Here is a 144,179-nt window from a genome sequence, read left to right on the forward strand (position 1 = left end):
GCTGGAGAGCCCTTTCTCTGCTGCCAAATGCTTTGGGATATTTACCACATTACTATGCTGTATAAGTGCACGTTGTTGCTGCTGTTGTCCAGCAGGAAGTGTACCAGCCCACCCCAGAGCAATGCTGACAATTCTCCCTCCTTCCATTGCGATTCCTGGCCTGTTCCCAACACCAGACACTGCCTGCAGGGCAAAAGAAAGTAAAATTGGTGTAGAGACTGGTTGTTCATCCCCTTCCACTCGAAAGGAACACGGTTTTAGGCACATATTGCATGAATGCTGCACCTTACGGAAGTCCCTCTGACTGCATCGTTGAAGTCACCAGTTCTTAAGGTTTGAGATTCTCGCTCTCAGCCGACAATTGAAATGAGCCAAACATCAACAGGAACAGACTGAACAGTGCATCTTTAGTTGTGAATAGTTCAGAAACCTGCAAGTCTTCAACAGAGAACCTGCATGTGTGTATATGTGTGTATATGTATGTGTGAGTGTATATATATGTGTACATGTACATATTTCACAATTTATTACAGGTGCAATATTTATGATAATACTGTTAGAGTTACAGCTATGCCAGGCAGCAGCCACATGTCATAAATTGCTCCACCTGAAACTGAAAAGTTTGGATGAAGTTTTGCAAACTTTCTTTTTAACTCACAAACACCAAGTTGTATAGGACGAGGTGACCCTGGTCCGTTCACTGTTGTAACAGTGTGGGCTCACAGCACGGAGCCGACATTCGGCGGCTGAGTGAATGTTGAGCAGCTATTGGTGGATTTAGAATTTATCTGCCAACAGCAGCGCAGTGTGCAGCTCCGGAATACAGAGGCCCGCAGACGTGAACCATCAAAACAAAGCACTTTTCTCCCGGGCTGCTAACAGCAGCGCATGGGAGATCAATCCTCAGTTCTGGGAGACTCCCGGCCAATCCGGGAGGGAGGGTAACCCTAAAATACATAATTGTGAAAATATAAAATTATTCCTCTGACTTGCCTCCCTCCCCAATCAGAAAATATTTGCTGAACACTTTCCCATGAAGGAAATACCTTTTTCATTTTAAAAATAATAATTTCAAAGTCTCATTCCATTTCATGATGTCGCATTGGGAGCTAATGTTCATAATGCTACAGATATTTAAACAGTCAAATATTTTCCCTAATGACTAATCTTGTCCATGCAGAGAGAGAACCAGTTTCAACGTTTTTAACAGTGGCCATTTGATTCAGAATAAGTGGCTATTTTTTCCTTATCTAATACAGATGCAAATTACACATAATTGTTTGATATTTTAGCTTTTGTGAGATGTGTTCAGAAGCATGAGGTGATTCCTCCCCATAGGTCCTGGGGTCAAGCTACATTGCATTCATTTTGCAAGGTCTCTTTCTAATGGGTAATGAGCAGAGCCATTTATTTTCATTTGCTCGTCCTTAATTACATGGATCTTATTTGCAATATTAACCCAATGGACAGGTGGTTGGAATTCCAAGGAAAGACGGTGTAGCTGTTCCCGGAAAGATATCCCCGTCTTAATTAGGAAAAGACAGGAACTGCTGCCGGTCATTGTTGACAAAAGCATTTTTAATAAAACAAATCAAAAAACATTGTTTCCTTTTCTTGGAAATGACCAAACTTAGTGAAAGAAACAGTGCAACATACATTTCTAAACGTAGTTTAAAAGGAATCATTTACCATGCACCTGTTTGGACTGATGAAAATTTATCATTTGAATTGGGATCATTAAATAGGTAAAGTTTTAAAAATAGAGACCTACTGCGTGTGTGGGTGGGTTGGCTGCGATCTGATTCTCGCTTTATTTAGTTTAATCTAGCAATGAGCTGATTTTAATTGATTGTTTTCACCAGGATTTCGCAGTTTGCTTGCACATACTCACTCACCGGGGTCTGTGAGTGCTCGGGGATTAACCCTGATGGTAAGGTGTTATGGATCGACAGGAGTTGTTTATTCTGTAAATTTGTGAAGACTGTTCACATTGATCCCCTGATAAAGATGCTGTGGGGTGTGATTTATAACATGTGTATTTGTATGTGTTTACACCTGTGTGTTTCTGTGATCATTTGTACAATCGCTTGATCACTTTGTTTTTAAAAGAAAGACTTGAGAAATGCAGTTCCAATTGGTCTGAACTAGGAACTGGGACTCTAATGGGGATGTGAACGAGACTTAGACTGAATCAGTCTAGAAGTAAACTGGTTTATTATGGCCTGGTAGATACAAAGTAATCTTTGGTAGGTGTACACTGAGCCTCTGTGTGTGTGTGTGTGTGTGTATAGTGGCAGCTGCTCTTGGTGGGAGTGGTGAGCATTACTGGGAGTGGCTCATTATGAAGCTTTCTGTGCTGCCTTTCAGAGGCTTTACTTATTCATTATTCTCAGGGAGCACTGCCAGTAGCAGCTTCAGAGCTCTTCAGCGCTTTAGACTACAAGCTGTGACGGTTGGGTGGAAGACTTGCACTCCTGTTAGTAACCCCTGGCTTTAAATTCTACAAGGACAGCTTTTTAATCTTGCCAGCCCAGCTGGCTGTGCTTGCGTGAGTAGATATGGACGGCTGAAAGTACTGTTTTAAGAGTTAACAGGAAAAAGCTTGGACCCTCCTCCGTTTACTATAAGGGACCCAGTTGCTGTTCCAGTCTTTATCAGCACCCCAGATCAGAGACTGCAGTGGGTGAAGCTGGAAAGCATCAGCTTATCAGTGCTGGTCGCGTGGCTTCTTTGTGTACAGCAGCTGCTCTTGAATGCATGGGCAAATACTGAGGCTCAGCACTGGGCAGTTAAACACAGACCTAAGGAACACAGGAAATACATGTACCTCTACCTTTTCTAAACAAGAGATTTAAACCACTTTATACACAATCCCCAGGGTTACATCTGTGCATTACTTATCCTCAATTGAGTTAACACTAAGTGGATGTAAAAAAAAACCATAATACTCAAAGTGGTTTATTACTAAGGATTGTTATATATTAAAAAAAACCATGGATGTACGTTTTTATCCAGCTGCTGCTGGCAACACTATTCCTGGAGATCCTTCCAACCTGGACCTTTCCCAATGCTTGGGCTACTACAGCTACAACAAGGTGAAAACATTTCTTTATCTTCATTGTGTCATTCTTTACTCTTAAAACGTTTTAAGGAAAAGGCTGATTGAATTATCTAGCATTAAATTATTTCCAGTATATATGCTGACTGTTAATGTTTTATTTATTGTAAGCGATTCCAGATTTTTTGCCTTTATGATTTCAAATGTATTATGTGCACTTAAAACCATCAGAAACTAACTCCAAGTGGCATAATCATTATCCGCCTTTTTAGATTTCTGAAATCAATAGAAACACTGATGGGGTTGGCAGCATAATCAGTGAGCCAGAAACTGATTGCTAACCATCTTCTGAAGAAAAGGCCATATTTGGACTCATAAAGATTAGGCATCTTACAGAAGTGTTGTTTGCAATATTGTATATTAGCACCCGCAAACAAATAGTGAACAGTAGCAGAATATTTCTTTTAAAGTGGATTATTTGCTTGAAGATGCAAACTAAAATGAAACAATTCACTCTGAATATTTAACTGTCCCATTTTTATTTAATTTGTCATTTTGACAATGATCACTCACAGTGAACAAAATCTAAAAAATGTAATCAGATTTCTTATCGGATGTTAATCTATTAATCTGCACGAAAACGATTTACTTAAAATCATAACCAAAATAGTTAGAAATAAACTTTATTTTCAAACTGCTGGACTCCACTCTCTCAGTTGTAGGATAAATACAATACCAGTGAATTCTGCGGGTTCAAGCAGTGTGAAAGTGTTTTGTCAATTAAAAGTTTAAAACTCTGTTATGCGACCATATGAAATGAGCTGATGCGCTATAGAATGCAGTATTTCATTGTGCTGGTAATGTGCTGCCCTTGTCTCAATACAGCTGCTGTATTTGACTTTCTTACTTGTTTACTGGATGCTTTTACTGTTCTCTGAGTAACACATTACTCTATCATTTGCTACTGTAGGCTTAGGGAACATTATGTCTAATTATTGGCTAATTTCTGTGAGAAAGTTTTGTGTTTTTTCTCTCTCCCTGCTTTCGTGCATCCCATTGCAGCATTTTCCCCTGATTCTCTTGTTCTGTGTATTAGAAGAGTAATCCTTTTGTGCTGTCGAAGTAAGTATTGTTTCAAGTTACTCACATGGCAGATACAAGGCTGTACCCGTAATCAATATAACAAGTTCTTCTTTCATACAGTCAACACAGCATTGTTGACCTTTGTTGTTGTTGATAACTACATCATCAATACTAATTGTTCACATTTAGTTTAGTAAAGAGTATGGTGGACTCCTATAGAGTTTGGCAAATCTGAAATGCTTTTGTTATGTGTCAATAATGTTCTTCTGTGCCCTACTGTAGATCTGTTGAGATCTGGCAGATCCACTTCATTGTGTTATTTAGCATACAGTTGTGACCCTGCTGAGGAAAAGATAGCTCGTGCTCCTAGCTTCAGTGGAAGGCTGGTTAATGTGTGTATAGTACTCCCAGTTTTAATGTTTTTTAATTCTATGATTATGAATCTTATTCCTGTAGCATTAATTTCTGAGGGTACTTAACATAACTTGCTGTAACTTGTACTTTATTGCTGTCACTTGATTGTTAAGTGTTGAAACTTTGTCAAAAATGCTATATGGTGACATAGGAAAAGGCAGAATAGTTCAAGTGCTGCTGAAGTTTCTTTTTGAATAATTCAAAGCACCTGTAACTTTAAAGCAAGAAAACTCTCTTAGTCCCCCATTTAAAACAAATGCATAACTTTATACATCGATGAGCATTAGAAAATAAAAATGCTTGGGATGAATATTGCTCAGCCTTCTCTTAGCCTCCTCCTACTCTCGTTATACCATCTTTAGTACATCATCATCACAGTGTGTCATACAGCATCTGATCTGAGCAGGGACAGATCAGTACGCATTATTTTGCAGAAAAGACACATTTTCTTAATAATACATGAAAAGATCTGCATTATCAATGGATGATTTAGTATTTTTTTGAAACATTTTTCTGAAAATTCAAAATTTGTCACAATCTAAAAACATTGCTATTTTCACAAATGGCTCTGCAATTACATTTTTTTTTAGTGTACAAACATGATTATACCTGTAAATAAAAAATGACTGGCAATTGAAATCAGAGATGTTTTTAGGCATATGGTGAATGGAGCTTGAGGTTTTGAGGTTTCATAAGATCCATATTTCCATTAGCAATGTCTTATTTAAGTAAGACAGGTGCTATTATCTTGTCAGAATTAAGAAAACTCCTTCCTTGTAACTAGAGCCCTTAGCATGTTAAGGACTGTTGCTCTTTGGTACAAATCAGACAAGTTCTCCAGTTAATTACTTTAAAACATTATTATGATATTCCCAGTGCTTAAAGGTAAAAACCGCTGTCATGAAGTTGATTAGTTTACACTGACAGGCTGTGGGCCAATGTACTCTCACTCGCCCAAAGCAATGTTTTATTGAACATGATTCAGCTGTTAAGTGCAATCTTCTTATCGCCTTCATTTGCCTACAGTTATATGTGCAGAACATTTCACACACAGTATAGGTATTCACCAAATAGACATTGACCAAGGATCTTCCATCTACTGTGAGTGTGAGAGTTTTAAGAAGAACATTGTATGAAGAATTAATGTAAGAGGAAGAACAACTGCAGCAGCAATGAGGGAAACTCTGGTTGAGTACAGAACAAAAAAGTTACAATGTGACTAGTTATGTGTTATGCAAATAGTTATGCAAATAGTTGTGCAAAAAGTTTGTGTGCTTTAGGTTTGAAATTCAAAGTATTTTGTTGATTATTAATTGATCTGAATGGATCCAAATTTCAGATCCTCCTAAATACTGAGATTCTGGCCCAATCTGAATGCACCTGCCCTTTCAAGAAAATTATGTAGTCATGGGCAATGAGATCAGTTGTTTGTTCCATGCAAGGACAATGGCATATTGGTAGTTAATGCTTCTGCCTTTCAGAAATTAGCTGTAAATGAGTAAAATAGTCTTAGTTTTTATTTTGGATTTATTTTTGTCAGTGTCTGTTCCAACCAATTCAAATGATTTACCTGGTGGCCCAGTGAGTATGCATCCTAGGTGGTGTAGTAAGGTGTCTGTCATTGGCTTTCATTCATGTTATTTGATTGCCAGGCAGTCCTGAGAAGATTAGGGGTCCTCTGGAGAGTCAGGTAAATGGAGTTGAGGTACAGATCAGCCATGATGTAATTGAATGGTGGAACAGGCTCAAGGGACTGGATGGCCTACTCCTGTTCCAAGTTCCCTACCAAACCTGTGTTGTTTTTTAGGGAGGGGACTATGGGTGGAGTCAGAACTCTTAATTCACATGAATTTCCATTCCTAGTGTGCTTGCCAAAGTCTGCCTGGATGAGAATTAAATCAAATTGCACGCTTGAGATTCTGGAAAAATAAGATCCTAACTCTGATCATTAGTTAATTTTCATAGGCTTTGCAGGACTATTTCACAGCCTGTGATTTTTCATGACAATTCATGCTGTGGTATTAAGAGATCCTCTGAACACCAATGTACAAGAGGAAGAGTTTGAATGACAGTTTTCAGACTGGCATCACAACTCAAATGATCATTCTTAATCAATGAAAGGATGGATTACAAAGCAATGAATAATGATGGATGGGTTGAGAATCTGTCCCCAGGTTTTTTGTAGTTGGGCTGAGTTCATACAGTATAAATAAGCTTATGTGCTTTAGAAATGGAGTCCAACCTGCTTTGTTATTTCACAAGAAGCTACTGAATGAATTCAGAAACTAGTGTCTGGCAGCTGTGTTGAGTTAATCATCCAACCAGTCATTAGGTACCTTCAGGGAAAGGATTTTTTTTTATCTCTAGGTGTAATAATTCTGTTCTAATTTAATCAGTGTGGTTTAATTTGACATCAGAGGGCACGCTACATCATAAATACTGACAGGACTGAACATAGTTTAACATTTCTGTTTACCATTCTTTCATACGGTCCTTGCTCTGAGTTCATTTTCCTTTTCAGTAGCAGAAGAATTCCTGAATTATTTTTTAAAAATACAACTCTATGAGTTTTTAATGTTCCAGGCTGCATTCAATTAAAAGCTGTTCCAACAAATTTGGTTCTGGCAGAGATTTGCTTAAAAATGTTTTTAAATAACTCTGAACATCTAGTTACAGTAAGGGAATATTTAAATAATGCATGCATTAAATATGACTCCAGAGGAATAGAGCTGGGGGTTAATACAAATACTGAGGAAACTAATAGAAAAAATGCTGCTGTGCAGCAGTAGAAGATTGTATTCTATTATTTGTAAGGACTGTGCTTATATTGCAAAGTACTACAGATATTATGATTTATTGTAGAAATATTACAAAGCTATCGTGTAAAATGAATGTAGTAAATAAGTAGAATTGTAATGAAAAGCCACTTCACATTAATTTGGTCCAAGTCTGCTTTTATATGCAGAATATAACAATATCCAGCTCTACTTGGAATGTGCAATCATAGAATAAATTAATATGTTTTATTTTCACAGTTTGCTATTTAACCAGCATGAGGTAATCAGCATCGTCCTCCAGCCACTTTTCTGTGCTGCATATTTAAACAAAGAGGAAAGTGCTCAGCTGTGTCTGAGGGACAGTGCTGGAAAAACACAAGTGATTTATGTGCTTACAATCTTTTTAGTGCGTATTGATTTGACTGTTACGATCCATAAACTGCCTGTATCAACACACTCCTGAAAATCTTATTCAGTATTAATAATATAAATGCTGAGAAAAACAATAGCAAAATTGTAATGTGAAGCAGGGAAATATATTCTCCAATATTAACTTACTCTTTTTCTGAAAAATGTTTTGTAAAAAGCATGAAGCTTTAAGTTAAAGATTTTGCAAGTAGAACTCTTGAGTTTGACCAATCTGTTAAAATTGTACCTGCCGTCTTTTCACTCATCAATAATATATTCACAAATTCTGCTTGGTTCCCCAGTTAGGATTAAAGAATTAAGAGTTTGTTCCATTGTTCTTTCAATTCGGGTTAAATGCAATAGTGACCTGCCCCTGAAAGAAAAGAACCAATCCAATTTCAGAAAAGATTGGATAAAGTAAAGTACAAAGCTCAGCAGGTAGAATAATTTGATGATTTTACATCCTTTTAACTTATAATGCTACAATACAAATGATGTATAATAGCATGGATAGACTGAGCAAAAAACATTGATTAAAGATGATGTGACGGAATAAAGCTTGTAACTTGTGTACAACAGAAGAGATAGTTTTAAACATTACACATGTTATATGCAAATTACAGAGCATGAAACAAGTGAAATCATTTATACATTTCAGATGTCAAGCATCTGTTTCTCACTGCCTGGAACCTAAAGTTGTTCAGTACACTTTTAGTACTCTCCAAATGCACTTGAGCTGTTTCTTTGTGAGTATCCTATTGTTGAATGTAAAACCAGTAAAGTTTTGGAATAATTACTGTGTTGCTTTTTATGATGAAATACTACTGTTTGTAATGTGTAAGGTTAAAATAGATACTAGCCAAAGGAAAAAGAACTCGCAGCCCAAAATTATAAGGGGGCCTGGCTTTGGAAAATTTTATGATAATGTGCATGTTTCCCAAATTATGGAGGGGGAAGGGCCGAGAGGCAGTTTGATTTCTTTGTCCCGGCCCCTGGCATACCTTTTGGTAACCCTGGTAACAAAACAGTTTGCAAGAGAATGATTTGTCACAGCATGGTACTGTATTTGAAGCCACATATGCATAAGTGGTTTAAAATGGTATTTTTCTGCATCAGTTTCTCCACTGTGGCTACTGAAATGATTTTAATTATAGGCTAGTATGGAACAGTAGTAACAAAAGTACCTGACCCCAGTGTAACCTGCCTCAGTGCTGACTGTCACTGATAATGTTTACTATACTGTGTATAATTTAGGCATTAGTGGACCAAAGCAATTTCTGCATTGACAATCACTTAGATTTTTTATTCTAAAGTTCAGTTTGTGTTGCCAGTCGTTTCAGCATTTTGATCAATAATTGCACACTTGTTTAATTTTTATCATGAGTGCTTTGAGCAGTTAAGTGTAGCTATAGAAAAGGCAATTTGTTTTCAACAGGATATGACTAAAAGCATTATATTAGTAATAAATAAATCTCTCACTAGAAGCCTGTGCTCTTTGAAATGGGACCTGAGTTTGGTAGAGCAAATCATTTTTACTGAAATCATTAACGCACACATGTGTGGACCACAGCATGGCAAAATGAGAAGGTGCAGCAATCTGTTTAAAGGACCATTGAAGCTACAACTGTGAATTCACATACCTTGAAAACCTGCTTCAAATACACAGTAAAAGTGTTGACATGAACTGGGTCATTATTTTAACCTTAGTTCAGAGAATAACTTTCAACTCTGGATGTTGGAGTCAAAGGCTGTTGCGAATGTGGGGCTTTGTAAAAGATTGTTTTAACTGGCTTGATATGATCTCCCATCAGTTTTTTCACAAAGGAAATTCCAGCATGTGCACTGGGCTGGCAACACCTCCCCACACGAGAACTAAGTCAGGGCAGAGGGCACTGTAAGTACAGACCAATGGCAAGATGGTAGTGTAAACAGGGTTTGAAATGGTGCTGGAAGGTAGAGAGTGTTTAATCCTGCAGAACAAAGACTTTCGATAACTACTAAGCACAATTTGTGCCACAGCTGCACATCTCCATTTATTGGGAATCACAGTTGAATTGTGTAAATTGACTGCATACAGAGTAATTTACTTCATTTGTAATTCGGAGTAAAGGGGGGTAAATTTAAACCAACCCGCCCAGTGGGAAACTGATGTGATCGGGTTGAACGCTGATTTGACTTCAATGGAGAGTGAAATGGGGCGGGGTGTCAAAATGGCGTCCGACCCGATCCTGTCAGTTTCCCGCCGGGCAGATTAGGTTCAAATTACCCCCAAGGCTTCAGCTTGTTGAACTCAGAGTGACTTGGACCGAATAAGGAGGTTCAAATCAGGCTGATATAAATGGCAGGTCCAAATACCTTGACCATTTTCTGCAGGAAAGTAAAGTTCAGCACACGTGTTTGGCTGGTAATTTAATAATGCCCGGTACATGAATTGAATCTGGGCAGCTGTCAGTATAAACCCTAGGAGAATGTATACAGTTCAGATCATCCTGATTCAAACTGAATGTAGTCCCTATGGGGACCACAATATAAACAGGACATTAGACAAGAAAATTACTGATATTCTATCTAAAGTCTTTCCACAGAATTAAGTGGTTAATATGTTCAGCTATGTTGCAAAATTGTATTGAAAAAATAGATTGTTTTATTATTAAAATGTCCTTATAATTAGCTCTATGGCGAGTTTTGTCAGAAGACTGAGACTGTGTTCTACTGTTGCCTCACACTGTATGTATTAGAAAAAAGTAGTAAATGGGCAAAGCTCTAAAGTACATTCAGATTGGTGCTGGCTGCTGTATTGTGTTGTCAGTTAATTGAAAAAACACTACTGCCTTCTATAGTGACACTGAGCATAAATGCCTTGCTACCCAGAGTACAGAGCGGAACACAGCTTGTTTCTTTGTGATTGAAAGTAGTTCAAATCCTCCTAGGCGACTGGCATTGACTTTTAAAGCCCTGGACATATGGTACAGTAAATGATTTGTATTTACAGTACTGCCAAGCCTAGGTATCATGTTTCATAAAGGCAGTGTTTTGTAACAGTGCCCTGGTTTGTATTCCCAGTTCTCTTTCAGTGTGCCATGTCTCGGTATCCAGCTATTCAGGCGGCCATTATCTTTTACAAATCATTGCATCTGTTATCTTCTCAGGTTACTATTGACAAAGGATTGAGCCTCAACCGCCTACAGACCCAGTTACCACCTTACTCGTTCACTCTATACTTGGTTGCCTGACCAAATATGGCAAAGATTTCTTTTTCTAATGGTTACTGTATCAATATAATTTTAAATGCTTAATGATAATTAAAGATAACAAATGCTGTCGTTTTTTTTTTAAAAAGAAGTCACACGGGTCAGCAGACATGTTTCCATTTGCTATAACTGGTGTTGATTTAATTAACCATTTAAATTTGATGTTTAGGAATGGTGAAGAAATTGGGTTGCCATGCCTAACAAAGTACTTGCTTTTTTGTGTGTTTTAGTTTCCATTCCCATTTAGTTCTCGTTAACCTAGATTTAGCTTTCTGCACTGACGCTGTGCTAGAAATCTGAAGACAATGCGGATTATGTTTTCTGAATTCTGAATGCTTCTGAGGAATGCCAGAGTGACTATTGTTGCACTATTGGAGGCTTGTAGGCAGATGTAGTAAGGAGTAGTAAATAAACTTTAGTGCTGCTTGAACAACTTGTCTTGTGTTTATTGGCTCCAAAGACAGCAGCAACTTCCATCATTCACCCTGTATTCTATGAAAGGTTAAATTTGAAATTACTCTATAGAACCTTATTCAACGCTGTAAATCCTAAATGTTATCCTACTGTATACAATGGGCTTTCTGATCAGGTTATACTGCAGGATATTTTGCCACATGCTCATTCTAAAGAATGTGGTATGTGTTATTTTAAATGCATTCTAAACACCCTGTTGTCTTAATCTGCATAAAACCGTCAATTTTTAATGTATATTGTCATTCATTGATTTATATAAGGGAAATGTGCTTGCGAAACATTAACTTGAGATGTTTGAAATATGTAATGGTATTTAATATCAGTAAAGGCTAGAAATTACTGCTCGTAATAAAAGTGGACGAATGGGTGACACACTCATATAACATTCCTCTGTCTACTATTTTAAAAGAGGCATGAACCCACTTAAAATAACTTAATAAATGGCTTAATGCCTGTGTTAAAATAGCAGAGAAAAGTGATATGAATGCATTAAGCATTAATCTGCTATTATTGCAAATAGTCTGCTTCTAGCCGAAAGTATATTATCCATTCCCTCATCATTTAAAAAAAAATTATTTTGCAAAAAAAATTCAACAAAAATGATATGAATTTCACTTTGTTCATTTCATAATGGATTGAACAATCTACAGAATTCCATTTGCAGTCAAGCAAGTAATAGATATGCTATATCTTTTTTTTCATTGCATCCATCAAATTTATAGACCATAATCAGTAAAAGTGGGGTCTCAAGAAATTTCTGTTCTGTCGGTGATATTCAGATTTAATTTCTCAGTGACAATGCTCTTTTCACATATTAACTGGGGTTTTCAAAAATAATCTGCTTGTTGGTTTAACCATATAAAAAAAAATGAAAGGTGACTCTCCCCCAATGGTGCAGCAAGTTTACCCACCGACTAGCTGATCCATAGACCAGGAAGGTCAGTTGAGGATTGAATCAGTGCCTGCCCAGCTGTAGAGGCCTGCCAACTTTTAGGGCTCATGTCTGAATAGCCCAATAGCTACTGGGGTGAGTTATTGGGCAGTATCCATTGAATTGTTCTCCAGCAAAGAATCAATATCATCAAGACAGGAGAGGAAGGGAGAAAATTGGTGGGAAAATGGGGTGGGGGTGGGGGTAATGGAAGATGAAGGTGCAAAGATAGCCATTAATGTAACTAGTACATTTAGGAAGTTTTCAGCTGTTTTAACACAGAATCAATATATATTAGAGATAAAGACCATTATTTCTTCTAAAAAATAACATTTAAAACCACACTGTAATATCAAGATGCTTTGGATGTCTATCACATCATAATAATAAATGGATTTAACATGAATGCAGGTGTTTTGCATCATCTGTTGGATTTAGTGAGGATGGAGGCAACAGTTTAACTGAAGATGTTCTTCCAAGATGCTTCAAATGCTATGCACATACAATGTTAACAGTCTACAATGTATCTGATTACATATTATAAATTATCTCTGAGAATCCCTTAACTGCCTTTCTAAACACACAAAACCAAGCTTTATGTGATCATGTAACTTATTGTTCTACATAAACTGATAAACACATTCACAAACTGCTGCTAGTACAGCAGGGAATCCTAATAATGTGTATTTTTCTAAAGCTGTAATTCTGTCTTTTCAGTTTTTTCCCCTCCCTTTTCCATGTATCTCCAGGAACTGCACTATTCCCAGTTGTGACGGTGCAACCCAGCCAAAGTTGGTCTGAATTTGGCAATGAAGAAGTGCACAGGAATGGCCTGGAAAGCTCTCCTTTGTTGTAGATATGTGGTTGGCAGTCCCTATGTTCCTAACCAAGCATTATAACTGTGTTTGGGAAGTTGCGTTGTGGAGGATCCTGTTGCTGATGGACTTTAATAATTTTAACTGAATTAGTACTGAAAAAGAACGTTTATACACTGGGGCCAAAAATCTTCAGCCCTTTCACTGCACTCCCACCATGAGTCTGGTAGGAGAGCAGCAGAACTATTGCAAATTAAGCCAGGACCTAGATAATTCAGGTCCTGGCTTTTCCTGGCAGTTTCTATGGGGTCTTGTTTGGAGGGAAGCCTCCGTCTGCCCAAGCATGGCCCACTATGTCAGATGGGGCACGGTTGCAGGACAGGACTCCCAGGCCGGTGGTTTCCTTGTACCCGGCCAGGGATCCTACCAGCGGTCCATAATGCCTAGAAAACGAAAGCATGCCAGCTTGCCCACTGGCATAAGCAGAGATCGCCTGGGGGTTCAGGCATGGATCGTGTAGTCATTTTTTTGAGCCCCTTATAAAGGGGCCGGTTGGCATTCTGGCAGATCTTTACAGGGGACCTCGGCACTCCCCAACCCCTGGAGAAGTAGTACCGCATGCCAGGATTCCTGGTCTTCCCTCTTCAGCAGATGGCTGAGATGTACCCCTGGTGGCTTGACAACCTCCATTGGTATTATAACGAGATGACCTTCCCCTGACCCTCACATACTTTGGTGGGTTCAGTGCTGGAGGTTACTGGCAGGCTGCTCCCAGCACTTAAGCTGGGATCAAAGGCCTATGGATTTTCAGGGCTACTATATTTCTCATCCTCATAATAGGAAAAGAACCTCAGATACTTCTACAGCTCAACTGGGATGTTTCTGAAGCCATGAGTATGTATAATTTTAAAAGACTTCATATAAAGGGTGACAGAAATGATAAGATTAGACATGCCTGGAGCTGATACATTTATAAATTCAAGTTAAAATCTGATCAAGAAAAATGAAAAGGTTTAGTGGCAACTATTGCTCTTTAGTGCTTATGGAGTTGAGAAAAATAATAATCTATTTAAGTTCAGGTGCAGTTTTATGCAGTGGGCCCTTATATAATGAAATATCATCTATCCTGTCAAAATTTCACTATATCAGGAGCTGACTGATTGAGCTGCCTGTGGACATTAATTTACAGACAGACACAGAAGGCAAAACTAGATCAACATTTACAGAGTAAAGGCAACACATTACTCAAGGCAACTGAAAAGAAAAGCACATTAGAAGAAGAATTATGTGCTGCAGAAAGTCAAATAAATGAGTTGTCTCAGAAACTCGATGTAATAATAAAATAAAAGCTGCAGGAAGAATTGATGAAAAACAATTGAGAAACAAAAAACACATTTTGGCTTAGAAGGAAAAAGAAGGAGGCTCCAACCAGGATTGCCATCTTTGAAGTTGACCAGGGGTAAAGTTGGGTAAAGTTGGGGTAAAGTTCACGCAATGTTTGGACGTTCTTACCATGTTGAATGTCAGTAGTGCTCAGATTTTTTTTAATGATTTGGGAACAGAGCAATATTTTCACTGTAAACAAAGATACACTCTATTTTAATTCATTGTGAGTAGCTCCACAATAGAAGTATAGAAACAAATTAAGGGAGAGGGTGAGTAGCATTTGAGAATTTAATTCAGACAATGACATGCATGAGATGAGTTATATGTTTCGGAGCCACCGGTTAAAACATTTTGTGCTTTAAATGTACATTTAGAGTTTGGGTGAGAGTTATGACTTGGTGCCCTGAGATAACATGACTTTAGCATTTCTTCTGGGCTATGAAATTACAACTGCAGATAAAGGGGTTTCTGTTTTATTTTCATTTTTAATTATGTAGTTTATTTTAATTAATTTTATGTTTATCAAAGATGTCAATGCTGGAAAAATGCAAATACTCTACTTGATTTAAATCTACTGTCAGCTGTCACAACATTGTCCTATATCACAGCAGACCACCTGCTTCTGCCCCAGTATATCACGTCCATTCTGTGAATCTATTCATTTAGCGCCAATTAATGAGTGATTCTGTGCTGTGGACTTGTACCTATAAGGAACTGAGTTTGGCCACTCAAACTTACTTCAGTTTTGACACCTCTACCCAGCAGAAAAGACACTCTTTGGACTGGAGTCAAATCCAACTCTTGTAGGTGGTGGTGTTTGTACATTTCAATTACACTACAGAGGAGGTTTTGAACGGGCTCCTGTAGATTTGTAGTTTTGCCCTCCAATTTGTTGAAATGCTTCATTTGTGGTATGGGCAGTCACAGAAGCGGGAAGGAGAAATCAGCATCAATGCAGCCTTCACTTTCACTGCGGTTCACAGCAGTGGCAAATCAAAATCAAAAATGTGTCTTTTGATGCTGACTTCTGGAATAGCCCCAAGAAGGTTAGCTTCATTTAAGTCAGGTTTTTAAGAATCACGTTATTTATAGTGATAAAAAAGAGCCAAATCGTACAAAGGTTCAGGTTCTGGTTGCTGCTCTAAATGAGGGGCTGCTGTGTGCCACGTGGTGCCCAAAGCAAATGCTTCTCAGACCACACATATGATACAATGTAGAATGAATTATGTGAGTTTCTGTCATCCATAATCTTTTTCAGATTCTCTGTTACAAGCTTTCGAAAGTAAGTATTAGCAATGGCATTATATCTATGTTTTTTCCCCCATTGTGCAATATTTGGTAGATTTGTCATTTACTGTACTAATTGGCATATTCCTCTGCCAGGACGAAGCTGTCCTGCTTCATGGCGGTGAAATCCAGCATATAATAGTGAACAGTACTTTTATTCACCACCAGGAGAATTCTATTCCTTGTTGCAGTGCATGATGGGCACATAATGGGGGAGAAATTGTGATGCGTCTCCGCATGTTTCCGGGGTCCAAAACGGGCGCCGTGAAGTCGGATTCAGCTGGGAGACGTTCTGTGCCGGAATTGCACAACGCCCTATTGATCCAGGCGCTCGATAGGCGGCCGCCTGCAACAAGTGCAGATATCATTTAAACATGATAATAATGGTCCAGAGCTGAATCAGGGCCCTCTAGTAAATTGGTGGCTGCGTGCTCCTGAAAGGTGACTTCTTTAATCCGCCCAGCACATCATGACAGGAACAGTCGGCAAGCATCTTTCACAAGCGATATTTAAAGGGATCCTCACCTCCAATAAGGTAAGTCTGGTTAGTTGTATTAGGCATCTAGGGTGCTTTGGAGCCAAGTTTTTGGCTGTTTTGGTAAGTGTTTGTAGGGTGAGTTTATGGAGGGTAAGAACTGTTTCAAAGAATTTGCTTGTTTTGAATTACTGAACATGGGAATGCTGCTGGGCTCACCACTGAGGGTCCCAAATCAGCAGGAGGAGCAGCAACAAGGAAGGGAGCAAAGACCTGCACAGGCTGCAGGAAGAGGGTGAAGGAGACAAGGATGCAGGAGGCATTACAACATGTGGGTTTTCAGGACCTGATCATCATATCTGGACCTCACAGAGAAGCAGTGTGTAAGGAGGTTGTGTTTCAACCGGGAAACAGTCATGTACCAATGGCACCTGTTGGAGTGAGAATTGGAGCCCAGCCCTCGGGCATGTCCTGCAGTGAAGGTCACGGTGGCTCTAAACTTTTATGTCTCCAGCTCCTTCCAAACTGCTTCTGGTAACATCAGCAACATCAGTCAGATTGCTGTGCACAAGACAGCAGGTCACTGACGCACTATTTGCTGACAAGCAGGAAGAAAGAGCTCTGGGATTTGTCCGCATTGCTGGATTCCCACACACACAGACCTGCTTACTCCCCACCATGAACCAGCTCTGTTTATGAACAGGAAGGACTTCTGTTCATTCACTGTTCAACTTGTTTGTGGCCACACAGGCAGCAACTCATGCAGGTCTGTGCCCAGTTTTCAGGCAGTAGTCATGACACTTTCATACAGCGCCAATCCTCAATACCCCCTCTGTTCCACCCAGACAATCGGGTGGCAAGTTGGCTGCTGTGGGACAAGGGCTATCCCCTTAACAGCTGGCTCATGACTCTTGTCAGGAACCCAGGCACAGATGTGCAACGCCAATATAATGAGAGCCTTGCAGCAACAAGGGTTCTGATTGAGCAAACCATTGGTGTCCTGAAACAACGGTTCTGCTGTCTGGACAGCTCGGGAGGGGTCCTTCAGTACAGCCCAGAGCGAGTGTCGAGATTCATTATCATTTGCTGCATACTGCACAATCTTGATATACAAAGGGGAGTTGTCTTGAAGCTACCTGAGGAGGAAGAAGTGGAGCAGGAAGATGAAGAAGGGGATGAGGAGCAGGGCAATGCAGAAGAAGAGCACGGTGCAGCAATACAGCAAGCTGCCAGACTTGTAAGGCAGCAAATTATTGAAGAGAGATTCTCCTGAACAATTCCTCCCCTGCCCAGAGCACCAACACTCCTTCCTTTCATTCGACCCAGTCCTGACACCCACCCATATCAATGTCCTCAAACTGAACAACTTGTGAGTTCCTGTCACATCACTAAGATTAAAAAGACCAATAACCATACCAAAACAAAACATTTTTACTTCCAACAAATTCCATTCTTAATTTTATAATGGTTATACGCCTATCTACAAATCACCTTTGTGCAAAGTCCCAGTACCTGTCTTGATGCTCGGTAACCAATTCTAGTGCTCCTAAGAGGTGCTACAGCTTAGGACGGTGGAAGGCTGCTAAACTTCCACTGAGGGCATTTGAGATGTCCATGGAGGGTGACCTCAAGGAGCTTTGACGGTTGACCACCCAGCTGCAGACTGCTGGCACCTGGCTTCAGCTAGAGCAGTCTGGCCCAGCTGGCTGTCTGACACCGACAAGGGCACAGGTGGAGAGGCTAGTGGGGGAGCAGGCATGCTGTCATCCTGAGAAAGGACCGTATGTGCCTCTCTCATGGAGCCAATGCCACTCTTGGACTGAGTCTCAGCATCCCAATGCTCTATGAGAACAGAGTGCAGGTGTGTTGGGAGGCTCTTGAAGCCCCTATCTACGCTCTCCTTTGGGCATTGTAAGCCAGAGCCAAAATGGCAGCAGTCTGAGCATTCCATTGAAGCTGTCACTAGAGGCTCCATTGCTTTGGGTCCCCCTGCAGTGCTGTTAGTGCTGATCATTCACTTCTTGGTTGACTTCATGGTCTCGATGCTGTGCGTGAAGATAGAGCACAAGTTGGAGCTGGACTCCTCCATGCTCTCCGACATTGTACGCAAGCTAGCTGGCAGTCAGCCCAATGCACTTAGAAGATCCCTGTGGATTGCCATCAGTCTTCTTGTGTATGGGATGCCCTCAATATCTTCATCCATACCCTGTGCAGCACGTTAATTGTATGATTTATATCAATGAGTGTTAATTGTATTCAGGTGGTGGGTATCAATTGGGGACTCTCTTGTATCCTTTTTATAAGAGAGCTTGTCTAGGGTGTGGGGTGTGTAAGGGGAATTTCTGTGAATAAAGGCTTGGAAACAACTAAAGACCAGGCTCTAGTATTCTATTCTTCACCACATAGCTATCCAATTTTAACACAGCAGGGCTAGGATGTGAGCTGTCCCTCCGGTGAACTGCTTCCAGGGCCATCCTATCTCCCTGCTCTTGCTCCTGCATACTCCTCCAGGGTGTATCTTCACGTGCAGACCCCTCTTGCCTACCCTCTGAACTGTGCAGGGTGCCAGTCTCTGAGCTGGTGTCTGCAAGTGTAAGATTGAGTGAGTGCTCCTTTTCTGCAGTGCTGCCCTTTTCAATTACCCTGATAACCCTACAATTTCTTATTTGTGATTGTGCTATGGGATCTCCCACCTAAAACCGCCACTTGGACCTTTTTAAACCTGTACTGCAATAATCGAGGATAGATGCTTGCCTTGTGACACCGATCAGTCTAATCAAGAAAGAATAAACAGATGAGAAAAGTAGGGAGACATTCCAAGATGCTAAACAGATACAATAGCAGTTAAAGTGAGAAGATGAAAAGATGTTTAAGGTAGATAAAGATATTTTTTGCACTTTTAATGCAGATTTGATTTCTGGAGTAACCTTTTTGTTGTCACAATAAATCTCATAAGTTACATAACTCCTTATCAAATTTAACTTCTTTTGAATGAAACTTGTCACTGTGTAGATGATCAGTGTACATTATACCAACAAACGTTTGGTAATGTGATGCACTGAAATCTCATGAGATTTCCTAGAAATACTCACCTGGTACTGTTTTGAAGAGCAGTCTTCATTTTCAGTTTTCTCCTTCAGAAGAACTAAATCAGAGTGAATGCTAACATGTAAGACATAAAAGTTTTAACTATCTCGTAAGTAGGCCACATGTTCCATTAAAAAATACTCTGTAAATAGAGATTCTCAGGTTAAAATATCAACACTTTCATGTTACACTTAACTGTAGCTATTCCCTGTGATGCCAGTAGGTGGCTCTTTAATAGGATTTTCAATGGAAACCCTGTTGCACATATTCTATCCTGCATCAAGTCCCATTACCACCCCTGTTCTCGCTGACCGACATTGGCCTCTGGTCCCCCAATGCCTCATATTTAAAATTCTGATCCTTATGTTCAAATCAGTTCATGGCTTCACCGCTCCCAATCACTGCAACCTCTTCCAGCCCTACAACCCACCAACCCCAGCCACCTCCCCTCCCGAACTCTCTGTTCCTTTGACTCTGGCCTCTTGTGCATCCTCTCCACTTCCTTCATCCCACCATTGGTGGCATAGCCTACATGCCTAAGCCCCATGCTTTGGAATTCCCTCCCTATACCGTGCCATCTCTCCACCTCCCTCTGTTCCTTCCTGTCCTTTAAACTTTCATTGTTCTCTTCTACCACCTCCCAGACAAAGAAATCAGAAAAGACTCACAGAACAGCAAAAAGGATATCATGTCAAACAATGAAAAGCGGAGTGAGAAGCAGAAGAGACCTAAGCCAGGATTCTCCTTGTCCAACAAGGGACTGTCCACCCCTCCAAATACACCCCAATCCCGAACCATTTTCCTGGGTCAGGGCTCATTTGTAAGGCATGGTGGGCTCCTGGCAGCTTTCCTGCCATAAAGTGGGAGCCCTCAGGTTAAGATCGGGGCCTTCAGCAGGTATTTGTGAGGACCTTTACTGACACTTCCTGGAGCCTGCCGCTTTCTTGCAGGGCCTCGTCGCCTGAATATTCTCTCATTCTCTGCCACAAATCCACCTGATTTTGATCACAGAGGAGATTCATCCCCCTTCAATCACAAGAGGGAAGCTGCAGTAGAGAGACAAGTAAGACAACAAACGTACCGTCTGACTTATGGTGAGCAATGCCATGGGAGATCCATTAGTTTGCACATTTTTACAATTGGTGTTACAATTGGTTGCATTATGTTGGAAGACAGACACTAAATGTGCCAACATGTAGCCGAATTAGACAAAACCATTTCTTTGATTAAATCAGCCTTTATTTAAAAAAATACTATTCTTACTGAATTGTTTGAATGTTCTTTTCTGTAAACTGAAGTGTTTCTATTGTTATTACACTGAAAAGTGCTGAAATACCAATTTGAAACTGGTCTCTGTTTACAGTACCTGCACCTGGGAATTTATAGTGGCATTGTGGGGGCGGAGGAGGCCCCTAGGGGTCCTGTAGCAATGAATAGGTTAATTGCATTCATTAATTATTCTAATGTTTTACTTTATTTGAACAATGTCTGCTTTTTTTATGAGCTGTAATTCTGTGGAAGGTTGTGTAACTCTATAATCTGAGCAAGCAGGGCATGATGTCGTAATCCTCCAGCATGCATTGCCAGAAGGAATGGAGCTCTCCTGGTGGTGAGACATTGCCATGTTATGAGCTGGCTTTGGTGCACAGCATGTCTTGATTTGCAACACTTGACAGAAGTGAGCAAAGTAGAAACCAGTTACTTTTCGAAGGGCAGTGCTCTTTAAATATCTCTGCACACTTACAATACTTGATGACGCCACTTATTACTTTCTCATTCGGATTATTTGTAATGTGACACACTTTAATTCTGAAACAAAAATAGTTTTTGATAACATTTTCTTTCATTATTAACAATTAATTTCATATCAAAGCTAATTTTGGTGGATTATTTTTCATTTATAATTCAGAACATAAGAATGCAATAATAAGTAAGAAGAATGATTTCAGTCTGGCGTCACTCTGCTTTAGGACCCAGTCAAGTCCTGTTTTTATCCTCTTTGTATGATAACTATCATTGGAAATATGCTTTAGTTGGTGAAGCACCAAATTGTGCCCTTAGTTCCACCTTTATAAATAATTTTGGCAGTGCAAGTTTCTTTTTGTCTATTTTTTAAAAGAAAATAGTTACAGTACAAAGTACAAGTAGCTAGCTACTGTACATAAGAAATAATAGTTCACAGAGGAAATCATTACTTGGCTTATCAGAAGCACTTTTAGAGTTCGTGCTGGTAACTGGTATTGCTTTGCAACTTTTCTCTTCTAAATGAGTTTAATATAAAATGCTTTTTGATTTTAGTTAAAGCAAAAATGATTTACTTATATATCAACTGTTCTTGCTATGTTACTAGCATATGGAGACAATGGATTATGTTATTAATCCATGCAAGGTTGACTTCATTGGGTGGCAACAACAAATCACAAAGATCACATCAATGAGATCAAAAGACATCAGTGGGAAGAAGAGATCCCTGTTGGCCTAATCCTGATAAGGATATGACTAACCGGGTCAGATGTCTGTCAAGTGGACCTAACCTTGCTAAGAACCTTTGCTGTGCTTTTACTGACAGAAACTACCACTCATAAAATACCATAGAGAAAAGAGACATCAAAGAAAACATGTGGGGGGTCATTTTCAACTTTGCCACCTGGGCAGTAACCTGGCAGAGCGGAATGCCTGCCCATTGTCGAACCTGCCCAATTTTCGTTCCACTGAAGTTGAAAATGATGCCCATGATTCCTTTTGTCTCTGAACTACTCTTTATTTGAGCTGGCAAATATTAATTGTTCGTTAACCAATATTGTAAAATGAGATGTGGATATGTCTAATTACCTCATGGAAGATTAAATTAATGAATGATGACTCATTAAGTGCGCAGTGCACTCATATTTTGTTCCTTTCTTTTAGTTATATTGTAATTGTTATTGATATTTCCTAAATATTTAAATTTAAGATTCATATAATTATTATTTGAAGCTTGCAGAATAGTAAATAATTTTACATGTGGCTCAACTGTCAATCTTTCCACTATCACGCTGAGATTCTGGAGAACCTCTCCATTTGCATTAAATTCTGATTATTGTGAATCTTCCATTAACAGATATCTTTATCTGCTAAAATTCCAGCAAAACAGTTGCTAAAGTTTTTATCACATTCCATGTATTAATTAGATTTAATTTGTGGAATGGACATGATAGGTGCTCAATTCCGCAGACAAAACAAAACCAAAATTAAATGTAAACTAATATGCATTCTCTTCGAGCCTAAATATAGATTTATTCTGGTGAAGTATCAACACATTTCAACAACATTTGTCACTCGTTATCCTGCAGTACACTTAAAGAATTTACTGTTTCCAATAAATTACTATAGTAATGACACTGTAGCATTTTACAATGCCAGTTATCAAGTGATATCTTTAAAAGAGTATTTACGGTACCCAGGGTGGCTGTGGACTATGGTCACTGTTTACTGTTCAAAAATACCATTATTGAAATCATTTTGGAGATCCACAGGGTTTAGATGGATGCCTCCATCCCTGTTGGTAACTGCTTAAGCTGTTCTAAGCTGTTACCATAATTACTCACCTCTTCACCCTTCCCGGTGGGACAACAATGTCCCTTTAATAGGCCACACACTTGAGGACATACACTTTGATTCTGTGCAGCAATATGGTTTGTAAGAAGTACTAAAATAGACCAATTAAACTGTTCATCTCTAAATGATATATAATCTACAATGCGTTGTGATTTTTGTCAAAGCAAAAATGATTTACTTACATATAAACTGTTGTTGCTTTGTCACTAGGACATGGAGCTTTTGACTGTTCTAGTGGGTAATATTATTAATTTTCCTGTGTGAGATTGACTTTTTGGGTTGTAATATAAAATCACACTGATCCATCAGTGAGACCAAAAACATTGTTAGGAGGAGGAAGAGTTCCCTGTTGGCCCAAACCTGATAAGGATGTTACTAGCCAGGTCAAATGTCTGCCTAATGAAGATGAATGAAGAAAGTTTCGGTGCAAGAGAGACATGGTGGGCATTCAGCCCAGGTTATTGAAAGTGTGATAGGAACTCTGACATAGCATCACAGCTTCATTCATCACTGTCAAGTTTGGGCTGAAAGCATTCTTCCTATAAAAATCAGTCAACTTGGTGCAACTCTGGTTTTAAAACAACACTTATGTCTTCTTCACTTAGTTGTTTAGACACTTGAAAATCAGTGCAAAGGTTCAAGGTAACAGATGGAACTCCATACTTCATAGCCATACAAAAGATGTAATCTCTATTCACAGTGCAAGTTTTCTTCCATGACAGTGTCACACTCTACCAATGGAAAAAATGCTATCATATCTTGGAACAACATTCAATGCTTTCAATTATGTAATCTTCAGCGGATTTAAGAATATTTTTTTTTGTCCAAGTGCTACAAAATCAAAATTTGTAATTGGCCACTCTCACAACAGTTTGAAACAATCTACTAGCCAAGTAGTCATAGACCGTGGTCTATTTCCATAGTGATTTCATCTTTGATAGTGTCTGGACTCTTCCACGATTGCGACCTTAGAGGACCTAAGGCTGATTCTTAGATCTTTTAAAGTCTCTGCAGATACGAAACATAGCAGAGGCAATAAGTACTGCAGCTAAACCAGTCAGTAAAGGTTTGTCTAATGGCTAATGCAGTGAAAACTATATTGCAATGTGGATAAACACACTTCCAGCACTTACCTAAATGTATTTACATTAAACGAGCAAGCTGAATCAACATTGACTGACAGATCGAAGCAATTGAGAATCAGGTGTATAGGTTTTTAGAGTAAACATATAGGGCATATGTTTCAGTGGTTCAAATTAATTTTCTACAATCATATTGTTAATCTTTAGCAACTTGTTGATTGGCATTTTGTAGACATATTTTTGGACAACACCCAAAGCACAGGCAGAGCATCACTGGCAGTAAAAGCAAGCAGCATGGGCACCAAGTGGAGTCTAGTACTGGGAAAACAGCCAAGATTTAAATTAGACAATAACCTCTGATCTGTATATTGCTTCTATTCTTCAGCTGCAGGCAAAGTGATTTGTTTTAATATAGTCAGCCCTGTAGCATATAATAGACTGATGTATGAGTCATTGCTTGACAATATGTGTTTCTCAAATTTATATAGATTGAATGACTGGTTTGTAATGCTTAGTTACAGTTGTGCAAATATTAACCAGTAACAGGGTTGGAATGAACTTGGAAAAATCTGCCTTAGTGGAGTATTTCTTGTTAAGACTAATGCATAATAGTGTACGAATAATTGAAGCACACTGGTAGAATGGGGGCATCTACTGCACTTGTATCTGGAAACTTTCCAAGTTATTTTAATTATCTTTACTTGTAAAATATAATTGGCTCTAATACCAAAGTAATAATATTTGAATTATACAGATTTTATGCTATTATATGAGAAAATGTAAATTTGCCTATGATTAAACTTGATGTACTTAAAAGGAAAATAATTCTATATAGTGCACAATTCAGGATTTTTTGTCCTCTGTGGAATTTTGTGTTCATCAAGATAAAGGATGTTAAAGTGGGCATTGTTGTGGGGGGGGGGGTGCGGTTGGAACATTTTTCCCACTTTTTGTTCTCAATATCTGTATCAAGCATTGTTGGTGTAGTCTCCAACTTGCCAATGGATGGTTAATAATTTTCCCTCAGTGGCAAGCCTGAGTTAAAACAAATGGGGTAATTTTCTGAGCTGGTGCTTACGACATGGAGCCCTGCCGGCTGGCCACGCACATTGAGAGATTGCAGGTGCACCATGGTCCGATTTCCCAATATGTGCAGCCGGTGGACGAGCCCTCAAGTCAATGCTGTTTCCCTCCATCTTTCAGGGTTAAAATCACTGCCTGGCGTTGGTTTCCTCATCGAGTGTCCCTCATCCTCATTGAAGTAGTTTTATCAAGAAAAAAATTCTGTTGTAATAATTTAAAATAATGGATAATGTAACTCAGCGACACAATTCTGTTTACTTAAAATGAATTATTTGACAGATGGTTTAAATGTAAAGTTCTTGTTAGAATCTCACTGATGAAAAATAATTCTGGATTTTCTTCAGTTCCTTGAATTTGCTCCAGTAGCATCTTTCTAGAGATTTTCCTATATTATCCACAGGACAAAAGATGGAGTTGAGAAGTTTGTTTAAGAGGGTTTTATACAAAGCCCTGTGATTGATGGTTGAAATTTGCAATTCAGTCAGACAGTTTGCCAAAGAACAAAAAGTGGTTCTGACATGAAACAATGGTTATTAGCAAACAGCTGTGCAGACTTATTCTGCATTCAGACTTCCCCTGAAAAAAAACATTCACCTTTGGTCTCATGGGTTTCGTTTGCAAGTGTTCAGTTTGACACGGACTAAAAGTATTGTACCAATCTGGATTTAGAACCAGATCACTCTATGCTTTGGAAACTTGAGCTCCTTACATTTTTACTATAGAAAGATGGTCCATTCAATTGAAATAACCCCCCTCACAGATTGGGTATTCAGTCTCTTAAAATTGTTCTGTGGTATTTTAATGCTGATTGGGTGCCATGTAACTGACTTCTATCTGAACTAAGGCAAGAATTTACAGGTTTGTTGTCGCACACCCAGACCCAATTTGGAATAAGTTCAGATGGCTGGCACCAGCTGATCATTACAGCAGATGTTGGCTTGGTCCAACGAATCAACAAACCTAGATTGTGTGAGGTAATACAGTGTGCTGCAGCAGCCTGTTCTGGCATAACAGTGGCTAGAATAATGTTGAAATACCTTAAGATGCACCCTGTCTTTTTATCATTCAGTTTTAGTGGTCACGTCCCTTGTAACAATATCAAAGTTACACTTGTGTCCGGCAGGCCAGGAATGAAACTTGTTAAGTTGTTGTACTGCAGTGTGGAATGGTAAGATATATGTTTACATAGTGATACCCTGTACAGTGAGTCAGGCAGAGAATGTGTGGTACTTCCCAAAGGGAAGATAGCATCAAATTTGCTAAAATTGTTGAAAAATGAAAATAGATTTTGCAATTGAATGGAATAGACCATTCTCATGATATAACTTCACGTAGTCCACTTACCCTTTCCAGAACTCTGGATTTATTTCAACCAAAGACAAGTGATAAAGTGTAAATTAGTAACAATACAAGCTAAGATGAACCTCAGCATCTATTGACAGTAAGGTCTGGTTTAGATTACAAGCTTGGTTTAAGCTACTTGGCTATCATGCAACTATTTCTTTCAGCATGTAGCCAATAAGGCTTTACTCAAACTCAGGGTGATTTGGTTGCCTGGCATTTTGCCACAGTGGAATAGAATTGTGATATATATATAAACTATTCTGAGTATGATTGCTATCTAACTGAATTGAAAAATTCTTAAATGAATTCCACAATTTTCCTAATTTGAGCTGTCTGATGTAGGATATCCAAACAAGGAGAAAGGTATGATATAAATATGTGGGAGAACCTCAGGCAGAGAATCACACGAGGGGGACTAATCTGTTGTTTTCATTTGCCTACTGGTTTCCTTGACATAATATAGGTTACTATACCACAGTTAGGAAGACCTGTCTGGGTAGAATCCCTTGATGCTATCACTGAATACAGTGCAGAGCCTGCATTTTCTCCTCTTGGCTGCCAGCTGTAGTAACATAAATAGGTTAACCTTTCACAGAGAGTTTGCGCCAATTTCTTTCAGAGCTGAAATTCCAAGCTCCTCTATACTAGTGGGCTGAAGTGCTTGCCCCTACTTCTTGCACAAACCTCTTTAAGACCTCAAATTTGATGTAGAAATATTTAAATGAACATCACTCACAGTTCCCTGGGATTTGTGCCAGATTTGCTCATTTTCCTTTGTCCATTTTGAAAGGGCAGGAAAGAAGGCCCATGGGTACTTAAACTCATTGAGAGGCTTTTTGATAATGATTACAGTACTTTTCAGTGCAGTGTTTTTTTTTCATATTTCTGAAGCTTTTATGAGGTAAGTTTGCTTTTAAAACACTTCCAGTCAATGGTGGAGATGGTATCAGAGAAAAGAAGGCATGGCGGGGAGATCAGCAGGCCCCAGATCATTCTGCAGTCATTAACACACCTACCTGCCAATTACAGGGAAGGCAACTGCCTCAGCTTGCCCCAGATCAACAGGACTGAGCTTTATTATCTGCAGGGACACCTGCAGCAAACTTGTAACATAGAGACAGCATGACCAGTAGTTGACAAGATAACCACACACTCAGTTGTTGTGCCTATGGCTAAGTTCTTCCTAACATTGCAATATCAGCTACCTGCTGGCCACATACAAATCAAAAAGGTTACTGATGCATTGGTCAACACAGCTAGCACTCATCTCTTTTTCCATTGAATACCATGACATACATGCCCAATGTCATCACACTGGTGCATTTCCCAAAGTTCAGGGGGTCACTGATGCTGCCATGTGTCCAACATGAAGCTCTTGGAAAGTGTGTGTGTGTGGCAAGGCTTTTATTGTATGTTGAACCTTCACTGTGTGCTGTGCTGAGGTATGAATTTTCATGAGACACAAAGAGAGAGCTGAAAGGTTGTATGAAGGTTTGGCCTTGACAAGCAATATATGGGGAATAGGTTGACAGGTTTTACATTGCATCATGTGCCATTTAACTGGTACATGTTATTGTTGATTATTCTTACGAGGCCAAATCCCTTGCCCCGGAGGTAAAAGGTGTCCAAAGGCACCAGGGGATCAGCCAGAGCAGCAGCAAACCATAGTGTGTGCATGTCTGTGCTTTCCCTTTGGTGCTAATGTGTAAAGTATGAACTCTTGACCCTAATCTAGTGCTCCTCCTAGTGAGATGTACCAACTGCAGGCTGTACTTTCTTGAGTTGCTGCATGGGCAGCCTGGCTCTACATCTTTTCTGCCACATGTGCAGACATCAGAAAGGATAGTACGATGACTCCTAGCTGGAAGGATAGAGAGAGTGCTGAAATTGCCAAGGGGTCTGCTTCTTCCTCTTGCTATAGCACATCTGAAGGAAGAAAAGAGGAAAGAGGTTAGAATGGCTTCCTGAGAATTGGAGTTCACATGTTACTTTTCATACACGGAGTAATATGATGGTTTCGTAAGGGGTGGCTGACATTCTGAAATTTGGACAACAATAAATTGTTTTTTGCAGCCAAAATGATATTGATGCTGTCTGGTCCTCCAAGCTACTGCAGGATGTTAAAGCCTGCAGCAGCATTCTATTACCCTCCACTGTCCCCCATCCCCCCAGTTATAAGCAGCCAGTCAGAGGCCCTTGCAACACCAGCAGCTTATCTTGATTATTCAAAGGAGCCTGACCCTGGAAATCACAGTGGGGCCAGCACGCATAATATCATTCTCACCCCACTGCACTTGTGGGGATCAAGCCCCATTGGAAAATCTAGACTTAGATCTCCAGAGAATGAAAAGGCAAGGCAATGATGTTGGGTGAATGAGTAGATATAGCTCCAAGTGAAGACTTAATAGATGTCCTCGAGGGGAACTGCATGAAAAATAGTCCATAAACCAGCTGTCACCTTGATGAAGTGCCTTTCAATAGCAGCAGTGAATTGCAACCTATATATAACATTATAATTTTATTCAGTTATTATAAATATCACTATTGGACTGCCAACTAGGAAAACAAATATTAAATCTTAATATTATAAAATAAATATTATTAAAACTTAATAAATGGATATTGGATTATAATTGTTATGTTTTTGATAAATGATAATAAAAAACTGTGAATAAATATCTCCTTGCTTTTGGTTTCTCTACAATCAGGATATTGTTGGATGATTGAATTAATGAATGTTTAAAAGAGGTTGTGGATATGGGTCCCAGTGAAAGTGTTTAAATGCAGAAGGCATGAAGCTTGGATAAAGTGCTTTATCAATTTTTGTTGGGTAATGAACTAAGTAATCTGCTTTGGTATTCTCAAAGGTTAATTACTGTCTGTTCCAGTACAAGTCACCCTACCATTTCCTGCAAAACACTACAATGCTGTTACATTATAATTGCATTCATAAAATAACATATCCAGACATTGATTTGAATTTTTTAAACCTTTTGAGTATCTAAAAACACTAAACAATAATAATGATAAGATGTTTAAAACTTATTTTCAGAATGAAAAAACTTGCATTTATATAGCATCTTTCACATCCCCAGGATATCCCAAAGTGCTTCATAGCCAATGAATAACTTTTTGAAGTGCAGTTCTTGTTGAGTCAAACATGGCAGCTAATTTATGCACATCAAGGTCTCACAAACAACAATGAGATGAATGACCAGTTAATCTGTTTTTGGCAGTGTTGGTTAAGGGATAAATATTGGCCAGGGAAACGCCAATATACTTTTTTGTATGGTGCCTTGGGATCTGATGGACGAGATATCGCTTTAATGTCTCATCTGAAAGATGCCACCTCCAACAGTGCTTAAATTCTGCATGTAATCTAGGCCTCCTCTTTAATGCAATACTGCTGATTCAGAGACTAAAGTATTACCATTGAGCCAAGTTAATGAGATGTGCAATTATTTATCCTTTAGTTTTCTCCTTAAGCAGAAGAGTTTCCCAACTCTAAAACTGCCCCCAACTCATCATTATTAAAATGATTGGTTCTCTATCTCATCCAGCATAAAATCTGACCGGTGTGAATATAGGTGCAAAGAGAACCAAAAATATTTGAAACATCATTATTGAATATATTCAAATATATCTATATATTCTGCTGTGCACTTCCATCTTTTCGGTTTTTATTTCAGGTTTCAGCATTACAACTTTTCTTTTTATCTGTTTGTTGTATGGTTGACTCTAAGTGCAGGGAATCCAAAGATCAATTGGGACTAGCTTAGTGGTATAAACTGGGCGACATGGACATGTTGGGCCGAAGGGCCTGTTTCCATGTTGTAACTTCTATGAACATGATTTAACCTTCATCTAAAACTTGTGGATTTGGCACTCTGTCTCATTAGTGATTTTGCTGCAACTTTTATTCAGATGGTATTCTTCCTAGTGATTTCAAATTTGTGTCTTAGTTGTACACTTTTTACTAGTTTTTATTGTTAGTTATATATATATATAACAGCTGTAGTTAAAAACGTTACAGTGAAAGAAACTTCTTTGAATGCAATATTTACCTCATAAAATGCTGCTTTATAGAGACTGGATGGTAGAATGGAGAGCAAAGATCGCAATTGTGCTTGAATCCAGGCAGACTGAGGAGATGATGGTCTCCTTCTTCTGCCAATTGTAAATGCCCCATGTGCATAAGTTTGGACAATCTCAATTCAGTTCTAAATAGGTATGGGACAAGAGTATGGTGATAATTTTGTATGCTAGTGTAAAATGGGCGCTATTGCCTCGGCCACCCGTTAAGCAACTTTTCCGATTTTCGTTTCCATTGACTTCAGTGGAGAGGTGTTTAATTGGTTACCAAGTTGATATCGCCTGTTTTGCACAATAGTTCAAAGTCAAAATTACCCCCTACAAAACTATATACAATTCTACTCAACACACTGGTATTAAATTGGTAATGTCAGAGAAATGACTGGGATGGTTGATGTAGGAAATGGCATGGAGAACAACATTTGAGGTTACCCTTTTGAGTTTGGTGCTGAGATACATCGGAATATACTTTTCTTAATTTGCTGTGAGCGAAAAATTCAGCATGTGATTAAAGCAGGGAAACTGACTTTTTTGCGAGCATTTGCAAATAGAGGAAAATGTAGCTCTTTCTTGGGGAAGATTGGGGAGATGCTTTATCCTGTGTAATCCCTGACCTGGGAGTGTTTGACACTGTTACTGGGTGGCAAAAGTGGAAAGGTTGTTTCATTTTCTGGCGTTGGAATGTTGGATGAGTGCAAAGATGACCCAGAAGAAATAGAAAGTGAAGTAAGTTTAAAGCATTAATTCACTTCTGTGTAGAAAATTATAATGTAGGGTTTACATTTTTTTTAGTTTTATTGACTTGTCACGTGCAAACATTATTATAATGAAAGTGGTTACTTAATGTATATGGAGACATCAGGCAGGGTTATCAGCAAGAGAAAACGGAAGTCATGTTATTCAAAGTACTGAGACAAGCAAATTATAGCTACCAGTTTAAGATTCTCAGTAGTAAGAGAAAGAGTGCTTTGATTGAGACTGACTGACCCCACTATTTCCCAGATTTTAAAATTTTTTACATTAAAGTTTAAGATACTAAATTGTATGTTTTGTTTAAAAGTGGAGGATGCTACACCCAGCTCATCAGTACTAAATCCTGCATATTTTATAGTGCGTTCAAATTTTAAGTTTAGCATTTGTGCAAAGCAATTTCAGCTTCACGCAAATGCTAAACTTGTTGAAGTAAATTTTGCCTTTGTGTGATAGTGTAAAATGGGTGAGTCGGCACCCCATTTTACATTTCTCCTGATTTTTATTTCCATTGAAGTCAATAGGAGAGATGTAAAACAAGCTGCCGACTTGCTATCCCCGCTTTACACTATCACGCAAAGTCAAGATCTACCCCATTGAGTGTAAATTATGTGACAAGGCCCAAACTGAAGTGGGCCCTTACTCTGGATTCAGACTGCATTTATACTATAACTGCTACTTTGGTACCAAGCGAAGCCAGTTTACACTGACATGACAATTGGGGTGTGAATGCATCCTTAGTACAATAAACATGAACAATGCTTGAGTGGAGATCAGTATCGAACAAAGCACACAGTTCAATATCATGAACTTTGCTAGAAAAATGTAAAAATCTTCGAAGTAAGGGGTATTTCAAACATGCTATTTGGTGAGTAACGAATTTGATGGTAAAGTTTTTTCTAAACAATTCTTTTAATGGAACATTGCATCTTTATAAATAACTTTGTGACTTTTCCATCAACAGTCACATAGTTCTTTCAGTAGTTTGTAAATATTATCAGGAACTGCAATGACAGGAATGCAAATATTGATTCCCGTAACATTTTAATCATGTTTATGATAATCTTAACAGACCTTTAAGTCAATATAGAATCTCAAGTCAAAGAATTATTAAATGTGAAAGTATTCGGATATTTCACCAACATTAAAACTCTTCCTGGGGTGAGTGAGTGCTGCAGCACATTGTTACAAGATAGACGTTTGCACCTATAGTTCCACATTCATTGAGCACTCAATCTCGGCTAAGCTGCTGAGACAGAGAGTGGAGGTAAGGGGCTATCCTAAAAGCAGGCAGGGAGAATCAGAGGGTGAATTAACCTGGGTTATTTTCAAGCATCTAGCAGCTAGTTAAGAGTGGTGACACTGGTGGAGTGCTGGGAGTAGGATGCCTAAAGCCCTTTAGTGTGGTCCTAAAAGGGAAAATAATTAACTGAAATACGCAGGATCGAATTTATTTTGATATTAAAGCGTTTTGATTTTCACATTTATTTATTGAATATAATATTGAAGTGTTTCTTGAAGGAAAAAGTGAAAACCTTATTTTTTTCTTATGATCAAAGCGTTTGGTTTCTCTGAGATTCCTTGTTGACATGCTTAATATTCAGCTTCAGTAGAAAACAAAGGATTTACTCGTGTTCAATAATGTAAATTGCAATGTGCCATATGTGTGCTAAACCGACCTGCTGAGCTAAAGCTTTCATGTAATCCCTTATTCTGTTTCCAGCTAGCTGATCAATTGTAGATAGACATTACATTGTGTTTTACTACTGAATTTAATCTACAAGTATAAAATGAGGCAACATTTGACATTCATTATTGTATTAAGTCTCAATAGTACACCTGACGGCTGAGCATGTGTTTCTGGATAATACTGATGGTTTGGACCTCCTGTCATTGCCAAAAGATTTATTTTAGTGCATATTGTGTTGTTTGCACTAATCAGGCTGAAGTAGCATTAGTCAGTCTTCTCATCTTTTAATTACAGACAGTTTATTGTCTGTGCTGACCCAGTTTCTGCACAGCTCCCCACCAGCATGCCAGGCTTAGCAATCTCTGTTAATTTAATTTGGCATTTCATTCAATCAGGCAGACTGTGAGCATGATGAAAAAATTATTTAAAAAAAAATAACTCAGTGTTCATCCTTAATTGATGTCCCTATCAGCCTTTGTCCTTGCCAGGGCTGGCAATTATTTGCCAGTCAGTCGAGCAGAATCTAACCAACTGTATTTTCTCCTGTGGAAACATTATAATTTAGAAGTCTGATTCTGCTTTCAAAAATAAATTAGTGCAGGTCTGTAATTATGCCTGTTGGGAGTATATTTTCCCATCACCCATAGGTGGGGGTTAAACTAATTCCAGAAGCATGGGTGTTCTCGTAGTGCTTCTGGGTCAAAGGTCATTTTGAGCTTGTAGAGCTTCAGCAGCTTGCTGGTTTTGATAATGACTGTTTGTCCAAAGCAGACCTTACGTTTCAGGTGAGGGCTTTTCTGCAGATTCCTTGCACTAATGAAGCCACCTGTTTTACCAAATGGCATGAGGCCCTGTTTTTACCCTTATCCGTGCACTGTAGTGTTAACATTGTCACAGGCCTTCTTATTTCTCTAGGGGAAACAATAATTAATGGACACCATTCACAGCTGATTAGCTGTAATACGTCTACGAATTATATTCGCATACTAACTGTTCAGCAGAGATTCTAAACTCATGTTTCATTTCACCATACCTTCTTTCTTACTTCTAAATTATTTAGTTTTCTGAGATAATAGTATTATTATTTTATTTATTTAACTAAAATCGTTGGAGTTGCCACCAGTCTGTTTTTAGCTGCGCTGGCTGGAGACAACTAAAGTCAGCTTTTTAAATAGAAGCTGATTATTTTTCCCACTTCGCTACCATGTCATATGATTTCCACGTCTCACTTTTTAAGGTCATTTCATTTGATTTTCGTCATCCGGAGCCCAAACATCCAAACTCATGCCATGGTCCAACGTGTCGCCCAGGCCCACATCTGTTTTTGGACCTGGGAAAAGATGGTAGCCCTAGAGTGTATACAGTTCAGGAAATTAGCTTTCAAAGCCAGGTGCCTGTCATGCCAAAAGCCCAACCTAGTCAACCAATTCCCATGTAAAACAAATTCAGAGTTTGTGATAATGCTTTCGTATGAATCAACCATTTGAGATGGGAGGTCATGTGATGAAACCTCCGGAAATACACCCGACCAGAGTTGGCAACCCTATTAACCAAACATTTGTTCTAGTTTTGATCTGCCAACTTCCATAGTATCCCAGATTTGTTTGCAGTGCCTCCTCCGTTTCCAGCTTTATTTGTACCCTTGATTGTTTATATCAGATGCCTAAGTGCAGAGACTTGTATAGCAGTCTGCCAATGGAGCTGAAAAACTATTTAAATTTGTTTAAAATAGCACTCCTTCTTTCACGGGCTGCATCATTTTCTGCACAAGGTAAAATGGTGGCTTCGTTGTTGTTCTATTGTGAAACCATGATGTCAGAGAATGAGTTTAGCTTGATAGTTTCCTCAAGTGCAACAAAATCAGAGACGACTGATTGTTATTGTAAATTTACTGCCAACATTGTAATTCTTGCCACTTTCAGCATTGGTCCCATGGGCAAAATGTTGAAAGGCAAATGACAAAAGCAAAGAGAGAGAAAATAAAATGGTTAAGGGTTTGCTAACTGCTTGCAAATGACTGTTGAAGCCAGGTGGAGAGAAACAGCTTTCCTCAGGGAGAATAAATTTGGAAGTTAGTTATTTACATCCAGTCATACCCGGGTGTTAATTTGTGAACAGCAGTGCATATGTAAAAAAGAATGACATACATTTACATAGCACCTTAGAAACATCTCAACATACGATGAATTACTTTATAAGATCACAGTTGGGATAAAAACAGAAAATGCTGGAAAAGCTCAGCAAGTGAGGCAGCATCTGTGGAGAAAGAAACAGAGTTAACGTTTCAGGTCAAAGGCCTTTTGTCAGAACTCTGTTGGAATACTGTGCACAGTCTTGGGCTCCATCCTATCGGAAGGAATTTGAAGCAAGGGAGGATGCAGTGCAGATTCACTCGTGGGGATTTGACTCCTGGACAGAAAGCAGGGGAGAGGCACCAAAATTCCCAGTCAGGAGTTGCCGTAGGAGGCCCAGTTGATTTTAACGACCAGGCCTCTTTAACATTTCTCTAGCCAGCTGCCCGTTCAAAACGGGCATAAAGAGTCAGCTGGTTGGCGACCACCCCACGAATATTGGACGTCCCAGAGGCTGCCTGCTCGCACTCAGATAAGTCGAGGGGTGGGGGTGGGCGTTCAAAAAGGTTTTGCGGCGGTGGGGGGTGGGGGGGTGCGTGAGTATGGGTCAGCAAAGGCTCAAACTTTCCTTGCGGGACCTGGAGAAGCACTCTTGCTCCTCCTGGCCCCACAAAGATAAGTTTTGTACTTACCTTTTTGGACCTTCGCTTCTGCTGTGGTAAGGCTTACTGGCTGGAGCGTTTGTGGCAGATGGTCTGGCCAGAAGACCGTTAAAATTGCCTCGGGGTGCTTTCTGAGTGATCGAATCCCGATTTGCATATATTTATGAGGTACCGCCTCAGTCAGGCAGACACCTCAACCACCCAGTGTCAATATTCAAGCAGCAAAGAGAATGGCACAGTTTTAACTTCTGTTCTGCTCGATTTATGCTGGGCAGAGAGAATTAAACCCTCCCCCCTGCCCACCCCCCATCTAGGATGCTGCCTGGTATGAGGAAATACAAATAAAAAAAGGGACTTGAAAAATTGGGGCTGGTTTTATTAGAACAGAGGAGGTTACAGGGTGATTTGGTAGAGGTGTTTAAAATTATGACGGGATAGCACAGAGTAGATATAAACAGATTATGTACATTGATTGAAGCGTCTAGAAAAAAGGTATAGAGATAAGATTAAGTGTAAGAGATTTACGAGGCAGCAGGGGAAACTTTTTTAAATAGAGGGCTGTGAGGCTGTGGCATGCACGAGTTAATCATTGAAGCAGAGACCATGTTGACATTTAAGAATGGGTTGGACAGGTGGTGGAAGAAAAGGGGAATAAAGAAATATGGAAACAGAGTGAGCACATGGGATTAGGACTACTGCTCATATGCAGGATAAGCACCAACACTGGCTGGGCTATTTCCGTGTTGTAATTTCGATGTCATTCTACGTAATCTTTGTTAAATACATCTGTGTGAGTGAAGTACGATCACTTTTCTTCACAAATTGTACAGTTCCTTAAAATGCCAAAGTTGAATATACTCTTGCAGTCCACATTAAGGAAGGCAGCACTTACAGGCCCAATGTTTACATTAATTTCAAAAGCAAAATACTGCGGAAGCTGGAAATCTGAAATAAAAACAGAAAATGCTGGAAACACTCAGCAGATTAGGCAGCATCGGTGGAGCGAGAAACAGAGTTAACGTTTCAGGTCGATGACCCTTCGGCAGAACTGGAAGAAGTAAAAATTTAACAGTTTTTAAGCAAGTACAGAGCCAGGGAAAGTGGGTGGGGAGGAAAGAACAAAAGGGAAGGTCTGTGTTGGGGTGGAGGGCTGGAGTGATTAAATGACAAAAGGGATGATGGTGCAAGGCAAAGGGGGTGGTAATGGGACAAGTAAAGAAACAAAGATGGGTCTAGAGGAGGTGTAAACAGCAACAGCAGAACCATTACCAGCACCTGCAGTCGAAAAAATGGGAGCAGTGGTTATGATCTGAAGTTATTAAAATGAATGTTGAGTCCAGAAGGTTGGGAAGTGCCTAAACGAAAGATGAGGTGCTGTTCCTCGAGCTTCCGTTGAGCTTCATTGGAACAGTGTAGGAGGCCGAGGGCTCCCTTTCACACAGCCACATCTCTTTCTCCAGCTCCGATTTATCCCACGTGGATTCCAACTTAAATTTCGGATTCACCCTTGATTACAGACATCTCCATGATATTCAGCGTTCCTCAAACCACTGCTCTCGCCGCTTTCTGAGATCCACGCTCAACACCATGTACCACCACATGCATACTCTCGACCACTCTCTTCAGCAGCACTGACTCACTCTATTTCAGAGTTGTCCTGGTCCACAGTTCCACTTCATCCTTCGCCTTGTCCGGCACTTTAACAAAAAACTTTTTTTCTTCCTTTCAGGTGTCAAGGACCGCAAGCTTCAACAACTTTTAGATACCAATGCCCGTCCTGATCCCTCTTCCCCTTCACTTTCCTCTGACACCATCCCTCCTTCCAATCTCATTCTTGGTCGTGTTTTCACTATCCCCTCTACCTTCCCCTCGCTGACCCTGAACGATCAGTCCTCAGCAAAGGCCGCAGCTTCATCCCTTTACACCCCCACCCCAATGAAGTGGCTCAAAGGTCTTCGGCCTGAAACGTTAACTCTGTTTCTTTCTCCACAGATGCTGCCTGACTTGCTGAGCTTCTCCAGCATTTTCTGTTTTTATTTCAGATTTCCAGCATCTGCAGTATTTTGCTTTTGATTCAATGAATTTCGAGCTCAACATGATGCTGAGTTCTTCTTCCGTCACCTCCGTGCCCATTTCTTTGGCCAGGAGTCTTCTCTCACACAACGGACCCTTTCTCCCTTGTTCAGAATTCTCGTTCCACCTGTACCCCTCTCTCTCTCCTCTTACCCTCTCTTGATCTTTTCATTGGAAACTGCTGGCGTGACATCGGCTGTCTCAATTTCTCTGCTCCCCTCACTCACTCTAACCTACCTCCCTCTGGACTTTCAGCACTCCGTTCTCCCAGGTCCCACCCTGACATTGTCATTAAACTTGCTGACAAGGGCACACTGGCGTTGTTTGGCAAACAGATCTCTACCTTGCAAAGGCTGAACGCCAACTCACTGACACCTCTTCCTACCTCCCCCTGGACCATGACCCCACTGCTGAACATCAAGTCATAGTTCATTGACCTCATCTCCTCCCCCTACGACCTCCAACCTCATATTCCCCAACCCCGCACAGCCTACTTCTACCTCCTTCCTAAGATCCACCAATAGGACTGCCCCGGTAGACCCATTGTACAAGCCTGTGCTTGCCCCATGGAACTTGTTTTTTCCTATCTCAATTTTATTTTTTCTCCCCTTATCCAGTCTCTTCCGACCTACATCTGTGAATCTTCTGACATCCTCCGCCACTTTAACAGTTTCCAGTTTCCTGGCCCCAACCGTCTCCTTTTCACCATGGACATCCAGTCCCTCTACACCTCCATCCCCCACCAGGACGGCCTGTGGGCCCTCTGCTTCTTCCATGAATGGAGGCCCAACCAGTTCCCATCCACCACCACCCTCCTCTGCCTGGCTGAACTTGTTCTTACATTGAACAACTTCTCCTTTGATTCCACTCCCTCCAAATAAAAGTTGTCACTATGGGTACCCTGTATGGGTCCTAGCTATGCCTGCCTTTTTGTGGGATACGTGAAACATTCTTTATTTCAGTCCTACTCAGGTCTCCTCCCTCACCTCTTTTACTGGTACATTAATGAGTGTATCAGTGCCGTTTCCTGCTCTTTGAACTGGAAAATTTCATCAACTTTGCTTTCAATTTCCACCCTTCTCTCACCTTCACATGGTGCATCTCTGACACTTCCCTGCCCTTCCTCGACTTCTCTGTCTTCATTTCTGGGGATAGGCTGTCAACGAATATCTACTATAAGCCCACTGGCTCCCACAGCTACCTTGATTACACTTCCTCCCACCTCGCTTCCTGTAAGGACTCTATTCCACCTGTTCCGACGATGCCACCTTCCACACCAGTGCTTCCGATTTGTCTTCCTTTTTCCTCAACCGAGGATTCCCCTCCACGGTTGTTGACAGGGCCCTTGACCGTGCCCCTTCCATTTCCCACATTTCTGTTCTCACCCCTTCCCCTCCCTCCCAGAACCACAATAGGGTCTCCCTTGTCCTCACCTTCCACCCCACCAGCCTCCACATTCAATGGATCATCCTCGGCTATTTCCTCCAGCGCGATGCCACCACAAACACATCTTCCCCTCCACACCACTTTCAGTATTCCGAAGGGACCGTTCCCTCCGCGACACCCTGGTCCACCCTTCCATCACCCTCAACACCCGCTCCCCTTCCCACAGCACCTTCCCGTAGGAGTCCAGGAGATGCTACACCTGCCCTTCCACCTCCTCCCTTCCCATCGTCCAGGGCCCCAAACACTCCTTCCGGGAGAAACAGTGATTTACTTATACTTCTTTCAATTTGGTATCCTGTATTCACTGCTCACAATGTGGTCTCCTCTACACTGGGAAACCAAAAGCAGATTGGGTGATCGATTTGCTGAACGCCTCCGCTCAGACGGCAAGCGTGACCCTGAGCTTCCGGTCGCTTGCCATTTTAATTCTCCGCTCTCACCCCCATTCTGACCTCTCTGTCTTTGGCCTCTTAAATTGTTCCAATAAAGCTCAACGGAAGCTCGAAGAACAGCACCTCATCTTTCGTTTAGGCACTTTACAACCTTCCGGACTCAACATTGATTTCAATAACTTCAGATCATAACCACTGCTCCCATTCATTTGGACAGCAGGTGCCGGTAATGGTTCTGTTATTGCCATTTACAGCTCCTCTTGACCCATCTTTTGTTTCTTTACTTGTCCCGTTACCTTGCTCTGCACCATCATCCCTTTTGTCATTTAATCACTCCTGCCATCCACACTATCACAGACCTTCCCTTTTGTTCTTTCCTCTCATCTCTCTTTCCCTGGCTCTGCACTTGCTTAAAAACTGTTAAATCTCAAACTTCTTCCAGTTCTGATGAAAGGTCATAGACCTGAAACATTAACTCTGTTTCTCTCTTCACAGATGCTGCCTGACCTGCTGAGTATTTTCAGCATTTTCTGGTTTTAGTTTACATTACCTTTGTAGCTTGCCTCAAATCAGGAAACTTTTCTTCACAAAACCTTGAAGTTTCTGAGTCGGAGCTGACCCACTCAGCAATCCATATCCAGGCAACCGTATACTGTCCTTGATTAATAGATTACCCCTTCCCCAGAAAGGTCATTCTGCTTATCAAACATCAATAAGGGCACCAAGATCACAGTCTGAAAACTTGTAGTTTACAAACAATGCACTCATTTATTGCTGCAGCTGCTGGATTTATGACCACTTCACAATAAATACTAGTTAAGTAGTTTGTTAGCTGCTTGGGAAGACTGGACCTGACCATCAGTGCAGGTACATGCTGACTGGTCAGTTCCTCACAGACGAGATTTACGAATTGAAGGACCATGAAACCACCAAAGAGAATCATGGGAGCACCTACCAACCTGATTGATGAATGCTAAGTAAAATCAGCACTCTCTGACTTCATTCAGAAGAGGGAAAATATATCCATTAGTACCTAAATATTTATGACGTCACAACATAGTATGTGAGATGTACTTTAACTTCTGAGGAGCACAGTAACATTTCTGTACTAAAATTAAAAACATAGTAGGACTAATTTTAAAAAGTTCTTTAGTTGCAAACAGTCCCCCAATTCTACAGTCTGACATTAATTAGATTGGCGCAGCACTGCTGTAATTTCCCAGGGTACTGTCAGGGTGGGCACTATTGTTGTGCCCTTACATGTGCCAGCTGCCTGCCTTGAGCATGCAGATGATTCCGTACCCGTAGTTTGGCATGGAGCCTGGTATCCCTGCATCAGCGGACTTGAGGCTCGGTTTGCCACTCTTCCACCAGCTAAGTGGCCCAATCGGGATTTCAGGCCCTGGGGCTTGAACAGCTCATCTAGGCTCACACTTCAGTGTAGTACTGATGGAGTTCTGTGCTGCTGGAGATGCTGTCCTTTGGATGAGACATTAAACTTCGATCACATTTGCCTGTTCAGTTAGGTATTAAAAATACCATTGCTCTATTCAAGGAAGAATAGAAAGGTGTCCTGCCAATACTCTTTCCTCAATTAACACCACCAAAAATAGTTTAGTTGGTTATTCAACTCATTATTCTTTGTGGGGCCTTGCTCTGCATAAGGTGACTGATGTGTTCACCTACACAATAATAGTGGTTCACTGTATATGCAGCGCTCTGGGACATTTCCAGTGAAGTGATGAGGTGCTGTATAAAAGCAGGTTTGTTTTTCTTGAGTGTGTTGCTCCTTTAGTCTTCAATTGAAAATGCAATTGTTCGCTCTTCCCTAATTTTTTTCAGTCAAAGATGTAAATAAAATTGTTTCACAAAATATAATCTGAGCCATATTATTCTTGCCATCATGACTCCCATGATGTCACAGCAAGCCAAATAAGTGTCCCACGTTGACACAATATTGCTTAATTACAAAGCTGCTTACCTTTCTCATTTACATATGACTGAAGTCATGATCTCGGTCTCAAATTACACCGATTTCATGGGTTCACTCATTAAATATTTCACAGGTGTCAAGTTGTATTGGTTCCACAGCATGAAAATAGTAGTGCATGTTGGCGTAGTCCTGAAGATGCTATATTCCACCCTGCAGATGCCAACGGAATTGTTTTCTTTGTTTTGTTGCTTCAAAAAGTAGTCTTAAAAACCAATGTTATTGGTAAACTTGGTCTTATAGTCTTGCGTTATTAACAGAAGCAGTATCAGAAAAAAAGCTGAAATAATACAAGGTGCTCATTCAGAATGCATTTGTGTTGAAGTGCTCATTCAGAATGCATTTGTGTTGAAGTGCTAACTAGATTATAGAGTAAATGAAAGGTGTAAATTCAAACCTAATGGCAACCAAACAAAATGGTGCACCAACTGAGAAATATTATAATATAACCATTTTTAGAATTCAGATGCCACTTTGTAATCTAGGCATCACAATTCAAACTATATAATGAATGTGGTGTTTTTTATATTTAAGACATGTGAAGTTTTCATATAAATCATTCATTTCTAATCTTCAATATTTGTAAGCATTTTGGATGACTCTTAAATAAGTTCAGTATTTTGTGATCCGGATTGAAGCCAACAATGCAAAATAGTAATTACAGTTCAATTTGGTAAGAAGCAACATGGGGATCCTTTTGCTCAAGGAGCAGTTTATAGAAGGACTGTAAGTCAACCAGCACTTTATGGAAGGACTGTAAACCTAATGCTTTTTTCTTTCTATTCCAGTTTGCAGGGAACAATAACTACATGAACATGGCAGACCCAAGCCATGCTTTCTTGACAAGCAATGAGGCAAGTATATTAATTATTCTCTGTTTGTATTATTTCAATTAATGTGCATTTTCTTGCAATGCACTAAATTAAAATTACAGGCCTAGAAATTTACAGGTGAAAAATGGATGCTAAATGGTCCAATGTTGCATTCCGCGCTGGGACAGTGCTGCATGCAGAGGTGATTAAGGCATTGCGGAGTCATCCAGGGCACACGCCTGGAACCAGCGGTAGGCCCATTTCCTACGCATATCCAAGGCTTACTGCCGGTTTCAGGTCTCTTTCCCATATTAGATCGTGACTAACCGCAGCATGTGCTGTGCATGTTGCGATGAGTTTTCTCAGGCTTACAGCAGCCAAAACAGTGTTTCCTTTAAGGGACCATTGAAAGCTGCCACAAAAAGGTTGGAATACAAAGGAGAGAAAGTTACGCTTCAGTTGTGTAAAGCCTTGGTCAGACTCCATCTGGAGTATTGTGTTCAGTTCTGGACAGCACACTTCAGGAAGGATATATTGGCCTTGTGGGGGTTACAGCACAGGTTTACCAGAATGATATCAGAGCTGAAAGGGTTAAATTATGAGGACAGGTAGCATAAATTTGGGTTGTATTCCCTTTAGAAGTTTGAGAGGTGATCTAATTGAGTTGTTTAAAATGATAAAAGGATTCAATAGAGTACAGTCAGCGAAGTTATTTCCTCTGGTGGGGGAATCCAGATCAAGGGGGTACAATCTTAAAATTAGAGCTAGGCCATTCAGGAGTGAAATCAGGAAGTACTTTTTCACACAAAGGGTAGTAGAAATCTCTCCCCAAAAAGATGTTGGGTCAATTGAAATTTTCAAGACTGAGACCGACAGATTTTTATTAGGTAAGGGTATCAAGGGATATGCATCAAATAGAGTTGAGGTACAGGTTAGCTATGATCAAATTCAATGATGGAACAGGCACAAGGGGCTGAATGGCCTACTCCTGTTCCTGTGTTCTCTCTTAATTTTTTTTACACAATCCTTATTTTGGAGTTAAAAGGAATCTTTACAGTACTTTGAATTTTCTTTTAATAAAGCAAGAATGTGTCTGTGGAATGTGCCTAACATTACATGGTGTGAAGTGGTCCCTTTGTGCTGCATGTTATAGAATGCTATATTCATTCTACTACCCCTTTGTACTACTCCTATGATTGTCTATTGCAAGAGACTACCTGAAAGGATTTTCAAGAATCTGCTTTTATTTCCAAAGGCTGTTTGTCTCGACATATTGCAGCCTCAGATGGTCCTGCCTTCCTCCAGGAATACAAATCTGGCTCAGTGGTTCTACATGTTTTTGTGTGTTTGTCCTGTCACGCAAAGGATAGAAGCTAGCAATGATTTCAGACTCACTGGCCTGTTTCCATTCTTCCACATGCATTCTGCCATTGAAGGTTCAGTCTTTAGGGTGGCCACAGATCTCTTAATCAGAAACTGCTGCACTCCTTACGTGGTCTCTGAATCTGATGGTTGTCCCATCATCTTCACCTCAAAGTCTTCCCCTGTAGATAACATTAGCATTGCTTGCTGTTTAATGACAGTCTACAGAGTGGACAACCACTGCTCCGTGACATTGACGGTACAATTTGCAACACTACACAGACCAACATGTATGATATTCTGCAGTGAGACATGTGCCTGGTGCACCTGTTCAAGCTCATGAACTATTTATTGTTTCATAGCTAGCTCCATGAGTTTGAAATCATGAAGCATTTCATGAAGCAGTGGCCATGCTAGACCTATGCCCAGCAGCAGTCAGCCCTTCCTCAGCCTTCAAGTTTTATCCTTCCTCACCTGTGATTCTACCTGTGTTCCCTCCTTGTGCTCTCAAATTCTTTCCAAAGTAGGCATGTCTGAGCTGCTGCCTGCTTCAAGTGGTGGGCAATGCAGAGTGCAGAAGTAAGTGTTGCAGTCCCACAGGACTGGCTTCCACATTATCAGCATGTGGCCCTTCTGTTAAAGTGATGTACACATGGCTACTTTCATGCAAAGTACTGTTCACTTACGATGCCTAACAAGATTGGCTGTAAAACATAAACACTGCTGTTAACCTGACAAATGTCCAAATGATTGACACTATGAACATTTGCAGTTTATAATTGCACAAAGCAGGAACATTGAGGGCATTTTTCACTTTGGGTGGACTTTGAGCAGGTGGCGGGATGTGCACCCAAAGTATTTGCCAAGAGGCCCGAGCCAATTTGTGTGCTATACCAGTTGGGGGTTGGGGGCGGTGATGGGAATTCATGTGGCTCCTCCATACAGTCCAAACCGGGGTGGTGGGGGGGATGGGGGTTGGGAAGAGAGAGGGGTACTTCTTCTGCCTGCCCCTGTTACATTTATCTGGCATTTTGGGGACATGTCTGGGGGCATTCCAGGCTAACCTGGGAATTTGGCTGATCTCGCCCCAATCGGCCCAATGGGAGTTATGTTTATTGAAGCCCCAAGAGGAAAAAGAAGACACAGATGATAGATCCAGGAGGGATCAATTATTGTAACAATGTTGGTTTGCTGTTTCCTCTGGGGAACTGTGAATGTTTTGTGGCCAATTTTCTTTGGCACAATTCGGGCCTAGTGTGTTTCCTCTCAGAGTGGCAGGATGCCTCTCGAAATTCTGCTTCCTTAGCGGGCGTACACCTTTGTTGCACCACTACAGCTGCCAGTACCCATCCCAAATATTCTTAATGATCCCGTTCCCGGATGTTGGGACAGGGTCAGGGGCAGGGCAAAGCAGTAGGCAGAAGTCTCACCCTGTCACACTTTAGCACACTCGTAAGGGTCTGCAGAATTTCTACCCCATTCTCTCGAGTTCAGCTAGAACCAATTTGTTGGAACAAGAGGATTGCAACGACAGAGTTTGGTGTCATGAAATTTTACTCTGCAATTAATAGTTCTTCATAAAACAACATTGCCAATGGGCTCAGATTTTATGTGTGCTCCACTGGGTAATAATTTGTATCTGGGCAAAATAACTAAACAAGTATTACAGTAAATGAATTTTATAATTAAAGTAACAGAAACCCCAATCACATACACAATCTGCAAATTAAGTTTTAGATATATACAGAAGTCATTGAATAAAACAGTAATTAAGGATTCCCTAGTGACTCAGGAAGTTTATACTGAATAGCTGAGCCTTACAGACCAGGAAGGTCCCTGGTTTGATCACTAGTCTGTGCCGAGTTAGCAGATTTCATGCAGGGCAGCAGTTGGGGCACTACAAATGGCCTCATTGTCCTCAGGGTAGGCAAGGAAAAGTCAGTCAGAGTTTCCCCTCCTGTTCACTACCCAACAATCCCTCCTGAAGGTGCATGAGTATAGGGGTCGAGTGAGGATCAAATCAAGCTTAGCTGTGATGTTCACTGCAGTCAAAAAAAATCACTGTCAAGTGCCATATAGTGCCAGTGACCACTTGGGTGTAATGCTGGACAGTAACTGGCACCATATCCCAGCCAGGAGTCAACAACTTCAGGAGAGAAAGATAGAGGAAAAAAAACTCGTAGAAACAGTTCAATATATTTGCTATATGGTAAATTGCCCAATGAACGATACTGGCGTTCTAATAGAAAAGCAAGTTAATCATGTGCTTTTATACTAAAATAAGAAGAGTTGAGTGAAGGTCTAGGAGGTTTATACTTTAGTCTCTAATTTAACCAATCCATTGTAATAATAAGAATAAAAAGCTATGATTAATCGCTAGGATTGATAGTAACTACTAGTACAGCTTAAATTGTAAGGGAACAAAAGACATGGTTTGGCTTTGGTCCCAGAAGTCTTCATTATGATATTCAGACCCTATCTGTAACTAGCAACATGATGCTTCTTCATTCTGCAGTTTTTTGTGCATTTGAATTACTGAACACTTTTCAAAGCTCTTCTTTCAGCAGCTGTTCAGAGACTGTTCAGTTCCAGCTGTGATCATTTATTGTGTGAGACATTTTTATTCCCACACAACCCTTTCTCAGATTGGAAGGGGAGTGCTTTACTTTAGAGTTCAGATTTGTACGTCCTGGTTTTCACAATATGAATTAATAGGAATGACATTGCACTCCAGATTACCTTGGAAATATCAACTTTATAACTTGATATCTCCAGCAATCTAATATTGAATGAATCATTGAAATAACAATTGATATTTGGTTAAAGTAAACAGAAAATGTTCATTTCTATTTAACTTATTGAAGTTTATACAACATTAAATGTAGTCATTTAAAGATCAGAAAGTGCCATCATTTGATGCCACAGTTTTTTTTCAATTCCAATTTTTAAAAAATTCAATTTTAAAAATAGTGAAGTGAATAAAACTTTTAGCATTTAAAATTCATCAGGAAAGAATTGTTGCTTTTCCAGTTAGTTAAACATTTACAACTTACCATTAAATTTCTTGAAAATTGCACCACTTCCCGGTTGAATGTACATTCAATGCATTGTACAAGTCCTGTGTAAGGTCACTTTGAACAAGCCTTAACTTATTCAAATGACATTTTGCAGTCGGTACATGCTGTGTCAGTACGTTGCCCAACTAATAAGCACTAAGGGGTATATTTTGCTCTTTAAACAAATAAAGAGTTAGTTGCTCTTAAATTGTAGAAAGAAATGAACTTAAATCAAAATGGTGGATATGTGCCATTTTGCTTCTAAAGTTAGCAAAATGAAACTAGTCAATAAGGAGCCACCTGTAACAATCCTGCTTGTACATCTCTGACGCACCTAACTTGATTTGTAATCGGCATTAATGGTGGATATTCATCATCAAGCTGTGGAGTGCACAAAGCTTAGTAGAAATAGCCCAATCAAAATGTTGCAGATTCTTGGCTGTGGTCTGCCAGCAGAAGTGCAGCAGAATGGGTGCCTATGATCTCCGCTCCTAAACCCACCAGGGTACTCAGGGTCACGTGATTTAATTACCAGCAGCAGGCGCCCATGCCGCTATTGGCTCATCTTGGGCTCCTGCCAGAAATAGGAAGGCAGGAATGCGACACTGACTCAATTGGTTCTTTTTAAAAGAGGGCCAGAAAGGTTCATAGGGCTGGATGTTTTATGGGGGTCCAAGTCAGGACCCAGGGCTGGACCCCCAGGTGGGCGCCACCTGGGCTGCTGAGCTCACCTGTACTCCAATGCTCATCCCAGCATCCAGGTCGTTTGGTGGCAGCCAAGGAAATTCTCGGCATAGGAATTCCCTCACCTCGACCCTGTCCCCTCTGCTGTCACGGGGCCTTGTTCAGGGTGGACGCAAGTTTTGTCTACCCCTGACCCTTGTGCAAATTTACAGCCAGCGGGAATCTGAGTGGTGACCTGGCATTCCAAGCTCTTGTCAGATATCCTGCCTCTGTTGGACTTCCTGTGCTCGATTTCCATTGAAAGACCACTGTCAGGGTTCAGGATTTTTGGCCCCTATGAATTGGAGTATTTGTTGTGAAGATGTGACCAGGAGAAGGCTGTTCTACACAACTTTCTTTGGGATGATGACATTTACTTGGGACTGCAGATTGTCTTTTTATGAAACTGAATGTTTTTCCCTCACTAATTTTGATTCAAGCTGTCTGACGATTCTGACTTGCCTGCACTCTTCACACAAAATTTGATTCTTCATCACTGAAGAGCCGATTTTAACATGCTGGGCAGGCAGTTAAGTTCATGGTGGGATACTTACTGCTGCCTTCCTGACATGCTCCCACCAGCCGCTATCTTAACTCAGTTTTCTGAGTTGGTTGACGCCCCCCAGAAGCAGCACAGGTATAATCAGAGCCATGGAACCACTAGGATCAATACTGAGTACACCGTAGGGCTGCTGAAGCAGAGGTTCAGGTGTCTCAACAGGTCTGGGGGCTCCCTACAATATACCCCACAAAGAGTCTCCAGCATCATGGTGGTGTTCTACATACTGCATACAGAGAGGCTTGCATTTGGAGGAGGCAGAGCAACAGCAGCAGTCCTCATCAGATGAGAAAGACCAGGGGGAAGGCAAGGAAGCAGCAGAAGAAGGAAGGTCACCTCAACACCTTGTAGCAAAAGAGGTGAGGGATGAGTGGCCACACTCTCCTAGGTAGACTGCAGAGTGCTGACGCCACGCGAGATGCCACCACACAGGCCTTCTAATACCAGGTATAACTGCTTGTGGGAGTCCTTATTTCAGTCATGCTCAGCAGAGCTGGAGATGACATTGACCCCCGACGAGCCCTCTCCTGGGCTGTCCCTGCCACCAGTATCTGCTGCTGCACATTTGTGTTGGGTGATTCACCACATGCAGACCCCTCTGGCTTACTATTTACCCCATGTGGAGTGCCAATGTCTGTGCTGGTACTTGTGAGGGATGGAATGCCTGATAATGCGGCCTCAGGAGGATTGTCCTCACCAGGTGCTGAGAAGGATCTAGAGGAAAGAGAAAAGGGACAAGAGTTAGGATGGCACAGAAAGGCTGAAGATTAGCAGGTGACAATTTTGAGATTTCAGCTTTAATGTTGAATGCTTGCTGAGGCGAATGAAGGGTTACAAGTAATATGCAGACGCCATGTTCAGATAAGCCACCAACCTCGCCTTCCCCGATGCTTACGGCCTTTCCCGTGCCACTAATTGCCAGAGCCTCATGCTCTACGTGGATGAGGGCTATGATGGTGGGTACTCCTCCCCCGGTCTTGGTCCGCTCCCTGGCATTATGTCCTGTTTTGTCCTACAGAAAGAGAGCACGAGAGTTAGTGAGTGGCTGTTGAAAAGATAAGAGGTGGTGTGTATGACCTGTGCATATAGTACATATGCTGAGAGGTGAAGAAGAAGCAAGATGGAATGAGGATATAGAGGTGATGAATGTAAAGCCAAGTGTATGTAATGTGAAGTGAGGAAGGAATACTGGGAGAGGTTGGAGGTTGTGCAAGTGTGAGGATGTGAGAGGAGAATGGTGTTAGTGTATGGTGCCAAGACAGCAATGGAAGAGATGAGTGTTCTTGGAATGAGAATGACAGTGTGCCCTCGTGATGACATGTTTGCAATTTTGTACTTAAGATTGCACTGGTGCAATATTGGATGGTCTTCTGAAGGTGGGGTTAAGGCACAATGTCGGGACAGACCAGAAGGAGCTGCATTTTGCATCTAACTATGTTATACCTTATATGGGGCAGCTCACACTGCCCAAAGTGGAAAATTGTTCCACAACTCTCATTTTGATGGTGCAGTATTTTTAAGTAAATATTTACTTATCAATAGTGCACTGGAAAGGCTGTTTCATTTGTGCAAAGGCTTCATCAGCTACTGACCATCACAAGATGACATCTTAAAAGCGCTGATAGATTCACTCACATCATTGATTTTAGAATTTGAATCCAGACCTCCACCTGTCTCTGCATAAAGATACTTCCACTTGTGTTGCAAATGTCATTCTAAGTTTAAAACTATTTGGAAACCATTTAGCTCTGTAGCTAAAGATTTAGACAGGTTTGACATTTTTTTAATTTTAAAACGGTCATCATTTTTACTGACAGTTCAGTGAACAGATGGACTGGCAGTAACATATTTGAAGATGTGCATACATTGGGATATTCACATTCTTCTTTGACATATTCCAAAACAATCATGAAGGTTGTAAGGCCTCTGATAATTGTATGCTTTCTTATTCATTATTGCCTACTTAATAATTATAATATATACCGGCCCTGAATTTTCTGATTAAAAGTTGGCAAACCTGCAATAATGACATTTGAATCATTAATCTATGAGTGTAAACTTCACTACACATCACCACATGGAGCACATTGACGATCGATGTCAGCACTGACAGCCATCCCAGGCACAGAAACTGACTTCAAATTGCATAAAGCCACTCCATAAAGTTCACAACATATATTAGCATTTCATCACATGGTGGCTAGTAACCATTTACAAAATTGCCGGGCAGGAAAAGACCAACTGGTCCATCAAGCCTGCCCCACACCACGATGGCTGGGCCATCATGACTAAATACTTCTTCCCTTCCTTTGATCTTCACCCCCTGAAACCCACCCCGACAACCATCATTTAATCTCCTGGGAGAGGCAATAAACAGAAAAAAACCAGGGCCAATGAGGGAAAAAATACTCTGTAAAATTCCTCTATGGTTCCTTCAGGTGATCAAAACCAGTTCCAAGAGATCACATAGACCAAGTGTTATCAATAAAATACACTTACCTTCCATATGATGTGATCTCTGCCCCAGTCAGGAACTGGTGCAGCTCCCTCTTGAAGGCATGCAGAGAGTCAGGACCCACCACACCAGCTGGCAATGTATTCCAGAGGCTCACAATTCTCTGGGAAAAGAAGAACTCCCTAACAATCAGTCTATTCCTACTTTTCCATAGTTTAAGCTCATGTCCTCTGGTCCTCCCCAACCTGTTAAATTGGAATAATCTATCAATAGGGACGCTATCAGCCCTTTAATTATTTTATAGACCCCCATCAGATCACCTTTAAGTCTACACGGCTCTAAAGTAAATAGACCAAGGTCCTTGAGCCTATCTGAGTAGCTAAGGTTCTTTAAGCTGGGAATCATTCTTGTAGCTCTTCTCTGGACCTTTTCCAAGGCTGCAATATTACCCACCATGTGGGGGCACCAAAACTGGGCACAGTACTCTAGATGTGGTCTGACCAGCAACCTGTATAGTGTCAAAATGATGTCCTTTGATTAATACAGATATAGTTCTATTAATACAGCCCATTACCTTATTAGCTTTAGCGACAATTTCTCTACATTGGTCATGAACCTTCAGTGATCTGTGCACAATAATACCAAGATCTTTTTGTCATTTAACCTCTTTCAGTATTGTTCCCTGCAGATGATATATTTGGTTCTACCAATTTGCTTTGATTGCACTCCTCTACCATCTAAACCCTTGCACAGATTTTGGTGTCATCTGCAAACTTACTTATCATACTCCCAACACCACTGTCCAGGTCACGAATAAAGACCATGAAGAATAGTCGGCCTAGGACCGATCCCTGGGAGACATCACTCGTACATAAGAACATTAGAACATAAGAAATAGGAGCAGGTGTAGGCCATGTGGCCACTCGAGCCTGCTCCACTATTCAATCAGATCATGACTGATCTTTGACCTCAACTCCACATTCCTGCCCGATCCCCATATCCCTTGATTCCCCTAAATCTATCTATCTCAGCCTTGAATATATTCAACAAATATATCCACAGCCCTCTGGGGTAGAGAATTCCAAAGATTCACAACCCTCTGAGTGAAGAAATTCCTCCCCATCTCTGTCTTAAATGGCCGGCCACTTATCCTGAGTCTATGCCCCCTAGTTCTAGATTCTCCAGCCAGGGGAAACAACCTCTCAGCATCTACACTTTCAAGCCCCCTCAGAATCTTATATGTTTCAATGAGATCACCTCTCATTCTTCCAAACTCCAGAGAGTATGGGCACATTCTATTCAATCTCTCCTCATAGGACAACCCTCTCATCCCAGGAATTCAATCTAGTGAACCTTCGTTGCACTCCCTCTAAGGCAAGTATATCCTTCCTTAGATAAGGAGACCAAGACTGTACACAGTACTCCAGGTATCGAGAAAGCCCTATACAATTGTAGAAAGACTTCCTTACTCTTGTACTCAAACCCCCTTGCAATAAAGGCCAACATGCCATTTGCCTTCCTAATTGCTTACTGTACCTGCATGCTAACATATTGTGTTTCTTGTTCAAGGACACCCAAATCTCTCTGAACACAAACATTTAATAATTTCTCACCATTTAAAAAATATTCTGTTTTTCTATTCTTCCTACCAAAGTGAATAACCTCACATTTCCCCACATTATACTTCATCTTGTTAATTGAATGATTTATATCAATTAGTGTTAATTGTATTCAGGCGGTGGGTATCAGTTGGGGACTCTCATATTTTTTTAGAGGAGGGCTTAGCTAGGGTGTGATGTGTGTGTAAGGGGAATCACTGTGAATAAAGGTTTGGAAGTTACTAAAGACCAATTTTAACAATCTGCCACTTTCTTGCTCACTCACTTAACTTGTCTATATCCCTTTGCTGAATCTTTGTGTCCTCCTCACAATTTACTTTCCCACCTATCTTTGTATCATCAGTAAACTTGGATACATTACACTCGGTCCCTTCATCCAAGTCATTAACATAGATTGTAAATAGCTGAGGCCCAAGCACTGATCCTTGCGGCACCCCACTAGTTACAGCCTGCTAACCTGAGAATGATCCGTTTATCCCTACTCTCTGTTTTCTGTTCATTAACCAATCCTCTATCCATGCTAATATATTACCCCTAACTCTATGAGCCCTTATTTTGCATAACAACCTTTTATGTGGCACCTTAACGAATGCCTTTTGAAAATCCAAGTAGACTACATCCACTGGTTCCCCTTTATCTACCCTGCTAGTTACATCCTCAAAAAACCCTAATAAATTTGTCAAACATGATTTCCCTTTCATAAAACCATGTTGATTCTGCCTAATCATATTATGATGTTCAAAGTGCCCTGTTACCACTTCCTTAATCGATTCCAGCATTTTCCTGATGGCTGTTGTAAGGCTAACTGGCCTGTAGTTCCCTGTTTTCTCTCTCCCTCCTTTCTTGAATAGCGATGTTACATTTGCTGCCTTTCAATCCGCTGTGCCCATTCTAGAATCTAGGGAATTTTGGAAGATCACAACCCATGCATCCACTATCTCTGCAGCCACCTCTTTTAGAACCTTGGGATGTAGGCCATCAGGTCCAGGGGATTTATTGGCTTTTAGCTCCATTAATTTCTCAAGTACTTTTTCTCTACTGATAATAATTACTTTAAGTTCCTCAATCTCATTAGCCCCTTGGTTTTCCAATATTTCTGGTATGCTTTTTGTATCTTCTACTGCGAAGACAGATACAAAATATTTGTTTAACGTCTCTGCCATTTCCTTATTCTCCATTATAATTTCTCCTGTCTCAGCCTCTAAGGGACCAACGTTTACTTTTGCTGCTCTCTTCCTTTTTACATACTTGTAGAAGCTCTTACAATCTGTTTTCATATTTCTTGCTAGTTTACTCTCATATTCTTTTTTTCCCTTTTTATCAATTTTTTGATCATCCTTTGCTGGTTTCTAAAACTGTCCCAATCCTCAGACTTACTACTCTTCTTCGCAACATTATAACCCTCTTCTTTTAATCTAATACTGTCCTTAACTTCTTTAGTTAGCCACGGATTGATCACTTTTCCCGTGTTTTTATTTCTCAATGGAATGTATATTCGTTGAGAATATCGAAATATTTCTTTAAATGTTTGCCATTGCTTATCTATCGTCATATCTTTTAATCTAATTTCCCAATCTACCTTAGTCAACTTGCCCCTTGTACCTATGTAATTGGCTTTTTTTAAGTTTAAGGTTTTAATTTCACTTCATCATAAGGTCAGAAATGGGAATGTTCTCTGATGATTGCACAGTGTTCAGTTCCATTCGCAACCTCTCAGATAATGAAGCAGTCTGTGCCCGGATGCAGCAAGACCTGGACAATATTGAGGTTTGGGCTGATAAGTGGCAAGTAACATTCACGCCAGACAACTACCAGGCAATGACCATCTCCAACAAGAGAGAGTCTAACCACCTCCCCTTGACATTCAACGGCATTACCATCGCTGAATCCCCCACCATCAACATCCTGGAGGTTACCATTGACCAGGAACTTAACTGGACCAGCCACATAAATACTGTGGCTACAAGAGCAGGTCAGAGGCTGGGTATTTTGTGGCGAGTGACTCACTCCTGACTCCCCAAAGCCTTTCCACCATCTACAAGGCACAAGTCAGGAGTGTGATGGAATACTCTTCACTTGCCTGGATGAGTGCAGCTCCAACACCACTCAAGAAGCTCGACACCATCCAGGACAAAGCAGCCCGCTTGATTGGCACCACATCCACCACCCTAAACATTCACTCCTTTCACCACCAGCACACCATGGCTGCAGTGTGTACCATCTACAGGATGCACTGCAGCAACTCGCCAAGGCTTCTTCGACAGCACCTCCCAAACCTGTGACATCTACCACCTAGAAGGATAAGGGCAGCAGGCACATGGGAACAACACCACCTGCACGTTCCTCTCCAAGTCACACATCATCCCGACTTGGAAATATATCGCCGTTTCTTCATCGTCGCTGGGTCAAAATCCTGGAACTCCCTGCCTAACAGCACTGTGGGAGAACCTTCACCACACAGACTGCAGCAGTTCAAGAAGGTGGCTCATCACCACCTTCTCAAGGGCAATTAGGGATGGGCAATAAATGCTGGTCTTGCCAGCGACGCCAACATCCCATGATTGAATTAAAAAAAAGGATGCATTGGATATGATCTTCCAAAATTTTCTAGATTCTAGAACGGACCCAGTGGATTGGAAGTTGGCAAATGTAATCCCACTATTCAAGAAAGGAGGGAGAGAGAAAACAGAGAACTTCAGATGAGTTAGCCTGACATCAGTCATCGGGAAAATGCTGGAACCCACTATTAATGAAGTGATAACAGGGCACTTAGAACATCATAATATGATTAGACAGAGTCAACATGGTTTTATGAAAGGGAAATCTTGTTTGACAAATTTATTAGAATTTTTTGAGGATTGTAACTAGCGGGGTAGATAAAGGGGAACCAGTGGATTTAGTATATTAGGATTTTCAAAAGGCATTCGATAAGGTGCCTCATAAAAGGTTGTTACGCAAAATAAGGGCTCATGGGGTTGGGGGTAACATATTAGCATGCATAGAGGATTGGTTAAAGGACAGAAAACAGAGAGTAGGGATAAACGGGTCATTTTTAGGTTGGCAGGCTGTAACTAATGGGGTATTGCAAGGATCAGTGCTTGGGCCTCAGCTGTTTACAATCTATATTAATGACTTAGATGAAGGGACTAAGTGTAATGTATCCAAGTTTGCTGATGATACAAAGCTAGTTGGGAAAGTAAGTTGTGAGGAGGACACAAAGATTCAGCAAAGGGATATAGACAGGTTAAGTGAGTGGGCAAGAAGGTGGCAGATGGTGTATAATGTGGGGAAATGTGAGGTTATTTACTTTGATAGGAAGAATAGAAAAATAGAATATTTTTAAAATGGTGAGAAACTATTAAATGTTGGTGTTCAGAGAGACTTGGGTGTTCTGGTACAAGAAACACAAGAAGTTAGCACGCAGGTACAGTAGGCAATTAGGAAAGCAAATGGCATGTTGGCCTTTATTGCAAGAGGTTTGGAGTACAAAGAAGTCTTACTACAATTGTACAGGGCTTTGGTGAGACCTCACCTGGAGTACTGTGTACAGTTTAGGTCTCCTTATCTAAGGAAGGATATCCTTGCCTTAAAGGCGGTGCAAAGGAGGTTCACTGGATTAATTCCTGGGATGAAAGGGTTGTCCTATGAGGAGAGATTGAGTAGAATGGGCCTATATTCTCTGGAATTTAGAAGAATGAGAGGTGATCTCATTGAAACATTTAAAATTCTGAGGGGACTTGACAGGGTAAATGCTGAAACGTTGTTTCCCCGGCTGGAGAATCTAGGACTAGGATAAGGGGCCGGCCATTTAAGACTGAGATGAGGAGATATTTCTTCACTCAGAGGGTTGTGAATCTTTGGAATTCTCTATCCCAGAGGGCTTTGGATGGTGGGTCATTGAGTATATTCAAGGCTGAGATAGATAGATTTTTGGACTCTAGGGGAATCAAGGGATATGGGGATCGGGCAGGAAAGTGGAGTTGAGGTCAAAGATCAGCCACGATCTTATTGAATGGCGGAGCAGGTTCGAAAGGCCATATGGCCTTTCCTGCTCCTATTTCTTATGTTCTTAGTTCTTATTATCAGGGCTACCCCCCTCCTTTTCCATTCTACCTGTCTTTTTGAAACGTAAAGTATCGTGGAATATTTAGTTCCCAATCTTGGTCACCTTGCAACCATGTCTCTGTAATAGCTATTAGATCAAACCCATTTTATCTCTATTTGTGCCACTAATTCGTCTATCTTGTTATGAATGCTTTGTGCGTTCAGATAAGCAGCCTTTAGTTTTAACTTTTTACCATTTTTCCCTGCTTTGACCTTATTCGCTGATGCACTATTACTGTTAATCTCTCTGTCCCTTCCTGGCACACCCTGCTTACCTTTACCCAAATCGCTGCACTGCTCTATTGCCTGACCTTTCTCTTCACCTGACCCCTCCCCCCTCCTTTTTAGTTTAAATCCCCATCTACCACCCTGGTTATTCAATTTGCCAGGACACTGGTCCCCACCTTGTCGGACAAGGTCAAGGGCTGAGGCTGTACAATCCTCGGCAACCATAATGATTTTGTTTTCCCATGTGCCCTCTTTTAACCATTGGAACATACATGGCTTCACTTTGTTTGAGAATGGTTTTAAACTTGAATTTTATATCTGCAGCTTATGACATCATGTAAAGCCTAAGCAATAATATTACTGCCTTGTAATCACTCTCAGGTATCCATTGTTCTCAACACAATCAATTCCCTACACGCTTTCTGAGCTGCTGCCTTTTGATTTTCAGACTAGCATTGGCATTCTGTGCATGTTTCTCTACCAGATTTTGAAGTTAGCCTACATATAATTTTGAAGAAATGTTAACTAGTGGTAGTATTTTACTTTAATCCACAATGAGCCTCAAATGGCTTATCCACGTAAAATCCTATTCAGCCACTCAGTTAATTTTAATATCTATAAAAACCAGTCCAGTAAATAGATTCAATGATAGTTTAATACTAATTGCAGGCCCATTCTGGGTTCTAGATCTTCAATCAAACATTATAGTTAATTTTAATGCAGAAAAGTATTTTGATGAACTTGACTTTTATTTGCAATGTGTTAATACATTACAAAATAATAATTGTCATTCTCGTATCAACAAGACACATCTGCACTGTTTCTATACTGCCATCAGAATTGAATGTCTAAGGTACATGCTCTTGTGTCTACATTATTAATTTAGAGCAATTAAACTTTAATCACAAGCAAATGTTTTCAAATGCAGATTTAAACAAGCCAAGCAGTTATTTTTATCTGAAGTGACACTAATAGAAGCTACACTGTGCTGATATTTGTAGTGTATTCTCACAGACACCATCAGTCTGGCACCTTATCATTTTTGGTGTAGAGAAATAATGACAGCTGACAGCTTCTGTGTACACACAGAGCTTTCTTTTTCCTTCAGTGAATTTTTGACACTTTTCAAGCAGTTATTAATTTCATATTATCATTAACAATTTGAGTGGTGATTATGTTTAGTAAGAGATAAGATTTTCCATTAACTGTGAATTGTCCAGTGCTGTTATAAGATGTGCACAAAAAACAGCTAGCAGTAAATGTCATTGTATTCAGAGCATGGATTGTATACAAAGGCACTGTGCAAATGTACTTAATTTACTGCCTAGAATAGCATCAGATTCCAGAGTTGAATGGGTGTATTTATACTGCACCAAGTGAACTGAGCTAATTGCTTCTGAGATGATATGCCCTCCATCACAAAAACTGCCTACTTGCACCTTCATAACATCACCCATCTTCATCCCTATCTCAGTCCACCTGCTGCTAAAACCCTGATCCATGTCTTTGTCACCGCCAAACTCATCTATTCCAATGCTCTCCTGGCCAACCTCCCATCCAGCACCTTAAACAACCCATAAACTTCAGCTCAGCCAAAACTCTGCTGCTGATATCCTATCCCACACCAATTCCCACTCGCCCATCACCTCTGTCTTCGCTGACCTTTATTGATTCTTGTCTCAAATTTAAAATACACACCTTTGTGTTTAAATCGCTCTATCACCTCACCCTCTCTATTTCTGTACCCTTCTTCAGCACTACAACGCACCCATCAAGCTTTCCGTTCTGCTGAATCTGGCCTCTAGTGCATCCCTGCCCCTTTTTTTTTCTCAAAAGTCTAGCATGTTTAGTCTGCAGCCCCTACCTTCTGTTTTTTTAGTCCTTACAAATCTCTGCAGTGATGTCCCACCCGTGTGCATTGCCATGGTTTTGACTGATGCAATGGCACCATTGTTTGCTCCGGTGCTTTGTGAATAACAAGCAGTTTTCAGCAGTTCTGAACTCGAGTGACCAGGTCTAGCAAGTCTATGACATGACAACAGAGCTGTTACATTTGAGTGCATAAAGAGCAGCTGCAATCATATATCAGCATTGCTAATCAGTGCAGGTAGAATGTGGGTCACCCATCATCAGAATGTATAAACAATGAATTTTACAGTACTGTTTTGTAAACTTCCTGAGTAGGAGCACTGATATATGTCGAATTAATCTACAAAGGGCCACCGAGCACAGATAATAATAGTCTAGCTAATTTGATAGGCACTAGAATGAAGCGTTAGGTGTCATATCACTTGTATGTTCAAAAGCCTTGATAACCTAAGATTTTGTTGAATAGTATCACTTAACAGGTATTTAAAGCTGCAGATAAGGAATCATGCTCATTTTGCTTGTCCAAATAGATCACTTGCCAGCTGAAGAGCAGCCATTATATCATAAAGAGATTTTGTTCTGAGCTGTGTTAAGTCTCACTGCAGACAAGTGCACTTTGATGCAGCTTCTGATGTGCAATGATTTCAGTCAGCGATGAGAACTTTTACCTTTTACTAATTGATAGCATTGCTGGAGTGGAAGTATAATAATGTAACTGTGTTCTGTTGTATAGTGGAATGCTAAATCTGCCTTGAGGCTTTACTTTTACCATTTGTCCTTTCAATCTTGCACTGAGCTATTGTATGCTTATTGTTTCCAATCTGTTCTCTCTTCAGACATTCCACACTCCGAGCCTTGGGGACGAGGAGTTTGAGATTCCACCCATAACCCCACCCCCAGAAACAGACCCCACTCTGGGACTAACAGATGTGGTGTCAGCTTTTCAAGGCCTTAATGATCCATTGCCCTCACAAGGAAATGAATTCACACCCCATTTCCCTCCACAAAGCCTGGACCTGCCTTCCATCACAATATCCAGAAGTATTATGGACCAAGATGGTGGACTCCTCAGCAATGGTTTATCTGTGGTAGGTGGGACTTAAATACAATTGTCTGGAATACATAGCCTTTTATTTCCAGCAGAGATTAGACATGGCTTTGAATGATGTTGACTATAACTTCTTCAGTCAAAAAATGCATCTATACACAATATAAATAGATACCTTTATTGAATAATATATCCAATATATTTACATAAAAATGAATGCTCACATTTATTTTGAACAAATAGAGCTATTGAGTTTTAATGTTCATGTGTGGCTAATTTGGTTGAAGTCTTTAATACTGATTTCCTGATTGTAGAAAAATAAACTGTTGCGAACTTGCCTCCATTTTTCTAATGATAATTGCATTGGATGGACAAAAGGAGTTTGCATTTACTGAAATAGTCAAATTGTGGTTCCACTGGCGGCTTGGTGAGTTTATCCAATAATTAGCTGTGTCATACAGACCAGAAAGATTGCAGGTTCAATCCCCAATCTGTGCTGATCTCACCCTGGTAATAGTAAGGGTGCTAGAATTGGCCTTAGTGCCTTGGGCCAGGGAGCAGGGCCAAGGTTCCTTCAATGGATTGCTTTTCAGCAACCCTTGCTGGAACTGCATAAGTGTGACATGAAGTGAGGGCATAATCAAGCTCGGCTGTGATGGTCCCACAGTCAATTTGATTGCTGAAACTCATTGTCGAGGCTCACACATGAATAATGGAAACTGTGGTACCGGGGAGGAGGGGCAGGGGGCAACTGGTAACCATGGAACTGCATCCGACAAAAATTTCAAGCCTTCAGGAGAGGGAGGAACATTGGTGAAAAAATAAAAGAATACTCCAAGTAACCCATATAATTTCCACAGAAAGCCTGCCTTGATATATTTGCTAAGAAATGTAAACTAAGCAGTAGTTGATTTACTCCAAGCTCTTTAATCAAAGATTTGGCTGATCTTATAAAAAGTTAATCTAAACTGATGAATTATAAATGGCCTGATCAATCTTCAAACTCCTGTACGCTTAATAATCTTTTAAATGGTAATGAGAATTGTATTTGCTTTAAGCCAGGTTAAGTTCTTACAGAAATCTACTGTGTAACTACATACAATGGCTTAGAGTTCTAAATTGAAGATATGTAGTACCAAAATGTAACAAAATGTCTACGGTTAATTAAATGAGCACTGCAACAAAATAGGTAAAGTTTACAGCCTTGATATTTTGAGACCCAATCAGTCAAACTAGCTTAGTTTTGATTTATTTTGCTACTGTATATCAACATCTCAGTGCTGTAAAAGGGATCAGAGGGTGGTGGGAGTCTGGAACTCACTGCCTGAAAGTGTGGTAGAGGCAGAAACCCTCAACTCATTTAAAAAGTACCTGGATGTGCACCTGAAGTGTCGTGACCTAAAAGACTACGGACCAAGTGCTGGAAATTGGGATTAGGCTGGGTGGCTCATTTTCGGCCGGCACGGACACAATGGGCCGAATGGCCTCCTTCTGTGCTGTAAATTTTCTATGATTCTATAAAAACCCATGTAAATAACTGATCAATGCTGAATAAGGTAGTTCTAAAATGTATCAAATACTGCTCAGCAACTTATACTGTAAATTAAAATGTAATGGTGAAAACACAGATTTATTTTCTATGTTATGAGAATATAAACATCTGTTTTTTCACATTTGCATTGGATTGATGTGCATGTGAAAGTACCTTTGACTTTCTTGAAGAGTTTAGCAGCACGAAAAACACATCTTTCAAATGCTCAATGTATTTTATTAGTACTATATTCATTGGAGTCATCTGACTTAATCTGGGCTTTGCTTTATAAACAAAGCCCAGACTTGTTTCTTTTATCTCCAACAGCATCATCTGCAGGCCATGGTTTCCTACTGTACTGTGTGTATGTGTTTTCAGCTGTCTGTTCAGTGTTTGCAGAATGTAGTCATAGCTGGTGAGCGAGAGCTGAGAGACAGGTGTAGAACTAATGCTTACACTGGAGCAGGTGTTTTATATGGAGGTCTGGTCATTCAGGTAAAATGCAACACAGCTGCCTCAGGAATGTAGCATTCTGAGAAACTTACTATCTGTAGATGTCTGTGAAAAGTTTACACAGCATACTTCAAACCATTTGGGATATTCATGCCAATAATGAAGGTTGTTATCAAGGTTTAATGGTAGCTTTTTGTGTTAATAACAGTAATAATGTTTTCAGTTTCTTGCATACACCTTAAACATACAAAGATCTGAGCAGTCCAGTACTACAAGGTTAACATCTCACTTATCCAGGGAGTTGACAAACTGGAGCACTCCAAATCTCCAAGCACGTTCTGATTTCCAGTTGACAATAAAGATGCTATTGGGTGGAAGACTGCTCCAGATTCTGGCAAGCCTACCTTGCTTGGCAGTCTATCTTGAATCATGGAGAAACTAACTGCAGTGAAACTGATGGCCACTTCTCCAGCCTAGTTTGCCAGTCACATCAATTAGCCATCACTCCAGTGAATTAGCCATCACTCCAGTGAATTAACCATCACTCCAGTGATGTAACAGGTCATCGGGGGGGGGGAGGGGAATTTTCACCTTCACCGCTTGGGCAGTAATCTGGCGGAGCAGATCATCCGCCCGTTGTAGAATCCATCCAATTTTCATCCCACTGATTTTCAACCTGTTACCACCAGCTCATCTGTAGATGTTGAGGGTGATACCTCTCAAACCAGCATAACCCTGGATCACCTGATTACCGTTCCAATATAAATGGGACAAAATATCTTGAACTTTCAATCAGTAGACTCAGCTTCAAATCCCTTAATTCCATTAACATTCACACTCCCAATATGCTTGTAATTTGGGCTTGGTTGTCTGAGCTATAGACGGAGGTATAAATGGCCAGAAAGTTGTTCTTATGGACACTGCTCAGTTATACTTCTTCATGGGTTAACATTGACAGCAACGATGATTGTCCTGAGCAACATGAACAATTTGAGTGTCGAGGAAGAGGAGAAAAAAGGGAAAGTTACATTTGCACATACTTCCTTATTTGTCTCCTTTCAACAAAAGATGTAAAAACACCCGTGGTTTATGTTAAAATAGGTTATGTCCCTAGTTTTATTCCTCCCTTAAGAAGAAATGTGGTGGCTTTCAACTATGCAGCACTGATGCATCACCTTTATATTTCTCTTGGGTAATATACCAGAAATATACAGTAAACCATACCATGAAGCAGAACATTCTTTGGATTTCTTGTTCAAAAGAGGTTGCTTGATGATTTGCAAAATAGTGCAAACATTATCAGCACACATGGTTATACGAAAAGTGGATGAAACAGAATTACTTCTGGTTTCTCAATTAAAAGAAATAATGGTGCTCCTTAGGGGCAAGAGACAGCATACTATTCACTCATTTTTCTATTATACGACACAGTGATAGTTATTTTTAGTTTATCAAGAGAGGAGTTTTGTACCACAAGCCTATAATTTGCCTTTCAGATAGTAAACACTTTTCCTCCTTTTATATGAGATTTTCAGTATTTGCTCACAGCATGATTGACATTTTCTGCTCAGAGGAAGTATTTTGCTTTCAAGACACACAATGGAAGAAATTCAATCCTGTAGAAATAATCACTGCTGAGCAAATTTATTATATACCAAAATAGGAAACTAATTTCTGTACACTGTGAATCAGACTTAGAATCTGATTGGAGGGATGAATAGGCAAAGTATCATTTTACAAGAATGCCTTAAAATTGTACAAGTTAGTAGCGATGTATTTATTTTACTGGTTTCATTATTTCGTTAGCATAAATATTATTTCAGGTGAATTTTCAAAACTGTGATAGCATAAATAAAATGGCATGAATATTCTTTCATATCTCAAATCAGGCTTCCAGTCCAGCTCAGAAAGATGGGATGAAAATCTCCTCTTTATGCCATGTTGTAAATGAAAGGAGCTTTGCACTCTTGACCAAGTTGCAGGTTGTCATGGTTCCACAGTAGAAAACTGTTCATAGATTAACACTAAATTGCAGTCTCATTCAGAGAAGTCATAAGGATAGCTGGTGTGGAAAGTAGAAAAGTATATAGTGGTGCAATGCAGGATGGTGCTATTTTCAGAAATGGGATTAGGGGCATTGTTGGGATAGAGTACAGGGAGTTTCACATTGCACGTAATTGATGTCATACCTGACCTGGTACTGGTTGACACTGACACTCGGATCCCAAAGTGAATGGATGTTCCATTTCCCAACGTTGGTATCGTTCACTTTGAGGAGCATGAAAAATGACCAAACATTGGTTGTAGAGGAAGCCTGTGCTGATTTCACAAACAGATTTCATCCACTGCAGTTATGATGAGCCTAATTAGTTCTTGGCTGGGTTGCTCCATGGAGCACCTGTCAAAAGGAGAACATTTCACCTCAGGGGAGGGACTGAATGGTAGACTTGTCCTGCAACAAGCACATCTCTCATCAGCTGTTCAATAGGCAGCATTTACAATGATCATGGAGAAGCTTGTGGCCTTAACTGACCTTTATTGCCAGTTGAAGGATGTGACATATAGAGGCCTTCTTGAGGGAAAACGAAGGATAAACTTTGATAAAATGGTTGTTTTACATTTACATCACATTAGTTCTTTTATTTAGAGTTTGAATTAATAAGATAAAGGAAAGAAAATATTTTTGAGTTAACACTGATTAAATTCAAAGAAATAGAAAGGTTAATTTTCTACCATGCCTCAATTGTAATGCAGCATGTATCATACGCCAGAATGAACTTTCCTGTGATTTGCTATGGGGAAAATGATGCTACTTAAGGCTATGGAACATAATTCAATGTACATTGAGCTCCTACATCATAAAATTGTTAATAATATTCACATGATGGTAATTTTAAATTCAAACACTTTCACATCTAAATTTAATTGCAATTGTAAGAAAATATCTTTAATCAATCTTATCATCTGATTTATATTCCAAATAATAAAAGCAACCTGTAAATGAATTGAAGGCAGTAATCCAATCGTAAGAGTTCTGATGTTGAACAAAACCATTCAAGCTTCACTTGTGGTTATGACATCATCTGAAGCCCTTGATTGGATTATTATCTTGTAATGCAATTACACACATCCATTATCCTATATGTACACTGTATTGGAGACCATAATTTGTGATTCCTTATGTTTGTTACCAACAGGCATATTGGCCTTTCCTTACAATGTTTTTGATGTGTACAGTTCCATAAATCACAAATTTTGAACATTGAAGACAATTTCATTTCAATATTTTTTTAATACTAAATTCAAATTTAATTATACTGAGTCCATTGGTAATTACTTTTTATCATTATTTTATTGCTATATAATAATTGTATAGTTATCCCAAGACATTTCCTTGAATCTTTGGCTAGTGGTTCAGCAGATTCTTTTAACACCTCTCCATAATCTGCCCAGTCCACTGAGTAACAATGGCTTCTGTAGTACATCAGTTTCAGAAAGTGGAATTTTTACTAGACAGCTATTATGACATATTGGGTCAGTCAGAAATGAAAGATATTCATGCAAGCATGCAATACTTGTAATGAAGTCTCACTCTGACCTTCTGTATGATTGATTCTGTAATTTAGTTTTCTCAGGCTGTGCCAGAAATGAAATGAAATCATGTTGAACAAGTTCTGAATACCCACAGTGCACTACGAAAAATCTTCAGCCCAAGAGGCTTGAGGGGCAACAGCTGAGCGATTTATCTCTGCACTATTATAAGCTTTGCTAGCATTCAGAATTTCATTTTTCTCATTTGGTTTAAGAGCTTAATTCTGCAGGTAGTTGTGAATGAAAAAAAATAAAACACAGTTCACATATAAATTGTCAGAACAGGAGTATGTGCAGAGGGCTGATAAAATGTCTGAATAGAGCTGACCTTTCATGTTGGTGAAAGTTGCTGGGGGATTCATCCTCATAATTACCATATAGATTATTTTATTCCTCTTCTGCAATGAAACATTTCAGAGAGCACTGCTGCTGATTGAATGAAAATTGAACTTGTTAACGGTCTTTCCAGCTTTGACTTAGAAGTGCTAGGGGACTCTGCTGTATGTTATGTAAGGTTAGTTTTAATGAATTCTGATATTAACTCTGAAGGAACAGTGAATGTCAGAGCGAAATGCATCATTCTGTAGCCCCCATTTATTATTCCGTTAATGCAGTAGATTTCACTTAAATGTATATACTTAAATTGAGTGTGCAATTCACGGAAGTGCACAATATTTAGAACACCAGTTCATAGCTACATATACTGGATTTAGCCCAGTAAATTGTATATTTAGGAGTCTATATTCCCCTAAGTTCAGCCAAAATGTTACACTTTCCCATGTTTACAGGCAAGACTATAAATACAGTTGCAATCCCTATTTTGATTGAAAATGTGAATTGATGCAGCTAATAGCTCACTACAAAGAAAATTGCTTTATATATCAAACATATTGGAGCAGAATTATATATGTATGCCAAATCCTGTTAGTGAATATTCAATTAAGCCTAAAAAGAAAGTGTTTTCATGCAATCAATGTGGAGCGAGCATTGATCTGTGCATTTTACCTCATTGTAAACATTTACATAATGGCTTTGTTTTTTTGTTGTTGTGATTTGTGGGATATTTAACTTCAAGCAGCACTACAGATAGCCTTCATTTTGTATGTAAACACTGTACATAACCTCCAAATCAATTCATGTTTTTAATCAATTTAGTGAATTAACAACCTTGTTTACAGAGTTGCAAGTGAAGTAGCTATTTTATGCATCATTAAAATGTTTAATGTCTGGAACGTTTTGTTCTTTTGGACGAAGTGTTCACTGCACAGTTGTTTATCTTCCTTCGACTACCAAATGAAAATTACCTATGGAATTTTCCATTATAGCATAATAACTTTAACATGAAATAAAATGGCTTGCATGATTCTGCAATTCCAATATTTCCCTCAATTCAACATTTAAAGAAGTTAATATCTATGATGAAAATGAATGAATCTTTTATGTAAAGCAAAATCATTAGTGGGTGAAGGACAATAAAGTGGTGACTAGAGAAACCGGACATGGCGGCTTTAAGTATCAGAAACACATATCTTAAATAGTTGATGATTTCCAGAATCTGTGGTTGTCTCTTGAGTTCCTCAGAGTGGCTTAATTATAGCTGATTTTATCCAATAAAAATTGCATTCATTCTTCCCATTGACAATCCATGCTTTGCACATTTTTTTATAAGATCTGAATCAAAAAAAGCAATTTATAATATCATTAATAGTCTTCATGAAAGCTGCCATATTTCGTATTAGCAGTTTAAATTACAGCATCTTTGTCTTAAATTACAAGAGCTGACCTATCATGTGCTGTGGCAATCAGTTTGTTTTGCTACAAATACGTAATGTGAGTTATGTCAACACTTGTAAAGATTTTCCCTTTTTTTCACATTTATGTCAACATTTATTTTCTAGGTTCATAGTGATACAAATAAAGACTTTTCATCAGGATATCACTAACTTTGAAGTGGGCTGCATTTGAATATTTTTGTGGTACCCATTGTGGAAAGATTAATAGCATCAGAAAACAGGACCTATTGTCATAGTACATGCTACCCTCATTATAAAGCTTTCTGTTATGAGGCTACTTGATCTTGGCTCCTGGTATTTTCATGCTTCATTTAATGTTGTTTAATATTATGGGACATTACTAAAGCATGTATCTCATTACAAAGCACAAAATGATTTTCTCCCACAAACCATATTATGAGGAACCAGTACTAAGAAGCAAGATTATAACAGCAAAAAAATCCTCTGGATGCAGAAATTAACCAGGAACATAAAATTAAGTGACAGAAACACGCCTGAAACAAAGTGCTGAGTTCATAATCTGCCATTTTAATTTGTGCCAAAAACTACAGTGGCACTCAGGCTTCTTAATAATCTACTAAAAATCCCAAATCTTCTGCTCAACTGAAGCCACGCATATAGATAGTGGCAAAAACAAGACACCAGCTTTGTGGTGACCTTTCCCACTGGGATTGAATTAGAAATGAAATATATATTTGGATTGTACATTTACATTTTTGATTATTTTTTGTGCTCATCATGGTCAGTGATATGAAAGGAACATTTTCCCGCTTTTTACAGATAATCAGAATCATAGAATTGCATAGAATGTACAGCAAAGAAACAGGCCATGTGGCCCAACTGGTCCATGCCAGTGTTTATGCTCCACACAAGCCTCATCCCTCCCCTCTTCATCTAACTCTATCAGCATAACCTTCTATTCCTTTCTCTCTCATGTGTTTATCAGGCACTTAGTGGTCCCAGAGGCATGTAAAGCTCTTTCTGAATAACAAGTTTTGGCACCAACCTCTGAAGAGCATGCTTTATTGCAGCTATGTACGTTTCAGCCATCCTTTGGGCTCTCTGAGTGAGATGGACAATTTAGTACCAATTAGTGCGAGGCTACAGGCAGTTTTTGTGCTGTGGACATGGGCTAAGCAGCATGGAAAGAAAGTTTCACTCTGTTACCCTGGGTCATATTCAAACTGAGGTGAACATACAGTGTGCTATCCCACTGGACTATCCAGTTCTGCCTGAAAGTGAATTTCCAGCCCTCGTGGAGAATTGTTTAGGAAACTACCACTGAAACATGACAATAACAGAGGGATCACAAAGCAACTTCAATTGATTTTCATAGGTTACTTATTTAAATTACATTATTGTTTTACAAGTGAAAGCTTACTATGTCATAAATGTCATAAACAGAATATGCCATTAGCAGTGATGACGTAAGATAAATGTTTGTACTCATTAGACCACTCTAACTAACAAGTGACAATCTTGCTCACAAGCTATTTGGTCAATCTCATTTATGGGTCACAAGTGACACATGAGAGATATCTCCACAAGTGAGCCTGATCCTAACTCAGTCTTACTTGTGGAGATATTTATCATCATCTTATTACTAATCACGGTATTGCTTCTATATTTAGCATTTGGAAAGCCGAATAAGCAAAGGCCTTTCAGCCCATCATACTGATTTCTTCCGTAGACCATGTGCAATATTCCCTAATCCTCGCGGGTCACGTTTCAATATTTATGCATCCCCCCACATCTCTACTATTCAGTCATGTCCTGGTGTCCTCCATGGCTTTCCCCCAACTGCAGCTGCACAGGAACCACTGGGGTTCATCTTCCAGCAGTGTGGATTGCCTGCCCTTTATGGAACCTGCCCAATTTTCATTCCATTGAAATCAAGATGAAAATCTACCCCATTGTGTCAAGAGAGTAGTTAGTTATCTCAAACTGTATCTAACCATCCCAATCCCATTCCCACCGGATTATTATAGAGTTCCTTTATAGTGCTAAAATGGAATGACCTAATCCTTTTGTCTTTAAGGTCTGTGTCCACTTAATGTATTTTTGAACCTGTTTTATTCTTATTCCATTGCAGGACCTGGGCCAGGTGCAAGTTCCCCAGTACCACCATGATCCGACCATGGGTATGAGGTCTGTTGTTCACATGGCGGATGTTAATCAAACAGGAATAATGCAACATAATCAGTTGACCACTATTAACCAATCACAGCTGAGTGCACAATTGGGATTGAATTTAGGAGGTGGTAATATGCCACATAATTCGCCCTCACCCCCTGCTAGCAAGTCAGCAACCCCATCTCCTTCTAGCTCTGTAAATGATGATGATGCTGAGGAATTCAACAGGGTATGTTGTTTGCTTACTTACAGTCAAAAATGCTTATTCATGAATTTACTTCCAATTGTTCTTTTGGTACTTTATGCATGTTTTTAAATTTATAATACACTTTGCAGTATACAGCTTTATTATATTTTATAGGAATCATTCTTGCTGTTGTACCGAGGCACTTAATTTTATTTATATAGTTTTTGTAATGGAAATAGATAGACATTGTTTAATGTAGTATGCTTATTTTTCTACTCTTCCTGCTTGATTTATTTATGGAAATAGTTTGGGTTCAACGCAGACAAACTGAATTTCAAGGTCAATAATTGCTAAGTCTCTTCTGGCCAATTCTAAAGAAAAAGTAAATGAACAGTTCCATCAAATGTCACTGTTCATTTTTATAAGATAATTGCAATTTTTAAGTTTGCTTTGAGAGAGTGATATTTGATTAACTAATCTGCCTTGATTTGCTTTTGTTCTGTCAAGCACTTTAGAGATTGTTTTAAAGCCAGTTAGCTAATCCAGATCAAGAAAGGACAGCTACATATTTGATTGCCTAGAGCTTTGATCTGCTGTTGCTAAATCCTTCATGATTCAAAAGTATATTGTATGTTTAATGCCTAAAGACATTTGATGCATTGCCATTTTTTGATTTATCTGACTAAATGTACAAATATTTGTTCTTTCAATTTTACCCTTGTTAGTGAGCATTAGAGTCCTAAATGAATGATCATTTTTCAACATAATTTAATCAAAGGAATATTTTTCAGTCTTACAATTTTAATCAACTTGAAGTGAGCACTTACTGTAACCAACTATTCTTCTAATGACCTATTTCAGGTGAGTGTTGAGAAACGAGCTGCAGTAGATTCAGGAAAAAAACCCAAGACACCAAAGAAGAAGAAGAAGAAAGATCCCAATGAGCCCCAGAAGCCAGTGTCAGCTTATGCTCTATTCTTCAGGGACACTCAAGCTGCCATTAAAGGACAAAACTCCAATGCTACGTTTGGAGAAGTTTCCAAAATTGTAGCATCCATGTGGGACAGTCTAGGAGAGGAACAAAAACAGGTGACTTGTAGATACTCTGTACAGACCATGGTAGGGTCACAAACAATCATGTTTTTTGCTACTAAAATAGATTTTGATAATATGGCTGAATTGCATTAACATATATTACATAGGTAATGAAACTAATTGGGGGTAATTTTAACTTTTGGTGATAGTGGAAAAATGGTGAAAATGGGCCGCATGTTATACACATCACCTGATTTTCCATTCCATAGAGGTTATGGAAAGCAAAATCAGGAGAGGTGTTTAATAAGCAAGCAATCAGATATCGCTAATTTTACACTATCATCAAAACTTCCAATTAACCCCATACTATCCACACCATTTTTATAAGTTCTGTTTAATCGTTCAATCTCTTGTACTAAGAGGCTGCTGGTATGTCTTGATCCAATCATAAAGGTTTTATTAAGCAGTTTACAAGATAAGTAGTAAAAGATGTTAAAATACAAATTATAGCACACTAAATGAGATGTTGCAATACAACCTGGCAAAAGCTTCACACCGACAAGGTTCCGGGTTGATCAGTCTCGAATGCTCTTGTGATAAGATATTGAGCGGTCCAGTCACTCTGAGACTATTCTAACAAATATGTTTTATGCTTCTACCTATATACCCACAATCAAACACCAAAATCTGCTGTTTCCCAAACCTTCTTTGTGTTCACGTCAATCAAATTCTCTGTAAGCCAAACACCATCTGCTGATTCTCGTACATTCCACAACAAGATAGTAATGCTTCCCAAGCCATCATGTTTATAAACATCGATAGTGCTCAGAGACATGGGGCTCGATTTTAAAAGGGTGGTGGAATGGCAGCGATGGGGGGAGGGGGATCAATGCACACGCAGCAAGCCCAAAAATTAAAAACTTACCTTTCCCTACATGTTCGCAAGGTAATTGATGGTCATTAATCTTGTTTTTGGGTTTCGCGCCCAGCAGCCAGCCTGATTGACAACCTGACTGCAGACAGGAGCTGCAAATGTGGGGGTGGGGTGTGGGGCAGATAAAGTGAGAGAGAGAGACATCATTTGGCGCTGCAAGAGAGAGTGGGGGGACAAAGATGGGGGGGTCAAGATCGAGGGAGGGACATTGGACATTGAAGCGGGGGGGGGAACCTCGAGAGACTTTGGAGAGGAAGACATCGGGGAGGGGAGTCATCGGAGAGGGAGGCATCGGGGGGGATACATCGGAGAGGGAGACATTGGGGGGAAACATTGGAGAGACATTGGACATCGGAGCAGGGGGTGCAGGTGACATTGTTTCAGAGGTGGGTTTATTTTTTTTTATGTTATGAAATGTTATTTTATTTCATTTATTTACATTATTTTTGTCTGATCCGGCCCTTCCCGTCTGATTTAACCAGGCGTGGATTGGAAGCCGAGGGAAAGTCGCCCAGGTAAGTTGAAAATCGTTTTTACTACCTAATATGTAAGAAATGAAGTACCTTAAGTACCTCAATGTGGTACATTTGCTTCGTTAAATATCGTCCCGCCAGCATTAATTGCCGGCGGGACTTCTGGGTTCGGGAACGGAGCGTGCACCCAGATGCATCTTTGTGCGATGCAGAAGTCGGCAGGCTGGAGCCGGGTTGGTTTCCCGCTCCTCATTTCCCTGATTTTTATAGGCCCTCTGACCCCAATGCACCGGCACTTCCATTTTAAAATTGAGCCCGTGGTGTCTCATGATGTGATCAACCAAGTTGAGACAATTTCGAATAAATGCAAACAATATCCAACGAAAACCTGCGAGAAAATGCTGTTTCTTACATATTCCACCTATTGAGCATACAAGGTGTATCCTTATTAGGATCACACGTCCACAACAGCCTGAGCTCACAGCTCAGGAGCACAATACAACTATTTGCATACATAGCTTTTTATACATTGAGGATATTACACAAAGCATTATAATAACAATTACAATAAAAATCAACAGAGTAAGAATTCGAACCTGTGAGAGGACTGTAGCCCAGGGATGCTGTCCTACGTTATATATTGTTTTCCACCATTTATGTTCTCCTAGCTGTCCTATATCCCTTTCTACGGCCGCATTTTGTTGTTGTAGATCAATTAGGTGGTGCTCTGATGTGATCGTCCGGTCAAGTATAGTTTTAAGACTCAGTGACAGTGGTGGAATCGAATGTCCAACTGTATAATCGTCTTCTTGGCTTCCTCCCTTAAACCGATTTCCACCGGAATTTCCGTAGCATTAGGAACGTTTACTGGGATCAGGACCAAACTTGCAATTCTCGTAGTAAAGCAAAACGATGGAGCTTTGCATTCCATGATGGTAAACCAATTCCGATGTCATCACACAGTAACGACCCCTTCCCATGTATCCATGTATTGCTAGTCCCGATTTCCACCTTTGAATACCACAAGCTGGGACACTTTTCTGGGTGACGTCGCACCAACACATCCACGAGCCCTTGATCAGAGTACAGCAAGATAAATCTGATGCCACCCAGGTTTCTTCACTCTTTGCCAATACCTTTGGATTATTAACCAATTCCTTATAAATGAGCCGTGCATACTGCACATGATCCCTTTGGACATCTGTGTCTTAGATGTCATCGTGTCACTTATTACTTCATCAATTGTCTCCTGAGTCCGCCGAAAGTTGTCAACCATCTCCTTCAAAGACACTAAAACTTGTTGCTATTCATCCAACGACCCTGTTGTTACCTTATTATCCCCTTTCATAATACCTTATAATTGCTTTCTCATAGCTTCATGTTCCCACATGCTTTCTTTATCTATCCTGTTCCAAGAGGCTGTCCCTGCTCAAATATGTTACATTGAGAAAAGCACAACAGAAAACCACCTAGTCAAACCAGACTCATAACATAATTGTTTGCTTTTATTTGTTCTTTTTCTCTTTCATTCTCCAATTCTCTTTTTCCTTCTTTGTTTTCTTTTCCTCTATTTTTTCTGTTTCCTTTCTCTTTTATTCTGCCACACTCTCTTTTACTGTCTCTTTTTTCTTGTGTGTCTCTTCCTTATTCCTAGCCTTTCCTCAGTATCCATTCTCTGTTTTACAAATTTCCCCCCACAATTTCTAAGAGATCCTCCCTTTGACAAGTAGCTCTGCTTGCAAGGTCCAGCTATTTTAAGGTGCCCAGCTCACAGTTCTGTACCTTGCATTTAAGTAAGTGCCAATAATTCCACGGTAAAACTCTCCCCTTCCCCCTGCCCCCCACCCCGATCTGACAGCAAGAACCTCTAGACTCAATTATTTCAATGGTTTCCATTCTAGTTTCCTGTCCCCCACCATCCACAAACTCAACGGGCTCGATTTTAGGGTCGGGTTTCCTGCGGGTTTCCAGCGGGGGGGACCCGAAAATCCTGATATGAGGTCACGTGACCGGATCGCGCCGCGATCCCGACCACTTCCGGGTTCCCCGATGACGTGCGGGGCTGCGTGCGTGGCCCCCGCTGGTGGGAATCCGCAGGCAATTAAAGCCAGCGGGGTTCCACTTGAGAGTACTTACCTTGCTTGTTGAGGTCAGTTAATGAGCTGAATCAGCTGTCAAAAGAGGAAGTGTGGGATTTCACCTGCATCGCAGCGTGTTTCCCACACTGGGGGAAACAGTCTCTCTCCAACCAGGCGTGTTGCAGCCAGCAGCCTGTGGCAGGTGCCAAGGTGCACCCCACGGGGGAGAGCCCTCACTCACGCAGGAGGCCACCGCGTCACATAGGGCAACCCCTGCCCCCCACCACCCCCCGCCAAGCCAGAGGACAGACCGACACAAAACTGCAGCCCCAGTCCGAGGAACCACCCACCTACCCTGCACAACCCCTCAGACCAACAACGGCCAGATGGGTGGTGCGTGGACACCCTCAGAGGACGAACAGCATGACCAGCCCCAGCAGCCTCGCAGTCCACGCCGTCCGCCGCAGAGATGTGGAGCCCCCCAACACGGGGTTGTTGCACGCCCACCTGCACAGCAAGAGGGAGGGCTACCGCAGAGAGAGACGCATCGCAGAGGGCACTACCCTCGCCACATGGTCCACAGACCGAGGCGAAGCTCCCCGGACCTCTCCGAGCAGCAGTGCACACGGAGGCGCAGATTCGCTCGACATGTAGTCGTGGAGATCTGCAGGCTCTTTCATGCCGAGCTGCTCCTGCCTGGCCCCAGCAACAACTGCTTACCTGTCGCTGCCAAAGTCACCACTGCCCTCCACAACTTCTCCTCCGCATCCTTCCAGGGTGCAGCCGGCTACACCGCCGATGTCTCTCAGTGGTCTGCGCGGAAGAGCCCTGCAAATACACCTGCACCTACTCTGCAGTAACACAATGGGTGGCATCAGTGGTGGGTCCTCATAGTGATACCCAGGAGCGGACATTATTGGACACAACAGACAGGATTCGCGGAGACATGGCAGTGGTGGTGCCAATATAATGTGTGCTGTTTGTTGCTCTGAAATTCAACATAGGTACCACCCATGGCAAACCCTCCGACACCCTTGTGCACCCCCTTCATGCTCACGAAACATTTGCCTTACGCTGCCTCCTGCACATATGTGATGCATGCCCTGTGGCTGCAGCACAGGTGGTGGCAGGTTGAGTGAGGCTGGCCGTGAGGGAGATGCACGAGAGGGTGAGTACGGGATAGAGCCATGAGATTGTATGAGGATTGGGTCGCGTGTTAGTGGCAGGATGAGTACTGGCGAGGTGAGTAGGTGGAGGTAAGATGAGGATGGGGTTTGAGTGGGTATGAGGGGTGATGTGACAGAGTAGTGTTGGCGGTGCCGAAGGAGATGTGGGGTTGGGGCAGTGTTGTGGCAGATGGAGTGTAGGGGAAAGACTTCGTGTTCTCACTGTGGCTGACCTACTGAGGTCATTGCAGCGCCTCCTGTACTGTATGCAGGTGGGCGATATGTTGGTTGCGCAGGTGACCCCCTCTGCCACCTCGAGCCAGGCCTTCTTGGTGGCAGAGGCAGGCCGCTTCCTCCCGCCCGCCGGGTGGAAGATCTCTGTCTTCGCCCTCCTCCTCACCCCATCTGATGATACCTGGGATGAGGCATCATTAAACTGGGAGCAGCCTTCCCCCTGGGCTGCTCCATGCTGAAATTTGTTCCATTGGTTGCAGCATCTGTCAGTGGAGGACTGCCCCTTTAAATAGAGCGCCTCCAGCTGACAGATCGTACTGTGCATGCGCAGCCCGCCCGACGCGCAGACCAGCAGCGCGGACCCCGGAGGAGCAGTTAATTGATTCCTATTAGTGTGTTGCCTGCTACGATCGCGCGGGCAACCCACTAATTTCACCGAGCGTGTTGACTACGCTCCCGAAACCCAACCCGCCGGAAACCCGCAGGCCTGGTAAAATCGAGCCCAACTTGTCTATAACACAGCTGACCATGAGCTTTCCCATACTATGTCCTGCTCACCCATCAACCCCCATCCTCACTGACCTACATGTCTTTCTGTTCCTTAATATACAAAATTTAAACTCATTGCCCTTATCTCCAAATTTCTCTACAGCCTTGCTACAACCATCCCCCACCATATCTCCAACCTTATATCCCCTTCCCCCACACATTTGGTCCTCTGACTCTGGACTTTTGTGTGCCCCCTTCCCTCCTCCATTGGTGGCAAAGTCTTCAGCTCCACTCTCTAGAACACCCTCTCTAACCCCATCACCTCTCCACTTCTCTCCTCCTTTAATCGCCTTCTGAAAAGTCATCTTTTTAACCAGAGTTTTGGTCACCCCTCCTAATCTCTTCCTTTATGGCTCAGCGACCATTTCTCTGTCTATCTCCATTTCTGAAGCACCTTTGGACCTTTTTTGCATGAAAGATGCAATGCAAATGCAAATTGTTATTGTTATTATTGTTGAACATAGAGGTTTTCTTTAAAAGTGAGAAATTTAGATAAGTAAAAATCTTTCCATAGCCAAATGCTATAAAATTGCTATATATTGACGGCTAAAATAATCTGCTACATGTTGATCCATATTTGAAAAGCATGATTTCCTTGCAAAAGTCATAAATGTACAAGGTTAATGAATGTACAAGCATTTTAAACTTGAGAATATCTGTTTTTTGAATATAGGTATACAAAAGAAAAACAGAAGCTGCTAAAAAAGAATATCTAAAAGCTCTTGCTGCATACCGAGCCAGCCTTGTTTCAAAGGTAATCTTCTAAAATTGCAAGTTGAACGTGGTCTGTTTGCTTATGCTGGGTTCTGTAGTTCATGCTAGGTAGTGGGTTACTGCTGGAGTCAAACTTAATTAAACCTTCACAAATCACATAACAGAACTTGGTTTTATATCACAAGTTAGAACATAAAGTGAGTGACAAAAATGTGTGCAGCACATATTGGATTTATGGAAAAACCTATGTTTCATCATTTGTCAACTCTGTCAGAATAAGTCAGTACAATAACACGTGTCTCATACCATCTCTAAAATCTGAGGGACAAAATATACTTTTTTAACAAAATTGAGCATACACATGATATGTGTCAGCCTTGGTTCAGTGGTAGCTCTTTCGTATCTGAGTCAGAAGGTTGTGAGTTCAAGCCCCACCGCAGACACTTGAGCACATAATCTAGGCTGACACCTCAGTGCAATACTACACTGTCTTTCAGATGAAACATCAAATCGAGACCCCGTCTGAATTCTCAGGTGGACACAAAAGATCCCATGGCACTATTTGAAGAAGAGCAAGGGAGATCTCCCGTTGTCCAGGCCAATGTTTATCCCTCTATCAATATCACTAAAACAGATTATCTGGTCATTATCTCATTGCTGTTTGTGGGAGCTTGCTGTGCACAGCACATCGTCGCAGGTTGAGAGACCTTTGTTTTCATTTCTTTACCTTTTGAATTCCCTGACTGGCCATCTTCTTAATTGGCCGGATCTTGCTGGAAAAATAACGGCATATTCACGATGCACACTGTTATTAATGTGCAAATCGGCCTGCAAGTTCAGGGGATTAAGGGATATGGTGTGAGTTGCGAATCTATAGAACTTGCTGGTTGATTTACATCGCTTCCAGTTAGCGTCGCATAAACAGCATCTTGCCTTTAGCCTCCCAGTTATTTTTAAGAACTTGCTAAATTTGCACATTAATTGACCATTAAACTTTTAAATTTTTTTCTTACTTTTCCTTTCTGTCTCTTTTTCTCTCTCTCTTAATCCCAGTTTTCTTTCCCTCTCTTTATTTCTCCTTCTGTACCTGATTTGACTCTAATTCACCCACTCTAATTCACCCTCCTTCTCTGTCGTTCCTCTGTTTCTGTCTCAATTTTTAAATCTCATCGGTTAAGGAGATACACTGTTGGTCCTGCCCTGTTGCCCTCGCTAGGCCGTTATCAGCTCGCACTTCCAGCAAGTTGCTGGGCAAAAAAAATTTCAAGCTGAAGGATGAGGAAAAAGTCTAACTAATGGCGCATGGCATGAGATGCAAAATCTGGCCCATTATGTTAATTACTATACTTGAAATTCATCTTATCTAAGGTTCAAAATGCTGGCTTAATTACTTATTTTTCAATGTATCGAATTTCTTCAAGTTATTTGAGAGAGATTTACAACTAATATAAAAGCATTCATTGTTTGGGCAGTTAGGAAAATGTTACCTATCATGAATACAATGGTTAGAATGAACACACTGAAGCAATAAGCAGAGAATGGAGAATCAACCCGAGTTCTTTAAAATCATTTGTATTAAAAAATAAACCTTTTATAATCAAAGATGATCTTATTTAATATTATACATTTATATTACCCAAAATGTATTACTGTTTTCCCCCATAAATGAGCACATAAAAATAAGGTCATTTCCAAATAGTTACCTCAGTAACCTGGCATTTTCTCAATATTGTTTCATTAGCGCCTGACAATAGGAATACCTTGTCATTTAACAAAAATGAACAAGCAATTGAATAACTACCGCAGCCTTATATGTCAATAAAAATTTCAAATATCGTGTTTCAAAAATACCATATTTGTCAGAGGCATGTTTATGGATACCATGTTATTCTACTTCCTGATTAGTTTAAATTTGCACTAATTGAAATTTATCACAGGGTGCTATTGATATTATCTGATTTTCATGACTACTTTTTATTACATAGATGGTTGAGTTATTTTCCCTTCACGGTAATGATCAACAATATCAACTTACCAGATAACTAACCACATCCATAATGTACCCTAGATCTGATTCAAACTGTTCCACTGCACTCCACTGCACAAGTATGATAGCATATTGTATTTTAATTTTAATTTTGTAGTTAAATACTGTTTGCAGAAGCATTCATCCAAAACTGATTCTTTCTTAATGAGTTGATTTTGTCAACCCTTCCTCCCCATTTATATATCTCTATTTTGTTTGGTAAACATTACAACAAATATAATGGGGTGATTTCAACTGAGGAGATCTCCTTGAAACATGCCCACTGCTTATCATTGGTATCAGTGGAAACCAGTCATTTAGAATAGTGGACTTTCCTTATTTTCTACGTCTCTGATACATATGTGCTGAAACAAATCAAATTATTATCAGAAATCAAAAAGGAAAAGGCAGCCCATTACAATCTGATTGCACTACCATCAATGATTAGGAATATTTTTTAATGTAGTGATAAACTGTAGCTAAGTATTTACCCCAACTGTACAGAATTATAGTTACCTTTCCTTTTATAACATTATCAATATTACATGCGAGTATAGAGTGTTCTATAAAAGTTCTAATGTGTTACTTAGTTTAAAGTTCCTACATTTTTTCTCTCCACAGGCTGCTGCAGAATCAGCTGAAGCACAGACCATGCGATCTGTTCAGCAGACTTTGGCATCGACTAGTCTTTCAACTTCCCTTCTTATGAATCCATCACTTTCCCAGCATGCATCTGTCTCAGCGTCAACCCAGTCTCTGCAACAGACACTGCCAAGGGCAATAGCCCCCAAACCAATGAGGTTGCCCTTGCAAGGCAATCAGCTGGTGGCATCAGTTACTATAGCACCAAACATGTCAACAAACATTGCCACACCCTTGGGGACTTCTATGGGCACCACCATGGTCCCCACTCCACCTTCGCCCCAGCTAAGCCCTCCATTGCAGCCTCAGCAACACCAGATACAGCAGATGCAACAGCATCAATTGCAACACTTTCAGCAGCATCAAATGCAGCAACAAATGCAACAGCAAATGCAGCATCAGCAAATACAGCAGCATCAGCATCAAATGCAACAGCATCAAATGCAGCAACAGCAGATGCATCATCAAATGCAGCAACAGCAAATTCAGCAGCACATGCAGCAGCAGTTACAGCAGCAGTTGCAACAGCAGCAGATTCAGCAGCAGTTACAGCAAATGCAGCTACAGCACATGCAGAAACAGCAAGTCCAGCAGCTGCAACAGCAGCACCCGCCTCAGCACTCGCCACCTCAGCATTCCCCTGTTGCATCGCAGTCAGTGGTGGCCTCACAGATTACTTCTCCAGTCCCCACACGGTCAAGTCCACAGCCAGCCCAGCAACAACAGCAATCTCCACTACAAACCCAGGCCCAGACCCAAGTATTGCCACAGGTCAGTAACTATTAAAAATGGAAAGTTCCCAGCAAAACAAGGTGACGTGTCATTTTATACTGACATGACTAATATTCGTAAAGTGGGAGCTGGATGGTATTTGATAAATTGATGAATCTGGTGTAATTAATTATCTCAGAACTGTTTGCTATAAATAAATAAAAATGTACTTCAAGATGCTCTTTGTCTTGTGGTAAACTGATCCCAACATGGATTTTTAAAATCAATTATGCACCCGTTGAGTTTATTGTTGATTAAAATGTGAAGCTGAGCATTTTAGCTCCGTTCTGTACTATGTATAAAATACATTTTGTACAGCGACACATTTCCCTTATATTTCTTTGAAGAAAATGTACAACAATAATCCAACAGATTGTTTAAATAAAAGTCATAACATTAAAAAAATGTGTGGTAATTGGTATAGTCATATTGAAATATTCAACATAGAAATGGATACATTTGTCAAAAATATCACTGCAGAATTAGGTCAGTAAGGAAAGATTTACATTAACCAAAAAACATTTAGTTTAATTGGTGACTTCTAGTAAATGATTCTGTATAGTTACAGATCGTGAATTCAATTATATTAATTGCCACATTCCATATTTGTTTTTTATTCTATAGGCATTAATGTCATTTTTACAATTCTACCATGCCCCTCCATCACACACTGAAATTAAAACTGCCTTTGCATAGATAGATAATATAAACTCTCGATGGCAGGCACTTGAGTGCTGTCACCTAACAATCAGAAAGGGACCAGAATTCACGAGATGTATCAACTATGGGAAAAACTGCTATTGATCTTTCCTTGTAGGGAAATCAACAAATGTAATACTGGGGCGAGAAAAAAAACTTTTATTCAATCATCTTTACTTTAAAGTCCATAGAATGAACAGATCTTACTGGGTTTAGTTTGCTCTTGAGAAAGGCCTTCATAATTCATAGGTATTGATGAATCTTTCACACTCCTGAAATGAACCCAGTAGATAATGCACTGATTATTTTATTCCACAATGGGATGACGATCAGAAAAGTGCAATTACACTCAATGTACTCTATGTATGCTGTTTTGCAAATTAAAATCTATCTGCTGTCCTATCTCCAGTGACCATTGGATTTTCAAAAGGCCTTCTATAAGGTACCGCATTGTGGACTCATGACTTAGGTCAGCTTATGTGGAGTCAGTGGACAGGTAGCAGAATGGATAGCAAAACGGCTACAAAACAGAAATCAGAGAGTAGGGGTTAAGGGTAGCTACTCAGACTGGCGAAAGATGTACCACAAGGATCGGTGCTCTTGTTCACTGTTGTTCACAATTTACATTAATGATTTGGATTCGGGAATCAGAAGTACAATTTCAAAATTTAGGGGGTGTAGTTAATACAAAGGAAAAATGCAACAAAATACAAGAAGACATGAATAAAATTTGCCGAAGGAGTATGTAATTGGCAAATGAATTTCAAAATAGATAAGTGTGAGGTGGTGCATTTTGGTAGGAAGAATAAGGAGGCCATATAATGCTTAGATAATAAGTCTAAATGAGGCAGAGGAGCAGAGGGATCTGGGGATACAGATACACAAATCGCTAAAAGTAGCGATGCAGGTTAATAAGGCCATAAAAAAGGCAAACCAAGCACTGGGGTTCATTTCTAGAGGGATAAAATTGAAAAGCAGAGGAGTTATGTTGAACTTGTATAGAACCTTGGTTGGACCACACTTGGAATGCTGTGTACAGTTCTGGTCTTCATATTATAAAAAGGATATGTGGGGAATTTGAGAAGATGCAAAAAAGATTCACAAGGATGATACCAGAACTGAGAGAATATACTTATCAGGAAAGGCTGAACAGGCTGGGGCTCTTTTCTCTAGAAAAGAGAAGGCTAAGGGCTGACCTGATAGAGGTCTTTAAGATAATGAAAGGGTTTGATAGGGGAGATGTAGAAAAAATGTTTCCACTTGTGGGGGAGTCCAAAACTAGAGGTCATAAATATAAGATAGTCATTAATAAATCCATAGGGAATTCAGGAGAAATGTTTTCCCCAAAGAGTGGTAAGAATGTGGAACGTGCTACCACAAGGAGTAGTTGAGGCAAATAGCATAGATGCATTTAAGGTGAAGCTAGATAAGCACATGAGGGAGAAAGGAATAGAAGGGTATGCTGATAGGGTTAGATGAAGAGGGGTGGGAGGAGGCTCGTGTGGGGTATCGATGCCAGTATAAAGACCAATTGGGCCGAATGGCCTGCTTCTGTACTGTAGACTCGATGTAATTTGATGAAATGAGTTTAATTCTACTTGAAGCAGGAAATGAATCCGAACCTCTTACCAATTGAAGATACACGTGCCTCACGTTTTAATTTTTGGATTTTTCCATTGAACTCCTTTGTGTAATATTGGACGCAAGTTTTTTTCATAGTGCTCCCCACCTAGTCATCCACAAAGCATCCGAATGTAACAAACTGCTTCCGCAGCCCACCATTCTGCACCCAAAACTGGAATGAAAGTAGTATCATAAATGCATACCACATATAGAAATACTGACAAGAATCTAAGAAAATGAATTAAAGAAATAACATTCATTCTATCGGATTGTGTGTTCTTGTAAATGGGTTGTGGTCGTAAAAGATCTTATCAGTTGTCTAATTTCTCACCAGTAAATGAATCTGTAATTTGTGTTAATAGCATTGAGAAAAAGGTACTGAGCACCTTTGTGCATACTGCCTGCACACAGATGGGATTAGCAGTTCACATTATTTCATTTCTCATCCAAGTGCTTCAGGAATGAGGCTGCAGTCATAATGTTTTCTGGAACAGCATGGCTGCCATCCCCAGCTGTCTCCAGTGATTAATTACAGCATCTGTCCTGTCAGAAGCTATAGTGAAGAAGTCTGGTTAAAATTGCAAATTAGCACTGGCAACAACCTTAAACTGCTGATGATAAAATGAAAATTAAAAACAGCAAGTGTCATGCATGACTGGAATCCCAATACACACTGGGGTACATACTAGAGTATGTGTCCATAGCTACCAGCTATTAGATGTAAACAGAAATTAAAATAATGAGCACTCAGGAAATAGCAGGTATTGTGTTGAGCCTGGACTACATGTTTCATTGATAAGGGAACACGGATTTCTCCTTTGCTCTGCAACTGTTCAGTATTTTGATCCTTGTGTACAAATATTTAATAGTGTAGTGGAGTATATCTGATTAAATTCTTAAATCCATTGCTTGGAATAAATTAGATGGGAAGAAGAGAAAGCTTTGTGTGTGCAAATTATCTCCTCCAATTAGCATTTCATCTGCTATCAGAAAATTAATATGAATTAGGCACTGTTACAGTATAAAGATAATTCAGCACAAATCAGCTTTTACATTTTATTGACAGGTATAATTACATTTTTACTTTTGACAAAAGAGTAATATGATTCATATTTTAATTTATGTTTATTTTTGGCTATTTCAGAAATTAAAGTTTGCGTGACTCGTTCTGCCCTAGGGAAATTAGCTGTCTCCAATGTAAAATTATGATGTGATATCTCACTCACATGAACACAAATTTTCTGTCCCTTCATTACCTATTCATGGCACAAATATTTTAGACATTAAAAATGTACAATCACGTAGAAGAATAAGATGAGTTTCAGATTTTTTTTAACTTAATGAGGTTTAAATAATTCTATTTGATTTCATCTAATGCAGCAAGACAACACACTAGGGTCTTTCCCATGTTGGTGGAGAGCTGTATCATCATTCCCATTAAACAGCTTTGACATTAGTTGAATGAACACAAAAAGTTTTAATTATAGTTGGCACTAGGTCATTAATCACCAAGTTAGAGTACAACAACCCTGGTGACTGTAGGCAGCATAATTTCAGTCAGCCATTATCACCTGACCCATTGATGTTTGCAGTATTTCGAGACAGATGGATTAAATATCTCAGGTTTAACCAGTGTCTTCTGCCTTGCTCAATTGAATAGTCTTTAAGCATTTGAAAGGCTTCTTTCTATTACCCACTTCATGGAGTAGTTTTCAGTACTGGACTTGAGTATAACCTTTCTTGCCCCTTTGTTTGGCTTTTGTTTTGTAACAGCTGTTATCATCGTTTTTGGTCAGCTGTGATTGCTGGAGGGAAAATAGGACCAGATGGTGTTTTGCTATGCATGAATGGAGTGTTAGAGCAGTTTGGACTGAATAGGCCACGATTGAATGGTGTCTATGCACCACCTGCCCCCTTAGCAGCAGTGCTTGGATCAGAGTAGCATGATCTGTCTTGGACTTAGTAGACTGGGATGGAAAAAAATAGAGAACTTTGTTGGATTTAGCCCATATTTATTGATCTGCCGTGCGGGCAGGAGCATAATGCAGAACACAGTCAATTTGACTTAATTGGATATGACACCACATGTACATGTAATCTATCATTGTTTTCTTTCAATACAGGTTATCTGTTTGTTTCCATGGAAACATGGTATTGTCGTAGTGTAGTATGAGATAAAGGAAGGAGGCAGGAATATATTTGAGTGTGTATTTTTGCTCTTGTTTAGTCTTTTTGTAATTATGTTGCATGTAACAAAGATACATAGATTGTGATTCAAAGAGAGTCTACATTCAGTTTTCCAGTGCAAACGCTGCTCTATGAAAATGCAGAAGCAGGATAGCTTACTTGAACCACATACTGTTGATCCAATTAATTTCTAAGATTAAAGCGTGCAAAATGGTGTTTTTACTCATTTTTAATTTGAATTGTAATTACCAATTATTGTGCGGAATGTACAAGGACAAGCTCTCAGAATATAATGCTTTTTTGAGACGGTAGTGCCTAAAATGACCCCTCTTTTGTTGCGGCGTGCTTTGCCTCTCTAATTTGTATGCAATCCTTGCTAGCCCTTGTCTGTTGGAAGCCAAAGTAAGTATAATTTTCTTCATTCCTGTATCCTGCAGGTCAATCACTCCCTTGAAAAGAATGAGTGTGAGTTCTGTTACTATGTATAAGGTTTAGTGCTTGACCTTAGACAGTATTCAGAACCGAGACTGGGTATTTTCTTTATTCTCTTTCATTGTGCATACACTGTGCTTAGCATGAGGCTGGAGCAAGGGTGCAGCTTCACATTCGATATAGGAAGGCAAGCTATTAGGACTGAAAACACCTTATAGGGACCCCAATTTATTCAATGCAGGAAGAGTTAGTATCATTATTCCTTGCCAACTGTTAATACTTATTCTATGACATTTACATCTCGTTTGAGCACTACAGAGATAGAAAAGTTCTCTGGCTCTTTGCCGTCCACAACAGAACCATTTAAACATTGGATTAATTAGAAAAGATTCAACTATTTAAATAGTTTTTAACTACTTCCAGACCTTTTCACCACCTACGCCTGAAGTCCAGCCTATCATCAGCTCTCCCCCACCAGCTCCTGTGGGTGCTACCACTCCAATACGATGCATGAGGACTGGCTGCACAAATCCGCCAATCCAGAGCGTGGAGTGGGATAATGAATACTGTAGCAGCGAGTGTGTAGTTAACCATTGCAGGTAACATTTCACATATACCTGTTTTATCAGATTAGTTACATTATCTAAAATGTATTTTTCAAGACACATAAAGCAAAAATGATTCCTGTGCAAGCAGTCTGCACAAACGTAAATAAAAATCTCTCCATTTGCAAAACGTTAGTATCTGCAGTGGTAGATAATAATATCTAACTTATATTTTTGATGGAAGTCCATTTGTGACCGGAAACGAGGGTTAGGCAATACTTTTGATGTTGTTTGGAACATGACTATACATACCCATCTTAGTGTATCCATTTCATTATGGTAAACTTGATCTTAGCCATCAATCACTGTCAGTTTAGAACAGATCAAACACAGATTATCCCATCAAGTGTAGTAATGTACAGGAAGATGAATCTTCTGAATGTAAAGACTGATGTTCTTCATTGATGAAGCTTGGAGCATAGTGGCTAAACATTGCTTTTTAAAGATGGAAGTATACTGATCGGGACAGTTTAGAATGGATGGAGGATACTGTAGATATTCACATCTGATACGTTATGTAGGACACGTTGATAAGTACTGACCAATTTGGTGGGTTTGGAAAATGTTAAAAACGTTTCCTTTACCCAATGCAGTAATACAAACAATAAATCATGATGTACTTGTGATAAACTGTAGTACACAGGGTCACTGCAGCTGTTTATGAATCTAAAGGTGCCTCATTCTGTCTTGATGTTAACATGAGTCCAACTATTAGTTCATTGTGCCATTTAATTGTTCCTTTTTGTTGTAACTCTGAATAAAAGTATATAAATATCTGACCTCTTGAGTGACGTACATGGTACTTAGAAATGTGTACATATTTAAAAATTATTTGGATGCTGATATTTTCTGCAGATCCTATTTCTAAGTAATGAGAATAGTCTGTGCATTTCTTCCTGTTAGTGAAAGAGTGTAAAATGTGGATGTTATCCACAACAACAAACAGAAATAAAATCAGGACTGAATGTCATTATTTGCTGGTTTTAACAACATTGCTATTTTGCACTTTGCGATGTTTTATTGAACAGTGACTCCCCGTTAAAGCTTAGATGTATTTTGAAATTTATATTTGAAATGCTTATAGTGTAAATCCTATATTACTGCTGTTGGTTGAGTCTTATTTGCCAGCTGGTTTATCATAAAATACCAACACATGAACCAGGATATCGAAAAATTACAGGGCATTCCACTGAAAGGAATGCCTGATGTTTTTAGTTTTTTTGTTATTTCCTCTAGTTACAAATATCTTATTTGCAGATTTGAAATCATAAGATGGGTAATGGGATTGCGGTGAGATCGAGAGACAAATCTGTCAACATGCACCTTATCTATTACTTTTTTCTGAAATATTTCTTGCAAATTCTAATTAAATCAAAACACATCGCCATGATCTGATAAAGGTTAAGATGCATGTTGCCACTAAAATCTAATTTCAAACCTTTGCTCAAATGTCATTTTCATTCTCACGTCCAGATTGATTGGCAGAGAAAAGAGTTTAATTATCTACCTGGCCTTGGAGTACATATTACAATACTGAGAATTTTTGTGTAATGTTGCTTCAGATTAAATGTGATAGCAGTGAGGTTAAAATCTTGTGTCTTCTGTAGGGATATCTTCATGGCGTGGGTTGCCTCTCGTAATCAGAGCAGTACTGCTTCTGTGAAGTGAAGATTTGCCATCGATGTTTTGCAGCCAAAACTCGGCATTTGTCAGACAGACTGCCAAGAAGATGTTCTGAAAGGCAGGCTGACATGCTTTGTTTCCTTGTAACTACATGGGCACAGACTTCAGAAGGCTTTCCAGTGACAGGCTGTACAGACTTTCTTTAGGCCCACCTGCCATTTCTGCCAGTGCCTGGAGAGCTAGCCATTTTACATTGTGTAATGTAGCTTCAGATGATTATTTTGTTTGACATGAACTTAAAGGGCATGGCTTTTAGTAAATGACATGCCTCTGCATGATTGCTGAAGACTGTGAGAAGACTCAGATGGAAAAACTACTTTTCTTTTGTGACAGTGATGTCATTGTGACCAGTTGAGACATAAGGTACTGAGTGAAGCCTAATACTTAAATGGAATGCTAACTAAATTTTTCTACAATAGCTCGATTACTTTTTAATGGCTTAAAGGGGAGTTTTGATTTTTGTTCAGAAATTGTTTTCATTTTACATATTGTACACAATGACCAAGTTTAAGAGCGTTGGTTTCTCAGATGTAATTATTTTCTAATTTCTTAAGAAACCAGGTTCGTTGTGTAGTCAAGAAACCGTGTGGCGCCCATATAATAACATCTTTTCCATTGTTAGTATCATCTATTTGTTCTGCAACCAAAAAGAGTTATTTTACTATGTACTGTATTGTAGGAATTGCTTTTTGTATGGCAATGTCTTAGCATAGTGTGCTCAATTTAACTGTGCCTCCTTTAAAGGAGAGTTCTGTGTATAAGGCCAAATGCTTTAAAAAAGCTCCTCTTTAATGCAGTAGTCAAGTTAGGGATGGCTAGTGAAATAGCCTGTAAACCAAAATCAATAATGTTTAATATTTTTACTTTTGTTTGTATTTAAATTTTTTGTATTAAAATTGGTGGTCTTATTTAAGGTTTAATTATTGAAAAACGATAGCTAACGTATTATTGATCCACCTTTCAGTGAAACATATGTGTTCCTTAATTCAGAAACAAAAGTTTTCTTTCTCTATTGTAACTGATATTTTAATTTCCTTATTTTGGCTGTAATAAAAAGTGACATGAAAATACTTCAGAGACCGTGTCATGAACCATTTGAAAGATAAATTTCCCATTGTGGATGGCAGCACTATGACATTTTTCCACATAATAAGCAAATGGTACTTTAGGGTATTACAATGACTGATGTGCCACAACCCATGTGGGACAACTGAACCCACCAGAATACACAAGAGCTGGGCAAGCTCGACATTTTCAAGGTCAAAAAAGCCACCGTCAAATCGGGAGTCTAACTAGGCACTCTGAGCCAGTCCCTGAGTTCAACCAAAGTAATAATTTGGAAAAAGATTTTGTTGTTAAGAGCCATAAAACATATTGGTGGGGAAATTCCTCGGAGCTGCTCCTGCTCCACCGGCATTACTTTGTAAATGGGCTTTCAGGTGAAGTAACATTGGCGGAGTGGGAGCAACTCTGGGGGAATTTCCCAGCCATTGTGTTAATGTGACGGGGGTTCGTTAGCATTGTGTATTGCCAGCTCAAAATGTTGCATTAGAGAGGATTTGTGTCTGCAGTTCCCTCCAAAGTAAATTCCCGATCCTGCTCGGGCAGTAAAAAGAGCTATTGGCTGTAGGTAAAGGAAAATTGAATGGGAGCAAAACTCAAGGATGTCTCCTGTACTTCTAAGCAGCTGGTTACTGAATCCAATTGGCAGAAAGCCTGCTACTTGTCCTCATGATCCAAGGATAATGCGCAGTGTAGGGAAATCTATTTTGAATGGTAGAAAAATATAATTATTAATGGTTGCCAATGAGGTGTTTCTATGTTGGTTCTCAGCCGCCGACTCCTGTAGCACAGATCTCAGGCAGCTGATGAGTACATTAGAATAAACGTGCCTTTAGACTAGGAAGATCTGTTGCTTGTTGGGTCTTTCTGTAGCTAATGAATGTGCTGCTCTGGCATCAGCAGCGCTGTTGGCGGTGACATCGAGGAGCCGATTTTCAACTGTCGCCCACCTGTTGCTCACTTGTTGTAAGATCCAATTTGTTATTTTCAGGTACAAATGACAGCTGCATGGGCCACACATACCCTACCCATTTGTACCAGGCAGTGTGCGGCCTAACCAATGGTTCTTAAAAGGACCACTGGTGACTGCTCCCGAAAAGGCCCAGAAACTTTTTTGGGGGGATTTTTGTGCTCTGCAAAAATACTGTGACCCGCTGCCGGCCCATGCTCTCCCCCTCCTGGATCGGCTCCTGCTGGCCAGCTTCGCTTAGCGTATGAGCCGACCGATTTTCCAGCTTCCCACAACCAGCGCTCGTTTGGTGCCTGCAGGTCGCCGGCTGCATTCAAATAAGGCCGGAGCCTAAAAAGGTTTCGGTCCTCCTGACGCCGGCTTTGGGCAGTTGGCACAGCCACTCCACCGACTTCACACCCATTTTGGAGTGGGAAGCGTCTAAGACTTAAAAGTTCAAAGCGGCGGTCGATTGACACGGGGGAACTGGCATTAGAAACTATTCTGCCAGATTCTGGTGTTGGCACACAATTGGGCATACATAGCATTGGGGCAACTGAGGGGGAATTAGTGGGATTTCTGGTGACGTCCGCATGGGTGTGGGAAGAGAGGTGGGCAGAAGAAGCCCCTGCCCCAGCTTCTGGCAGAAACTGGCAGCATAAAAAAGGGGCAGAGAAGTGGCAGAGCTGGGTCTTGCCCAAGAATCCAGCCGCCCACCCCGACTGCACTGCTCCCCCACCCTCAACCCAGGCCTAGAATTTTTTGACCTTGGGTTATAATTTCCTCTCCCGACCCCACTTCATCTCAATTTGACTCCTCCCTCTCGTGAAGGCACTGATTCTTCTCTGATGTCTCACCCAAGTCGCCATTTTCATGTGTGAGTGAGAAGGTGAATGCAGCAGTCTATCACCCATTATAATCATTAATACCATGTATCGTTCTTGATTTCTGGTAAAACTTGTGAATTCTATGAATAAATTATCTAAACCCTTGACGCGCATTGACACACATCAATATTTTCTCAGTTTTCTAATATTTGACTCCGCTAATTTTGAATTTATTCCATTTTCATCTGGATGGAGCAGCAAAAATATGCCCCGACGGAAAATATCGTAACCGACAAAGATGAAGATGTGCAAGTATTTATGCAGCTGAATAAAATATTATTTAATTACATTGAACAGAATACAAAAGCCAAGGTAGTACAGGTGAAAGGTGATGTGTGCAGATACGATTTGTGTTATTATTAAAAACAGCTTAATACACATTAAGAAAAAGAATACTCGTACATATTTAAATCATCAACATAGTTCTTTATCTTTTCTTTCCTATGATTTAATGGTTTTGGTAAAAGAGTCTCATAGCACATAAAGATGATATTATGCAGCAATTTACGACAAAGTATGTCCTCTGATGCGTGGCAGGCTTCTTTCTCCAACTATGTTTAGTGTGACAGCTTTAGAGATGAGCTCACTGCAAAGTTTAAACATATCTGGTTACGGTTAAAAGTATTATTTGGGAGGTGAAATACAATCAAGATTTAGATTTCTCACGCTTTTGGCTCCCACATAACTTAACAGCTTAAACTCCCACATGGTTTCAGTCGTTCAATACAGGATTAGTGGAAGTTCTGCTGTCTTATTCTACAGGGGGTAGGAGATAGGCCTGAGCATAGGAGCCCATCACAGCACAAAATGTTTTAAACGGTTGATGACCAATCCTTATATGAAGCCTTCAAATGTTGACAATCATCTTGTCATGAGGACAGTGGTTGGGCTGGTAGTGTTTTTCTTTTCATTTCAATGAAAGATGCAGACGCCATGGCAATTGTCAGGAGGTCTTTTGTCTGCTAATTGTTGTTACTATCTTCCAATGCTCGGATCATGCCATTGCATCTGTAGTATTGAGACCTTATGTATATAGATTTTTCTATAGTGGCAGCTGGGTAGCGCCAACTACATGGAGCTGCCAATTCAGAGTACAGTCAATGGATGCTATCCTGCTGACTCTCAAAACTGATCCTTCACCAGTAGAGACAACCATAATCTTCGGGAAATGTATCATTAAATAGGAAAAACGGATTGACTATCATACTACGTGACATTTGGTTTGAGACATTAAGGTGACAATTATATCACCTTTGCTCATTAGATCTTCCATGTGATTATTTAGCAGACCTGGAAAATGGACATAGGCAGAATCTACAGGTGCCTGTAATATTTTATCAAGCTGTGAATGTAGATGTAATTAAACAAAAAAGTATTTGGCAGGATGTGTAAGTAAAACCCTTTCAGAAAGACACAGTGATTGTACATTTTATAAAATCAATGAGTATAATATACTTGCAGACACTCCAATCACACATTCAACAAACAAAATTCTACTTTCTCAAGAATGGTCCACACCCAAAATTTGTCCGTTCTCTCCATACATGCTGATGTCCTGCTGAGCGTGTCCAGCACTTTCTGTTTTTGTTTCAGATTTCCAGCACCTGCAGTATTTTGCTTTTTACTAGAATTCTACTTTAAACTGTTTCTAGTCTTAAAATTAATATAAGAATACCTTAAACTCTCATGCCTTACTATTACCTGAACATATTGCAGTCGGCCTGTTGTAATAATTCTATGTACAATATATATATAAAAAACTAGTTGATTTCTTATGGCGTTGCACACAAGGGGCTCGATTTTAGGGTCGGGTTTCCGGCGGGTTTCCAGCGGGGGGGCCCCGAAAATCCCGATCTCCGATCACGTGACCGGATTCGGACGAAATCCCGGCCACTTCCGGGTACCGTGCTGACGTGCGGGGCTGCGCGCGCAAGCCCCGCTGGTGGGAATCCCGCAGGCAATTAAAGCCAGCGGGGTTCCACTTGAGAGCACTTAACTTGCTCGTTGTGGTCAGTTAATGAGCTGAAGCAGCTGTCAAAAGAGGAAGTGTGGGATTTTACGGTCAAAGCAGTCAGTTTCCCACACTGGGGGAAACAGGACCCTTCAAACCAGGCGTGTTGCAGCCAGCAGCCTGTGCCAGGTGCCAAGGTGCGCTCCACGGGGGAGCGCCCTCACCCACGCAGGAGGCCACCGCGTCACATAGGGCAACCCCTGCCCTCCACCAACCCCCGCCAAGCCAGAGGACAGACCGACACGAAACCGCAGCCCCAGTCCGAGGACCCACCCACCTACCCTGCACAACCCCTCACACCAACACCTGCCAGATGGGTGGTGCGTTGACATCGTCGGAGGACGAACAGGATGACCAGCCCCAGCAGCCTCACAGTCCACGCCGTCCGCCTCGGAGAGGTGGGGCCCCCCAACACGGTGCTGCGGCACACCCACCTGCACAGCAGGAGGGAGGGCAACCGCAGAGAGAGATGCGTCGCAGGAGGCACTACCCTCCGCACAGGGTGTACAGAGCGAGGCTCAGCTTCATGGACCTCTCCGAGGAGCAGTGCATACGGAGGCTCAGAGTCAATCGCCAGGTAGTCGCCGACATCTGCAGCCTCCTTAACGACGAGCTGCTCCCTGATGGACCAAGCAGCATCTTCTTACCTGTCGCCGTCAAAGTCACCACTGCCCTCAACTTCTTCGCATCTGGTTCCTTCCAGGGTGCCACCGGGGACATCACCGGGGTCTGTCAGTCCTCTGCACACAAGTGCATAAGGCAGGTCACCGATGGGTTGTTCCGCAGGGCCTCCCACTACATCAACTTCGCCATGGACGAGCGCAGCCAGATGGAGAGGGCGGTTGGATTCCATGCCATGGCCGGCTTCCCACGGGTGCAGGGTGTAATCGACTGCACCCACATCGCAATACGGGCACCTCCGCATGAGCCAGGGCTGTTCATCAACAGGAAGGGGTATCACTCCATGAACGCCCAGCTCATCTGTGACCACCGCCAGAGATTCCTACACGTGTGCGCCAGATACCCCGGCAGCTGCCACGATGCCTTCGTCCTCAGGGAGTCCGCCGTCCCGCCCATCCTGCAGGCACCCAACGCCGGCAACGGCTGGCTCCTCGGCGACAAGGGGTATCCCCTCCACACGTGGCTCATGACACCTCTGAGGAACCCCATCACCGAGCCGGAGCGTCGGTACAATGACAGCCACACTGCTACCAGGTCTACAATTGAGCAGACCATAGGGCTTCTCAAGATGCGCTTCAGGTGCCTTGATCGTTCTGGGGGAGCGCTCCAATACACACCATTCAGAGTGGGACGAATCATAGTTGTCTGCTGTGCCCTGCACAACATGGCCCAACAGAGAGGGGTGCCGCTGGAGGAGGCCCCATCCACACCCGCCACCCACATTGAGGAAGGCGAGGGCGAGGAGGAGGAGGAGGAGGAGGAGGAGGAGGCGGAGGAGGAGGAGGAGGACGCGCCCGAGGATGTTGGACGACCCATGCGCCGAGCCGCGACTCACCGGGATGGTCGCCGGGCCAGGGACGCACTCATACGTCAACGGTTCTCCTAGAGTCAGACACTGCGAGGCGCTCGCATCTCCTCACCTGCACATGCGAGCGGCCATACCAGCCCCCTCCACTGAAGAGTGCTGCCAGTAATCCTGCACCCACAGCAGTGTGCCCAATGGGTGGCAGCAGGTGTTCGCCGTCATGATGGCCTCCACGGAACGCAACTACTGCACAAGCCGCGGAAGAATGGACGAGAGGTGGCAGGAGTGGTGAGAATAGACTATTTAATATGTGGAATGTGACATCATTTAAGAAACAAAGTACAAAATAATAAACACCCTGGTGTATTCCCTTTGTGATTATAAGGCCTTTGGAATTCTTCTCCGGGAACCCCTACGTGGTGCTACCCCTGTGGCTCCAGCAGAGGTAGTGGCAGGTTGCTCGTCTTCTTGCCTTGACCGGGTAGATGCTTTTGGCGGACGGCCCCTGGGTTTCGGTGCCCGTGAGGGCACCTCCACAGACTGCTCCTCCTGCACCGGGGCAGGGGCAGACTCGGCCACCTGGAGAGGAGGCACCATTGCGGGTGCTGGTTGAGAGGTGGGCGACGGGTGGGACGTGGGGACGCCTTGAGAGGCGTCCCCGCTTCCATGTCCCCGGTCACCATCATCCCTCTCTTGGCCTCGGCCCACATCACCCCTTCCACCCTGCTGGACGGCAGTTTGGATGGCATGTGTGAGGCCTTGCAAGGCCACCCCTAGTGTATCCCTCAGCCTGTTGGTGGCGTCGGAATGTTGCTCACCCTGAATCCGTACAGACGTTGTGAGGGCCTGCAAGGACTCGAAGTGGAGCTGTGCGTGACGCTCGAGGGAGGCCAGCCTGTCCTCCACCGCAGAGAGTCCCGCACCTACCCGCGACACTGTGTCGCCGGTACCCTCCTGTGCCTGCGCCACCAATGCCCACATGCAGGAGGTGGACTCCTCCATCGCCTGCGCTATTGTGGACAATGCGCGCGGCACCTCTGCCAGCACCTCAGCAATTAGCTGGTGGCCCTCGACGACTCTCCTTTTCTCTGGTGGCCCCCTGGGTTCAGCATCTGGGTCCGGCTGAGCAGAGCCTGGAGAGGAGTGCTCCCTCCGTCGCGGACCCTCCGCGGCTGCCCCTGCCACCAGGGTCTGCTCATGCTCACTCGTGCGCAGTGACTCACCAAGTGCTACCCCAACTAGTTGGCGAGGGGGACCCACCGAGGTGCGTGTCTCTGCGCTGGTGGATGGTTGGCTCTGATGTGACGATGCACCCTCAGAGACCGCCATGTCCTCTGAGGAATCGCCCTCCATGCTCGCTTGATCCAAAGACGCACCTGCAAGAGAACAGAGGGCACTTTGAGGCATGTGGACCAACTTGACAGTGCGCCTGATGGCAGGTGATGATACGGTCACTCGCGATCATGGGTGTTGAGTGTCAGCTTTCCCTTACCGCCCATTTCGGCAGCGACACACTCGCCATCGGCCACCGACAGGCAATGTCGCGTGCGGGCGAGGTCGAGCGCCTCCACCTCTGCGTCGGTGAGCTCCACCACTTGCGGCGGCCCACCTCCGGTGCGTGCCCTTTCGCGGTTGTTCTTGCTCCTCTTCTCCTGTGAAGGCAAAACACAGATGTGTGAGTGGGTGCGTCGTGCATCGTGAGACGCATCGAGCATCGGTGTGGTTGGGTTGAGCGTGGCGCGGAACGGATGGGAGGAAGTGTGGGCCACGTGCCCATCCCATTGCATGGGGATTGGGGTGTGTGGTAGTGTTCGGGTGGGGTCAGGGACGGTGGGTACTTGCGTGCACGGCGAGGATGGTGAATGAGTGGCTGTGAGGATTGCTGATGGAGCGCAGTGGTGGCTGTGCAGGAGGGGGTTGTGATCTGCTTGGCGTGATGGTGGGGACGGGATGTGGGAGGGTGCGTTGGTGTACTCACCTTGCCAGACCTAGTCAGGTCATTGAAGCGCTTGCGGCACTGCTCCCAAGTCCTTGGGGTGTTGCCCCTGCTGCTCACCTCCGCCGCCACCTCTGCCCATGCCTTCCTGGTTGCGGCGGCAGGGAACTTGCGCCCATCCTCAGGGAAGAGTGTTTCCCTCCTCCTCCTCACGCCCTCCAGCATCAGCTGCAGTGCCAGATCTGAAAAACGGGGCGCAGCCTTTCCCCTTGGTTGAGCCATTCTCCCAGACCTCTTGCTTGCAGCAGGAGGGGCTTTGGGAGACTGCCCCTTTAACTGGAGCTCCTACATCGCGTCGACGGTACTGCGCATGCGCAGCCGGCCGGAACGCAGCTGGGGAGCGCAGAACCCGGAAGCAGGCCTTAATGGGTCCAATTATCCCGCGATCGCGTGGGGGACGCGAACAATTACCCGTCCGCGTTTTCGACGCTCCCGGAGGACCACCCGCTGGGAACCCGCAGGCCTGCTAAATTCGAGCCCAAGGAGTCAAAACTAATGTAGTCTTCAGATGATGCAGGGTAAGAAGCCAGGAGATAATAGGACCAGGATGCACAGACATCATTCAGCCACCATTTTAAAGTCAAACATTCTGTCCTTATTTTTGAGGAAGAGGGACAGAAAAGGGGGAGATTGGTGCGTGGTTTGGTTTAGCTGGGGGGGAATGGAATGGGTTCTGTGTGGGAATTTTTCATTCTGCAGAGTGAAATGGGTTTGTAAGTGTGTTTCAGTCGGGAGGGAAGGGATCCAGGGAGTGATTTTTTTTTCAGTGTGGCAGAGTGCCAAAGTGTGAATTTTGCCTCAGCAGGTGGGAGGATGCTGTATTTGAATTTTATTTTGTCAGTGTGGTCTTTATTTGGTCCATGGAGGTGGAAGGGGGTTGACCAAATTTTACGCCTTTGCAAAGAGGTTGCTGAGCAGTGCGATCGAGATTCTCATGTACGGCGGGGAGCGTTGCTGATATCAGGGAATCCAGTTTGCGTTTTTACTGGAGGAGGGGCAGATGTCCCAGTTGAATTTTTGCTTCAGCGGGTGCTGAGGATAGCCAGCAATTGATTCTAATCTCGATGTGGGAGGCGGGGGGGAGTGATCTGTTACATTAGTAGGGTGTTTGTTCGTTCCGCAAAGGTGCTGGGGAATCAGGTGATTTACGTGACCTCTCAACTGGGTTGCTGAGGACAGAAGATAATTTTACCAGGATGTGCAGATCCTTTGAAGGTCATACATTCTGCCCATAATCTCAGAATTTGGGTAGCAGAGACGTAGGGGGTGATTTTAAATCCCAAGGGTTGGGGGGGGCGGGTGGGAGTTGGAAATAGTTGTTTTATGGGTCGCGACGGAAACTTGACTTTATTTCTGGATTTAACGTCAATGCGTAAAAGTACAGGCTTCCCACTGGGAATGCAAAGTCCGAAAATTTTATGCGGTTGCGACCCAAAAAAACAACTATTTTCAACTCCCACCCGTCCCCAACCCACCCGTTCTTGGGGTTTAAAATCACCCCTGCATGCTTGGTTGCAGCACAGGAGTTCCTCTGCTGCATAGGCTGAGGGGATAGGAGATGTAAAATTGGTTTGCTGCAGCACAATCACTGGTGGGGAGATGTTATTACACTGTGACAAATGTACATCGCCTATTTCCATTATAAATGTGGCCATAGAAATTTATAACAGATGAAGTTGGCACAGGAAGCACGTACAAACATAAGATTTTACTATATACTTATCACTATTACTAATAATATATATTTACCTGCCCCCACCTCTGTCCAGGTCCAGGAGCGTGGGATTTCCTGCCCAAGGGCACCACCAATATAGGGCTACCACCTGGCAAGTCCTAACATCAGCAGAAGACAGAGGAAGTGGAAGCCCAGTTGCAAGCCTTTCAGGCCTGTAGTCGTATGTCAGACCTCGGAGAATGGGACCTTCTGATTACTGATAGAGATCAGCAGCCAGAAGGTCCTATTTACTATGGACAGGTGGAAAAGTTAAAATTTAAAACTGTTGACCTTTTAGGGGGTATTTTAACAACCCCCCTCCCTGTTCCTGATGTGTTCCTGCCACCCACCATTTTAACAAGCCTAAAATCAGGCACGGGAAGGCTGCCTGCCCCGGAGAAGCAGGGTCCTAATTTAAATGGCAAAGTCGCATCTTGATGATGTAATCATATTGAGCTTTAACCACGGGCCCTACTAAGGCCCGCACAGCCTCAAACCCACCAGCAAAAGCTGGCCACAGGATGTCCAGGTAAGTGTTATTTTTTCTAATTTACAAAGGTTCCTTGTGGGTCAGGAGCAGCAGGAGCACTTCTCCTGGCCCTACAAGAGTACCTCAGGCCCCCTCCTCCCCAATCGCTGACTTTCCAACCCCCCTAATTCCTTACTTACCTTGCCAGGGTCGGTTTCCCTTCTGTGTGTCCCTGGCGGTGGCCTGATCCATCATGAATATTGACTACTGCCTGCCCACCGGCGGTGGTGTCGTTTCTGCCAGCTTTGAGCGGGAGTCCATGTCGGGACATGCAAATGAGGCCTCGCACTCCGATGCGCCAGATGGTTCACCGCCAACTGCAGCTCCTGCACCCTCAAGTTAAAATTGGAGCTTTTGTCGTCAGCCTGCCCTCTGGATTCCTGCGTACCCTCTGGAGGCCAAGCACACACCCTCCCGACTCAGTCATATTGGTGTGATGGGTCGTTATCTACTGCAGGTGCAGGCCCAGCTCTCTGTCCTGCCCCCCCAGGGATGTCCCAGAAATCTCAGGACAAAGTAAACGGGGCAGAGGCCCATCAATATAGCTGTCTGCCCCTTTATCCTGATCTTTGCACCTGTAAAAATGGGCATTTCCAGGGGTAATGGTCAAGAAATTGGTTATTATATATTAAAAGAACTTTCAATTTTAACAAAGAGCATAATCCTGGAGCTATACCTGTAGTGATATGGGGACCAAAATTCTTGCCTTCACTCATCTAAGTGAAAAAATACACATGATAATAGAGACGAATATAAAATGTGGTAGAATGAAGGTAGAAAGTAGTAATGGAAAACTTTCTGTGCTTAGAACCCTCTCATCATTCCTATCCCTCCAAAAATGGATTTATGTACATTAGCAAGAAGTGAGAAGAAGCCATTTTTCCTCGTTAAAGTCATTAATGAAGAACATGTGCAGCATTTCACAGTTAAATTGAAAAGGAATATTTTCCTCCTGAAATATGACAGGCATATTCTAGAGAGACAGAGTTAGGCTGCAAAAGTCCCCAAATTCCCATTTTAAGCGAAGAATATTCTCACAAATCGTTTTTAAAAAAGGAACCACGATGAAAGGTAGTTAATATACTAAATGAAGTTGTTTTCCCCAGAGAATAAACAAGAAGGCCTAGAATTCCATGCGATAATTTCCATCACTTTTACGCCAATGGAAAATGATCTGTGCCCAGTGAGGTTCTGGAGAGGTATTTAAACCAAAATGTTATGGTCAGCTCTTTTGCATATCAATTGGAGTATTGATTGGCATAAAACCCATGTAAAGTGGACTAATATGCTGGGGTACATGGGAATTAGAGTGCTGGCTATAAAAAGCCAGTGCTGGCTGAAGGTTGTAGTAGCAGGCTGGGGGAGCAGTAGGTAAGTAAGGAACAGTGTCAGGTTCAGGTTTTGACTGTCAGCTCGCTTGACTGGATGTCTCATGACTGTTTTTTTTGTGCCAATTTACAAGAACCTCAAACATAGGAGAACATGGCAGAACCAGCCAAAGAGGGGAGAAGATACCACAATTTCACTGCTTCTGAGTTTTTGAACCCAGAACTCACGGGTACTCACCTGAAAAGAAGGATGTTTGAGGAATATCGTACCTATGTGCAGGCTCTGAGGTAAGTCTCTGAGAATGTGTGACGACTGACAGGTGTGGCTCTCGAGTCTAAAGCTCTCATTTGCAGGATATTAGAGAAACCTTTTCTTCATTATCATAGAATCATAGAAGTTTACAACATGGAAACAGGCCCTTCGGCCCAACATGTCCATGTCGCCCAGTTAATTGCAGACATTGATGGAGTGTGTAGCCGCTTCATCATAATGTACAGCAGACCTGTACCTAAGAAGCAGCCAGGGACCAGTTGGTGCCTATACCTCCATAGAAGCACAGAGTGCAGCTCCAATGGCAGCAGGAGAAAGAATAGTAGGTGCTCCAGACCATGGTGGTGATAATGCATGCTGTTGTCCCTTGGCTTTCAGGATCTGACAAGCCATCCTGCTAATCAGTGGAGACACAGACCTAGGGCCCAATGGAATGTTAACCTGCCTGATACTCCTCAGGACAGCAGCACATACCAGGTCACTGACCTTCCCCCTCAGAGCGCTTCAGATTCCTGAAGGTAGCAGGACAGGTAGATAAGGTGGTTAAGAAGGCATATGGAATACTTTCCTTTATTAGCCAAGGCATAGAATATAAAAGCAGGAATGTTATGCTGGAACTGTATAAAACACTGGTTAGGCCACAGCTTGAGTACTTTGTACAGTTCTGGTCACCGCATTACAGGAAGGATGTAATTACACCAGAGAGGGTACAGAGGAGATTTACGAGGATGTTGCCAGGACTGGAGAATTTTATCTATGAGGAAAGATTGGATGGGCTAGGGTTGCTCTCTTTGGAACAGAGGAGGCTGAGGGGTGATTTAACTGAGGGGCCTAGATAGAGTGGATAGGAAGGACCTATTCCCTTAGCAGAGAGGTCAATAACCAGGGGGCATAGATTTAAAGTGATTGGTAGAAGGATTAGGGGGGAGCTGAGGAAAAAAAATCATCCAGAGGGTGGTAGGGGTCTAGAACTCATTGCCTGAGAGGGTGGTAGAGGCAGAAACCCTCAACTCATTTAAAAAGTACCTAGATGTGCACCTGAAGTGCCGTGACCTACAAGGCTACGGACAAGGTGCTGGAAAGTGGGATTAGGCTGGGTGGCTCATTTTCGGCCGGCGCGGAAACAATGGGCCAAATGGCCTCCTTCTGTGCCGTAAATTTTCTATGATTCTATGACACAGAAAAGGAGAATTTTAAAACAGAAAGGATGCAAATGCAGTCAAGTTTTGTTAATTGGAAAGCTGTGAGAGCTTTTGCAAAGCAGAAGAAGTTAGAAATGCTGGGGATTAGTTAGAAGACATTTTGATTAAGCCAGGTAAGATGACGCACTGATGTGGGGAAGTGTGGCATATTCTTTATTTTCTATCATTACACAAAGATAAATTGTGCTAATTGGACTAACTGAATCTGATCATAACTGTTGCTCTGTATGCTTACGCTGTGAAATAAAGTAGCTTAATGATTCATATCCAGCCTCGCCTCACCAAATGTTTGCTTTGGAGAGATTAAATGAATACACGCGCAAAGGATATGAATATCCAATCCAAAGGGGGGCTATTTGTACATGGCTGAGTTATGCTATTGTATAAATAGATATAGCACTGGGTGAGTCAATTTCCATAAAAGTAAGACGCTCAATCGACTAAGAGAAGCAATTGATGCCACTGAACCCGAGAAGGTATTTGTGGAATAGTGCCTAACCAGGTAAACTCTCTATTGTGTTTGAACTTGACCTTGGATGACTTTGTGTCTGTATGTCCCATCTGACTTCCAATTTGCTTTTGATGAGACTGGGAAGAATTCATGGTTTGTTTCTCTGAAATGCTTCCATTTTTATTTTTAAAAAGCCATTACTATTTGAATGTGGATAAGTAAAAACATTTGGGGCTGAAAATCTGTGGCTCTTCCGGTATACTCCTCCCGTAACTGTGGCAGGGGTGTGGTGGAAGGGGAACAAATTAGGTTGGGGACTGAGATACACTGGCTCTCTGCCTTACTTTGGAGCTTCCGCGGTGCCTCTGCTCGTCCCAAACAAGACCTGTGATGTCGGATGGGGCAAGACTTGGGGGCGGGGACACCTAAAGCCGGGAGTACCCAGATCCCCAACCTCTCCACACCAAACATTGGCAGCCAGGATACCGAGTGAAGTCAAATGTAACCGTTATTTCAGTGCGGGAAGTGGAGCCCATCTGGAATCCAGGCCTGGGTTGTGGCCTAGACCCTGAAGTCACATCAATGCTGTGGCTATAAGAGCAGAGTAGAGACTAGGTACTCTACGATGAGTGGCTCACCTCCTGATCCTTCAATGACTCTCCACAAGCCTCAAGTAAAGAATGTGATGAAATACCCATCACTCACTTGCAGCTGCAACAACACTCAAGGGGGATAATTTTGACTTTGGGCAATAGTGTGAAACGGGCGATATCAATTCAGCTGATCGTTATATATCTCCCTGGTTTTCATTTCTATTGAAGTCAATGGAGAAATGTATAACGGGAGCCTGAATTGATATTGTCCGTTTTACGCTATCGCCCAAAGTCAAAATTACCCCCACAAAGTTCAGTACCATCCAGGGTAAAGCAGTTTGTTTTATTACAGCGCATTCAAAGCTTTTCAAAACCGAAAGGCCTTTTGTTCAGGTACAAATCATTTGTCTGTTCTTTGTTATGGTGCAATGATAGGAAAGGGATTTTCAAACAGAAAATGCGTAATAATAGTATAATAGCCAAGTTACACATCACTAGCAGAATATGAATGCAGAAATGCCGTTGAAAATTTGCTCCTTATGCAGATTACAATATTAGAAAGAAAGCTTCACTGTGCAAAGCATTTGTCTTTCAAAATTATTTAAATGATACATACAATTATTTGTTTCACTACTTATCACTTTCGCCTGAAGAATGCAAACCCAGATTTAGGTTAAATAGATTTGAAATGGTTCCTCTAGTGGAACTGTAGTGATAAATAAGAAAGCTTAGCTGTTGTCTACATTGTTTATTGATTTATTAAAAAAAAAAGTCAAGTTGTTACTGTTTTTAGCAATGAAATATAAAAATAAGTAATCCTACAGCAAATTAACTTCTGTTTTAATCCATTATCATTTAATCGGTAAAAATAAAACCTGTTTGAGGTTATGGTTGTAAATATATAAGATTTGGAAAGCACATGGTGAAAACAACATTGAAATAGCCTTATTTTTATGGGTGGTATAAAATATCTCAAAATATTCAGAGTATGCAACAGCACCTGATATAATATTGAACATGTCGGTCTACGGCCTTCCACAATCTAGTGAAATGCACAATCTTCCCAAATCAATAAATAAAAGTACAGCAAGGCTTCTTAACACATTTGTTGACATTTACGTTATTTTAACTGAATGAGTGTACGACAATTTAATCATAAGAGTCAACACGATAGTATACATTTTAACACCAAAACTTTATAAATATGTAACATTCATAGTGTTGCATACCTTCTCACTCCTCTTTTTAATTCCCCCACCAACGTAGAAGCCACTTGAAGATTTTTTTGCTTTTGCTTTTAGCACACAAATCATAAACAACAACTCCTGAACAAGACAAACAACAGCGATTTTCTAGCAATAAGTAAAATGGATGCATTTGATATTTTCGGTAGATAGGACTTTCATGCATTCTACTTATACTGAGGCTGCTTTCCAGGCAAAATTTACAAATAATAAAAATTGATGCAATCTTTTGTGATGTTTACAGATGCTTATTATACAGTTCACAGAGTACTCAAGACAATTTGCTCTTTCATTTCTGTAGTTGCTTTGTTGTTCGCCTAGTTTTCCAAATAAGTATCTCATTGGTCTCCCGGGGGCTCGTCTGGCCAAGTACCATGCAATTACCGAAATGGATTAGACATCTGTGAATAACAAATCTACTCACACTATAAACTACACCATTTAATTGGACAAAACTGTTTGTGGTTACAATTAAAAGCTGACTTCTTCATTATACAGAGCTTTCAGCATCACACTAGAGAATTATGCACTTAATAGTGTGTTAATTTTGTGTAGTGCAGTGTTGTCTATTTAGATTTTGTATAATTTCCCAAATTAAATCGACCTTCTATAATAAAAAGATGGAGGACTGTATTCTGAAGGGGAGATGGAACATAATTAGAAATAAATTTGGTCTACGATTTTGTGCTAGTTAGTTAGATATATAAAGCTGATCATTTTATATTAACTTGATATTGTGATTATCTGGTTACACTCAGCAATTGGCATCCATTTTGAAACTCTTAAATGAATACTCCAAGTCAAGACTCTTTATAGTTTTATCCTAGCATATTCCTCAAAGCTGCTTTTTAAATTGTACTTATTTTCCTCACAAAAATTGATTTGAATAATGTGTTTATCAAAGCCTTGCCTCTGATCAGGTCACCATTTTTGCAGTTCTAGGTAGGATAATGGTGCCATTGTACAGTATCTCAAGTGCCTTGACTATTGCTTCCAGCAACTTTCATTCTCTATTTCTCAAAACATCTCTCAAATACTGAGATGCTCAGGCACCAACAATGTTTCACTTTATATTAAAATTGCAATTCAGATCATCATTTTATGTAGCCCTCAAAGATAAGATAATGTGTAATTCCTTTTGTTTTGTTGTGAAAAATGTGTTTGCCATATTGAGAGCATTATTTGTTCAATATAGCAGGTCATATTCTGAGAGTAAAAGAAACATAAATGCTGTAAATCTGAAATAACAATTACTGGAAATGTACCGCTGGTCGCTCAATTTTAGGTTTAAAAACTAGATTAATGTTTTGAGTGTGACACTTCATATGAACTCAGGAGATCTGATGAAGGGCTACATTCAGAATGCAAATCAATCTTTTTCTCTTTGGATATATTTGGATCCAACCTAGATTTTTAAAATTATTTGATCTCAGGATATAAGTGATGCTAGCAAGGCCACATTTAGGCCTAAATTTTAACAGTGAGGTGAGACCTCAGCGGGTGGAGGTGGTGGTCAACGAGTGGGTGGGAAACCCCAAAAAAAATTTTGTGGGAGTTCCCGAGCGATCGCGACTCAATTGAAGCCACTTAACTGAACTTCCAGGTTTCGCATCTTCGAGCTGCACATTGGGCGTATTGCGCACCCACATGATGCGTTTAAAGGGCCACTCCAACAATGCATTTGGAAGGAGAAAGGAGGAAAAATGAGTATGGAACATCGTAGAGCGAATCCTGCACACAGGTTCTCAGATATCGGCCTGGAGACACTGCTGGGCGCTGTCAGGATCAGGAGGGAGATGATATACCCGCCAGGCAGGAGGAAGAAACCTGGTTCTGCCACAAAGAAGGTGTGGCTGGAGGTGGAAGACCAGTTAAGTAGCAGGAACACAGTGTCCCATTCGTGGCTACAATGCAGGAAGCAATTTAATGACCTAACCAGGTCAGGAAAAGTGAGTACAGCTACTGCTTCACCCGTATTCTGTGGTGAACATTACCAACCATCCCCCTCCCCCCCCCCCCCCCACCCCTCACACTGCCCTGCAAAGCCTACTCCATCACATCACTCCTCACACCCACTTAAGGCTCAGTATCAAGTTACCTGCACTTTCTGTGCACTTCTTTACACCCCCCCCCCTCGATTTGTGCACCCACCTCTCCCACTCACCCCAATCCTGATGCAATGTGATCAATCTGTCTGATAGTCACCCTCTGATGCATCTCATTCATTGTCATACTGAGCAATGCATCCATCAGGTGACCCCATCACCCTCACTCACTCATATGACTGTACTTTCGCCCCTTGTAGGGGAAGAGAGCGCAAAATGCAAGGGCGAGGGTGAGGACTGGAGGGGGGCCACCACAAATTGTAGCCCTCACAGAGGCTGAGGAGGAGGCCTTGGATATAAGCATCTGCTGATAGAACTTTAATATCCCTCACACACAACATGGATTGATGTTATCATGATTGATCTGTTGCACACCTCAGTATGCTCATCGCAACATTATCTCTGCGATGATAATTAATATTATTGTATGTTCTCTTGCAGCTGCATCACGGATAGAATACATGGTCTAGGACGATTCCTCAGAGGAACTCCCTGCCTCTGAGAGTGCACCGTCACATCTTAGTGAATCATGCACCAGCGCAGATACTCACACCTCGGTGGGTCCTATTAGAGAGGTAGGTGGGTTGTCACCTGATGATTCATCACACACAAATGAGCACGAGCAGACACTGGTGGCAGGGGCAGCGGTGGAGAGTCCACGTTAGCGGGCGCTCTCTTCTCCAAGCTCTGCTCAGCTTGGCACAGATGTTGAACCTCGGGGCCCATCCTTGAAAAGGAGAATGATCGAGGTACAGATGCACCTTTGTGACGTACTGTTAGACTTGCCACGCTCAGTCTCCATATTGTCACAGTGGCTGGAGGAGTCACCTCCAGCCACTGTGGTGGCACAGGTAAGTGCAGGAATGTCTGTGATGGAGGGAATAGCAGCCTCCATTGAGCTTCAAGCACGGCTCACAAATGAGTCCATTCAGGCCCTGACAATGGCCGTGCGGACTCTGGATGCCAACATGTCTGCCGCCATAAACAGGAATACATATACTTTAGCCATGGCCTTAGAACGCGTCACAGATCTGCTCCAAGTTGTTGTCCAGCAGTGTGGTAGGAGTGATGTGGCTGTGGCCCAGGAGAGGGATGATGGTGAAAGGGGACATGGAAGTGGGGACGCCACTCAAAGTGCTCCCATGTCTCACCCATTGCGCCCTCCTCAACCAGTACCCGCAATGCTGCCTACTCTCCGGATGGCCAAATCTGCCCCTGCACAGGTGCAGGTGGAGCAGTCTTTGGAGGGGCTCTCATGGGCTCCGGAATTCAGAGGTCATAGGTCGAAAGCATCTAAGCAGCCCGGGCATGAAGCTGAGCAACCTCTGCTGCAGCCACATGGGATGCACCACCTAGAAGCTCTAGGAAGTTGAAGTCGAAGGTTTTGTAATCACCAAGGGAATGCACAAGGGTGGCTGACAGAATATCATGTTTTTCATTTATATTTAGTTCTTGTTAAATTCACATTAAATGTTATGATTCTCACCATCACCGCCACGTCTTGCCCATTCTTGAGTCTCATTTGTGAAAACGCCCTTTCATGTGCTTCATCATAAATGGGGTGCGTTTACAGTGGGTGTATGTGTAGTTGTAGGACCTTTTTGTGCAACCTGGGGGTTGGGGGGGGTGGGTGGGGGGTGGTGATGTTGGTGGTCATGGTAGTCCAGGTGGTCTTCGTACTTGACTATCGTCACTTTGCAGATCTCCCTATGAGAATCCACCAAATATGCGTGACTCCCTGGCAAGACAAGCAGCCAGGTGAGACTCTGCTCTGCCGATGGTTCGCCAATCATCGTCCTCCTCGTGTTCTTCTTCAATGTTGATGGCAGATGCCAATACTTCTTGAGCACATTGGTCCTCATCCACCGGTAACCCTCTGTCGAGTGGTGTTGTGCAGGACGCAACACACAACTATTATTCTACACACCCCCGCCGGTGAGTATGGCAGCAGGGCTCCACCAGATCAATCCAGGCACCTGAAGCACATCTTCAGCATTCCTATGGTGTGTTCAATGACAGACCTGGTCGTGATGTGACTGTCGTTATACTACTGCTGTGCCTCGCTAGTGGGGTCTCTCAGAGGTGTCATGAGCCACGTCTGCAGGGGGTATCCCTTGTCTCCAAGGAGCCAGTCCTTAAGTCTGTCCTGTGCGTGGAAGAGGGCCAGGATGTTGGATTTATGCAAAGTGAAGAAATCATGGCAGCTGCCAGGGAATTTGGCACACACCTGCAGAAACCTCCTCCGGTGGTCACAAACCAGCTGCACCTTGATGGAGTGACATCCCTCACGGTGATGAATAGTCCTGGCTCATGTGGAAGTCTCTGATTGCTACGTGTGTGCAATCAATTGCGCCTTGCACCCGTGGGAAGCCAGCCAGAGAGTGGAAACCCACTGCCCTCTCAGTCTGGCTGAAGTCATCGATGGGGAGGTTGACATAGTCGGATGCCCTGACAAACAAGCCATCCGTGACCTATAGTATACATTTATGTGCAGACGACTGAGAAGTCCCGGCGATGGCACCGGTGGTGCCCTGGAAGGATCCGGAAGCGAAGAAATTGTTGGCGATGGTGACTTTAACTGTGACGGACAATGCGTGCCCACCAGGCCCAGCCGGGAGCAGTTCTGGATGAAGAAGTCTGCAGATGTCTGCAATCACCTGGCAACTCAATCTGAGTCTTCATAGGCATTGCTCCTCAGAGAGGTCCAGGATGCTCAGCCTCTGCTGATAGACCCTCTCACGCGGGTAGTGCCTCCTGGGACCTCGGCCCCTCCGTTGGTCCCTTCTCTGCTCTTCTGCAGGTCCTACTGACGCACCTCTGTCTTGCGGAGCTGGAACTCCCATAACTGCAGGCCGTTCCTGCCGCGGATGCTGTTGTGCCTCCTTCTCAGATGTAGTGTTGAAAACATCCAATGCCACCCCCCCCCCCCCACCCCCCATCCTGATGGTGTCAGTTTGAGGGGGTCCTAAATGTAGGTAAAAATGTGTGAACACAAGAATTCTGAGTGTGAACAAAGAAATCTCAGTCTAAACATAAAGAACTCCCAGCCAAAGGTTTATCTGAGAGAACTGATTGCCCTGCTGCAAAAACTCACCTTTTCTTCACATGTGTCAATCACTGGTTTGAATGTCCAAATGGATGCTGGCTACAACTTGCCTCCGTTTCCACGGCGTGTTTTAGAGGCTACGGGAGACACGTTCAGGTAGAGTTAACATGTCTGCCTCAATCCACAAAAATTTAATTCAGTTAACTACTTCAACTATCTTAATTGCCTCTTTAACCGTCATCCCGCCGGCTTTAATTGCCAGTGAGACTTCTGGGTTTCTGAAGTGTGCACACCCCCAGATGGGTCTGGGTGTAATGTGTTATTTGGCGGGTTGGAGCCGGGATTCGTTCCTGGTCCAAACTTTTATCATTTTTACTGCTCCCCCCCTGCCCCCAACCCACCCGTTCTTTTGGGTTAAAATTTAGGCCTTATTGTCCACCCCTAGTTTCGTTGAGAAGGTGGTGATGGACCTTCTTAAACCATTGCAGTCCTTGTGATGGTGGTCACACAACTGAGTTCCATAGAGAATTCAAGCTATCGACCCACTTATGATGGAAAATTGCTGCTCGGATGAGGAGGAAAGGCATGGGCAATATTTTTTGTATGAAATACACTAGGATGAGGTGACAATGAATTTATTTTGAAGGTTTTCACTAAATGTATAAGCTAACACATAAGTTGTGCCCACATTAAGGGATTCATTATAAACTATAAGAGCAAAGTTTAGTGGATTTACATTTGTCGTCTGAAACCAATTTAATGTTTCCCTTTATGGTGTTCTCTTTACTGACCTACCTATTTCTAATCTTGGTAGTTAAATCTGTTGCTGTCTTGGTGGAATGTTCAGAGAAATGACCTGCACCTCAGCACTCGTATAAGTCACATGATACTACTTTTAATAAATATTTAAGCATACACACAGAAACACAGTGCATTAAAGTGCAAAACTTCTTCCATCTCAAATATTTGGTCACAATCAAAAATATTTCATATGATACATAAAGATGGTAATATGTTATGCACAAATCATTCAATTATAAACCACAATAAAACATAAGTTACATTTTCTTAAGTCATGGACATCCCTTGAGTAGATCTAAATGTCATCAATTGTTTAATTACCAGTTCTTTTGGCCACAGTCCTTCCAGATTGTTACCTAGTCCCTTCTCGGCATCCTCTAGGTCCTGTACAGCATGTCACATGACTTTGTTGTTGTCGTGCTGAGAATAAATCTGCCTTCTGACTTGAACTTCAATAGCAACGCTGGAGAACTGTCTTGGCTCAGTAGTTCTTGGTGAGATTTTTCCAGTTTTCACTGCAGTTGTTGGCAACAGCTACCTTACCTCAGGACTCGGATCCTCTATGTTGGCCATCTTTCAGCTGGTGACTGTATTCCTTGAAATTCAGCTTCCTCAACTTTGGCCACCTATCTCTACAATGTCATCATCAGTTTATAGAGAAACAGTGTACCTTGTAAAATGAGGTCAAGCTATTTCATACTACATGTAAATAATTTTAAAACTTATAACTTGCAAAGTCTAAAGGAATGCTTGGTCATAGAAGTTCTCCGTAATCCTGGTACATATGAAACAGCCATGATTTATACAACTATTTGGATTTATTACAATCCATAATAATATGATCACAGAAGATTTTCAGCATTTTTAATATCAGACTTTGAAATTGGGAAAAAAATCGGGCGGGTCCTACACTGTGTTGGTGATCTGCCCTGCCAGATTACCACTCAGGGGTGAAGACACACATCTATCTCATTTTGCAGCCTTGCTTCCCGAAGGTCTATTTCCAATTTTAATTTTGAAGCTTCTAATCTTTTACCACTAAAATACCCATAACTGCTACTGACAGGATAATCCCAACAATTATTCCTTATGATTTCTGGTTATTTTACCTTAAAATTTAAAATTTTTGAAAATATAAATCTAATACTTGAAATTTGGGTTCCATGGGACTTTCTCAGTTTGAATCTTATCTGGAATGACCCTGGATTCGCTCCCTAAGGACCAACTCAGGCCTCAAGGGTGCCATTGGCTTCATCTGATGAGGATCTGGAGAGAATTCTCAATCCTTCGAGGTGCTTGATCCAGTCTACTTTATCTCCTCTTGATTTTTTCAGATCAGTTTGGAACTGTATTAACCTGCAGGTCTTCAAAAATGAAGATGTAATCATAACAACTGGAGTTGACTTTATTTTTAATTCAAAATGGTAGCACGAGAAAACATGGGGGAGAATTTCAAATGCCGATCGCCCGTTTCTCACCTGAAAAACGGGTGACTGACATTTGATAAATTTAAAATTCAGGCAGGCCTTTTAATGGGTGCCCAGCAATCCCACCCAAAAACAGGCAGGAGGCCATTTAAATGTGCAAATTCAGAGTCTTAGGTCTGTTGTAGGACCCCACATGTTATTTTCAAGAACAAATGGGAAAAGTATGCATTGCAGGTGCGAATCCCATTTTCGGCAGGCATTCAGAGGCCTAACCACTGGTCCTCAAAGGGACTGCTGGGGGTTCTCCCAAAATGAAAGTTTTTATGTTTTTTCTAAAGATATTTGTGGGCCAGAAGGAGCAGGCCCCACAAATATCTTCCGGCCTGCTGTCGGCCCATTTTCACCCCTCTCCGGCATCCTCTTCCCGCCTCCTCAACAGGCCTTATCTGCTGGCCGGCTGCGTGCAGTAGCTGGCCGATTTTGCTTCTCACTAGACCGTCAAGGCTGCAGCGGGGTATCTGTTTGGCACCTGCAGCTCACCAAGAAAATGTTGATGAGGCCCAAACCTGAAAATGGTTCGGGCCTCCCAATTGCCACGTTGGGCAGGTGCCACACGTGCAATGTCGATTTTGCGCCCATTTGGCTCTCAACCCAAAAATCGGTACCCATATTTCAAGTTTGTATAATCGCCTTCTCACTTAATTTCTAAATCCCCTCCTTCCATGTCAGATCTTTCATTAACTTTGGAAATTATTTTTTAAAACATTTTTGTCCAACAAGGAGAGAGTAATGGATATTAGTGCTATTAGTGAAGTATGCATTCTAATTTTGAACTCTGAGGCTGGCAAAAGAAATTCCTATGTTCCCATTTCAGCCAGACGCACTGTAAAGCTTCTTCTACTGTGCCCCAACAAAGTGTGTCAGCCCCAACCTCAAAAGAGCAACCTTCAGTGTGACATTTTTTCCATTTCAAACATCCTGTGGCCTCCTTGAGTCAGATTGCCGATTAGTGCTGAATTAGAGACAGTTCTGTGCTATAGGCCTGTGCCCAACCTTTTTTTAACTAGGGCTCTAACAGTTTCATAGAGAGGAGATGTTTATCCTATTAGACTCTGCTAGGTTTGAACCTAGGTCCCAGAGTTGAAAGTGTCGTGACTGACCGACTGCATGAAACAGTTCCTCTATTTTTATTTCTTACAAGAAAACAGATGTAAAGGGAGGCAGAGGCATTCAACAATCCTTAAATATATTATGAATTATGTTTCTGCAAGCCCTTTGCAAAAACTCTAATAGTGGCAATTATATAATCCAGAAATTATCATATTGTTCATCAAATAAACCATCTGTTTTTGGGACACAGAAGGTTCAGCAAAATATTTAGCTTCAGTCACAAGCAGGGAATCCAGTTAAAAAAATAATTTGGTGAGAAAAACAATATGATTAAGGAGGCATTATGTATTTTTCTTGTATGATCTCAGTTCTGAGATGCTCAGTAAACTTAATTTGGGACTCAAGACAAGTGAGAGATTCATGCTGAATTAATTGATTACAGTACAGGGAGATAATCCAGAGTACCAAGTTGTGATTTTTTTTTTGTACAGCTTTGCAAGGGTAGTACACAACAAATGAGCAAATTAATAGTGCATTTCAGATCACAACAACCATCTAAAAAGGTGGTGGAATCAGATTCAATAGTACTTTCAAAAGAGAATTGGATAAATACTTGAAAAGGAGAAATTTGCAGGGTTATGAGGAATGAGCAGGGGAGTGGGACTAATCGGATAGCTTTCAAAGAGCCGGCACAGACACGATGGGCCAAATGGCCTCCTACTGTGTTGTATGATTCTTTGATAGTACTTTAACCAGAAAGTTGTACTTTGATATTTAAACACAAACATTATTGAAAATATTACGGCAAAAGGTATTACCAAAGTCTGTACACACTTTGACAACCTTCCCAAGAATTTGTGTTAGCTGATCTCCCATGGCATTGCCCTCAGTAAACTGGATAATACACAGCTTTATAAGGATGTAATAGTCTACTGTTAAGGTGGAGCTGTATTTAAGTCAGCGTGCCTTTTAAGGCCAAAAATTCAAACTGCTGTAATTGAACATATATGAACATTAACAGGAGTGGGAGTAGGCCATACGGCCCCTCGAGCCTGCTGCACTATCCATTAAGATCACAGCTGATCTTCTACCTCAACTCCACTTTCCCGCATGTCCCTTGAGTCCCTTGGTGTCCAAATATCCATCGATCTCAGTCTTGAATATACTCAACGGCTGAGCATCCACAGCTCTCTGGGGTAGAGAATTCCAACATCTTGACGTCACTGAGAGTTTAATTGTTATTTATTGAGGAAACTGCAGATTGTGTTTGCCAATTTCAGGCTTTAGGTCAGAAGTGCCCAGCTTTTAAAGTCTGTTTTGCAACTGTATCAAAGTGTGGCCCATATCAAATTTGATAGGTCTGCTTAGAGGGCCTTCTAAGGGTTGTCCTATGAGGAGAGGTTGAGTAGAATGAGTCAATATTCCTTGGAGTTTAGACGAATGAGAGGTGATCTGATTGAAATGTATAAAATTCTTCGAGGGTTTGACAGGGTAGATGCTGAGAGGCTGTTTCCTCTGGCTGGAGAGTCTAGAACTAGGGGTCATAGTCTCAAGATAAGGCGTCGGCCATGTAGGACTGATATAAGGAAAAATGTCTTCACTCAGAGGGTTGTGAATCTTTGTAATTCTCTATCCCAGAGAACTGTGGATGCTCAGTCATTGAGTATATTCAAGACTGAGATCGGTACATTTTTGGACACTAAGGGATATGGGGATAGGGCGGGAAAGTGGAGTTGAGGTAGAAGATCAGCCATAATCTTATTGAATGGTGGAACAGGCTCGATGGGCCATATGGCCTACAACTGCTCCTATTTCTTATGTTCTTATGTTCTTCCATTACACATCATTTAAATGTATATGTCTTATATGTTAAATAAAATGAAAATGATTTGTTCTATTTCCCTTACACCTTCTCACAAATGATCAGGTATAGTTTAATATGTGCGAGCCCCAGTAAGATCGTCTAGTGTTAGATAATGTTGTAACTATTTCCTCTTCACATGGGCCAAATCACAGCGGAAAGAGGTGAATTGTTCTTGTGCAGAGTGCGCCTCCAATGTTGTTACGAGTTTCTTTATCTTGGTTCATTCAGTAAGTGTGCTTTTAAAAATAAAAATTCTCCAGTTTATACCTGGGGGAAAAACATTCAATTAAAAAAAGGTTTTGCAACTCTTGTGGAAGCCAATTACTTTTTAATGGGGCCTATTTATGTAATGTGGTTTTTCTTACAGATGTTGCAAATGGTGCCAAGCTTGAAGAGTATTTCTCCTCCATTCGCTCCCCAGTATAATACATCTTTTTTTTGCCGATGTGCATATGGAGGAATACTTCCGGCATTTTAGAACCACGGTCAGGTTTGAATTTGGCCCAAGTGCCGTGATAGTAGACCTGCCAGTCTGATTTGCCGAAAAGTTGGCAGTTGCAAAAGAAATGAGTGACCTTAGATTTCTATAAACAAGGTTAGAATTTACTAATGTGGTGGATTCATTATTTTGCAATGTTGTGTGGTCAATGAAAATGACAGAAGGCGACATATTTGGCATTTAAGTAAGCAATTTGTTCAAAAGCTTTATCAGGCTGCATACGGTTCATGAAGGCATCTATTAAATGGACTCCAAGTAAGACAGTTAAATGGTTATTGTTGCAATTTGGAAGCAAATCGCAACCATTCTTCAACAGCGTCACTTTTACAATGTCGACTGTTAGATTTGTAACAACATTTAAAGGAGCTATCACTTTAATTAATTTTCCTAACATGATCTCCTATATATACCTTGAAACCTATTAGATATAATAGCACCGTTAATTTATTAGTGGCTTTGTGGATAATGTTAAATTTATCCTCCATTTAGAAAGAGAAGTTTGACTTTTGTTTTGCGTTGAGCTGAATGCCAACGTAAAATATGCCGGTCAAATGTAATTGGCTAGCATGTAATTCAGAGAGGATTGCACTGAATACTACTTTAACATTACGAGAACTCAAGTTTTGGAAGGGAAAAAAGATCTCAGTATAACAAGACCTGAGGTGGAGATTTAATGGTGAGTTATACGGAAGGGCAGAATGCATATCCATCCTTGCTTATACGTATCAAGTTACTTTTGATTTACATTGAGTCTACAGCACAGAAACAGGCCATTCAGCCCAACTGGTCTTTGCCGGCTCTTATGCTCCACATGAGCCTCCTCCCACCCCTCTTCATCTAACCCTATCAGCATACACTTCTATTCCTTGCTCCCTCGTGTGCTTATCTAGCTTCCCCTTAAATGCATCAATGCTATTTGCCTCAACTACTCCTTGTGGTAGGGCATTCCACATTCTTACCACTCTTTGGGGAAAGAAGTTTCTCCTGAATCCCCTTTTGAATTTATTAGTGATGATCTTATATTGATGACCTCTAGTTTCGGACTCCCCCACGAGTAGAAATATTTTCTCTACATTTACCCTATCAAACCCTTTCATTACCTTAAAGATCTCTACTGGATCACCCCTCAGCCTTCTTTTTTCTAGAGAAAAGAGCCCCAGCCTGTTCTGCCTTTCCTGGTAAGTATATCCTCTCAGTTCTGGTATCATCCTTGTGAATCTTTTTTGCACCTTCGCCAATGTCTCTATATTCTTTTTATATTTGTATTAAGAATGGTATTTTCGCAGCGTAGTTGTTTAGCGATACTCCAGTGAAGGGGAAAACACTTTCGCTTTGTGATTTGTAGGTTCTTGTTGCTCTGGAGGGAAGAAAGGGACAATTGGTTAGTGGAAGTGTAGAGACGGATAAAAATGCTGAAATGTCCTTTGATTACCCTGGGTGGGGGGGGGGGGGAAGGAGTATTCATGCAAAACTTTCTCCTGAGAAATTAAGTGGTGTAGAGTCCGTGATGAGCTTGCAGAAGAAGTGGGCTTCGTAGGCCAAGTGACTTTTCTCATTCTGTCCATTCGTATACTACTGAAAGTAAACATTTGTACTTATTTTGAAGAGAAGCTTGTTTTCGGCTTCATCGTGCAAGTTAACTTGGATTGGTAGACCATTCTAATAATTAGACAAACTACTCCCATTTATTCATTTTTCTTGTCTATATTTAATGTCTTGGAACTGCTGGTCAGAGCCAGCGTCGGAGGAGCCAATGCATGTAAACTTTTTGCCTCCTCCCTCTTCAGTTGGTGTGAAGTACAAAGACACTTAAAGAAAATAACCCAGGAAACAGACATGTGACTTGCAGGTATCATTGAACAATAGCTGTTTACAGCACAGAAGGAGGCTATTTGGTCCATTTGTGTTTGTGTTGGCTGTTGGCTGGAGTGATTTCACTATCCTGCCTGTCGCACTGTATTTTTCTCAGTTTATCCACTTACACCATAAAATATGTAATAGACTTCGCTGCACCTACTCATGTTGCAAAGCATTCTGTGCTCCAACAATTGAATGAACATATCCTTCCTAACCTCTCTGCTGACTCTTAGGGCATGATTTTAACATGGTGTAAGGAAGTCAATGGATGGGTGAGTAGTCGCATTGGAAACCCGGAAAACTTTCCTGTGCGTCGGCTCAAGCGATCGCGACTAAATCGAAGGCCCTTAATTTTACTTCTGGGTTTCACGTCTCCAAGCTGCGCAGCGGGCAAATTACACACCCAAATGACGTGCTGTGAACTGGAGTATTTAAAGGGCCATTGTAACCATGGCTTTCGAAAGAGAAAGGAGGAAAATTGAAAAATGCAGCATCACAGGTCTAAGGCAGCACCCCGTTTTAACGACTCCTCTCTTGAGTTGCCACTGGCAAGTGTCAGGAGCAGGGGGGAAATAATATATCCGGCTGACCAGAGGAAGCGCCCTGTTTCTGCCACCAAGAAGACAAGGCTGGAGGTGGCAGAGGAGCTGAGCAGCGGGAGCATGGTGGCAAGGTCATGGGTGCAATGCAGAAAGCGCTTTAATGACCTAACCAGGTCAGGAAAAGTGAGTACAATTACTGATTCTCCTACATCCTGTGGTGTACATTACTACCCCCCCCCAACTCTGTTTTGCCAAGTGTACTCCATCACATTACTCCTCACACCCACTTAAGTCTCATCATTAACTTACCTGCACTTCCTGAGCACTTCCTCACCTCCCCATTTGTGAACCCACCACTCCCACTCACCTTAATCCTGACACAATGTGATGGATCTGTTTGATACTCACCCTCTGGTGTATCTGCTTCATTGTTAGCCTCACCCAAAGCAATGCATCCATTACCGTGTCTTGCCCATTCTTGAGTCCCTTTTGTGAAAGCTCCCTTTCATGTGCTTCATCATGAACATGAAGACATGATGCCAGCCATTGGGCGCGTGTACAATAGATGAATGCCTAGTTGATGGACTGTTTGTACAAACTGAGTTGGGGGGTGGAGGGCTGGTGTTGGTGGTGGTGGTTAGTCCAGGTGGACTGATTAGTTCACGATCTTCAGTTTGCAGATCTCATTATGAGAACCGGTTACATATGAGTGAATCTCTAGAATCATGAGCAGCCATGTGTGCTGCTGCTCTGGCAATGGATTCCTCGTCGTCGTCGTCGTCTTCCTCCTCCTCCTCCTCTTCCTCTTCCTCTTTTTCAATGCTGGCAGCAGATGAAGATGCATCTACCTGTAATCCTCTCTGCTGAGTGATGTTGTGCAGGACACAACACATGACTATTATTCTACACACCCTCGCTGATGAATACTGAAGGGCTCCCCCAAATCGATCCAGGCACCTGAAGCGTATCTTCAGCATTCCTATGACTTGTTCAATGACAGACCTGGTGGTGAAATGACCGTCGTTGTTCCTGCTGCTGTGTCTCGTTTTGGGGTTTCACACAGGTGTCATGAGCTATGTCTCAGGGGGTATCCCCCGTCTCCAAGGAGCCAGCCCTTAAGTCTGTCTTATGCATGGAAGAGTGCCAGGATGTTGGACTCGTGCAAAATGAAGGAATCGACAGCTGCCAGGGAATCTGGCACACATCTGCAGAAACCTCCTCTGGTGGTCGCAAACCAGCTGTACATTGATGGAGTGATATCCCTTTCGGTTGATGAACAGTCCTGGCTCATGTGGAAGTGCTCGGATTGCTACATGTGTGCAATCAATTGTGCCCTGCACCCGTGGGAAGCCAGCCAGAGAGTGGAAACCCACTGCCCTCTCAGTCTGGCTGATGCCATCCATGGGGAAGTTGACATAGTCGGATGCCCTGACAAACAAGTCAGTGTACACTTATGTGCAGACGACTGAGAGATCCTGGTGATGTCAGCGGTGGCGCCCTGGAAGGATCCTGAGGCGAAGAAATTGAGGGCAGTGGTGATTTTAACTGCGACGGGCAATGCATGGCCACTAGGCCCAGCCGGGAGCAGCTCTGCATGAAGATGTCTTCGACCACCTGACGACTCAATCTCAGCCTGCATAGGCACTGCTGCTCAGAGAGGCCCAGGAAGCTCAGCCTCTGTCTGTAGACCCTTTCATGTAGGTAGTGCCTCCTGCGACCTTGACCCCTCCGTTCGTTCCATCTCTGCTCTTCTCCAGGTCCTTGTTGCGCACTTCTGTCTTGTGCACCTGCAACTCCCAGAACTGCAGGCCGTGCCTACCGGGGATGGTGATGTGCCTTCTCCTCAGATGTACTGTGGAATAGATCCATAGCGCTCCCCATCCTGACGTTGTCAGTTTGAGGGGATCCAAAATGTAGGTAAATTTGTGTGAACAGAAGAATTCTCAGTCTGAACAAAGAAATCTCCATCTAAACACAAAGAACTCCCAGCCTAAGGTTTGTCTGGGAGAACTGAGTGCCCTGCTGCAAAAGCTCACCTTTTATTCGGATATGTCAGTCACTGGTTTAAAAGTCCAAATTGGGGTTGGCTGCAACACGCCTCCGTTTCCATGGCGTGTTTCAGAGGCTGTGGGAGGCATATTCAGGGAAAGTTAAAATCGTTTGTGTAGTTCAATACACAAACATTTCACTGCCAGTGGTTTAAGAAAGTTAATTTGCCCTTTAAATATCAGCCCACCAGCCTTAAATGCTGGCGGGACTTCCAGGTGTGAAAAGCGCGCGTGTTCCAAACGCATCCCGGTCAAACCCGAAAGTGGGCACTTTGAAGCCGGGATGCGGTCCCGCTCCAAAAATGGAGTATTTTAACTGCCCGCCTGTTCCCAACTCACCCGTTCTTGGGGATTAAAATGACTCCCCTAAATTAATGACCCCTTACCACTGATTTCCCAACCAGAGGTGACAGCCTTTACCAATTTGAGGAATATCCATTAATTCTAACCCCTTGTTTCCTGTCTATCAACCAACTTTCTATCTGTCCATGCTGCCACATTTCCTCTTGTGGCGTACGGCTGAATTTTTGTAACATGCTTGCTATGAGACCCCTTTTGAAAATCTGTATAAACTATAACTACTGCATTCCCTTCACTATGTAGTTACTTCTATTATGTAGCAGTGTTACAGAATCATTTTAAGAGACCAATATATGTTTTTACTTTTTGAAATGGGGGTAATGTAAAAGTTTTTTTTTGAAGAATTACTCTTGTTCACCAATAACCCAACTGGTCCTTTCTCCCTCCAGGTCAGCTGCAAGGCTAATGAGCCTATTGCGTCAGTCACTGGACTTCAGTGCATTGGACTTCCTGTAGGATGGGCTGTAGCTTTAGTCTGCTCAGCCAGCCGGTATTTAGAATGACTGTTGCTGCCTATGAAGCTTTTTTTTTACAGTAAAAGCACCTGCAAAAAAAGAATTCAAATAAGACATTTATGTTGGAACAATTTTACAGGCCTAGAGGCTTTCCTTCTGTTCCAGATGAAGTACTATAGTATTGATGGGGGACTCCACAGTAGATTGGCCAAAATGAACTGATGATAGCTTTAGGTACCTCTCTGACTTTTAATCTGAAAGCAAATTGATGAGCTCTCCAAATTCATTGAATTTTACCTGGGCAGGTACAGAGCTGGAGGTTTTGGGCGAGTGAGGAAATTTTTGACAGATCTTCCCACCAGACAAATCATTATTTGGGGTTTTAGTTAATAGGGGAGACCGATGGAGGAAGACCCCATTTAGGAGTAGGGGAAAGAATGAGAAAGTGGGAAAGAAGAGAGATCGAAACCATGTTATGATGGCATTTCTTGCTCTGAAGGAATGTGAGGGACAATTGCAGTCAGGGATTATTACAGAACATTTGGACATGTTGTGAGCCAACCCATGCGAGATCCATTAGCATTATAAAATATATTTTGGAAAATAAATCCTTTGTTATATGGGCTGTGTGAATTTTAAATATGATCTGAGTGGGGGCTTTATTCCAAGAGTTCGCAATTTGTATTCTGGATTAGTGCCATTTAAAAAAACAAATTGACTTTATATTGCTGTGTCTTGGTCTTGTAGTCAGCAAGTCATATTTTCTTAGCGATTCATTAGTTTCCACCAGTGGACGAAAAACATCAGTGAGCTAAGTCAACTAAGTTAACGCTGCATTTTCTGACATGACTGTCTTTGACATCTGTGCTGAAAGTGACAGTTACACTGCCATATAATGTGAAGTCAGAATGTTTTATGTTGTACAGTATACAATTTTCTATGTACAGTAAATATTTGTACACATCAGTGTTAACATTGCTGGTTTGCGCCAGATGACTAACAATACTATTGGGATCATATAACTTCTATAGTATCCTCAATGGATATTGAGGGCGTGGAGGATTCTTTAAGAAGTTTGCCAACTTCACTTTGGAGAGGAAAATCCAGTCTGCTACAACCTGCATAGGGCATCAGAATTAAGAACTGGCATGGAGAAAGGGAAACAAAGATACTGGGCATACAAGTGATTTTGTTTTTTATTTAAAAAGCTGTTTGCACTGAACAGCTGATACTTAGTACAAGTAAATAATTATTTTGGCCCTGAAAATCTGTAGGGGTTGTGCCGAATCTCTGATATTTCCAGGAGTTTTTGACCTGCCTTCTAAGGGATGGCAGCTCTGCCCACCAAACATATGTCAGGTCGGTGGAGCGAGGGACTCACTAAGCCAGGAATTTCCGCTTGTCTGGCTCAGTCAGTACTTGGCGTATCTGGAGGTTGGTCCGCCAAGTGAGTTCAGACATGCCAGCCTCCAGATGGATGTAAGTGGGCCTCACCAGTGGGCTCCAGGTCAGGGAAGTAGCCTGGACCCCTGAAGAAAGGCATTGGATTTTCCGGCCGCATGGTACAGATGAGTGCCTGCCTAGCCCACACAAATTGGGTGTCCTACCACGGACCCTTTAAACTCTGGTGGACTTTTTGAGACTATAGTGTTTTCTCTCCACAAATAATACGCAGTTGACTTTACTAAACATAGTTTTCTTGGATATTAGATGTACAGTGAAACCTGTACAGACACCCCCAAAAAACAGACAGCTGCAAAACGGACACTTATTGACAGTCCCAGATAACTTACCTTGTAATAGATACGAGCTGCACCTTGAAATCATGGACACGAGCAAATTACAAACTATGGACAGCCTTCAATGCACCAAGTCTGTTTACAACTTAGAACATGGGATATGCAGCTAAGCGCGAAGTGGCAGCGGGTGAAAGCAGCGGCTATTGTGGAATGGAGATCTCTTTACCCAGCATCCATGGCGGCGGAGAAACCGCTCTATGTCTGGGATTGAATGCTTGCACGGCTCTATCCCAGGGCTAGAGTGGTTTCTCGGCTGCTATGGATGCCGTGTAAAGAACTCCCCATTCCACAAAAGCCGGGAACTGTCAGTCGGGGGCGGGGGGGGGGATGTTGGGAATCAGGGGTGCTGGAATTGCAGGTTGGGCGGTTGTTGCCATGAAATCGCATGGATGGGCCTGGAATTGGCTGGAGGCTATGAAATCATGCAGGGAGGGGTCATGAAATCACGGGTGGGGGGGGGGGGCCTGAAATCGTGCACAGGGTTGTGGGGGGGAGGGGCCTGAAATCGCATGGAGGGGGGGCATGGAATTGTCTGGGGGCCCTGAAATTGGGCGGGGGTGGAGGAAGACTGGGAAATGAGAGCTCGGGGAGTGGGAGACTGGAGAATGGGGGTTGTGGGGGAGAGATGGAGAGAATGGTTTCCCCTTTTCCCCGCCCTTGGTTTCCCCTCTTCTCCTGCTCACGGGTGGCCTCCTGGTTCTTGGAACTTATCACAGCTGCTGGCGCGAAACCACAAAAAAAGATTCTCAACTAAAGGGGATCTAATCTTTATAAGGTAAATCTAATAACATTTGTGGATGTCATGTGATCTGATGTCACATGATCTGAGGTCATGGGCTCGATTTTAGGGTCAGGTTTCCTGCGGGTTTCCAGCGGGGGGGCCCCGACAATCCCGATATGAGGTCACGTGACCGGATCGCGCCGCGATCCCGACCACTTCCGGGTTCCCCGATGACGTGCGGGCCTGCGTGCGTGGCCCCCGCTGGTGGGAATCCCGCAGGCAATTAAAGCCAGCGGGGTTCCACTTGAGAGTACTTACCTTGCTTGTTGAGGTCAGTTAATGAGCTGAATCAGCTGTCAAAAGAGGAAGTGTGGGATTTCACCTGCATCGCAGCGTGTTTCCCACACTGGGGGAAACAGTCTCTCTCCAACCAGGTGTGTTGCAGCCAGCAGCCTGTGGCAGGTGCCAAGGTGCACCCCACGGGGGAGAGCCCTCACCCACGCAGGAGGCCACCGCGTCACATAGGGCAACCCCTTCCCCCCACCACCCCCCGCCAAGCCAGAGGACAGACCGACACGAAACCGCAGCCCCAGTCCGAGGAACTACCCACCTACCCTGCACAACCCCTCAGACCAAGAACGGCCAGATGGGTGGTGCGTGGACACCCTCGGAGGACGAACAGCATGACCAGCCCCAGCAGCCTCGCAGTCCACGCCGTCCGCCGCAGAGACGTGGAGCCCCCCAACACGGGGTTGTTGCACGCCCACCTGCACAGCAGGAGGGAGGGCTACCGCAGAGAGAGACGCGTCGCAGAGGGCACTACCCTCGCCACATGGTCCACAGACCGAGGCGAAGCTCCCCGGACCTCTCCGAGCAGCAGTGCACAGGGAGGCGCAGATTCGCTCGACATGTAGTCGTGGAGATCTGCAGGCTCTTTCATGCCGAGCTGCTCCTGCCTGGCCCCAGCAACAAGTGCTTACCTGTCGCTGCCAAAGTCACCACTGCTCTCCACAACTTCTCCTCCGCATCCTTCCAGGGTGCAGCCGGCGACACCGCCGATGTCTCTCAGTGGTCTGCGCGGAAGAGCCCTGCAAATACACCTGCACCTACTCTGCAGTGACACAATGGGTGGCATCAGTGGTGGGTCCTCATAGTGATACCCAGGAGCGGGTATTATTGGACACAACAGACAGTATTCGCGGAGACATGGCAGTGGTGGTGCCAATATAATGTGTGATGTTTGTTGCTCTGAAATTCAATATAGGTACCACCCATGGCAAACCCTCCGACACCCTTGTGCACCCCCTTCATGCTCACAAAACATTTGCCTTACGCTGCCTACTGCACATATGTGATGCATGCCCTGTGGCTGCAGCACAGGTGGTGGCAGGTTGAGTGAGGCTGGCCGTGAGGGAGATGCACGAGAGGGTGAGTATGGGATAGAGCCATGAGATTGTATGAGGATTGGGTCGCGTGTTAGTGGCAGGATGAGTACTGGCGAGGTGAGTAGGTGGAGGTAAGATGAGGATGGGGTTTGAGTGGGTATAAGGGGTGATGTGACAGAGTAGTGTTGGCGGTGCCGAAGGAGATGTGGGGTTGGGGCAGTGTTGTGGCAGATGGAGTGTAGGGGAAAGACTTTGTGTTCTCACTGTGGCTGACCTACTGAGGTCATTGCAGCGCCTCCTGCACTGTATGCAGGTGGGCGATATGTTGGTTGCGCAGGTGACCCCCTCTGCCACCTCGAGCCAGGCCTTCTTGGTGGCAGAGGCTGGCCGCTTCCTCCCGCCCGCCGGGTGGAAGATCTCTGTCTTCGCCCTCCTCCTCACCCCATCTGATGATACCTGGGGTGAGGCATCATTAAACTGGGAGCAGCCTTCCCCCTGGGCTTCTCCATGCTGAAATTTGTTCTATTGGTTGCAGCATCTGTCAGTGGAGGACTGCCCCTTTAACTAGAGAGCCTCCAGCTGACAGATCGTACTGCGCATGCGCAGCCCGCCCGATGCGCAGACCAGCAGCATGGACCCCGGAGGAGCAGGTAATTGATTCCTATTAGTGGATTGCCTGCTACGATCGCGCGGGCAACCCACTAATTTCACCGAGCGTGTTGACCACGCTCCCGAAACCCAACCCGCCGGAAACCCGCAGGCCTGGTAAAATCGAGCCCCATGTGTCAGATGTCATGTGGTCAGAACATCACGTGATCAAACCTCTTGAAAAGCCTCCAACCAGAGTTGGCACCAGTATTCCACCAGTACGTCAGGTACCAATGAGCTGCTAACAGCCCCCTACCCAACTCTAGCACTTCAAACATTAGCAGCTGAAGCACATGGATGGAAGGGGTCCTGGACAGGGGTCTGCAGGACATTAATCCCCCCCAATTTGGCTGGGATCGCTCAGGCATTCTGGCCCAACAACAGCCCCTCATCCTGTGCAGGCTGCTAATGTAGCCGATCCCAGGATCAGGACATCCCTCCCTCAATGGAAAAGGACCCTGTGATGGCAATGAACTGGGAAACCCAACGAACAGAAAATGAACTGATATCACACCCTGCTGGCAGGGCTCCAGAATTAGGCACAATCCCAAGTGAGGGCAAAAAAAAAGGAATGCTGCAGGAGATACACCCAATCCTGGAATATTTGGCTCATCCAGTTTACTGTACAAACAATGACCATTTTGAAAATAAGGACCTGCAAATAAAGGACACCTGATGTAAGTCACTTAGGTGTTCCTAATTTACAGGTTTTACTATACAAGCAAATCTAAAATTTTTGTTTTCTTTTTCTACAAAGTGTCATAATAAAGTATTTTCATTGCATTACAAAAACCACAAAAGGAACTACGATGTCTAAAATTGATTTTATTTGACATAAATAGTTTATATGCTGAAAGTATATGCATGTTGTATTCTGTTTTTAAAAAAAATATCTGTAGGAACTTTAACAGGACCCATTACTTGTAGGGATATTCAAGTGACACTCAGGAATGGGGGTGGACACTCAGGAATGGGGGTGGACACAATGCCCACATCAAGGAACTTGCTGCTGGTCTCACAACCTGTAGAATCACTTTCTTGCTTCATAGGGGCTGAGAACAGCAATATCCCTGGACTATGTGCTGTTGGGCTGCTGGTTTCTCACTCATGTGGCAAGCACATTGATCAAAGACTCAACTGAGTCCACCTTAAGTGTGTAATGATACGGAGTGGTGTCCCGTCACTATGCATTAGGGCAGATTACACAGTGGCATGCATATTTTGGACTAACCCACAGTTGCCAAATTGCTGCCTCCTGAATGAATAGGTTGAGAGGCAGAAGTGTAGTAGACGCAGCAACTGTCTCCTCAGGCTGATGTATTTTCTGGTGTTCTTTATATAGCCCTTTGACTTACATCTTGGAATCCCGGGTAGGCTTCTTGCACCTACTCAGTGGTGCAGGTAGTAGGTGGTCCCATGAGGTAAGAAATAACAGTTTACATTATCAGATTGCAAACATGTCATGGACTTTTTCATGTCTACAGTAATGCAGATTTTGTATAAGACCAAGAACAAGTACTTAAACGATTTTCTTGGTACACAACAAATGAGTAAGTGTGTCATGATTTAATGATCTGCAAGATTTCACTACACATTGCCAGCAGGCATATAAGTTTCCTATATAAATTTTCCAATATATGTTTATAAATGATGTGGAAATTATTTTATTACTTACCAGATCCAGCAACAGTTTTAAAGAAGGAACGTCTGAGCAATGATTTTCTTTGGCCATCTCCATAATATTCTTGATTTGCAGCCAAATGGTATAATGTTGATCTTTCTACATGTGTTCCAATTTACATCTTTGCAGGTCATTTTTGTTATTGATTCTCTTTCAGCTGCTGTAGGCCTTCTTACAGATTACAGTGTGACTGTTCCTCATTCCAATGAAATGGCCGATCCTTCAGCATCGATTGGTTGCATGGATAATGGGCACTGTTGCATGACAGAAATTTGTTTATTTTTGTATGAATTTGGTAAGGGCATAAAGATGTCTCTGTTTTTTGTTGTAGTATGGCCTTAAGCAATGTTTTCCAACCATTTTCACATTTATGCCACCAGTGTCTTTTGAGTACTTTATGTGGTTCACTTACATAGTAAAGATGTTACATTTCAATAATGTAATTAATTCAGCTTAGACTGATTACAGTGAGAAACTATCCTAAGTTCTTTTGATATCAACCATTGATCACAAAAGGCTAAAGTCATGGTGGATAATTGCACTGACTTGAAAGTTGATTCTGACCCTGAGTGGAACACTTCCTTCACCAAAATAAGCAATAAATGGACTATTTGAATGAGTGGAAAATCAGGCCAAACTCAAACATCTCCTCAAAATCCAGGTTTTCTTTAAGCTTTAATGGAGATTATGGTAACACCCACCTGGAAAATAACGCTAATTGTCTCTTTCTCTTCATCAAGTAAAATTAAATCAATAAATATAAAATGGCCCTGCAGGAATAGCAAATCTACTACTCCACTTGCATTAAAAATAAACCTTTCGATGAAGAGAAATCATGATGGTCAGGATAAAATGTAAACACTAAAATTTTAGCAAATGCAATACTTCACAATGTTTGTGTGGAGGATTCAAATGAGCTCTTATTACTTCCCTTCCATTATAGAACTGCTTCAAGTAATGGTTCTGTAATACCCTGGAGCTCCTAGTATAGTACAATCTGTCACACTTGCGATGTGGACTACAGCTATTAAAAAACAGACAAAGAACCATGTGTGCTTATGCTTGTGCATGGACTCTTGTCTGCAAATAACGATATGCGACTTTTTTCCCACCGGTCAAACTTTCACCAATCCCCGGAGAACGCCTGTGGAGCCAGGGTTGGAAAAAACGGTCAGTTTGCCTGCAGCCAGAAAGATTGTTGGCTGCACCTCCGACAGATGCAGATGCCAGGGAAATCCATTGGTTTAGGTGATTCTTAATGCCTCATGAGGCAGCAGCACAACAGCAACAACTTCCATTTATATAGCACCTTTAACATAGTAAAACATCCCAAGGCACTTCACAGGAGCGTTATCAAACAAAATTTGATAACGGGCCATATAGAGAGAAGAGGTAGGTTTTCAGGAGTGTCTTAAAGGAGGAGAGAGAGGTGGAGAGGTTTAGGGTAGGAATTCCAAAGCTTAGGACCAAGGTCGCTGAAGGCACGGCCACCAATGGTGGAGTGATTAAAATCGGGGATGCTCAAGAGGCCAGAATTCGAAGAGTGCAGTGATTTTGGAGGGTTGTAGGGCAGGAGGGGGTTAGAGATAAAGGGAGGGACGAGGCCATGGAGGAATTTGAAAACAAGGATGAGAATTTTAAAATCGAGGTGTTGTGGGACTGGGAGCCAATGTAGGTCAGTGAGCACAGGGGTGATGGGTGAATGGGAGTTGGTGCAAGTTAGCATATGGGCAGTAGAGTTTTGGATGAGCTCAAGTTTACGGAGGGTGCAAGGTAGAAGGCCAGCAGGGAGAGCATTGGAATAGTCGAGTCTGTAGGTAACAAAGGCATTGATGAGGGTTTCAGCAGCAGATTAGCAGAGGCAGGGGTGGAGATGGGCGATGTTACAGAAGTGGAAGTAGGCGGTCTTGGTGATGGAGCGGTTATGGGATCAATAGCTCATCCCAGGGTTAAATAGAGCGCCAAAGTTGCAAACGGTCTGGTTCTGCCTCAGACCAGGGAGAGGGATGAGTTTGGTGGCTAGGGAACGGAGTTTGTGGCGGGGATCGAAGTTCGTGGTGGCGACCGGTCTTCCCAATATTTAGTTGGAGGAAATTTCTGCTCATCGAGTACTGGATGTCGGATAAGCAGTGTGACAAATCAGAGGCAGTGGAGGGTTCGAGAGAGGTGGCGGTGAGGTAGAGCTTGGCGTAGTCAGCGTACATGTGGAACGTGATGTGTTTTCGGATGATGTCACCGAGGGGCAGCATGTAGATGAGAAATAGGAGGGGGCCAAGGAAAGATCCTTGGGGGATTCCAGAGGTAACGGTGCAGGAGTGGGAAGAGAAGATATTACGGGTCACTCTGCTGCTGAAACCTGTGCAGTCATAAGCAAGGGCCACTAGGCTACCAAGTATAGTTTTGTACTGTGTTAGGAAGGATGTTTGGGTTTCACAGGTTAAGCACTAACTTTGGGAATGACAGGATTAATTCTTACTCAAGAGAAACAAGGATTATTCTAATGACCTCTCTGTAGTACAAGTACTTTGGCAGGCACTCCAGGAGGTAATCAAGCAGTCTCCATCTGCTGTCTTTAGAGGAACACCCAAATTACTTTTAAACCAAGGTACTGGATTTCTTGGAATGTTTCTGCTCTTGGTGATTGTAGCAGTGAAACATTTAAAAAAAACGACAGTTGGGGGGAAAAGATGTGAATGCTGTGAAATTTGGTTTTCCAGCGAGAAAGGGATTGGAGTCTCTGTTTACAGGCAGTGCCTTTTGGGCCAAATCTGTAAGTATAACTGCTGACATTTTCAGAATGACCCTCCCTTGTAACTGCTTTTGCAGAGTGCCTTCTACAGCTGGCCAAAACAGTCCCAAGATGCAACTACATCCTAGGGTTTCCGATCTTGTGCTGTTGGTGGTGCAATATGCATGTACCAGTGGGAGCAAAATCACTTGGCTGGCCTTTAAGGTGAGCACAAGTGCGTCAGTCCTTCAATCTGGCAATGCCCAAAACACTGCAATATCAAGTCGTTCTAGATTACTGTTGGATTCATTGGAGATCTGTACCATCTCTTTTGGTGATATATATTGTCTCTGGTGGCATGGATGCCATCTCAGTTACATTGCCAAGCTGGTGCCAACTTCAGAGCTGTTGTTGGCAACAACCTGGCAATGTAAAAGTGGCATAAGTATTCAAGCAAAGTTTTCATCAGGTTGAATGGTGATTGGTATCCTGAATGCTGAGCCTAATTAAAAAGTATAACACTAGTTGAGAGTCAAGCATCCAGAGCCAAGAAGGAGACCAATCCTCACTCAGTGAAGTAACAGCAGGCCAAAGACCAATCCATTGTATATATCACATAAAATGTACGGTTTCCAGTTAAGAGGTCTGCGGGCTGAAAACCATCCATTTGGGTGATTTATGTAGCAGTCTGATATTAGGCAAGCCATCTTGTTCCAAAAGTTCCTAGTTTCTGGTCTCGGGGAGGGAAAATGGTTAAACAAGCTTTGTTTATGTAGGGAGGATCTTGGATTGAAAGCTTTTTTCTTACAGTCTGTTCTCTAAACAAATAATACAATGCCACCGCAGATGGCCGATGGCTCAATCACAACATTAGGAAATCTAAAGCTACCAATTGAAATTGAAGGATGGGTTTATCATGAATACGAGATTCATGTCAGATAGCAATAAATTGTGACATTGAATATTGTGTCTGTCATGATAGTTCCTTGGAGAACACTTCATTATAATTATAATTAAGCCTTCACTCCTATCAATCCTTTAATTTGCTTACTTTGTAGCTTTACAGGATTGCCATTCAATCGCATTTATAATTTACCGGAATTCGTTCAAAACATTATGTGCATGATTTTAGCCCCCAAGATCAGGTTGGTTGAGGGCAGGGGGGGTAATTAAAATCGATGATTTTCGGAGCGGGAACATATCCTGACTCCCAGACGCATCTGGGTGCACGCGCTTCAGGAAGCTGAAAGTCCTGCCGGCAATTAAAGCCGGCGGGCCGATATTTAAAGTGACGGTTAAGATACTAAAACTAGTTAAGGGGTTTAATTTTTAGTGTATTGAGGCAAGGAAACGATTTTAACTCTGCCTCAACATGTTTCCCGTGGCCTCTGAAAGACGCCATGGAAACGGAAGCGAGTTGCAGCCGGCAGCCATTTGGACCTTTAAATCAGTGATTGACACTTGGCGATTAAAGCTGAATTTTTGCAGCAGGACAATCAGTTCTCTCAGACAAACCTTTGGGTGGGAGTGCTTTGTGTTTAGACTGAGATTTCTTTGTTCAGACTGAGAATGCATGTGTTCACACATATTCATCTATATTTTGGACCCCCTCAAACTGACACTATCAGGATGGGGGGGACGCAATGGATGTACTTAGCACTACATCCGAGGAGGAGGCACATCACCATCTGCGGCAGGCACGGTCTGCAGTTATGGGAGTTGCAGCTCCACAAGACAGAGGTGTGCCACAAGGAGCTGCAGTAGAGCAGAGAGGGGAAGAATGGAGGGGCTGACGTCACAGGAGGCACTCTCCATATGAGAGGGTTGACAGGCAGAGGCCGAACTTCCTGGACCTCTCTGAGGAGCAGTGCCTACGAAGGCTCAGATTGAGTCATCAGGTGGTCGCACACTCCTTCATGCAGAGCTGCTTCTGGCTGGACCTGATGGCAACGCATTGCCTGATGCAATTAAAGTCACCACTGCCCTCAATTTCTCCAGGACGCCATCGGTGACATTGTCAGAGTCTCTCAGTCGTCTGCACATAAGTGTATATGACAGGTGATGGATGGCTTGTTTGCCAGGGCATCCGACCATGTCAACTTCCCCATCAACAACATCAGCCCAACTAAGAGGGCAGTGGGTTTCCACTCTCTGGCTGGCTTCCCACGGGTAGAGGGCGCAATTGATTGCACACACGTAGCAATCCAAGCATCTCGACATGAGACAGGACTGTTCATCAACCGAAAGGGATATCATTCCATCAATGCGCAGCTGGTTTGCGACCAACAGAAAAGATTTCTGCAGGTGTGTGCCAGATTTCCAGGCAGCTGCCATGATTCCTTCATTCTGCGCAAATCCAACATCCTGGCCCCCTTCCACGCCCAAAACAGACTTAAAGGCTGGCTCCTCGGAGACAAGGGATACCCCCAGCAGATAAAGCTCATGACACCTGTGAGAAACCCCGCCAGTGAGGCACAGCTTCAGTACAATGACAGTCACATCACCACCAGGTCTGTCATTGAACACGTCATAGGACTGTTCAAGATGCGCTTCAGGTGCCTGGATCGATCTGGGGGAGCCCTTCAGTACTCAATGGCGAGAGTGTGTAGAATAATATTTGTCTGTTGCGTTCTGCACCACATCACTCAACAGAGACGGTAACCGGTGGTTGAGGTCCCATGTGCTCATGAAGTATCCGCGCTGCCATCAACATTGTGGAGGAGGAGGGCGTTGGGCAACCCATCAGCAGATCAGCGGCTCACCTGGCTGCTCATGATGCCAGGAAGTCACTCGTATTTGGTGGATTCTCATAAGGAGATTTGCAAAATGAAGATAGACAAGTACTCAGACCACCTGGTATGACCACCAACACCACCACCCCCTGAGGTTACACAAAACAGACCTACAACCACATGTACACCCATTGTAAATGCACCCAATGGGTGGCACAAGTCTCGCCGTTCATGATGAAGCAATGAAATGCTGCTTGCACAAAAGGGACTCAAGAATGGGCAAGAAGTAGCAGTGGTGGTGAGAATCATAACATTTAATGTGAATTTAACATAGACCAAATACAAATGAAAAACATGACAGTCTGTCAGCCACCCTTGTGCTTACCTTTGGTGATTACAAAACCTTCGACTTTCTCTTCCTAGCGCTTCCATGTAGTGCATCCCTTGTGGCTGCTGCAGAGATAGTGGCAGGTTGCTCAGGTTCATGCCAGGGCTGCTTCGATGCTTTCAGCCTATGACCTCTAGGTTTTGGAGCCCACGAGGGCCCCTCCAAAGACTGCACCACCTGCACCTGTGCAGGGGCAGACTCGGCCACCTGGAGAGGAGGCAGCATTGCGGGTACTGGTAGAGGGAAGGGCAACGGGTGAGATGTGGGAGCGCTTTGAGTGGCGTCCCCACTTCCATGTCCCCTTTCACCATCATCCCTCTCCTGGGCCACAGCCACATCACTCCTACCACCCTGCTGGAGAACAGCTTGGTGCAGATCTGTGACTTGTTCTAAGGCCATGGCTAAAGTATCTGTATTCCTGTTTAAGGCGGCAGAAATGTTGGCATCCAGAATCCACACGGCCGTTGTCAGGACCTGAATGGACTCATTTGTGAGCCATGCTTGAAGCTCAATGGAGGATCGCCTTCCCTCCATCGCAGATATTCCCGCGCTAACCTGCACCACCAACCCACTAATGCTGGAGGTGGACTCCTCCAGCCTCTGCGTCAACGTGCAGACTGAGCGTGGCAAGTCTTCCAGCACATTGCTAAGGTGTGTCTGTACCTCTATCATTCTCCTTTTCGAGGATGGCCCCGGGGTTCAGTATCTGCGTCCAGCTGAGCAGAGCCTGGAGAGGAGTGCGCCCACCAGCGCAACCTCTCTACCATTGCCCCTGCCACCAGTGTCTGCTCATGCTCACTTGTGTGTGGTGACTCACCAGGTGATAACCCAACTAACCCTCCAGTAGGACCCCAGGTGTGAGTATCTGCGCTGGTGCATGGCTCACTAAGATGTGACGGTGCGCCGTCAGAAACAGGGAGCTCCTTTGAGGAATCACCCTTGTCCACTTCTTCAGTCTGTGACATCCCTGGAAGAGAACATACAGCATTAATAATCATTGCAGAAGTAATGTTGCGATGAGCATACTGAGGTGTGCAACAGGTCAATCATTGATAACATCAATCCATGATGTGCATGAGGGATGTTAAAGTCTTGTCACTAGACATTTGCGGGGTGCCAGTCTGGGCATCCCCGATGGCCAGTTACTCCAACCGTACGACTGAGTTGCAATGCCTCCTCTTCCACCTTTGTGAGGACCACTATTTGTGGTGGACCCCTTTAGTCCATCCCTAATTGCCCATCCCTAATTGCCCTTGAGAAGGTGGTGACGAGCCGCCTTTTTGAACTGCTGCAGTCCGTGCGGTGAAGGTTCTCCCACAGTGCTGTTAGGAAGGGAATTCCAGGATTTTGACCCAGTGACGATGAAGGAATGGCGATATATTTCAAAGTTGGGATGGTGTGTGACTTAGAGGGGAACGCGCAGGTGGTGTTGTTCCCATGTACCTGCTGCCCTTGCCCTTCTAGGTGGTAGAGGTTGCAGGTTTTGGAGGTGCTGTTGAAGAAGCCTTGGCGAGTTGCTGCAGTGCATCCTGTGGATGGTACACACTGCAGCCACTGTGTGCCGGTGGTGAAGGGAGTGAATGTTTAGGGTGGTGGATGGGGTGCCAATCAAGCGGGCTGCTTTTTCCTGGATGGTGTTGAGCTTCTTGAGTGTTTACAAAATACAGCAATATTAATAATCATCGCAGAAGTAATGTTGCAATGAGCATACTGAGGTGTGCAACAGGTCAATCATTGATAACATCAATCCATGATGTGCATGAGGGATGTTAAAGTTTTGTCACTAGACGTTTGTGGGGTGCCAGTCTGGGCATCCCTGATGACCAGTCACTCCACCGTTCGACTGAGTTGCAACGCCTCCTCTTCCACCATCTCTGAGGGCCACTATTTATGGTGGCCCCCCTTTAGTCCTCGTCCTCTCCCATGCATTCTGCGCTCTCTTCCAGAAGGGGAGAAGGTACAGACGTGTGAGTGAGTGAGGGTGATGGGGTCACCTGATGGATGAATTGCTTTGGGTGAGGCTGACAATGAAAGAGATGCATCAGACAGTGACTACACGACAGATTGATCACATTGCATCAGAATTGGGGTGGGAGTGGGAGTGCTGGGTGCACAAATGGGGAGATGAGGAAGTGCACAGAAAGTGAAGGTAAGTTGACGATGAGCCTTAAGTGGGTGTGAGGAGTGATGTGATGGAGTAGGCTTCGCAGGGGGGTAATGTGCACCATAGAATGCAGGTGAATCAGTAACTGTACTCACTTTCCCTGACCTGGTTAGATCAATGAAGTGCTTCCTGCACTGCACCCAACTTCGGGAGATGTTGCCGCTGCTGATCACCTCCTCTGCCACCTCGAGCCAGGTCTTCTTGGTGGCAGAGGCAGGGCGTTTCCTCCTGTTTGCCGGGTGCAGCGTCTCTCTCCTCCTCCTTGTCCCGGCCAGTAGCAACTAAAGTGAGGAGTCACTGAACCAAGGTGCTGGCTTGCTCCTCTGCTGCTCCATGTGGTTCAGTTTCTTTTTTCTCCCACAGAAGCCATTCTTGCAATGGCCCTTTAAATAATCCAGCTCTCAGCATGTCATTCGGGTGTGCAGTGCACCCACTACTCAGCTTGGAGACGTAAAACCCGGAAGCCACATTAATGGCCATCAATTACATTGCGATCGCTCAAGAAAAGGTAGGAAAATATTTTACGGGTTTCCCACACGCCCATTGACCCCACCACCACCCCACCCCCCCGATATCCCGCCGCCAGTGATATAAATTATTACTAGCAAGCACTTTTGTTCTGTGGAATAAAGAAGAATTCTCAGAACATCTTAGGGATTCCTTACATAATGCATTAGTTAACAATTCTGAAAACATTTTTTGAACCTGCTATCAGGTTGTAATTTGTACGTCTGGTACTTGTATTTTGGAAACTATTACTCTAATACAGCAGTGTTTTTGATGTTGTGTACCATTCTCAATTAGCAGAACTAAGAGGCTGTCAAATATCCAGAGGGATCAAAATAATCTGCAGCTGCCAGTCCAGAAAAGCCAAAAATATGCTGAGACGAGTACAAACGTATTGACTCTGCCTGAGGATGATGGAAGGAGCAGACTGTAATCAGTTTTTCCATCCTTTGTTTGCGAATGTAATAATTTGAAAATTCTTTGCTGGATTGAAATGGAATGCAATCAAGCTTGGTGCAAGGTCTAAGAGGCTGGATTCTTCTCTTACCACCTGATTTTCAGATGGTATTCCGGTGGGATGGGAAAGGAAATGAAGCAGGGATTCACTGAGGGTGAAATTGATCATCTGTGGTAGTGCAATAATGGGCAGCGTGAATAACGGGCTGCTGATTCGCTAGCCCATGTTTTGCACTGTCACCGAAGATCAATTTCGCCCCCATTATGTCGAGTCACTGCCCAGATTTGCATCCGACTCAATTTTTTTTTATTCGTTCATGGGATGTGGGCATCGCTGGCAAGGCCAGCATTTATTGCCCATACCTAATTGCCCTTGAGAAGGTGGTGGCGAGCCACCTTCTTGAACCGCTGCAGTCCGTGTGGTGACGGTTCTCCCACAGTGCTTTTAGGTTGGAAATTCCAGGATTTTGACCCAGTGACGATGAAGAATCGGGGATAAATTTCCAAGCCAGGATGGTGTGTGACTTGGAGGGGAACGTGCAGGAGGTGTTGTTCCCATGTGCCTGCTGCCCTTGTCCTTCTAGGTGGTAGGGGTCACGGGTTTTGGAGGTGCTGTCGAAGAAGCCTTGGCAAGTTGCTGCAGTGCATCCTGTAGATGGAACACACTGCAGCCACAGTGCGCCTGTGGTGAAGGGAGTGAATGTTTAGGGTGGTGGATGGGGTGCCAATCAAGCAGGCTGCTTTTTCCTGGATGGTATCGAGCTCCTTGAGTGTTGCTGGAGCTGCACTCATCCAGGCAAGTGGAGAGTATTCCATCACACTCCTGACTTGTGCCTTGTAGATGGTGGAAAGGCTTGGGGAGTCAGGAGGTGAGTCACTCGCCATAGAATACCCAGCCTCTGACCTGCTCTTATAGCCACAGTATTTATGTGGCTGGTCCAGTTAAGTTCCTGGTCAATGGTGATCCTCATGATGTTGATGGTGGGGGATTTGGTGATGGTAATGCCATTGAATGTCAAGGGGAGGTTGTTAGATTCTCTCTTTTTGGAGATGGTCATTGCCTGGCACTTGTCTGGCGCGAATGTTACTTGCCACTTATCAGCCCAAGCCTGGATGTTGTCCAGGTGTTGCTGCATGCAGGTACAGACTGCTTCATAATCTGAGGGGTTCCAAAAGGAACTGAACACTGTGCAATCATCAGTGAACATCCCCATTTCTGATCTTATGACGGAGGGAAGGTCATTGATGAAGCAGCTGAAGATGGTTGGGCCTAGGACATTGCCCTAAGGAACTCCTGCAGCAATGTCCTGGGGCTGAGATGATCGGCCTCGAACAACCACTACCATCTTCCTTTGTGCGAGGTATGACTCCAGCCACTGGAGAGTTTTCCCCCGATTCCAATTGACTTCAATTTTACTAGGGCTCCTTGGTGCCACACTCGGTCAAATGCTGCCTTGATGTCAAGGGCAGTCACTCTCACCTCACCTCTGGAATTCAGCTCTTTTGTCCATGTTTGGACCAAGGCTGTAATGAGGTCTGGAGCCAAGTGGTCCTGGCTGAACCCAAACTGAGCATCGGTGAGCAGGTTATTTGTGAGTAAGTGCCACTTGATAGCATTGTCGATGACACCTTCCATCACTTTACTAATGATTGAGAGTAGACTGATGGGGCGGTAATTGGTCGGATTGGGTTTGTCCTGCTTTTTGTGGGCAGGACATACCTGGGCAATTTTCCACATTGTCGGGTAGATGCCAGTGTTGTAGTTGTACTGGAACAGCTTGGCTAGAGGCGCAGCTAGTTCTGGAGCGCTAGTCTTCAGCACTACAGCCGGGATGTTGTCGGGGCCCATAGCCTTTGCTGTATCCAGTGCACTCAGCCATTTCTTGATATCACGTGGAGTGAATCAAATTGGATGAAGACTGGCTTCTGTGATGGTGGAAATATCGGGAGGAGGCCGAGATGGATCATCCACTTGGCACTTCTGGCTGAAGATGGTTGCAAACGCTTCAGCCTTGTCTTTTGCACTCATGTGCTGGACTGTGCCATCATTGAGGATGGGGATGTTCACGGAGCCTCCTCCTCCTGTTAGTTGTTTATTTGTCCACCATCATTCACGACTGGATGTGGTAGGACTGCAGAGCGTTGATCTGATCCATTGGTTGTGGAATCGCTTAGCTCTGTTTATAGCATGTTGCTTCTGCTGTTTAGCATGCATGTAGACCTGAGTTGTAGCTTCACCAGATTGGCATCTCATTTTTAGGTACGCCTGGTGCTGCTCCTGGCATGCTTTTTTACACTCCTCATTGAACCAGGGTTGATCCCTTGGCTTGCTGGTACTGGTAGAGTGAGGAATATGCCAGGCCATGAGGTTACAGATTGTGCTGGAATGCAATTCTGCTGCTGCTTATAGTCCACAGCGCATCATGGATGCCCAGTTTTGAGCTGCTAGACCTGTTCTGAATGTATCCCATTTCGCACGGTGGTAGTGCCACACAACACGTTGGATGGTGTCCTCAGTGTGAAGATGGGACTTCGTCTCCACAAGGACTGTGCAGTGGTCACTCCTACCAATACTGTCATGGACAGATGCATCTGCGACAGATAGACTGATGAGGACGAGACCAAGTAGTTTTTTCCCTCGTATTGATTTGCTCACCACCTGCTGCAGGCCCAGTCTGGCAGCTATGTCCTTCAGGACTTGGCCAACTCGGTCAGTAGTGGTTTTACCGAACCACTCTTTATGATGGACAATTGAAGTCCCCCACCCAGAGTACATTCCGTGCCCTTGCTACCCTCAGTGCTTCCTCTTCCTTTTCTGCTGTCCTTTCCAGTTAACAGTGGAAGTGCCCACCCTAATATGAGTGGGCATATTTAAATGACACAAGGATGTCTTGCATTCCATTTTCAGTCAATACCAATACTCATTTACGCTGAACATCAATCACTCTCATGAAATGCGCATCCAGCATTGCTCATTGGTGGAAGGGAAGATGGCAGTTGAAGGAAGGGTTCAGCAGCAGCAGAAAACATTTTTTTGCCACTTTTTTTTCATGACTACTGATGGCTATTTCGCATGTACATTTCTGCCTTTTACTATAGAGATCCCATTCTCTCCATTCCCAATTCATAGAATCATAGATTCATAGAAAGGTTACAGCACGAAAGGAGGCCATTTGGCCCATTGAGTCTGCGCCGGCTCTATGTAAGAGCAATTCAACTAGTCCCACTCCACCGTCCTTTCCCCGTAACTTTGCAAATTTTTTCCTTTCGAGTACTTATCCAGTTCCCTTTTGAAGGCCATGATTGAATCTGCCTCCACCTCAGGCAATGCATTCCAGATCCTAACTACTCAATGTGTAAAAAAGTTTTTCCTTATGTCACCTTTGGTTCTTTTGCCAATCACCTTAAATCTATGTCCTCTGGGGTCCTTGAATCTTCTGCCAATGAGAACAATTTCTCTCTATCAACTCTGTCTAGACACTTCGTGATTTTGAATACCTCTATCAAATCTCCTCTCAACTGTCTCTGTTCCAAGGACAACAACCCTTCATTTCTAAAAAGGGCACAATGTTTTTCCAATTGAATATATCCATGTATCTTGTTTTTGGAGGAAGAGAGGAACAACAGCACTCAAGGTATTTGGTACTCATCCACCAGTACCTCATCGTACCAGAATATATGTCTACTTCTGGACTAATTGGAAAGTTGCACTTAACAAAGGAAACTGTTAATGAGTCGTGCCACCTTCTGCACCTTGACCCACAGCCCTCTTCCACGATAGGCACTGCACTGTCAATAACTAAAGGTTGTAATTCCCTGAACATTTATGAAACAGGATCACTCCAGATTTCCACTGACAACATCAAGGCATGAGTAGCATTAGCCAGTCCACTGTGCACAGATGCATCAAGCAAGTCATAGATCCATTGTTTGCTACAGTAAGCCAAGAGTGTGATGGAATACTTGCCTGGATGAGTGCAGCTCCAACAACACTCAAGAAGCTCGACACCATCCAGGACAAAGCAGCCTGCTTGATTGGCACCCCATCCACCACCCTAAACATTCACTCCCTTCACCACCGGCGCACTGTGGCTGCAGTGTGCACCATCCACAGGATGCACTGCAGCAACTCGTCAAGGCTTCTTTGACAGCACCTCCCAAACCCGTGACCTCTACCATCTAAAAGGACAAGGGCAGCAGGTACATGGGAACAACACCACCTGCACATTCCCCTCCAAGTCACACACCATCCCGACTTGGAAATATATCGCCGCTCCTTCATCGTCGCTGGGTCAAAATCCTGGAACTCCCTTCCTAACAGCACTGTGGGAGAACCTTCACCACACGGACTGCAGTGATTCAAGAAGGCAGCTCACCACCACCTTCTCAAGGGCAATCAGGGATGGGCAATAAATGCTGGCCTTGCCAGCGACGCCCGCATCCCATGAACGAATAAAAAAATAGCCAGTTCATTCAATTCCTCCTGGACAGCTTGAAGCAGCATGATAGGACACTGTAATTTTACAGAGTACAGGATTCTCCAAGGTCCAAAGAGTCAGACATTGCATATCTACAGTCATGGCTGAGGACAACTGTACACATTCCCAGGATGCCACCTGAATGCTTCGACAACAGGGCGCATCCTCTCATCAGGGTCATTATTGAATTCCCAGTTGGAATTTTGAAGGCATGCTCCAAGTGCTTGGATCGGTCTGGGAATTTTATAAAATAGGATCAGGGATCATGGCAGTGTTCAGGCCTGCTGTACAACTTTGCCTTACAAAGAGGCCTCAGAAGATGAAGTCACCCAAGAGCAGCAGTGGGACGAGCCAGAGAAATGGCAGTAGCCTGTTGAGAATGCAGAAGAAGAACAGTTGCTGGCTGCAAGAGACATTTGTGTCAACCTGATACGGAAATCTTCTCTTGATAATTGGCCATTGCACGAACAGTCCAGTCTACAGCTTCCCTTTTCCCACAGATATGTCATCATCTACAGATGTTTCTTTGTGAACATCAGCACGCATCACCTCATCAAAGCCGTTTCCATACGATGCCAAATACATGTATGCAAATACAATACACAACAACTTTAGTGCCACCATAATTTTATTTACTATTTACTTCTTAACACCGTGCTTTCCCTTAGTTCTAGTGTGTGATATTTGCCCCCTCAATGGATAGATGTAGCGTTCCAGCTGTACCAGGGTCTTGTTGTGATCCTGCATCCAGAAGTATAATTGCATTTCTTGAGGCCAGCATTGAACAACATCAACCTGCCACCATGCTTGCTCTTCCCACTCAGAAACACTTAGACATAGCACTAGGTTAGGAAGTAGGGGAACTGCACCTTTTGCAGAGTCACCAGTGGGAAGCACAGTAGTATCCATGAGGGAACCTCCAAGTATAAAAGTAACATAAACTTTGAGCATGTTATTTCTCCTTTGTATGGACAGTTTTTGGGAAGTGCCATGTTAAGTTAAATGTAAGGACTTGCACAACACCAGGTTATAGTCCAATAGTTTTATTTTAAATCACAAGCTTTCGGAGCTTTCCTCCTTCGTCAGGTGAGTGATTTAAAATAAAACTGTTGGACTATAACCTGGTGTTGTGCAAGTCCTTACATTTGTCCACCCCAGTCCATCACCGGCATCTCCACATCATGTTAAGTTACTAACTGATGGTAGGCTGATGTATGGTGGCATTTAAGATACAATAGATGAAAATGTAGGGCAACCCATTTTTGGTAATACCGTGTGGCATTTTTTCCATCTGAAATACTTTTGCAAGGCTTGGATCATGGAATTAGTGATAACAGTTATCTACGAGTGTCAATCTTCCTGGAGATTGGCCTGGTATGCTTTCCAGTCAGAGATCGGGGAGCCTGGAGGTTGGGGCCGGGGCCAGGAGAAAGGGAGGTTGGAGATCAGGGAGCCTGGACATCAGGGATCTTGGGGCTAGTGGGTCTGTGAGTGGTGGCGATAGGGAGGCTGCTTTACAGGTAAGTAACTTACCTTTTTCTGTAGGCGACCTGTAGGGTTGGTTTCCCTGAAGAAATGGTGCTGGCTGCCTCAGGGCAAACCAATGTTGCAGCGGGAACCACAAGCTTGCGTTTGGCCCCTTAATTGCATATGCAACGGGCCTAATGCCTGCTTCAGACATGGGTAAAGGACGTCTCTTGTTTATCCTTATCCAATGTTGGGGGGCGGGTGGCAAGTGCACTTCCTGTCTGCCATTTGGTGATTTAGGAGGCCGCATAGCACCTGAGAAACAGGCTCCATCCAGCCCAATTTGTAGGCCCCAGTGAAAGAACACTTGGAAAAGTATAACATGTTAAAAGACAGTGAGTGTGGATTCAAGAAATGTGTTGGAGGCAATTGGATGTATTTTTGCAGAGGAGATTGAGGCATATGGTAAAAAGGTGGCTTCGTGAGGTTGATGTTTGACAAAAGGATGGGCTTGTTTAATCCTTTGCTGTTTCTGAAAATTCTTATCTTCTTATTGTTTGTGAATTGTACCCTACCATTCTGATATGTGACATTTTAGAATTTGATCATTGCAAGAAAATTCATAATTTTCCCAGTGAGTGTGTATTTTAAATAATTAGGTACTGCAGCTCGAGCCGAATTTTTGTAGCAAGCCCACCTAGCCTCAGAATGTAGATTCTGCAGGATGTCTGCCTCGGGTTGGAAACATCTGGATATATTTTTTTAAATACCACAATACAATATTTTCAAAAATTCACTCAATGTAATTGAAAATTCTGTATAAAACAATAAATTTATTCAGATAAAATGGGCACTTTAAACTGTTTAAAAACAATTTAATATACTCAATGCTGCTTCGATGTTTATAGTAGCAATTGTCACTTAAAAAAAGTGCAGGAAATGCAAATAAGATGAAGGCTTGTTACTCCAGATCTCTGTCCTGTTTACCTCCTCTTCAACATGCCAGAAACTGCTGCACACAGAGCTTTAGCAGAGGAGACCTGGCTTCTCTATCTCCTTGAATGCTTAGAGTGCTGGTGGTGTCTGAAATGCTCATGAGCTCACTGCTACTTGTTGACAATAATCAGTTGGTGTTGCATTCAACACCATGTGCTTTGCTCATTGACACATTAAATTAGCCAAGAGGTACATTGCTGTAATTTTAAACAGGTGAAAAATCTGATGCTGAGGCTGTGAAATGCAAGGTGTGAAATTAATAAAGATTAATGAGCTGCAAATCAATGGGGGATTAGAAGATTGTTGTCAGTTAATACCATTCAGATTTCGAACACCAGTTATTTTTTCCAATTCATTTGTTTGGAGGGAAAAACAGCAGGGAAGAAACTCTGGAGGGAGGAAAACCCACCCTGTGGAATTTTGCAGTACTGAGAGCCATGATTATAATTGAGGTAACAAGGACTCATAACTCACTGACTTATTACATAGAATAGTTGTTCCTGTTTCTGTTTGCTTTGTGGAGATTCAGTTCATCTGGCTGTGGTGAGTAATCACTTTGTAACAACTGTATTCTTATTTTACATTGATAATTCAACATTAAATAATGGAGAAAAACACTTTTATTTATGTTTCAATGCAACTTCACATTTAGCAGCAGTCGGTTTACAAACATCTGAATCCAAACTGCTTACTGGACTTGTGCTCATGAGCTATTGAACCCTGATGTGGAGATGCCGGTGATGGACTGGGGTGGACAGATGTAAGGGGTCTTACAACACCAGGTTATAGTCCAACAGCTGTATTTAAAATCAGAAGCTTTCGGAGGCTTTCTCCTTCGTCAGGTGACGAAGGAGAAAGCCTCCGAAAGCTTCCGATTTTAAATACAGCTGTTGGACTATAACCTGGTGTTGTAAGACTCCTTACTATTGAACCCTAACATAGGGATGGGCAATAAATGCTGGCCTCGCCAGCGACGCCCACATGCCATGAATGAATAAAAAAATTATTACTTGCTTAAAGTAAGTGCCTTGACAGCTATAATCTTGTTAATTTGAAATATTGAGTGCAACAAAAATGTCATCGTTTCAATTTCTTAACTCCTCACATAAAACTTTTAAAATATAATTTTCTTTCACGCCTTGTTGCGAAATACTAGGCTCAGTTGTTCCCTTAAAACTATTGTTTCTCTGCATTTATATAATGCCTTTAATGTAGTAAAACATCCCAAGGTGCTTCACAGGAGTTTTATCAAACAAAATTTGACACCAAGCCACATAAGGAGCTATTTGAACAAGCTTGGTCAAAGAGGTAGGTTTTAAGGAGCATCTTAAAGGAGAAGAGAGAGGCAGAGAGGTTTGGGAGAGAATTACAGAGCTTAGGGCCCAGGCAGCTGAAAGCACGGCTGCCAATGGTGGAGCGATGAAAATCGGGGATGCGCGAGAGGCAAGGATTGGAGGAGCGCAAAGATCTTGTAGGGTTGTAGGGCTGCAGGAGGTTACAGAGATAGGGAGAGGTATTTGAAAACAAAGATGAGAATTTTGAATTCGAGGTTTTGCTGGACCGGGAGCCAATGTAGGTCAGGAAGCACAGGGGTGAATGGGACTTGGTGCGAGTTAGGATACGAGCAGTAGAGTTTTGGATCAAGCTAACGGAGGATGCAAGGTGTGAGGCTGGCCAGGAGAACGTTGGAATAATCAAGTCTAGAGGTAACAAAGGTATCGGTGAGGGTTTCAGCAGCAGATTAGCTGAGGCAGGGGCGGAGATGGGCAATGTTACGGAGGTGGAAGTATGCGGTCTTGGTGATGGTGAGGATGTGGGGCTGGAAGCTCATCTCAGGGTCAAATAGCTAAGGTTGCGAACAGTCTGGTTCAGCCAGACAAATACAATGATTGGTAAAAAGGTGGCTACAACTTTTTTTTTTAAAAGATAAATTTTCAATCAGTTATTTACTATAATGGGTAGCTTCTTCATCCTGCACTTCTAAATGATTTATCTTCACACCCTATGTGGCAAACAGTTGGGTGAAGACTACCCTTTGCCAGGAAAGTTACTTTATGGTCCACCTCCAATGCCCTTTATGAGCACGTCGTGATGATCAATTTCTCTATAGCTTGCCTTGCGGACATCATTGCAACTGTAGTGTTGATACAAATAGACGTACTTCTCTCACTCTCAATGGAAATGACAGCTGCTCATGGGCCATCCATGGATAAGATGCACGTTCTACTGGAGCTATAAAAATGTCCAGGGAATGTGTAAGTAAAAGTAGCAATTAAAGGTAATAATATAGCATCTTGTTCAATCCTACTCAATTTTGATAATTTTCCCTGATCTATTGGCCTGCAGAGATTGCATTGTTCCTTGTTTACATTTCTCTCTCAACTTTTTTCTTTGTTGAGGATGGTTTAACTTTTTGACATTTCGTAGGATCTCTCCAATTCCACGTGTACATTCTTAAAACACTAGTTGACCTCCCGTGGCATTGCATAAGGAGATTCACGACCAAGTGGAGCCCTCTGGTGAAGTGGGGTTAGTGAATGGAGGATAATTGGAAATAATTCAGTCATCATTTTGGTCATACGTTCTGTCCTTTTTTTAAAATGAAAATAATCTATAATCAGCGGTGGCACTGCAGTGCCTCCATTGGCAGGAAGGCATAATTGCAGCATGGCCAGATTACATAAGCAGTTTCCATTATAAATATGGACATAGGAATTTAGAACAGAAAAGATTGAGAGGAAGTGTGTACAGATGTAAAGTTTTTATTGTATCAACAGATATAGATTGTTCATTGTACTTACTATCTACTATTACAACTTCTGACATTTTCCAAGCTTCCATCTGGTATCAAGAATGCTCAGACATGGGAATTTGGGCTGTGCATTAGAAATATCTCATTCATATGCATTATTCATTTTGTACACAAGTTGATTGGATCCAACAAAATCCCATCAGTATTAATAGAACTGGGGAACATTGTGCCTTGTGCCAAGATTATGGAGTTTCCACCAACATTATATCAACTTGTAACCAACGGTAGAATGGAATTTTTTTTTAATTCGTTCATGGGATGTGGGCGTCGCTGGCGAGGCCAGCATT

General features: G+C 42.4%; 1 protein-coding gene across 3 annotated transcripts; it reads left to right on the plus strand.

Annotated features, from left to right (window-relative positions):
• Nucleotides 1-2,413: 2,413 nt before the first annotated feature.
• On the plus strand, nucleotides 2,414-88,069 carry tox3 (TOX high mobility group box family member 3). 3 transcript variants are annotated; one of them, XM_067997471.1, is made up of 9 exons: nucleotides 2,414-3,095; nucleotides 42,508-42,573; nucleotides 59,343-59,594; nucleotides 69,015-69,284; nucleotides 70,104-70,331; nucleotides 76,385-76,465; nucleotides 79,073-79,864; nucleotides 85,229-85,404; nucleotides 87,018-88,069. In XM_067997471.1, the coding sequence occupies exons 1-9, from the start codon at nucleotides 2,994-2,996 to the stop codon at nucleotides 87,076-87,078; spliced, it is 2,028 nt and encodes a 675-aa protein (XP_067853572.1). In that variant the 5' UTR covers nucleotides 2,414-2,993; the 3' UTR covers nucleotides 87,079-88,069. The 3 variants fall into 3 exon arrangements, with proteins under 3 accessions (XP_067853572.1, XP_067853573.1, XP_067853574.1); XM_067997472.1 differs by lacking the exon at nucleotides 85,229-85,404; XM_067997473.1 differs by lacking the exons at nucleotides 85,229-85,404; nucleotides 87,018-88,069 and having other exon boundaries at nucleotides 79,073-80,132.
• Nucleotides 88,070-144,179: the final 56,110 nt, after the last annotated feature.

This window comes from Heptranchias perlo, chromosome 16 (genome assembly GCF_035084215.1).
Source record: "Heptranchias perlo isolate sHepPer1 chromosome 16, sHepPer1.hap1, whole genome shotgun sequence".
Taxonomy (NCBI): Eukaryota; Metazoa; Chordata; class Chondrichthyes; order Hexanchiformes; family Hexanchidae; genus Heptranchias; species Heptranchias perlo.

What these genes read in the sequence shown, in the direction of transcription:
- tox3 (XM_067997471.1), top strand. Translation starts at nt 2,994, where the DNA reads ATGGATGTACGTTTTTATCCAGCTGCTGCTGGCAACACTATTCCTGGA. An exon ending in TCAGCAATGGTTTATCTGTG is followed by an intron (nt 59,595 to 69,014) that starts GTAGGTGGGACT and finishes ATTCCATTGCAG; the next exon opens with GACCTGGGCCAGGTGCAAGT. An exon ending in AGACCCAAGTATTGCCACAG is followed by an intron (nt 79,865 to 85,228) that starts GTCAGTAACTAT and finishes AACTACTTCCAG; the next exon opens with ACCTTTTCACCACCTACGCC.